Consider the following 133339-nt stretch of genomic DNA (forward strand, 5'->3'; position numbering starts at 1 on the left):
ATACCAGCTCTCTACCTGTGTGACCCAGAACACGTGTTGCCCTCCACAAAATCTGCTGAAGTACCGAAAGTATACAGATAACTGCATTTTCTCCACAGGCATATAAATCCGTTTACCAGCATTTCAGAACTTCCCCTCTACTGGTGCGTACCTCCCAGCTAAGCACTACCGGCACTCACAAACTAGGTATCTCCTCACCTTAGTTTTCCAAGAAGCAGGGTCTGGTGATCGAGTGCAGAGCACACCTGCTTCACACCTCCACCATATCGTAATCAAAGCCTCTTACCTGCAGGTTCCTTCCCTTAATTTCATCTCAGGCTGTTTTCAGGGACTCCATCAGGAGCGGTTAAAAGCTGATAATCGAGTCATTGGTTTTCTGTAGCAGCACCCTTCTGTGCAGAGACAGACGGTACTTAATGGACTGTATATTCCCCAGTCTACAGACTACTATTCACTTAAGCATCCAGGAAAGAAACAAACCCTTATGTACTCAACCGTTATCAATATACCAACAATAAATGGAAAAGGTGAATCATGCATACTTTATATTAAAATATAGGCCTCTCCTAGCTTCACCACACACAGCATTTATCTCAGCAACATTCAGCAATATGTTACAGATGGACATTTTGAATGGAACTATGCAAATATTTGGAATATAAGACTGAAATACCCTACATTTCTTTCAAAAGTTGATGTATTACATTAAGTCTGCTGCTGCTAGAACAGACTACAAATATATCGGGCTTAACAACTTTCTCTAAGGACCCTAAATCTTGGTATACAATGCAGAAGGTTTTTTATTGAAAACAAACAACTGAAATGGCCCATTAGGACAGTTAGCCCAGAACCCTGTCTTGCCAGGTTCATTGCTTACAGTCAGGATCAGCGGTATAATGCAATTACATTGCTGTGTACTGTGCGGCATCTTAGGAAAATATATCTGATCATATATCTGTTTTTCTCTGGTAAAAAGAGCTTGTAGACAGCTTGATGGCAGGATATGGCTGGTCTTTGTGTGTGGCGATAGCCAGACTGATGGTAAGAATTAAAGACTAAACACTGTAATTGCCTGTGATTTTATTTGGTTTTGAGTAACATTTTGAATAATTTTTATATCTAAATGGCCTGTATTTGCCCATACTATTAAATTGTTACAGTGCTTGTTGTCAGGGTTTTGGCCCATTCCCAGGGATGGACATAATTTTTGGGGAAAATATATACTCAGGACTGCTCCCAGTAAGTAGTCCTGGCACAGTATACAGGCAGGGGTTGTATATTTTATCCATACATCCAGAGAACAGACCCTGGACCATTTTATTTACTTATGCTGACACTAATTTTCTCATACAGTCTTATAAACACCTCAAAGAAGGAGTAAGTTCTTCTTGTCCTGATTGTCTCATTTTGAGTGGATCTTGAAAGGTTACTAGGTAAAAGCCTTGGACCAAATAATTTCCTACCATGCAGTCAAACATCCAGGAGAAACTAATTCCATTCTGGTGGAATCAGTTTAGAGTATGAATAAGATTTCATTTGGTTATAGCTTTTGTAAATAAAATCTTGCAGCAGAAACATTTCTAATTAGTACAGTAATTATTAACATATCAAGAGCAATTTGAATCTTGAGCAGGAAATATCCCTTATGTTGGGAAATTTCTTTCAAAACCAACAGGTACTGCTTAGAATTGATAGAGTTGATTTCCCCAGTTAAAATGTCCCATCAGTAAAGTCACTCTGAGACTAGTGCATTACATGAATATGAAGGAAAAGGGCCCGAATAGAGGGTTTGCATCATCTCTATGGCTTCTCAGTTTCAGTAATGGGCAAAAGCCATGTTTGCCCAGCATAAGCCAGAAAGTGCCTACCTATTAGTGTCTTGGTGATAACTCACAGGCTAGGTAGTCTATACAGCTAAATCAAAAAAGACTAAGCAATATGACTGAGTCCAAATGACCAAATAATTTGTGTCCACACTGCTTTCTGGATTCTTTACAGATTTTGCTTTGGAGAAAGTTAATGGGAACAACCTCAAGCAGAAAAAAGTAGCAAAGTAGGAACTGGTGGTGTGGGTAATCTACCATGACAACTCAAATTCACTTTCTGAATCTTTTTTTTAAACACTTTAAATGCCCCCAGCATCACTCTGACTACCCTAGATTTCTGGTGCAATGAGATAGGATAATGTGGAATCATCACATGAATCTGTATCATTCATATTTACACTTTCTATTCTCGTCCAAGGCGCACATAAAATCTTCAACATGACCTTACCTAGGGACTGCTGGATGACTATGTGGAATGGATTGCAGAGAGAGGTCAGGAGTCCGTGACTTCCCTAAATAGGCAGGAAAAGGATCTTTGCAGGTAGGTCTTAGCATTAACATTGTCATCGCATTTTGTAAGGATGTGTTTCAGCAGCCTCGTGAACAGTTATGATACTAAGGCACAGGCGTGCTGTCATTTATGCTCATACAGTATCACAAAAGGAGTGAAATTGAGCCTCCTCATCCATGGCTTCTTGCTGTAGTTTAAAATGTAACTCAAACTCTATTTCATCTAGAAAAATATTTGTCTTTTCTAGTTGCTTTACTTTTAGGCTGATAAACACACTGAATTGTGTGGTGATTTTGTTACCTAGACAAGTATCTATAAGGAACAAATATGAAACCACTAAACTGATTTTCACTTATGATTTTAAAGCAAGATTTCACAGTAGGTCTCTCCAGGCGAGATCTAACCAAAGATTAATCCCAAGTCACCCAACTGTTTGGTATTAGCCTTAGGAAGTTTATTCTTCATAAAATAAAGCTCAGTTTTGATATTAGATGTTAATGCCTGTACTCAAACTGATCTGAGCTGATAGTATTACTGAAAAAGATTTTAGCAACTGATAGAAATTGAAGTACTATCTTTATTTGTGTATAACTAACACATATGGTAGGCATCGTTTAAAGTACTTCTCAAACTAGATGGCTTGGTACTCAATAATATCACTACAAAATAGGAAAGAAAAACTATTCACACTGATCTCCAGCGCAGAATGAAATCAGATGACTAGAGACTGAACAAGCTAGGTTCATGGAAACAATCTTTGAATATGATGGGTTGAATATAAAGAATGCACAGAACAGATCAAATCCAAAATGCAATACTGTATTTCTATTCACTGGGTATCAATGTGCCCCTTTTATTGGTCTTTCAGAATCCGAGGAAGTCGTGATTAGATGGCATGAGTGTTCCATTTTCAAAAGAACAGATAAATAGCATGAAAGTCCCCCTAAGAGTTTAAGAAGACACCCCCCACCCCCCCACCCCCATTTCTGGTTCCTAGTAAACTTTGCTGTTCTTTGAGAAATACCATTCCTTCAAGATATCATGCAATTCTACATCTGCAAATGCCAGAAATACGCGGGTGCCAACACCACTGAAAAAGTCCTTCAATATATTAAATGCTTCTCCTAACTACTCTTCTTGTCACAAATATTATTCACTATTCATTTCCAGTGACCTTTTTTGCAGTGTTAGATTGGTTTATACTTTAAACAAGAAGAATCTTAGTGCGGAGGTCTCCAATGAAATTTTATGAGATAATTATACAATAAATGATGAACGGAATTTAACACTACTATGTTGTGATCATCATCATTCTGTGCTTTAATGCTTTTATTATTGCCACTTCTAAAGGCCTCAAATGAGGCTATTGAGACTTTGCTGAATGCTGCACTTGCTCAGATGAAAAAAAATACTGTTTTTTTTTTCTTCCTGGGCTTTTGCAGCCTGATGCCCTGGCTGAAGTAAGTGGGGTCATATCAACCGAGTTAAGCACACCCACAAGTGTTTACTGAAAAAATACAAATGTAGTGCCTCGTTTAGTTTTCAAGAACAATGAGTAGACACAATCCAGTTTCTTGATAATTAGAAATCTGGATCATCATGAACAAATTACTTAAAGGCATTGTAGGAAGGTACTCCAGTACACGTGGAATACAAATTATCAGACCACAATGCTTTAAATCTCCATTACATTGAAGCCCAAGAAAGCTGCAGAAACAGGAAATTCACCCGTTTCTTCACCCATTTACTGTGTCAGAGATCTTAATAATTCCAGAATTAATTACGGAATATGTTTCAGAAATAAGTTTACTAGCAATTTGCTGTGTTATTGAGGTTGTAATCCCCAGTTTGTTCATTCACTGGGGTTTAGCGAGAGGGAGACTTGAACTGCATCTGATATGATGTCCTTATCATAACAGAATCAATTGTGAGGCTTTCCAGCACTGACAGGGACATAATGAAAACAGATCTGTCTTCTGACCTTGCTATCTCTTGTAGAGCAAGACGTGGCATCTTCAGAAGAGATGACAAACCACAGCTCCTTCTTTTGTCATAACATAATACATTTGATCACTAACCATGTCTTTCCGTTCAGCTACTATTTGGCCTTCCGTTCTCATTTTTATCAGTTTTGCAGCATTTTGTCTCTTCTCTGGGCCATGCACTGGTACACACGATATCATCCTGATAAGAGAATATAAAAGCCATTTGTGTCCTCATGATGGGTATGTATTTGACCAAGTAAAGAGGACAAAAAGCTGTTTATTTTCATATGCCAAATACTTTTTTTTGGTGATGTATTGAATGACTATTTAAAAATTATATTCTAATTAGAAGTAAAAATACTTTAGGAATAGAAATGCATTGATTTAATGATTCACTCATAAATTTAACATTATTAATCAGAAGTTACAGTTAGAAGACAGGTATACATATTTTCATTTACATTCTTTTTTAACTCATCTGTGTTTGATGTTTGAATAATTTATTTTCCAGTTTTATTGCTAAGTGATAAACCCTCTGACAAACACTAGGCAAAGCCAAGACAAACAAATATTTGATTGACACAAGTTTTATTTTATTGCATGAACTGATGCTCACAGGTGAAAACAATTAAATTTTATGGTTTATGCCTGAGGCATCTATGGTTTAAAACTGTTGTAAAATAGCCTGATCATATTTAATAGACGTGTACACTGCCACTATATAGGATAGTAAGGTCATTAGAAGTAAATGTTATCAATATTCATATTTGTTCTGGAAAAACATTTTTATCTGTTTCTTTTAGGCTTAAGTCTTCATAAAAGCAAGTGCACTGGAAAATATTCTTGAGGAAGCAGGTTTTACATAGGACTGTGGTTGATTTGTGCAGTCAGACCTGTTATGGTTACCATGTTTTGAACTCTGCAGTTGTGACAGCATTCTTATCTTGGCCATGGACAACTCCAGAATGTTGGTACTATGTTCACTGAGTGAATAATTGGTGTCTTGGCCAAAAGTGCCTCATCTTTATTGTGTATTTCAAGAGGGTAAGCTCCATGACCTGCTCTCTGTTCATATTTCAGGCTGTTAGCTTAGCTGTACCTTAGGTTCAAAGCATCTATACGGTACTGAGGAAAGGCTGATTTTAGGATTACAGCTGATGAACAAGGTTCTGACTTGCTTGGCTTGGCTGGTGTCCAAAATAGGTCCAAAAGGAGGTCAAAGACTCAGACTTGATCTTTGGAAAGATTCAGTGAAGTTTGAGAGATTGGTGTTTGGAAATTCAGACAAAAGCCAAGATTTCACCTTGTGCTTGGACACAGCCCTGACAGATCTTTCTCTTGCCTGGTGACTTGTATTATAGACACTTCTAAGAGACTTTTGTTTCCAGCTCCAAAGTGGGGGGCAAGGTTTTAGTAATATTTTAATCATTTGGCTATGGGATCCACTATGGCTTCTCATTTCAATCACAGAACCTCAGACTTCCAGACATCTTGCAAAATTGTTTTCCCTTCAAAACTGCAGAGTATATTTTTGTTTTGATATTAAAAAAAGAAAACCCAGAAAATAATTTAATTTCCATCTGTTGAATAAAAACTCATGACAGAGAAACAGTTTTGCTCTGAAAAATTAATCATTATTTACAATTTGAATATATCAGAACTATCAGCATTTTTACAGGTAAAATTTAAAATAGCAGCAGATCTGAAAGGCTGCACTAACCACTGATATTTTCTTTATTTTGTGGATATATACACAATGTCCTTTAAACCAAACCAGCAAAATCAGTCAGGTCTGATGCTGTTTCATGCCTCCCAATGAATGGATATGATTAACTGAAACCATTTAAGGATGATTCAAAGAGAGTTTCTCTTTAACAGCCCAGGAGGAACCATCTGGGTTGTCAAGCTGTATAAACTTACTAAACTCCATTTTAAGAGTGTTTGGATGTTTTAATTTCACTGCTGTCCCTTGGAAGGCTGTTACAGATTCTGACTGGTTAGGAGACGACTTCTTGTTTCTTTTCTAAATAAATGAATAGTAATTTATACCCATTTATTTTTGTACCAACTTCAACCTAACTAATTGCATGCCTGTCCTGTTACCTAGTGCAGAGCAACTCTCTTCGACTGTCCTATCATAAAATCAGCCATTTCTCTGAAGACTACAAACTCTCTATACTTCTGTTTCAGTTCCTTATTCTTGAACTTATGTTGCCATAACTGTACAGGGTGTTCTTAGATGAGGTTTCATCTGTGCCACATACAGTGCAGTATTTCTCTATTATTTCTTATTGCCTAGAGGATCACGTTTATCCCTCCCATTGCCTCTCATTTTGAAAGCTCATATCCATGCTTTGGTAGTCTGGTACCTTCAGCTCCACCTAGGCCAATTCCAGATGATGTTTCTTTCCACTAGCAGTTTTCTTGAGACCACATGGTTATGATTTTGCATTTAGTACTACTGAATTTGATCTTGTTTCTATTTCTCAAGCCCTTGAAGCCATCCAGATTTTTTCTGCATGAGAAAGCAATCTGTCTTGAAGATGCCTCCTATCTTTGCAACACTGCAGATAACCTTATCTCCATACTAATACCTATGCCATTATACAATTATGAGCATAATGAACAAGAACAGCCTTTCAATTTATCTTTAAGGAACTACATTAGTGAGTACCCATCAGTCTTCCTGTTATTAATCTTTGCCATCTATGCCAGAACCAGTTCTTTACTTACCTTCAGTTCTTCTAATACTCTTCTCCATTTCCATTAGCAGTGCCATAGAGCACTATGCCGTTTTTTATAACTGATGAGATAGCTGAAATCTACTACATTTCATTTTTATAGAAAAACAACTCAATTTGACACCTTTCATAAACTTATATCAACTTTAAGCTCATTTATAATTTCTTTTATTTTTAATAATTCGTAAAATTAAGAAATATAATCCATTATGTTTATTTCCAATATCTTTTCTCTAGTATGTATTAATTCAGATCTATGGTGGCATCAGTAGCAATCTCCTCGTCTTCTACTCCATCAGGCTACACTACCTAAAATTGAGATTTTTTGCCTCATGGCCATTTTAAGAAACTGGGGAAGGAATTACAGACATCCTACTATAGCATATATATATATATATATATATATTATTTTTTTTAAAAAATTTCATTTTTACTTGAATTCCTCTGTACAGATGACCTTACTAATCATTTACTTAATGTATTGATGGATATTCTTGCAAAATATAAAAAGCTTAGATAAATATCTAAGCTGTGTGATAAATATCTAGCTGTGTGGTGTGGTTGACACACTGGAGGGAAGGGATTTCATCCAGAGGGACCTGGACAGGCTTGAGAGGTGGGCCTGTGCGAACCTCATGAAGTTCCACAAGGCCAAGTGCAAGGTCCTGCCCATGGGTCAGGGCAATCCCAAGCACGAACACAGGCTGGGCAATAAGTGGATTGAGAGCAGCCCTGCAGAGAAGGACTTGGGGGTATTCGTGGATGAAAACCTGACTATGACCCAGCAATGTGCACTCATAGCCCAGAAAGCCAACTGTTCCCTGGGCTGCATCAAGAGAAATGTGACCAGCAAGTTGAGGGGGGTGATTCTCCCCTTTTACTCTGCTCTTGTGACACCCCACCTGGAGCACTGTGTTCAGCTCTGGGACGTCCAACATAACAACATGGACTCACTCGAGTGGGTCCAGAGGAGGCCACAAAGATGATCAGGGTCTGGAGCACCTCTCTTGAGAGGACAGGCTGAGAGAGTTGGGGTTGTTCAGCCTGGAGAAGAGAAGGCGCCGGGGAGACCTTATAGCAGCTTTCCAGTACTTAAAGGGGACCAAGAGGAAAGATGGGGAGGGACTCTTGATCAGGGAGTGTAGTGATAGGACAAGGGGTAATGGTTTTAAACTGAAAGAGGGTAGATATAGATTAGATATAAGGAAGAAATTATTTACTGTGAGGGTGGTGAGACACTGGCACAGGTTTCCCAGAGAAGTTGTGGCTGCCCCCTCCCTGGCAGTGTTCAAGGCCAGGTTGGACGGGGCTTTGGGCAACCTGGTCTGGTGGAAGGTGTCCCTGCCCATGGCAGGGGGGGTGGAACTAGATGATCTTTAAGGTCCCTTCCAACCCAAACCATTCTATGATTTTTTTGTTTATTCTTCAATTTATTTTAAACCATATCAACTTGCAATGGATCAGTGCAGGGTTATTTTCATAAACGGTTATCTTTCAATATTTGTATTATTTCCAAAACCAAGATTGATGCAGCATCTCAGCTTGTTGATGCAGTATTGATGAGGAAGTTTGTGAGCTGTAACACTTTGGAATAGGACTATATGGCTACAAATAAGCTGTACTCTTTTAGCTGTATCTTAGAAATCAACGTTTTTCATAATAATGGAATTCCTGAGAACATTTATTCTGTTCTTAACCTCCACTGTTACTCATCACTTAATTTCTATGAATCCTGAAGCCCTTATCCTTCAGTACCCCTTAACAACTGTGCCTGCTATTCCATCAGGTACTTGGTACCCTGACAATGGTGGATGTCACACCCATTACTAGTTGTTCCAGTTTCATAATTTCTGCTGCTTAAGACCCTCACTTTTCACAGAATCATAAAGATATTGATTGGAAGGGATCCCAGGGGCCAGATGATCCAACCTCCCCCTTGAAGCAGGACCATAGCTGAGTCTTGAAAATCTCCAGGGATACAGATTCTACTACCTCTGAGCAATATACTGCTGCATGTAAAGTATTCTCTCATTTCTTGTTCATCTCCCATTTCTCAAGCACATTCCTGTCACTAAGCCCACTACCCGCTATAGCTTTCTTACACTTCAACTTTCTCTTGACTGATGTTCCTTTATCTATTTTAATACCTTAATTTCTCTGATTTTTTCTACTTGTGCTAAAATATGTGTGCAAATTATGCCTTCCCCTTTTCATCTTCTTTTCCCATTTTCCTTTTTATCCACCCTGCCAGTTTTAATCTGAGAATGCTGCTTAAAATCCTTAACATGAATGACTTGGTGGCCAAACTAAATCATATCTTTCCTACTTCACTCACCATGAATTTACCTGCTGAGTACATCTTCTCATAGCTTCTGCCTCCCCAGCGGGCTATCAGAGAAATTACAATGAGCACTGGATGGGTTCCTTTGCCTTTAAGCATCTTTCCCAGGATATTAATTACCCATGAAGTCATTGAATTTTGTCACACCAGGTGAACTTCTAGAACTTTCTTCTGGCTCATGTCAGAATTATTTTAAACTTTACATATGCACTTTGTTTCCTGATGCCAACAAATGACTCTGAAGGAATCACATGACAAGCTTGCCAGACTTGTTAATATTTCAAGGCTTTTAATAAAGACCCTCTCCCTAATGTCATCCATGAAGATCAGAAAAAAGATGCCAGACAAGAACTATTCATTGTGGTCTTGGACAAACTGTCACGTAAAACAATCTTATCTATGACAAAGAAGATTTAAAGAAAAAATGTTTTATCTTTTGATTAGAAAAATGAGATTAAGGATGTTTGCTTACTTTTTAGAAGTGTGCAACTCATCAAAATTCCTCTCAGCAAGAATAAATGGTATAACTTGCAAGGAGTCTTATTAAACCTCAGTGAAGAAGCCAACAGTGAGTACAGACAGTTTTCTACACACATGCCCTGAATTTCCTGTGCTTCTCTTTCCATGCCACTGACTGATACACCATTGACTATTACATTTCAGAAGCTGTCATCCATGCCAATAATGACTCTCTAGATTGCTTACAATTTCCTTTCTATAATGCTAGATATCTCCCTTGAACCCTAAGCCCTCTGAATTTTACCCTCTTAATAAAGTAATTACTAGTGGCTATATATAAGCAACCAAAGACTGCCAAAGAAGAAATGTAAGATAGTTCTTTTCTGCAAAAGTCATAACATGGAAGACTGAATTCAATAAGAAATTATGAGCCTCAAAGAGTACACTTCCATTACCAGTCACTGTGGTCAATATATAAATCGGAAGCTTTATGACTGAGTGAGAAACTTATCCTTGTGACTATCTGACTAATTGGTATCCTTGAGGATTTTTATCTCTCAGTAAAAACATTTTCTGGGATATGTACCGTTCGATTTCATTAAATTTCACGCCACTTCAGCACATGATTAGATCAGATTTAAATGGATGGACTTTACCTATGACTGTTTGGAAGGACAAATCTAATTAACCTGATTGTCTTTCCATGTATTCTTTATCTTTTCTAAGTTCTAAGCTCTTATTGATTATCAGTGGTCACAAAAAATAGTTGGATAAAATATGCATATACTTTTTTTGGCAATGATTATAAACCTGGATTAATCTAATTAAATTATATAGAATAAAATAAAAAAAATGAGGGATTAATTATATAAACTGGAACCCTTGGAGAATTTACCTCCTATGTTTGGAATTGGATACGCTATAAATGAATAAACACCGATGAATAAAAATACCACCTCCAAAAAAAGAAGCAATAAAATGTCTACAGAAGATATGTTAGTCCACTGTTTAAACAATTTAATATCAAATATTAAAAATATTTCCACAGATTCCTATCATGTAATCATCCATCCAGTTTTCTGTGTCTTAATTTCTGAATGGGATCTCACAAAAGTGCAGATACTAATTTCAGAGTTTAACTGTGCTGCAAAGCATTTTTGAAAATTCAGCACATGGAGTATGTGTTAAAAGATCAAGAAGAATTTGTGTAATATAATAAATAAGACCACTGAAACCTACCCTGGTTAGGAAGACATACTGGATTATGTAAAAACTGTCCAAAATCAAAAGCTTATCTCTGAAACCTTCTCTAATTTTAATAAAGATTTCTTACGTATGCCTGTAAAACATTTGCCACCTAGGTACTTTTGTAATGATCTTAAGATCATGGATGATACTGACAGATATGAACAAACATCTAAAGACATTTGTGGATGAAAGCAGAGGCAGATTTGGGGGTGCAGAGAACAAAAAACATGCACCCCCCATATTTGCTGTAGTTGTGAGAGAAGTTTTGTATGTGACTGGGGTGGGATTCCCCACATTCTGACTGATACACATGTCAAGGGAAGTCTTTGGCTTGTGTCACCTTCACATAGAAGCAGAAAATGTCTTGGTGGTTCATTTTCATTCAGCTTATACAGCTTGCAATCCTAATTATTTATCTGCAGACATCTGCTTATGCTAAATAAGTGACAGAAATGTAACCCTGTTCATTAATATCTCTGCTTAAAAAAGACTGGACCACACACTATAGTGTTATTTATTAGTCTTTAGTTATTAGTGCAGTACCGTGTCGAGTATTACTATTGCCAAACTTTGTGGGTTTTTTGCTCAGTTCTTAGACAGTATTTCAGAAAGGGAATATTTCATTGCACATTTCTATGCATATATATACAGCTAACATTCCTTGCATCATGAATTGAACTTCTCCTTGGGAAAGCTCCCTCGGGGTTTTGTCCCTTGTCCTCTTTTTATCCCCTTGTAGCTGCTGATTAACAGGAGAAAAGGAGCTTTTTACCAACAACTCAGTACTGAGTTCAGCATTGATCAGTATACCTCCAGATACTTTTTCAAGTTTGCAAGAGGATGCTTATCAATCTTTCCTGCTGTGGTATTTCTAATCAGGCAGTACAGGTAGTCGAAAGCGCACATCTATAATTCACCATGTTTCTCCATTTGTTGATACGGTCTCTTGCTGCAGAATTCTAAAATCTTCCTAACCTACATTGCATTTATTAAAAGAACACTTGCTTGTCTTTCTTACCCTCCTTAAGTTTCCAATATTTTTCATGTCCTTAGTGGGTTGGACATTGTAGATAAAATACACTGGTAAGGCTGCTTTCTGATTCAATCACACGCCAAGCCTTGTGCCATACCTCCAATCTTTAAAAATATTTATATGAATTTATTACAGTTCTTTGTACCATCTTAAGCTTACACTTGCAGGTTCTGTGTCACATATCTTAATAACACAGGGATATATGAAAATTCTGAAAGTTATGAAAATGTTGACACAGAAAACAACTGGAAGGAATATCTTCCTATTTTGCACATCTTTAAGAAGGTTGTGATTTCTCTTTTTCACTGTTTTGGAAGGCACTCAGTGATTAAAAGGGTAATCCTTCCAAGAAGGGTGAGTAAATGGAAACTCCAGCTGTGAGGGAAAAGAAAGAAGACCATGTTTGATATTGCTAAAGACCATCGAGCAAAAATCACAAAGTAATCTGGTAGGGAGAGACAGAAGACTTCTGTTTCTTTTTCTGAAAAATGTAACAGGCATTGACCCGATGTCCTTTATTGTTTCTTGAGATTTGGACAGCCAGCTTGAGATAACCACAAACAAGAACCAAATTGTTCATTACAACTTTGCATAAAAACTTATTTTAGCCTTGCGTTATACACTACTGATACAAATAATGGAGCTAGTTTGGCTATGAAGAACTGCAATCCTATCGACCTTGGAGGAATGTTCTCTCTTTTATTCGAAATAAATGAAAACTGTATACAGATGTTAGCAACAGTACCTTCTTTCAAATCAAGGAAGACAAAATAGATAAATCATTATCTGAACCTCACGTGCTCCATGCTGCAAGGTGGTGAACGTCCCCTAAACAATGCTATATCAGCTTATGTTAAAATGATTCAGAACTGAGGCCATTGGAAACCACAGAAGACTGCATGCTTCTGATGGTGATGCTATTAAAAAAACAAATAAAAAAATTTAAACCAATCTGTAATGCAAAATACTGGTTCTATAAAATATTTATTATGGATGTCAAAATTTATTTAATAATAATTGTTGTTTATAAAATATTTCCAATTCTCAGTAATTAATTTAACACCACAAAAGCCTCCTCCTTCTTCGCATATTCAAACTGGCTTCAAATTGCATATGGGGTTTTGCATATTGCTTCATCTGAAAATACACAGTGACTAAGAAGGAAAGCGGCAGTGGAGACTCAGGAGTTGTGGATTCCATCTCCAGCCCAGCTGTGCTACTGCTCATGTGCCTACAAGCAAATTACTAACCTTTTTGACCAAAGATCATTGAACATCTAACCAATAGGGATGTTGTGAGGCATAAGTAAACTTGCACTGTGTCTGGAGAGTCTCAGCTGGAGCTAAACAAATGCAAAACATTGCATATTTTCTTTCATATATTTCTAAAATATATTTAACAGATATACTAAGGTTTTTTGTTTGTTTGGTTGGTTGGTTGTTTTTTTTTCCTGAGACTTCAAAGTGGGCTAGTGGAGATAGGTCTATACGTCTGGGCTCAAAAGGTCAAAATATATCCCTATGCATCCATAATTTTTTAAATTAAGAGAAAGCTGACCACAGGTATCATTACTGCCAATAATTCTCTGATTGGCTTATAAATTTACTGGGGGGAAACAGAGAAACGTGTTAGTTACAATTTTAGATACGTCTGTGCTGATCATGTTGGACTGCCACAGAGGAGAAATGGGACTATACTGCTAATGAGGTATATGAGTCCTCAGCAATTACAGTGATACTCTTCTAAATATCTGAACTATCAATCATCAATGAAAGCAAATTGGTGCCTCGATGGTCCGGAAGAATCCCCTTACAACTGTTAGAAACCAAATCATTAATAACACAAGAATCAATTCCTGCTCCTCCTCTCTGCTCAATCAGCAATATTACAGCAAAGGAGAATTGGGAAAGGGAGAAGCCAATAGCTGACACTTGACTTCTCAACATATAATTTAACATCTCTCAAGTTAAAGTGACCAGTACTGTGGTTCGAATTGCTCAACAGGAGAGACTATATCAAACAAGAATTGACCACAGATGCAGAATAAAAGTGAAGGGGAAAGCTGGAGAAAGAAAAATTGATATAAACCAAAGGGGACTCCTTGGCCAAGTGTGATATTCCTTATTAAGTTTTCCAAATGTATGGCATTTTTGAAGCCATTAACTTTTGGTAAGAAACAATGGTTTATAATTCTATTTAAATGAAATTAAGGCCAATCTTAGGCCTTAGACAAAAGGCAACTTTTGCTAAAAGAAAATACAAACTTTAGTGTTATGACTGACAGACAGCAAATCAGACTCTAGAAATGAATCCTTTGCATGTGTGTGTGTGTTCAGTCCTTCCTAAACTACAAATGCTAAGAAATAAACAAGCATTCCTGATACATACATGGATTTGTCTTCCTAGGTCCATTTAAGAAATACATAAACTTGAAGATTGATCAGTCTTTTTTCCCTTTGTGACATTTCAGTTTGGCAGCCTTAAATGTCTGGTGGCCTTCTATGTGTATTTCCACATTTCAGTTGCATCTAAATAAATCTCTTGGATATATTAATATTTTCTTTTGTAATAAAACAGCCTGGTAATGGTTAATTTACTGGGGCTATATTCAAAGCCTTAATTTTTGTTTATCATAAATGTTTGTCAGTCTTTATTATACATCTGAGAACACCCAGCAGACGCGCCGAGAGTCCTAATTCTCTAGTGCTATTTACTAGAGCTGCCTTCATCTGTAGAAACATGGTTCCAAAACAGCAGGTAGTTCTTGTACCTGCTTCACAGACACTTTAGCAAGAGATGAGTGGTTGGAGAAAGAAGTGGAAAATCAGGTCCTGCATCTTCAATTTAAAAAGGGTTAATTAGCCTAAAGCCTTAGTTTACTTGTAATTCTACCATATTAGAATCCCTATCAGCTGACTCTTTTGCTTCTTCCCTGTCAACATACTTCATTACACATTCCACTGATGTCTTCCTGAGTCTCTTCCAATCAGTCTTCCAGTTTAATCATTGTTATAAACTGACTTCTTAAAATTGGCTGAGTCAGAGTTTCTAGCTTCTTTATTTAGCAAGCGGCAACAAGCAAAACAGAGCTGGGCGGCCGGGGATTCTCCTGCTCCAAAGACGGCCCACACCTCTCAAGGAATTTTGTCTTAATTTTATACTACAAAGCATTGCATATTCATTAAACGCCTATACATATACATTACCTAAACCCGCCTACTCCCGCTTCGTATGGTAATTAGCTTATCAGTCCTGTACGCTTGCGCAGATGCTGCTGAAAATTACAGGTCAGGGTCTTCAAATCATGGGAGGTGGTCTTTGTGAGGAAGGCCGTAGGTCCTCCTCACAGTGTACTTTTCACCCTTCGCCTGGAATGTGATGATTTTACAAGCTTGCAGTGCTCTTATCATTCTAGGCTCATTACTGGTCTTGAGTAAGGAGATTTATAGACATCCTTGTTCATGCTTTATAAAGTACAGACACTTCTCTCTCTTGTTGCCCCCCCTCCCCCTTTCTTTCACTCTTTTACACAATATCGTTTTATCATGTTAATTGAGTTAAGCACTTGCTGTTAGTTCTATATAATGTGCAATAGTTCATATGACAGTTCACCTTTCCATTGTCTTTTCGCTGATTTTGATGAACAAACAGTCCATCACAATCATCATAACCCAGAAATGAGGCTGACTGTGAATGTTGATTCCAACATCCTTGGTCACAAAAATACCCTTTTTTGCTGCTGAAGAGTAATCGAAAGCATCTGGGAATGATTAGAAACTGGACCAGATGGCTTGCTGTCCTGGACCCCACGCTGCCAGAAGGGGGAACCTGCTGCACATCCATGGGAAACCCAGGCGTACAAATCACGAGGCTACAGTAGCCTCAGAAAAGTCAAAGGTGTCAGTCTTGAGGCCTGCACTTTGTTTTCTTTTACTTTGATACCACTGCAGCCGAGTTATACTAGATTTATAGAGTTGCAGCTGAGAACAGAAACATGTTTGCATGGCTATCTGGCACACACCATTAAAAACCAAAATCGATATTAAGACAAGGGTCAGATTAATGAAGAGAGGATTAACCCTTTCCAAGACCTTGTTTATGGCATATGCTACATGTGGCAGAGCTAGCAGGAGGCTTCCACTTTGCGCTATCCAGCTTGGTTCTCCTGTCAACATTGTACCTGTGCTTGATTAAAGGTCCTTAGCTTTGTTTAACGATTATTGACCAAAGATTTTAGAAAAGTATTTCAAAGCTGCTGCATGTTAATGTAATACCACTCACAGTATGAATGTTTGGGCACACACAGATTTGAAGAAGCTTTTTTTTTTTTTTTCCTTTTTACATTACATGGAACCAATACTACTGAAATACGTGAACACAGCCTAAGGTGGCATGATATTTGCGCACTGCATCATTTTTGTGTGACATCGCGGTGCTACCACTGCGTCAAAGAAACAGAGAGTCCCCAGCTGTGGACCTGGGACTTTATGATTCTTGTTTACATTGCCGACGCACAGCACTAAGGCAGTATCTCGCTAAATGGCTCTGGAAAGCCTGTTCGGCTCTCGGTGCGCAAAACACTCCCCTGAGCAGTGCCGAAGTGCACGCTAATGCTGCTTGCTGTTACTGTCACAACACAGCAGTATCCCTGCGCAGACCCTACAGGGCGAGCTGAGCCGCAGAGGTTGGGCCTGCTGTGGGCAGGAGGACCCCGGGGACTGGCAAGACGCCGCACCGGGGGGCTGTGGTGGAGAAAGAGGCGAGTCTCCCCCCCAACAGTCCCTGGGGAGCAGGCGCCTTCCCAAGCACGAGGGGCTCCCTCGTGACGTCACCAGGCGCGGTCGGGAGTGTCGCGTCGCTGGGCCTACATTACCCGTCAGGCCTCGGGGCCCCTGGAAGTGACGTCTGGTTGCATCCGGCGGGCACGTGGCGGTGCTGCTTTGCCGTTTGTGGCGCTTGCGGTGGGTCGCGGGCGGCCCGGTCGGGAACTCGGGGGGCAGCGACTGTGGTCACCCCTGCCCTAGCTGAGGCGCTTCTCTCCCCGCAGGTGGGCCATGGCGGACTCCACGCAGAATGGGCCCATGCCAGGCGGGGCCGGCGGTGGAGCCGTGGTAAGGAGCCCTAGGCCGTGGGGCGGGCGGGAGCAGGCCGCGGCGCCGATTCGACTCTTGTGGGCGGGAGCGTGAGGGTCCTGGGCCGGCCACGGTGCTTCTCCGGCAACGCGGGCGCCGCATATGTTGCTGGGAGGGTCCTGCTGGAACGGCAGTATGGCCGACTGCTCGCCCAGGTGCGGGTAGGGGGAAGTGGCTCTTTCACTTTCTGATTGAAAATGTTCTGTTGCTGCACCGTCGTTTTTGGAAAATATCTCAATTAAAGATAATTCCGTGTGGCAGCAGCTATATGTCGTCTGCAGTTCTATGATATGAAGACGCTTGCAGGTTAGTTAGGTTGTTTTCTGGTCCCTTTCATAAGAAGGGTCTAGGAACACAGAGGAAAGAGCAGTCTTCAAAAGCTGGTTCAAATTAAGAAAAAAATCTTGAGCTTTTTTAGGTTAAAGGAAGCTGATGACTCTTAAGAACCTAACAGCCAAAAGCATGCTGTGTTTCAGGAGGAGGAGGACAGTGGTTAAGGAGAGCCCAGCGACAGGAGAGGTGCTACATTAACGTTAAAAGCTTTTTGCTTTTTTGAGGCCATGAACAGTAGGCCTCAACGATGCCACCTTCCTTATGATGTAGTTATGCTAACTTTACCTGACCTCTTCTTCTTTTCCCCTCAGTGAAAATTGGGGAGGCTTAGCTCCAGATGTGTGCAGTGTATTCTAAAAGGAACCTCAAAGCAATAGATGCAAAAGTCAGTCAGGTCTAAAGACCTTGCACGATAATATCTTTGAAGCTGACTATTTAGTGAGATTGGTTTGTATAGAAGAACTACCTCCACAGAAGATTTTACCGCTGTATCTAGTTGTAGTGTATAAAGGAGCTTTTTGGTTCTGAGGAAGCCTAGCTATTTTTCATGTGGTTAGTGCCATCACGTAAGTTATCATGGCACAAAAAGGTGGTATTTGCTTCTATTCAAGGCAGGAGAAAGACTTGTAATTTCATATCGAAGGGAAGAATATTATATGCAAATATTAAGATACCAACTTCTGTGGGGGTTGGGTTTTTTCTTCTTCTAATGTAGCAATTTCTGATGGCTAACAAGTTGGATACAGCAATGTGGATTTCCCGCTTGTTCACAGTTTACTGCTCAGCTCTATTTGTCCTGCCTCTTCTAGGGTATGTATTGTAATATTGTGAAATGGCATTAAAAATTTACAAAGTAACTACACTTCAGTTTCATGGAGTTGTTTTTCATGTAAGGTTAAACTTCTGTTATTCAGCTTGCTTGAATGCTTTTTGTCAGAACAGTTTACAGATTTTAGACTGGTTTAAAACACTTGTGTTTGGAAAATGCATCAAGCAACTGTAAAGCAGTGGCAAATGCATGTTTTTATGTGTAGCTATGGAGAAATATAATGAGTTGTTTTACCTTTGTTGCCTTCATTAAGTCGGTGTTACCAGTTTTTGAACTGTGTTTTGGTGATAGGGCTTATGTATAGAAATACTTTGAGTATTGTGCAGTTGTGATGCAATTCTCAAGGGTGGAAGACTTCTCAGCAGGGGCTTGGTTCCTATGGTAACGTCTCCTCTGATGATTTGCAGGTTGCATGAAGCAGCAAGCTTTTATCAGCGTGCCTTGCTGGCAAATGCTCTTACTAGTGCCCTCCGACTACACCAAAGGCTACCGCACTTTCAGCTTAGCAGGGCGTTTCTGGCCCAGGCTTTGCTGGAGGACAGCTGCCACTACCTGTTGTACTCTCTTATCTTTGTGAATTCCTACCCTGTTACAAGTATCCTTTACTTGTGTCATCCTGGTAATGTTTATAAAGATCTTAAAAACTTTTCATCACATGTCCTGTTTTGAAAAACTAGTTTAAACTAGAATAGGTTTGCTATTCATAGAGCATGCCCTATGTAAAACAGGAGACGCTTATGTTGATTGATTCATATTCAGATTAATCACCTCTGTAACTAGTGCACTGCACTCTCTGGCTACTTACATTTTTTTCCCCCTGAAACTTGAGTTCAGTGGATTTTATGACTAGCCTCAAGTGATACTTTGAGAGAAGTTGGTAACTTTAATTTATTACCAGTACAAGGCTTATATATGACCTCTCACTGGAACTAGGACATACATCATGTAGAGACACAATTATTCAGAGTAGCTTTTTCAGGTAAGTTATTAAACAGATAATGTCTGCAAAAAAGGCTTACTCTGACTTGTCAAGGGTGATATGTAAGAGCTGACTTTTCTTTGTGCCACATGTATGCTTCATGTCCTACTCTTAAAATGCCTCTGGCAGAGGAATGTCTATGTTCTTGCTCTCTAAAATCTGAATGGCTGGCAACTGCATGTTCTTTGGTAAAGAAATGCATTTTGTTGCATCTTGATTAAAAAATATTATGACTACATATGTTTGATAGATCGTAATTTAAGAGGTAACCTCATGTGTGTCTCTTATGCAGAAAGAATGTATTTCAGTAGAAGTGCATTGCAGTGTAATGGTGTACGTCATACTTATGCATACACATTTTGAAATTAATAAAAATGTTTACGGAAGATGTGTAAGAAACAAAGGGAAGAGCTGTCAATATAGATGTTAGACCTATACATGTCTTAATCAGTATAGGTCATTCCAGCCAGCCTCTTGCAAAGAACTGTCAAGCTATGACTTGTGTGTTAGCATAACATCACGGAGAAATGAAGCACTTGTGCAGCCTGTAATTTTCCTTATCGCTTGCTTCAGTGAGTATTTTTCCAGTTCTGCTATTCTCTTTGCTTCATGCTGCCACATATACAAAGAAGGTTCTTGATGTAAGTATATGATTAATACTGTTGGTACTCTTGGGGGTTTATAACAGGTTTGAGTTACAGCTGTGTTTTCCTTTAGCTACACTAGAGGAGTCAGAGAGAAACTGTAGTATGGAATCTCAGCACAGAGAATCTGAGAAGTCGTTGGTTTTTTTATTGGGTGGTTTTGTTTTTTTTTTTTTCCCCCCTTCTGTTATGACTCAGTGGTATGTTGGAGCTGACATTTTTTTCTTCAAATGCTCTTCTTTGAAGGAAGCAAATGCTGTGTAACAGCTGAAACTTAAGACATCTTTTTCAAGCTAAACCATAGCCTATGAAACTTAATGTTCTATTTCAGTGGCAGAATAACAGACTGCAGGGTAAGGCTACCAAGCAAAATACTTGCCAGTTGGACCTGCTGCTCAGTGAACTGGATTAGGAAGTATTTATTTACAAAATGGGTTGTTAGACGTTGGAATGGGCTGTGCAGGGGGGTGGTGGAGTCCCCATCCCTGGAGGTGTTTAAGAGTCACATTGACATAGCACTGAGGGATATGGTGTAGTTGGGAACTGTCAGTGTTAGGTTAATGGTTGGACTGGATGATCTTCAAGGTCTTTTCCAACCTAGATGATTCTGTGAACTGCCTTGTGTGGTTTAATGTAACTCCAGCCTTTGCTGTTCCTAACTGGGCTGTCATGCTACCATAGGTACTTCCTCCTAGAGGATAGGATAAGGCTTGTGGCCATCTCTCTGTAGTTGAACCTAAAATGAGTGGGCAACGGAATCGCAATGCTTCATGGTTTTGATTGAATTCTCTGTAATTATGGAGTTTCAGGCTTCCAATATTTTTCTTTGGGATACTAATCTCAATACCTTTAAAGGATCTAGTTTTAAAATGCTGAAGCTAGTTGTAAATTATAATTGTTGGTATTTTGATTTCTTTGTGCTAGAGAAAACAGGTGTAACTTCTGTGTTTTCTGGTGATCTCTTTTTCTTCTTTAAAGGCACGAAGTTCAAATAGTCTGCCCTTTCTGAGAAATCTGTTAGAGAAACTGAATGCCAATCAACAGAATATTCTAAAATTCATTGCTTGCAATGAAATTTTCCTGATGCCAGCTACAGTTTTCATGCTCTTCAGGTAAGAATGACCATAAATACTTTCAGAATTAGAAACCTTTTACACAAGATTACTTTTTGCAGTGAGTTCTCTGTGGGTCACAGATCTCCATTTGTATGGTTCTGGTTGACCGAGTTTCGAACTTAAGAGTTAAATTTATTTGATTTCTAGACTTGGTACATCATGAAATCAAAAAAACCCATTCACTCTGATAGAACAGAGCATCAAAAAACCCTCTCATACCATGGGTGACATTGTTAGGTCAAATCAAAGTTTTTTCAGGTCTGTGACTTGTGTTCTTTTACACTGTTCAGTAAGTTTAATTTTGGTCAGTGTAACAGTATATTAAGATCTTCAGCTTCACTGGAAGTGAACTCTTATTTTGACTATTAGGTTACAGAAATTTAAGTAGCATGAAATCTCATTGTGCCAAAAGTGTGCAAGCAGGAGTAGGTTATGTTGTTACTGTGTTACTTCTGCCCAGTGACCCTTGGCTCTTTTTCTGATTCTTTGGCTTTGCCTGCTGTGCAGCTTCTTGAATTCATTTTAGGGGTCTTGAGCATATGCATATTGAAATCCTACTGAAGTTATACAGGCATAATGACCTGCCTGTCACTGAAGTTTGGGTCCTTGCCTTTTAATATTTGGAGGGTGAATAACGCCCTTTGCTCTATACAGGTCATAGCACAGTGAGAGCATTTGTATTGAGTGAACTCACAGGCAGCTTATCTTCCTGGAAGCTGATAGAATGCATAATTTGTTTTTATCTTTTGATATGTCAGCTGAACACTTCAGTGCTCCAGCCCTGAAGGATTCCACTTCATTTAAGGCTACCTACCAACTGACGGACACACTCTGTATCAAGTTATCTGAAACTCGAAGTGCTTTAAACTTCTCTTTAGGAAAACTTTTTTCCCTCTCTCTCTGGAGAATTTAGTATGTGAAGTGTTGCTGCTTGGTATGTCATCTAGTAGATACAGAAGCTTATAAAAGATCACATACCAAATTTTAAAATCGTATAATGGTTAAACATAGCTACTGTGAGAATTTGTTCTTTAAACTGTTAGCATATTAAATTGCTTGTAAATACTGTTGCACAGGTGCAAGTTTTCCTTTTTCCCCTCCTGTAGCTAACTTTCCTTTTCACTTAATATTTTTGCTTCTGGGTAAAGATAGTGCTCATACTTGAAGGAGGTCTAGTTACTGGAACTGTTACTTTCAGCTTCACACAGAGCTTTTTGTGTTGTATAAAGAAGCTTCAGTCTTTAAACTCATTTTTTCTGTGCTTTGCTATGTATGGTTTATATGCTACCCTTTCACTATATTAGCACCATCATGTGAAACAGCAGCTTTGTAAAGTATCAAAACCTAATTTCAGTGTGACCGGAATAGTCAGTTATTAGCTTGGCGTTATTGTCTCAATACATCTATAATAGTCTACAGTGTGAGAAGTCTTGCAAAAGATACTAGAAATATGGTCCAGATATTCAGTGCTACAATTAGAGCTGAAAAAGCTTGCTGTAACTGGACTTTTTATGTCAGCCAGTTTCTGTGCTTGACCAGCAAGCTTTTCTGTAATACTGAACAGGTGTTCACTGTCACTTCTGTGATTCTTTGCCTACCACCAGAAATGAAGCATGTAAAAAAACCCTGCATAAATATAAAATCAGTACAAGAACAGCACTTCTTTACTGCATCATTGAGTAGTTTTATTCTATAAGGTGAATTTCTACTTTTGTAAGTGTATGGTTATGTACTTGTCAGATCTAGATTATTTGAACCAGTATGACTGCAATCTAGTTTCTTTTGTGCCTGAGTAGTTTGCTTGCTTTTATTAGGAAAATTCCTGATTTTTTTTTTTTGTTATTTGGTATTAAACTCTTATTTTCTGTTCTTTCAGTGGGCAAGGGAGCCTGCTCCAGCCATTCATTTACTATAGATTTCTTACATTACGCTACTCCTCTCGGCGAAATCCATACTGTCGGTAAGCACTAAATTGATTTCAGAAGCTAATGTTTAACTCTATGGTGTCTAGGCATTCAGAAATCTTTCATTCTGAAATGAATGTATAACTCGTAATACTAAGTCTGCAAATGATAATTATAGAATGTGGAGTACACCTGGATGCTAAAAAACAAACAGCTGATTCAAGGTTACATTTATTCCATGTAACTGAAATTTCCTGAAATGTACCACTATCCTTGAATGGGAACTTTCAGAACAGGCTTGCGCAAGTGAAACTGTGCTTTGGGAGAAAGAAATCTTAATTGTTCTGCAACAGTTTACCAGAACAATACCCTTATTTTTAGATTCCAGGTCTGGCTGAGGCTAAGTTTCCACATGAACAGGTACTTGTGAACTTGTGTAATGTTGACAGATTTAAAAAAACCTGTGGATGATATTAAACATGTTCATTATCTCCTTCAGTTAAATTTGTAAGTCAGGTTAATTATAATTGAAACAGAACCTTATTGATTTTATTTGAAAGTTGGTTGAGCCAATACTATTACTTTAAACTTTGAAACCATAAATATTTCTGTGAGGATTTGCTCAGGTTAGTGCTTCCTCAGAACTCTTCCTATAATAAGTGTTTGGATAGTGTAAGATTTTGTGAACATACTTTTCCATCTGATCACTGCTCAATCAGAAAATGGTTTGCAGAAATACCAAGGAAGTGGGTTTGGCTGCCATGATATGCAAAGACAGGTCTGAGAATCATAGACTTAATGCTAGAAATCAATTGCTCCATCTTGGTACATGTATTTTTTAACAAAAAAAAAAAAAAATCCATGAAGGTGCTTTACTACTTTGGTATCTTAAAATATTTTTGAGTTGTGCAATACTAAAACTAGCCTTCAATAGAACTAGTTTATCCAAGATGTTTTGCTTGCATTTATGTAGTTTTAAGGGAAGCTGCTTTGTTTTTGGTTTTCATGTCTGTCTGCTAATAGTTGCTTCTAGAGTGCAGGGTTCTTGCATTCTGGCAAGAAGCAGTGCAAACACACAATTACCTCCCAACTCCTTACACTGTTTCTGATAAAGCATTACTCTTTTTTCTTTATAGTGTTTTTTTTTTTTCTTGAGGGTGGACTTTATCTGCTGTTTTTATTCAGCTGGAAGCTGCTGAACTAAAGCTAATTAAAATGTTAATATTTAAAGGACAAGAATTCTGAAGCTCTTGCAAGATATTGCAACACTGAGTTGATCTAAAGAACTTGTTATCTAGAGTGTGTGGGGTGTTAAGTGAATGAAAAAGTTATAGATGATATTTCTGATAAATGCTGTAGGATTTTAAAACTCTCTTTAAATTTGATTTTTTCAGGACTCTCTTCACTGAGCTGAGGATTGTTGTTGAACATTTAATAATGAAGCCCTCATGCCCTGTTTTTGTAAGAAGACTATGCCTCAGCAGCATTTCCTTTATAAGCAGATTGGCACCAACTGTTGCATAGCCAGATTTCAGGCACTTGTGTTTTGTGAACATTATGAGCAGCTGGCACTTCTGCTGATGATGATAAATTCCTGGTTTTACACTGATCTCACTCCAGGCTGTGTAAAAATGTGTATATGCTTTTCTTGGAGATAATATGAAATTTAGCATATCAAAAGCAAGTCATGGGAACTTAAAATTACTGTGCTGTATTGATAATTGGTGAAAAAAAAATAGCTGCATCCTATCCAAAACATGCCCAGTCATATGGAATTATTTTTTTAGGAACCAAGGATTGTTCGAGGTGGATTAAAACTTTGTCTGTGCTCAGCTGGCTTACGTTAGTTGGAACTATAGCTACTGTATGATGTTTCCAGTGGATAGTAGTTGGTACACATACCTATGCAGTACACTTTGGACAGTATTCTTCTGCTTACTAAATGTATCTATAGAACCATTTTGTCTAAATTACTCAATGTAAAAATACAGCCCTCTGAATTTAACAAAAGGGACTAAAATCTATCAAGCTGACGTAGTTAACACCTTTTCTGAAGGAGAGGCTATTTTTATTAATACTGCTTAAAAAGATCTCTTCCCAGTTTCTACCTTGTGACACAGTCTTACATTACATTGTTGGAAGAAATATCAAGACTCTGATCACGGAAAACTCTGCAGTTATCTTGTCATAACAAGATGTTTTACCAAGCCAAATTGCTGACTTGTAGGTTTTTCAGACAAAGATGCACTGCTTAAACTTTTAACCATCCCTTAAGTGAACTAATCAATGTAAACAAAGTAACTTTTGCAGAATCATTGCAGGTTTGTTCTTGTGTCTACACAAATGTGAGACTGCAGTAATTCAAGCATGTCAGCTTTATAGAAAATTAATCTGTAGCTAGCTCTGTATAAATTGTTCTTCCAGTTTCTGAGACTTTCATTGTGATGGGAAATTTGCATAAAGGATTACACCTGTTTAGACAGCTTCTGAAACAAATGGGTGTAGAATTTTTGGCATAAATCCATCTGATCTGAAGTCAGTGTCGTGACTACAGAAGTGAATATTAAATAGAGTGCTGATTATGCATTCACCCAGCAGCTGAAAGGTGGGTCGTGGAAAAAAATACTGTCTGAACACAACTTTTTTCCGAAAATTCAAGGCAAAGTGTTTGCCTAATCTTCTGTAGTTAGTATTCTAATTGCATAAAATTAAATGGATTTCATTGGCTTTTTGTAAACTTGTGTAGCACTGTACTTGACTACTTCTCCCTGGCCAGAGAAATCTTACATGAAACACTTCTGAAAGCAGTCTTCAAGCAAAGTATTTTCCTGTAACTAATGAGTTATCTTGTCTGTGATGTGAATATCATTCAGACTTCCCAGTTGTATTAGTTTGTTAGATCAGAACCATGTGTTTATAAACTTATTTCATTTTTTCTCAACCTCTTGGTATTTATGAACCAATAGGTGATTGAATATTCTTTGACTACTTGTCTTGCTCTCTGAACATGATTAGCTATTTATAGAACATTTGCACACTGCAGAAGCAACTGCATGCAGTAATGCTCTACAGCTGCTAAAGACTTGCAACAAGATTCACTATATGTATATCCTGTAATTTGAGGATTTTATAAAAACTAAAATTTCTACTGCAATAAAAGGAGTGTTAAATGTAATTTGCTAGGCTCTTCAAGCTTATTTTCTCTAACAGTGTACTGATGCTTGAACCTGGAAGTTGAGCAGAATGCTGTCCTTGTGTGTATGTGTGCATGTTCTTCTGTTCCCCACTGCTGCTTCTGAATGGGGACATAATGTTTTATGCATTTCTGAACTACAGGGAATTTTTGCCTTCTAAAGTGCAAAAATTTATGACCCTTTCCTTCAATACTTAACCCAAGAATAAGCACTGCAATAATGGTATCTAATCAGAGCAGAAATCTAGACCTACTTACTACCATTTAAGTTCTTCAGCACTATACTAGACCCTCTTTCATGTTACACGGTATACTTTTCGAGTGGTGACATCAGACTGTTCAGCTTTTTGCACCACTGATTTAAAAACTAATTTGGTCATCTAAGTTGGTTCTCCATACTGGGAGTGGAAGGCAAATGAATACTTCTGTAATTACTGTAAGCAAAATGCTGTGTTACTTCTGAGCAAATTTTTGTGCTCTAAGACTGCTGTTATGGGGGCAGTCTACTGTTCCTTTAATTTTATGCTGTTATTAAATTAGAGAGGAGCCTAAATTTGATCTGATTGCAACTGTAACTGTAGGATGCAAGTCTTGAGATTTGACTCTGAGTGGATGAGGAAGATTAAAAGGAATAAGAGAATGAAATTTCAGTAGGAGGACTTAGAAGACAGTGTCATGAAGTAGAGCTTATATGTGAATGCTGAATTTCTTGTTAACTCCCTATTAAGTCTTAAAAATGGATCAAGTGGAGGAAGATGTTTCAGAAATGGGATTTGATTTGATTTGGCTAGTAGTGTATTCTTGGCTTTGAAAGGAGTTGCTTAACAAATGAGACCTGGATTTTGCTTATGGCCTGGTAAAACTTCTCTGATGTGACAAGAAAATGTGGAACAATGAGGTAAGAATAACTTCCAAGTAGAATAAATAGGGCAGCTGACCTGCAGTCTGCATCAACTTCAATTTTTATTGCAGCCTTTAGGCTGCCTAAGTGATAATACTGAGTTTCCTCAGTGCTGGCAAAAATATTCTGTGCTTTCTTACCACACTTTGTGATGGTTTCTGTACTAATGATTAAATTAAACATGTGAAATGCTGGTTGTATCCTAATAATTTGAGATTTTTCTGGTAAAAAGACCTGTGTGTTCATGCTGCTGTGCTTTCAACAGCTAGGTGTGATGCAGAGACTGTAACAGAAGTCTGTGTTAGAGAAATTTTGCAACTGTCTAAAATGCCTGTCAACCCCAAATGTGAAGAAGAAAAGTTTTTGTCCTACTGAAAGATTGTTTACCTGATGTGGTCATTGTTTCCATTGGTATAAATCATGCTGGTTATTGTTTTTATTATTTTAGCTTTCATAAGTTGAAGTGCTGTTGCATAGATTCTGTGGGTAGACCTGCCCCTTGCTGTGCACAAGTTTGCTGTAGAAGTGGTCCAGCATCAGACTTGACTGTTCTCACCTGTAGATGAATAAAGCATTAGGACCTACTGGGTCTGTTGGAGAAGCTGATGCCAGTTGGGATTTCTTACACACAAAGTAATTTTCTAATGCATCTGTCCTTTCCTTTATTGTCTTTAATGTTATACTTTCATTGTCACTTTTGTGCTGTCAATTTTGTTTTGCTCTCTTCCTTGATGGATGTTCAAGGGGAGCAATATCCATTAATATTTTGTTACGGATTATAATCATGAGCCACTATTTGTTCCCACAGTTTTTTTAGTTGCTAACTATATATTTGATAGTACTGTCTAGCAAATAATGTAGCTGGTTATTTTGTACTGTCTGTGTTGAACCTTTTTATTGTTGGGCACCCGTATTGCAACATTTGCTGTACAGATCCCTTGTTAATTGAGGAAGTGCAGTTCTTGTCCTTTTTACAGATAGGAACTGAGGCATGGAAGGAAAGACCACTTGTCTGAGGCGATGCAAGAGCTCTGGCAGAGCAGGAAATAGAAAAAAGAGTTGGACAAACATCAGGGGGAACTGACTTGTTTTACACCATCTATGACTACCTGATCCTCTTTCCAAAATGATACTGCTGCTCAAACAGTTTCATAAAGTACTGTACCTTACAGTGCTCAGATTAAGGGTGGCAAAGACTATTGAGCTAGCACAGCATGTTCTTTTAAAACAGTGTCAAAACTAATTCCTGTGTGTAAGAGCTAGGTATGGCCTCTGGTATCATCATCTTTTTGGTGAGAAAAAATAATACAACAGAAAAAGATTGCAAGCACTTACATGCTAGATTTAGTAGAGTATGCTGATCTCTTGAAACTAATTTAAAATTGCTTCAGTGCAAGTATTTGGTTACACTAAGTAATTTCAGTATATATAGTTTATCTTTGTACTGTAACTTTTATAGTGCTATAATTTTCTTAAAATCACAGGAATAGTCAGGGCCTTGCTGTTTTAAATGTCCTTTAAGGACAGAACCTTAAGCAATCCTTTATTTCAAAGATGCATTATCAGTATGGGTGGTGTAATTGAATTTAATCTTAAATGTGGATTCAAAAATCTTTTTCATAGACTGTCAGCTTTACTTATTAACTCTTCTGCAGAAGCCAGCTCTGTGATAATAGCAGATACTGTGCAGGTAAGAAAGTTTCATTGCTTAGTTCTGTGCCATCCAGATGGTACAAACTTCTAAAATGAATTGAAAAATTCATCTTTTACTTGTATTCAAGGACTGAGGCACGAAATGCTAATGTAAGGGCTCAGAGGGGAAATATAGTTCTCCTGCATATTTGAGAAAATGTGAAGTCCTTTCAAGAAAATCTAATAAACATAGTAATCGCAGGCTGCTGACACTAAGGAAAAAGCACCTCATTCGCTCTTTCTTTTATGCAGCGATTTACTGGTCCCTACTGATTTTCAAATTGGATCACTGCAGTAAATTATCCATGCCAGTACCTGTGAAAGAAAGCACAGGGATCCATATTTGTTTAGTGGTGTGCTTAAATCAGCAAGAATGATAAATTTGATGGTATGAAATTGGAAATACCAAGGGCTTTTCTCAGTGAATGAGCAAGTATTTCCATTTGTAATTTATTGTGACCCTTTTTCACTGTATGTGCTTTGTACGTCAAATATTTATTTCAAAACAAATTAAATTGTTTTCTGTATTGATACAGCTATGGTTTTGTTGATGTTCTTGAAATCAAATTGTATATTTTTCTGGATTTAAAATATTACCAATGTTGTGTTGCAATATAGCATTTGTTTTTAAGTTCAAATCTCTGAGTTTGAGTTACTAACAGCTTTCCATTTAAATGTTCTAGGTGTGTGTTGTGGGTTTTTTTTTTGGCTTATTTGCATGTTTAGTTGCAGGATGCAGTAAGCTACCATGGCTTCATTTGCTTTTTCTAGAGAGAAAGGAAGATTACACTGTATATCAAAACCAAAAAAAAGCTGATCCCTGTCTTTAAGTCATTGGAGCTATTTTGCTTTATACCTGGCATAGGCAACACCAAATCCAGTGAAAAAATTACTTTTTTTCTACAGTTTTTTATACAGTTTACTGCCATATTTTCAGTGCAGAAGTTAATAGAGAAAGCTGACTGTACACGTGTATCTTGGGAGGAGTCCCGTCCCTGCGATTGGAGGGATTACATAGGTCCATAGGTTGCTTTGTGAGTATGTAGCTTTCACAAAGGTAAAAATTGATAGAAGGAAGAAGAATGGGGTGAAAAAACAAGAACATGGAAGAGGTGCTCTGTTGCTTTCATATACTGCAATTCACTATTCATGGTTTTATACCATCAGTATCCTCTGGATAGTACTTAAGTTTTCTAGCTGCAAATTATTTCTAATTTAGTCTCTATTAAAATACTACTGGAATAGCATGTTCAGATGCTGCCGTATTGTACAAGAGATGACAGGCTGATCTTGGTTTACTTAAAATGGAAAATGGCTGCAGTGGAATTATGGGCTCTTGGCAGTTATGTTTGAAGCTCCTGTGGTGGAAAAGTAGAAAAATAAACACTTGCTGTGGTCTGTATTGTTACTGGGCTTCTTGGCTCTTTTTGGTTGTTTTTTTTTTTTTTTTTTAAGCTTTTCTCTTTCCGTGTTGCTTTGCTACATTTTTATATTGGCAATCTAGGGGAAGATACCATATGTGCAACTGCATGGGTTTTGTTCTGATGTATATTTGTTTCTGTGTGCAAAGACACATATAGAATATGATAGTTGTAGCTTAGCATTTTAACACTCTTGAATTTAAGTTGTTTTTTAATCTAGAAAACCTGAGCAAACAGTGTTTTCAATCGCAGATGTTTGCCCATTACAATTCCTTTCAGTATACGTTCTGCTATAGCAACTTCAGTTAGGTTCTGACTAAAGCACAACATAAATCTTTGTGAATCCTTTTGGTGACAAAAGTTTAAATCAGAGCCACTGTTGGCAAAGTTTTTTGTAATGGCAGATGGGAATCTGAAGTTGACTTTCTGAATTCTTGTTTGCATTTTATCAGTTGTGTAACTGTATAATACAAAGCAATATTGGAACCTTAAAAACTACGGTTATGGCATCAAGCATTAGTTCAGTATGTGTTTGAGCATCCAGTTCTATTCACATTTTTAATTTTCAAATGTTTTAACATCGCTATGGGGCAGAGGTAGCAAGATGCTTACTTGCATCAGTGTGTATGTGCTGTGGATTGATGGTGGGTATGTATACTTAGAACAGCAGATAAATGACTAAAACACAGTATTTTGAGGTTTTTTTGCCATTTGGATATGTTAATCCTTTGCTTGTTATGATTAAAAAGCCTCTTCCTGCCCTCTGTCAGCCTTTTCTCTTTGTGGTGTTACACATCTGTAAGGGAAGTAGTTTTTTAAAAAGATTTTGGCACTACATAGGTGCTGCTGTTGTACAGTTAAAAAGTACTAGTCAAGCTAATTTCACATTCTTGTAACCAAATTTTCTTGCAAGCAGAAGAATCAAGGTGCTTTTAAACTGATCCTTGCTTTGTTCATATGAGACTGTAGGACAGGTGGAGTAGCAGCAGTCTGGACCTGACGATGGAGGAAGCTTCCTCCAGTTCTGTTCCTATGTATGTCTGCATGCCATGGTAGAGCCTAAGAGTAGTTGTATCGATGTATTACGTACCTAGTATTGTTTTTAATAATTTTAAACTAGCTTTCTGCTTTAGGATGAAGAGGAGTGCTGCTAACCTTCAGAGTTACGTTTCCTTACTCAAAGGCTGGAAATTTTATTTCATGATATGATTTGGTCATTTGAAATGAAATGGAATTATTCTTCCATGTACTAATTTTATTCCAAACCACTGACCTCTAGTAGCTGGCTTGCAACTGAAGCAAAGCATTTTAGTAATTTAATGTGCTCCTTGTGTGTCTGTTGGCTACAGGAGTCTTTTCCCTTTTCAGTTGCTCAGGAGAATAATGCCTCTTCGTAACTTATTGCACTTTGGCTTTGCAAGTATCTATCTGTCTTAAAAGAAAATCAGATTTATGATTAAGATTTCTTTAATGAAGTAGCTACTCACAACCCCAAATATTTGTTGTGATTGGGAAGCTAGAAGACCCTATGATCTGTGAGAGCATCCCATAATAAAAATCTTAAAACACTTGTTGTCAGATCCTTGCAGTTGTAAAGCATGGTAATTATATTAGCAGAAACCTAATTCCTTTTTGCTTAGAGTGTTGCTTTACAGTTCAAGTCCTTCCTACATGTGTGGGTATGGGATTATTGATCCAGGAATATCTTTTTCCTGAATAACCATGAAGTGCATATTTCTGGATGTATGTTTTATGAATCTTTCCCTTTTCCTAATTTGACTGTAGCTGCATATGTCCCAGTATGACTCCTATTGATTTTTGTTGAGATAGGCAAGTGGCTCTCCATTCCCCAGCGGGAGAGCAAATTTTTTTAGAGTAATGCCTCCCTTTAGGAAAACAGAGCATTGGGTAGCTAAATGGAATGACTACATTGGCATGCTAAATCAGAGCCATACTGGGGTTTTTTAGGCAAATCCCCTGATGTTCTCATTTACCATGAAACCAAACTGGAATGTCTGCTCTAGGCTCAGTCCTAATGAGCTCTTGTCTTTTCAGGGATACAGAGCCTGACTGGTGTGGGGGCTGCCTTCCTGCCAAGTTCTCTTGTGTGCACCAAGTGCACTTGGCAATGGAGGGTTTCCAAACCATGAAGATAACACATGGTGTCCTGAAGCCTTTTGAGCACTAAATAAAGGGCCAAATAGTATCTCTGCCTCAAAGTCTGCTGTCTAGCCCTGAAAGCTTAATCCATCTTTCCCTCATCCTGATATTCTTTCCCTTCTTTACCTGTCTTTATCTTCTGCTGTTGTCTGCTCTTGTGAAAACCTTTCTTCTGGAATTCCCTCTTTCTGCTTTATTGTAATGCCACTTCAACTGATTCTGTGTTACTGATGTCAGCTTAGCCTCCCAGAGGATCTGGCATGCGTCACCTGGGTTCCCAAGGAAGGGATGGGGTTGCCTGCCTGTGCTGCAAGAGGACTGCAAGCTGCTCCAGCAGCAGCAGGTGGTCACTAGCTGCCTGGCTGGTGCTGGGGTTGAAAGGGCTGATGGAGCACTGCTGCACACTGTTCAAGAAACTGAAAATGACTCTGCTGGTGTTCATGTGAATAATTGAAAACGCTTATCTGCATGCTAGAAATGAAAGATACTTACTTCTAGTTTATGTTGATCTTTGACCCAGTGACCATGAAGTAAGTTTACAGATGTATGTGATTGTGTGGTGCTATGTAGACTTCTGTAGATTCACCATTTTGTGCTTTGGAAGAGCCATTCTCCTTATGTGCCTGCCTTCTATTTAATATTTTTTTCTTTTTCTGTTAATTTATTTTACCTAAAAGATGTAAATGTTGTTTGAGATCACTGGACACTTATTGTATTCATGCCTTCTTTTTTTGAACTGTCAGTCTGCATTTGCTTAGTGTTAACAATGTATGTGTAGGATCATAAAAAGGTACAAAATCAAAACAGTCTTCATTTTAAAAACCTTGCTATGCTGTATGAAGGATACAAGGCAGGATATTATGAGAATCCCAAAGAGTAATTTAAACTATATTGTTATTACCTCAGCTCATGCTGCTGATCTGGGGACATTGCAAGTCTCTTCCACTGTATGAACTTAATCTTTAATGAATTTCAGATTCAAAAATAGTCTAATTGGCTTTATATTACATAATTTCTCTTATAAGGAACACTGAAGACCTTCACTGTGTATTAGCCTTTACATATCCGAGTTCTTGCTAGGCCATAGCATTGGAGAATTTTATCATGATGTGCTGTTGTAGATTGAATAATCCAGTCAGTTATTTCTTTTAAATAAACAGGAACAAGTTAAAATGTTACCAAAGGTCTGTATTTCAATCCACTCACCTGTCTTTACTTAGAACTGCTTACAGATCAAGAAACTTCAAGTGTCTCCATAAAACAGGTTCTAAATCTTAAAAGGTTGTACCCACACAGCATGCATTCTTCCTGAAGACCTGGTAAAGCAACTTAGTAAGTTTTTACTGGCAAGGTGGTAGGCTTTATACAACAATGTTCTGGAGTTTTTGCAAAAGGATGCTTGAGGAAATTACCCTGATGTGGTAGCCAGCCTCCCACTTCTTACAAGCAGCATATCAAGATCTTCAGGTATATGGGCAGCCTCTGTCCCCTAGGCAGAGGTTCAGATGGCACAGAAGCCCCTGTGCATAGCTGTCCCATGGTGAATAGGCTGTTATTGATGCTCTTTTGCTTGTTCTTTGCCTCCTTCCTCACGTTTCAGTGTTTATCAATAGAAAGGTTCATGTAGAACCCTTGATCATGTAAATCCTGGTTGACTGCCACACTGGCAGTATCTCTTGTCTGTGGTATTCCAGTTTTATTATTTTCCTTCCTGTTTCATATTTACAACAACACAACCAGACAATGTAAATTCAGTTACTCAGCTGGAAAAAATAATATGAAATAGCTTAGTAATTCAATTTGGTTTTGGATAGGAAATGATAAACCTAAAGATAACTATTTTTAGAAGTGATGGAACAGTTAGCATTTTTTTCCAGATTATAACAGAGACTTTGGGAATTACAAATTTTTCAAGAATTTCTATATTCTTTCAGACATCTTTATGTAGGGAAAATAAAGGGAACTCTGTTAACCTCATGTTTCTTTTTTTACTGTGAGGCTCTTGCTAAAATAGTAAGCAGACAGCAAAACATACATCAGCTGCATGTTAGACCCCAACTAAAATCGGTGAATTGACCTCACCTTTGCTACTTTACAACTTGCAGTCAACTTAGTACTTAACTCCATTGCTATACATTTATAACTTAATGATACAGCCATCTGTTGCAATATTCCTGATTCACCTGGTATGGCTCTGATTGGACTACAGGGAAGATGGATGTTAATTATTTTATGCGAGTATTTTACTTCAATCTGCCTCCATTGGCCTTCTAGGAAAACTGGTATTGGCAATGCTAATCGCTAGCTGGCTGGTAAAGAAGTTAATGTGCCAGCAAACCTTGTTCAAGATCTAATTGGGTATGTCCAAGACAGGCACCGTAATAATTCTCAGTGATCAAATGCTTTGTAGATTATCAGGTACATTAATTATCCAAATTCCCTGCCAAGCTAACTTCTGGTGAGCTCCCATGTTCCTCCCAGTGTGCAAATGAAGACAAGGAAGCCAGAGATGTTTTGTCAAGAGGCACGTAACCTGATAACAAAGCTATTCTGGAAAAATGTAACAATTGCCCAAATGTTTTTGTTTAACGAAAGTGTAATCGGATGCCAGTGGGACTCATTACATGTGTGGCCCTGAGCCTGACTGTAGGCGCGGGGAGCTGAAGTGCCGCAGCAGGGCCGGGATCGCTGCAAGACATCACAGCCCTCCGACCGCATGCTCACTCTCTCCGGAGAAAGGAGTATTTAGACCTTGTTTTATCAGCACCTTAGGTGTTTAATTATTAGACCTTGTTTTATCAGCACTGAGCCGGGAAGCACATTTTAGGGGAGATCTTGGGGTAGGGGAAAAGTATTTTCATATAACACTGAAACATGCTTGCGAGATGTTCATTTAGAGAAACACCCTTCCCTGGTTTTACCTGTGGTAACAGAGTCAGCACGCAGCCAGGCGTCACGCACACCCGCTCGGTACTAGGCGCGTCAAGCGAGCAGCTCCGAGGAGGAGGCGCTCCCGGCAGCCTCCCTGCGGGCGAGGCGGGGGGCCGGGAGGGCCGAGCGGCAGCCAGAGGCTGGTGCGGCGCCGCGCGGCCGCCCCGCCCCGCCCTGCCGGGGCCGTCCGCGGGCGCGGAGCTGAGGCGGGCGGGACGCTGGAGCTGCGCTGCGGCACGCGCAGGCGCAGCGGGAGGGGCGGCCGCGTCAGCGGCGGCCGCTGGGCGTCGCCCGGCCGGCGGCCCCGCGCTCCCTCCGCACATCCGGGTGCCCCGGCGCCGCCCACCGCCGGCCTCCGGCTACAGCTGCCGCCCGGGGCCAGCGGGGCCCGCGCCGCAGCCGCGCCGGGCTTCGCCGATGCGCATCGCCGCCCGCTCGCCGGCCGCTGGCGTGCGGCGGGCAGCGGCCGGGCTCTGCGTGCGGTCGCCGCCATGATGCCGGCCATGGCCGCCCAGCGGCGGGGCTGCCGTGGCCTCTACCGCCTTTACCTGCGGTGCCAGGCGGCGCCGCTCTCCCGCGCCTGCCACGGTGAGTCCCCCAGGGCCCGGCCCGCCGCGCCGCGCCGGCCGGCTGCCGGGGGCTGCCCCTCCGCCCCGGGGCAGGTAGGGCCGGGCCGGCGCACCCCCGCCTTCCCCGGTCGGGTGTCGTGGGAGGCTGCGATCAGCCAGCGTGCTCGCGTGGGGAAGAGCGGGTGCCGGCGGTGGCAGGGGCGGGAAGGGCACCGCCCCGGCTGTGGGGCACCGCCCGGGCCGGGAGTGCAGCGGGGCGCGGGCTGCCCTCCGCCTGGCGGCTTCCAAAAGAAGAAAAACGTTGAAGCCGCAGCTGCCTCGGTAGGCGAGGCGTATCCTGACGAGCCGACTATCTTACCGTGTTTTCGTGCGCCCTTCGTAGGCCCTGCTGCCCTGTCAGCCCCAGTCTTACGTAAAACTGATACGTCATCCCCGCGTTGGGGTTGAAATTTGCAGTAATTGCATACATGGAGCGTGATTTTATATCATTTATGCTGGTCTGAGGAGTGAGCCCAGGCTTTTCCTTTAGGCCACAGATCCCATGAAATTTAAATTCTGACCACTTTTGTCCTTCTTCATGTAGTCACTTATAGGTGAATTGCAGCAGATACCCTTTAATGGTTTCTTGTGTATGTATGGATTAGTAGGAAAAACGTCCTCTAAACGTGTGGATTAAGTTTCCCTTTTTCAACTGCTCCAGGAAGTTTAGGAAACAACACAGCTTATATTGTGCCATATATTGTAGTGTTTTATGAGTCATAATTGCTAAGTTTGCTGTCTGGGCTCTTGTCATGTTAGCAACAACTAATAGTCAATAAGAGTTTCTCTGAGTTTTTTTGATGTTGTTGTTAACTCGTTCTTCTGTAAGGTTCAAGCCAGCGCATGCACACGTGCAGATGCTTCAGTACTGCACAGGGCTAAGATGAAAGCTGCCGAGACTTTTATAGAGTAAACAGTTTTTATAAAATATTTTGTCAGAGATGTGTGCTTCGTAGATGGTTAGTCATACTTTGTATGACTTGATTTACCAGCGCTGCTTAATTTATTTTTTTTATTATTCTTTTAGTAAGTGCTTTCCAAAGCAGCCAGTTTGCCTGTTGCACTGCTGGTTGGAGGCGTTATATACCCTCTCTGTTTGTGCTACCTAAAAAAAGCTGGTTGCTAATGCAGGTTGGCCTGTACTGCATACAATTCTGCTTTTGGTTAGTATTTTGAAATTGAAGATTGTCTACCCAGGGTGATTTCTCAGTAGGCTTTTTACACACTTGTAACATGTCTGTTGTAAATTTTACAAAATGTAAGATTCTTCTGTATAAAATGTTTTATGCAGTGTTGTGTGCTTTTCTACATAATTTCTGTAGCAGGTTGCTCTTAATGTGTAATGCAATGCATACAGTTCAGGCTTTTTTAATTGGTAAACTGTGGTTTGTACAGAGTATACACAGAGTGAAATGAAACAACACTGGCTAATGGTTTTGTAGTGTAATTTATTCTGGTTTCGCCAGACAGCTTGCCCTTCTTGAAACATCTTTTTTTTCCTCTGCCCTGTTAGGATGGCAAGCTTCAATGAAAAGTGGGAGTCTCTCTTGTATTCTACCGTGCAATCGTTTCCCTGTGCAGTTGATGAGTCAAGTGAGAGTTTATACCTCCAACGGTCAGAAAAAAGATCTTGGATCAGAAGATACAAATAGATCAACCCCTGAAGAAACCCTGCATAAAGCTGGAACAGGTAGTACTAAGCTAAAATAAAGAATGTTTATATAAGTGTAAAAACTGTATGTATTTAACAATGGATAACTTTTTTTTTCAATTGTGTAATATTATGGTTGCAGAATTCTTCGTATTTGTTGCTTGTGGGCGTCTATATGTAAATTTCAAATGCAAAAGCAGGGAGGAGTGCTGAAATTTATTTCTTTGTCATTCCAGTATTTAAAGGATTTAAGTTTAGAGTAATCATGTTTAAAGTGAGGATTATAAAACATGGATTTCAGAAGGGATTAGGTAATTTAAGGGATAAGAAATGGAATGTATTACTTGTACTTGAAAAGCACACCAAGGCTCATTCTGAGCCAAAGCAAGCGTGGAGCACGAGAATTGCTGTTGCCCTGGATAGCTTTCTGGACAGTGGGGAAATCCAGGCAGAGAGTTCCTGGCTAGCAGCTTCTCTGTGCCTGGGAAGTGCAAATGTACACGTTTTTAGCCGAAATCGCGTTTTCTCGCCAAAAAGCACACCAAGGCTGATTCTGAGCCAAAGCAAGCATGAAGCACGAGAATCACCGTTGAAGTTTATTTTGGAGTGCATATTGTTATATGTATGCTTCATATAGGGGTTGTTTTCTGGGGCCTAGTAGATGGAATGTTCTTACGCATTATGGACATATTACTACTGTTTATTTAAAAAACCATGATATTTTGATAGAATTCTGTAAAGGTAATGTTATACTTATAAAGATTGCCATACTTTTCCAGAAACTTAAATAATTAGCAAATTGTGGATCTCTTCTGGGCCTCCTTTTCTTTATTAGTAGACTTGGGAAATGCTTTTCATGTTAGTACGATACTGAAAATAGTAATGTATTCATCTTGAAGGTTCTATCATATCAACCTCTGCTTGACTGAAAGATAGTTACTGTGAATTGAAGGATTCTGGTTTTTTTGTTTTGTTTCACCAATACAGTGTGATTTTGTCCAGTCTCTAGACTAAGGTAGTAAACTTTAAAAGTGTACTTGATGTACATAGATTTCTGTGCATAGCTATAAATCTCTGTATTTTTGTGCCTTTTTCTCCCTCTGAAATCTTATGACCCAATCTTTTGTTAAATAGTGTTGATGATATTTCTTTTAATTGCATAAATGGTTGCACGCAGTTTCTGAAAAGAAGCTACTGCTCAGTTTTTGCTAAACAATGTTAACTGAAGTTTTTTCATCATGAATATTGATAGATCATGGCTGTCTGGTGTTTTAAACCAGGTAAGAAAAGAAAGGAAAGGAACAGCAAGGGGTTTTTTGCTTTTGTTTTCAAGTCAAACAATGACTGATAGGGATGACTGTTTTAGGAATGCTAGTTATTTATGGTCCAGCCTTATTTGTTGTGTAATAAGATCAGTTTCATGAATTTATAAGTGTTATTTTTCCAAGAAAGTATACTTGGATTGTTATTAGCCTTAGTCTTCAGTTGCTGTTAGGGCAATAACTAATTGCCTGATGGAATGATAGTTATGTAGTCCATGCTTCAGGAATTATCTGATCTTTGAGTAATTCGAATAGTATGTTAAATTAGGAGTATCTCATTATATTAACACAAACCTTCTTGAAAATTCTTCAATTTTTTTATATATATCACTTTCAATAAGGTTAGTTTTAATTTTGTTAATGACTGAGGATGTGTGTCAAGCCTCCAATGTTAGAGAGTGTTAAGGCATAAAAGAGTGGGTCTGTTGGTTTGACATGTTAAAATTGTAACGTTTTTGTTCTGATAGCTGTGTCAAGATGTATGAGACAAGGATGCAGTATTTGTATTTTCAAGTAGTACTTCTGATGTCTAAGTAGAAATCTCACTGAAATTACTGGATTTTCTTGTTTTCCAAATGGTAAGATTCACTTAACAGTACTGTAATTTATATTTTACTGTATTTTATTGAGTTGAATCCTCAGATTTCAAAACCAGCTCAAGTACTTTGTCTTCGTTCTAGCTCCAGCTTGTGACACAAGAGTTGTGGATTTTAGTTTAAATACTCTGTGTTTTAATGAGCTAGCTTTTTGTAAGTGAAAACGCTCTAGTTCCTTAGAATTGAATTACACCTTGAAAGCCTATGAGACTCGGGTGATAAGCAGCCATAAACTATATAGAATTTGTTATGTTTACTCATCTTAAATTTTGCATAAAACTTGCCCCAAACTATAAGTACACTGTTAAATTATTTTTTAAAAATTCAGGGTACTTTCTGAAATATGTTGCAAGTTGGTGCTCTTCTACAAGCTGCTAGGAGTTTACAGATTAGTGCTATATTAATGTCTTATTTATTTTTTTACTATTTCTGTCTTCTATTTTGAGAGCTTCAAACGTTGGAAATCTAGCAAAAATTGGTTTTTGATTGTCAGATTGGAAAGCAATATTAAGATATATTCCTACTTTGCTGTGCCAACCAAACTCTTTACTAAAGAGAAAAGTAGGTACTTCCGTATTTACAGTGATCTTTATTTTTATTTTACAGGACAAGATATGACCAATGCAGGCCAAAAGCAGTCTTTCCTTAAAGAGCCAATCCAAGTAAAAGGTAAAGAAATACTTCCTGTATTTACTGCTGTCTGCTAATTGTTGAAAAAGTTAATGTGTAAGGAAACTGTGATTCTTCTTCAGATGTGTAACAATTATGTGAAGAACATTTAAAAATACACTTGTATGTCAGCTTTATTTGGTGCCCAGTTGTTTGAAAATGACTCCTGAAAAATCAAATATAGCGGTATTCCTTCTAATTACTCACTCTTCTTTGTCTGTTTTTGATTGTTACATTTAAGATGATGAGTTTGTCAGGAAAAGACTAATCTGTTTTCTCTTATCAGTCTGTCATCCTTTCATGTTTTTAGGCATGTCCATTCACCATCTCATACTTGATCTTCCCCTGTTCCTTGTTCTAAGTCTTCCTCTGTTGCTTCTTATTGCTGAGTTAATCTAATCAGTGTTGCTTCTAAATATATTTTGACCACATGAACTGCCTAATCTGAGTCCTGTAATGCGCCTGTAGTAATGTGGCGGGTTGACCCTGGCTGGATGCCAGGTGCCCACTGAAACCACTCTATCACTCCTTTCCTCAACTAAACAGGGGAGGGAAAAACTATCACAAAAAACTCATGGGTTGAGATAGGGAGAGGGAGCTCACTCACCAATTACTTCCACAAGCAAAAGAGGCTCGACTTGAGGAAAGTTAGTTTAATTTATTACTAATCAAATCAGGGTAGGGTAATGAGAAATAAAAACAAAATCTTAAAACACCTTCACCCCACCCCTCCCTTCTTCCTGGGCTTTACTCCTGATTTTCTGTACCTCCTCCCCAAGTGGCGCAGTGGAACAGGGAATGGGGGTTGTGGTCAGTTCATCACATGTCTCTGCCACTCCTTCCTCCTCACAGGGAGGAGTCCTCACACTTTTTCCCTGTGCCAGTGTGGGGTCCTTGCCATGGGAGACAGTCCTTTGTGAAACTCTCCACCACGATTCCTTCCCACAGGCTGCAGTTCTTCATGAACTGCTCCAGCGTGGATCCCTTCCACGGAGTGCAGTCCCTGAGGCACAGGCTGCTCCAGTGTGGATCCTCCATGGTGTCTCAAGTCCTGCCAGCAAACCTGCTCCAGTGTGGGGTCTCTGTGGGGTCACAGCTTCCTTCGGGCATCCCCCTGCTCCAGCGTGGTGTCCTCCCCGGGCTGCAGGTGGAGATCTGCTCCCCCGTTAACCCCCGCGGGCTGCAGGGCACAGCTGCCTCACCATGGGCTGCACCGCGGGCTGCAGGGGAACCTCTGCTCTGAGCCTGGAGCACCTCCTCCACATCCTTCTCTGATCTTGCTGTCTGCAGAGTTGTTTCTCTCACATATTCTCACTCCTCTCTGGCTGCAATTCCTGGTTTTTGTTTTTCCCCTCTTAAATATCACAGAGGAGCTACCACCATTGCTGATGGGCTTGGCCTTGGCCAGTGCTGGGTCCATCTCGGAGCTGTCTGGTATTGACTGGTGGACATAGGAGAAGCTTCTAGCAGCTTCTCTCAGAAGCCACCTCTATAGCCCACCACCACCTAAACCTTGCCATGCAAATCCAATACAAGTAATTACATGCTTTTGTCTTTAGTTATGTGTTTAAAAACGTAGTGGATAAAATAAAAGTGTAAGTTTCTTTGAGGTTTTTAATTTATCATGACTTGATTTCACTCTGTCTTCACTCACTCTGATAGTTTTTATTATGGTATTGTGAGAATTATGCTTTTAAAAACTCCTGTGCCTTCTATGTATGGAAAGAACTTTATCAAAATAGAAATTGCCATTTCTCTTTAAACTCTGTCAAAAAAAAGAAATCTCTGGAGTGAAAGTGACTCAACAGGCTGTAAACTGTATCAAAATTCTTTCTCATTTTTTTCCCCAATCTAAAGAAGCATCAAATCATAATACTTGTTGATAACAAGGTGAGATCAGTGTCTCTCTATGTATATTTTCTGTACAGTTTTGTCTCCCTCCTTTATGTCAGTTTCTTTGGGTCTGTTGTCAGTATATGCATGCAGGGGAAATGTACAACATAGGAGAAATTAGGTAGACTAGAATAATTGTAAAAATATATCTTGCAGTGAGAAGAGACTTTTGCCTTTGTAGAGTATAGATGTACAAGCAAGAGTGTTTGTATTTAAAGAACAGTGTCTAGAAAGTGGAATTCTAGTTTTTAGATGCTGCTGTGACTTAGAAACTTACTGACCTAAGTATTACTAAAACAATAACATTTTTAAAGGATCACGGATCTTAAAAATGTGTGCTCTTTAACGTGTTTTATGTACATCATCTTTTATTGGGCTTTTTCCTCTTGGAAAGACCAAATTGATTTTTTTTTTCCTTCACATTTATTGCCAATTTTGTTATTTGAACTAGGTGTAGGGTTGTTGAGATATTCTGCAATGTACAATTGGTTATAGTATTTTCTTTTAATGAAATTTACTTGTGTTTCTGAAAGATGGATTAGTAAGTGGTAAATCCACAAGTTTTTTTACTAAGGTTAACATATTTTGGATATATATCTGTTTTAAATAAGAAAGACGGGAAGCATTCTTAATGCTCATCCTGTCCTAACCTTAGTGAATGATGGACTGTTTTTAGAAAATCATTTCTTTGTCACCTTTGCTCAGGAGCATTGTGGGATGAATGTGATTACTCAAGTACTTAAATTGTTTAAGTTCAAACTGGATGACAGAAATCAGATTATTGTGGTAAATACTGATATCTGTAGTGTTAATGCATTGTTGAGTGTCAAGCAGTGTATTTTGCTTTTAAGCTTGCAAAACTCAGAAATAAGGCAATGTAGAACTCTAGGAAGATTTTTCTGAAAGTCTTTAAATGCAGTATCTTCCTGTAAGTATCCTGTGACTAAAGTTCTGGATTAACTATAGCAATCATATAAATCCTGTGGTATGCAGGAAGTTCATGTGTACTCATAAGTCTTCTCATCTGCAGAATTTGAGGTTTTCAGTTGTGTTCTTTAATGTTATATCCTTCAGAAATTGTAACTCTTCTTCCAATAAGCATGTTTTTAGTGGAAGTGAGTGTATAGTGACTTACACTTGAAAATAAGATGAAGTTATGTATGTATAGAGAAGTAGGAAATAATGGCGTAAATTTAAAATTCCATTTATCCTTTTTCTGAATACAGTGGTATTCTTTTCCTTGTGCATGAAAATCTAATGTGATAAGAGTACATCCTCTAGACATGAAAAACATTATAAATAAAGAATGTATATCTTTAATTGTTATAAATGCCCAATACTAAATGTGCTAATTTTGAAAGTAACAGTTGAGAAAAATGATATATGGAGTCTGTCTCATTTCTCTGTATGGTCCTCAAAGGTGAGAAATCTTACCTTCAGAAGGTGGAATTGGTAAATATTGGAAAAAAAGAAATGAAGCTCTGTGTTGCCATTTCAGCTGCTAGAGCAAGGGTTTCCAAATTGCCATGTTTGAATGCTATCTTAGTAACCAAACACCATCTCTGACATGAAAGTTGGAGAAGTTGCTGAGAGTGGCAGTTAATGTGTGTCACATGTTTGAGCGCCCTGAACTACAATTTAGCAAGTAGTGTTTTTGGAGGTAAATCATTCTACTCTCACTCATTTCCCCAGTGAAGAACATCCCTTTCTCTTTCACTGTAAGTCTTCTATCTCGCTGCAAGCATTGTTTTTCTCATCTCCACTTGAAAGTACCATGATATGACACTAGATCGAATTAACTTTTGAAGTTTCCATGAGTGACTTAACTTGCTTATCTATTTTTGTTTTTAAGTGAAAGCAGTCCTTAAAAAAAGAGAGTATGGACCAAAATACACACAGAATAACTTCATCACTGGAGTCAGAGCAATAAATGAGTTTTGTCTTAAATCCAGGTATGATGGGGCTGAGTTGAAATTTAAATTGTGAATATTTATTTGTTCGTATGTGCTTCAAAAGTAATTGTGATTGTAGAGTAATTTTTGCACAGCAACTTTTTCTAAACGCTTTTGTGGTATTATGATCGTGTCTGAGGTTAGTTCTTGTTTACTTAGTGTTACAGTGGATTAGGGACTTGCACTTAGTTTGCACGTTTCCATATAACTCTTGTTCCAGCATTTTGGGGTCATGATGGTTTGATGTGAACGTCTCTAAAAGATCAGTGGAAACTTCATGTTACATGAGGTCTGTAATTTGGAATAAAATGTAATCTGGTTCCTTGTAACCTAACTGTTGTTACTTGATACGTACTTACTGCCTTTTACTATATGCCGTGCCTGCCAGCAGGTCTTGCTGAGTTTTGCTGTAGTTGAGATGTCTTGTCAGATTTCGTATGTTATGTGTGTGACCCATATTAAATCTAAAGGCACAGCAGCTTGGTTTATAACTTTTTATGCTGTTACTGTCCTTCCCAGTTTTTACATACAGTGTATGTCACCAAACTTGGTCTTTGCTGAAAATCCAGTGACAACTTACGTTTAGTCCTTTGTCATATTTTTACTGTAATTGACTTGTGCAGAGAAATAACTTGATACAGCTTTGCTGGATTGACCATAAGGGTGTAAAAAAAAAAAAAAACCAAACCCAAACCCAGAAGAAAAAAGCAAAAAGGACTAGATAATTGATTGAGCTAAAAATGAAATGTTCTGTTGTATTTAAATAAAAAAAAAAAATCCCTGATATTTCTCAGTATAGATGCCCTAATGTGTAGCTCAGCACAGAAAATCTTATCTGTTCCCCTAAGTAGCTTTACTATCTCCAGCCTTTTGCAGCTTGTGCTGGGTGTGTACATTCTGAGGTTAAATTTCTTAACTTTTCATGTCATGTGACTTCTGATTTCCATTTAGAGATGTTAAACCATGAACCTTCTTGTTTAGCACTTGTGCACATTATCCATTACATGCAGATCATGGGGAGTTTTATTATTCAATGTTTTATCACTTTGTCTTCCATGTATTTCATAGCGTGAGGACATGATTTGGACTTCCGAGTGTGGAAAACACAGTGGTTTTCAATAGCATCCTGGAGATTGCTTGCTTCATGTTTGCATGTCTATTCTTTTTGGTTCAAGTAAACAACTTAGGTTTTTTTGTACTGCAAATTAATAATATCAAAATTGTGGAAGATCACCCACACATAAAAGTAAAATGATGAAGAAAAGTAAAAATATGAACTACTTCTTGCACTAAACTGTTTGTCTGTTTTCCTTAGTGATTTAGACCAGCTGAGGAAAATTAAACGACGAAGCCCCCATGATGACACTGAGACTTTCACTGTGTACCTGAGATCGGATGTAGAGGCAAAGTAAGAACATTTTTATGAAGGAAAGTGTTTGGATCATTTAAAATGGATTATACGAGAGAGAGAGAGAATAAAACCTTTAAAAGTCAGGTTTACAGTGAGAAAGGGCAATAATGTTTTCCATTTTCTCTCCACATTTTCTATCCTCATTATTGTAATAATTACATGGTGTATATAACACTGGAGGTTTTTTCATGTGTGCAGAGATTAAGTGCTTGCCCTCAGCCACCTTGTGCCCAGCTTTTTATTCTGTAAAGTAGTCTGCGTAGCTTCTTATCAGAAAGAATGATGTGATGTCCTGCTTTTAGGAAAGGCATTTGTGATGTAGTCAAACTGAAAAGAAGTTGTGTAAATGGAACCACTGTTAAATTACCTTTACTCTAATCAGGTCTCTTGAAGTTTGGGGTAGTCCAGAGGCTCTTGCTAGAGAAAGAAAACGACGTAAAGAGGCAGAGATCAAGTACAGAGAAAGTGAGTATAGAGTTTTCAAATAACTTCAAATGTAAACAAGAAAGTATGATTGTGAGAAATCTACTAGATGGTGTTTGTTTCATTGAGAGCATAGAAGTTTGGAATTAGTAAGTGCTGATAAGGTTTTATAGTGTAGTGTTAGAGTAACACATTACTATCTATTTAGATATAGTCTTTTACTATCCTATTTATCATCTATGCGATATAGCAAGAATATACCTTCAGTTGAGATCTGTAGTCATACTTACTTTTTGGGGGACTCTCAATTTTTTAGTTTATAATTAACATCTTCAGTAGATTTGGATTTTTTTTAATTGAGAATTTTGAAAAGATTTAGAACCAGTCCAAATCTTTATACCATACTGTTATTTATTTATTTTTCCTCTGAAATCCGTTCAGTTTACCTTTGTGCTTCAGAAGTGGGCGAAATACTCCCAAATTACCTTTTTGCTTAAAATTATTGTTGTCATCCTTGCTGGTATTATCAATAACGGGTATAGTCAAATCAGTACTTTACAATGGGTTTTGATCTGTCTAGTCAATTAAAATCACAGGAGAGGCAGTATACCTTCAATGTACTTATTCCAATTACGCACCTTAAAATTAGAGGTCTTTTTTTTTTTTTGGAAACAGTTGTGCCACTGGAACACCCTCCTAGTAAAAAGGCTAGAGCTTCAGGCACTTGTTAAGGTACCTGTGTTTGTACTGAGAGTGTAGTCAGTAGCTTCAAAATTTTTAGTGACCAGCAGAGTAATTCTTGGACATAATCCAAAAAATGAGATTAAAAAAATACTACTCAGTCATAATAGCATACTGAAATAACGTATACTTGAAGTGGTAACTCCCTTTTTTTACAGGTTGTCCTTGTACTCTGTGGTCTTTTTTTTATTCTATTTAAATTACTGTGTACAATGTATTTTGTATAACTTTGTAGGGGAGAATCTAGCACTACAGCTTCTAGATACTGTAGTGTACTGATGTTTGTTTTGAAGTTACTGAACATCATTAGTGGATGGAAAAATACTGACTTTAGAGACTTGCTTTTAAATGTCCTTCCCCCTCTCCTTCGTGGTTAAGGGGTGGGAGTGGGGCAGTAGAATGCCTGGATTTGGTGCAGTGTCTTTTGAGTTTTTCCCTCTGTATATCATCCTTTGCTGATAGAAATGGCAACGATGTATAGCATCGTAACATGATTTATTTAGCATTTTGCATGAGTATGTAACAGTATGTGTTTTCTGTTTTAACAATACCAGCAGTGGAGTTTTCCAAAAAGAAAGATAGACCATTTAGATCTTACTTCTATGCAACAGCCCACTTCTAGTAAGACATCAATTCTTGAAACTACTGGTTACTAGTATGTATTCATGATAACAATTTTGTATTGCAGATCTATTTAGAAACCAAAGGCTGTTGAGGGAATACAAAGAGTTCTTTGGAAATACTAAGGTAAGAGGTGTTTTAAAAGTTTTGTCTAGAAAAATACCACAACATGTACTATGACACCTTTTGAAGGAAAAAGTTGTGAAACAGTTGCATAAGCTTAACTAACTGAATATTGTTGGAAGATTTATTTGCACTGTAATATACCAGATCTATTTCTGGTTGTAATGAGTGGCAGATGTTTTGATGCCAGTTTAAACGGATTCCCACTGTGGAAATGTAATCCACCAGTAAGTTTTTCGGTGTGGGTTTTTTTTTCCAGTCAATTGCCTTCTTATTAACAAAATTGCAGCTGTGTTTGACTTCATCTATGGCTTATAAACATGTAGAATAAATATATTGTTATTTTAAAGAAATGAAATGGGTTTCTTAAGGGAAAAAAACCCCAAAACATTAACACTTTGCTCTATGCCCTACTGGCTCTTTCTCTTTGCTTAAGCAGACCCATTCCAGGTGCTCAGCTATGCTGTAATGATTTTTTAATCTTTCTACTGCACAGATGGCTCCTGTCATTATGGTTGCAGTGGCCCCTGCTGGAGGCTGTGTTGATTGTTTATCCTTTTTATAGCCATCCGTTTGTAGAAATGTGTAAGACCTAACTGCAGTTTGGGTGAGCATTCAGTAGTAAATTAGAAGACTTCAATCTGTAGCTTCACTTTTGCAATACAGGGCAATGCAAAGTTTTTATTTAATAATTTCTATGGTAGGTCCTTCATGAGATCAATATCTGGTTATTTTGTTTTAATAATCTCTTATTTCTTTATGTAGCCACGCTCCAGTGCAGCAGCTATGTTTTTCAAGGGACCAGGGAAGGTCGTAATGGTAGCTATTTGCATGTAAGTTTAAAAATAATAATTTTGTTTATGCAAGTAGAAAACAATTTATTTTTATTATCCTGGATTTGAGAACAGTCTGGGTATTCAAGCTAAAGATACCAGTGTCTCTGTAACTAAAGGTAACAGATTTGTTTATTCATTGATGGTGGGAGAGAGTTTGGGTAAATACATTCATCAATATAGCAACGTCAGGGTTAGAATATACATCTGATCAGAGAAGAGCAAATTGTTTGAAGTTGATCAGACTAAACAGTTCATTAAAGGAAAAACTAAAATTTTGAAGGATATGGAGAGGTAAGCATTTAAAGTTACCCTTTTTTCTTGCTCTTTCTTGAGAGGAAGCTTTTCATATGTTTCAAATAGTCTTCCCTATAACCAACAGAAAATAACTCACTTCTCTCTTTGCTGTTATTCAGTTCTTTTCCTCTATAACTGGTAAGGGGATATTTTAAGAGGTTTTTGCCTTTCACATGCTTTATGTGTTTGAATGAAACAAAACTAATGATCCTGATTTAAAGCGAATGAACACCGAGTCTCTGGCATAGAATACACAGAAGTGTGTTAAGTTTCTATCATGAAATGATGGCTAAAATTTACTTGCCATAAAATCTGTGAATTTTTAAAACGAATTTGATTTTATAAAAGGTATTTATTTGCTAAGACACTATCGATATAAGAGAGCAAAATAGAAAGATGGGGAAAACTCTTTTTTGGCACAGGAAACAACATACTGAGCAGGACATAACTTGAGTTTTCATACAAAACTATATTATTTTTGCTTGGGGGGAAAAAACTACAAAGCTCCTTTGACTGAAAGCTTCCCTCTTTCTTTATTGAGTAATCTACTAGTAACTATTCAGAGCTTTCTAAGTTAAAAACATGTAAGAACTACTAGTACGGATGTTTCTAATGGAAAAAAAAAAAAGGGGGGGGGGGAGAGGATGTTCTATGGCCTTTTTCACTTCCTACACTTTCTTACAATGATCTAGAGAAAACAGAGCTTTCCTCCTGCTTTGTATATAGGGCGTTACTATAAAATCGTACTCCCTTCATAAATACCTTTTGGATGATTAGGTACTTTTATAGATGAATGCCCATCAGCCAGTCCAGCAGAAGTTGTAGAGCCTGTTTTATTCCTCAGTCATCTTTTTGTGGAGATTTTATAGAAGTTAAAGGATCTTGTGCCCCTCAAATATCTGATGACTTTTCAGAGATTTAAGTCAAGGCCACCATCAGTGCTCCTTTGTGGCCTTGATACCAGCATGATTTTTAATGGTTTCTGGTTTTGGGTCAAGAAAGGCCAGTCTGTCTTAACTTCTCCAGTTGGAGTGATTTGGTAGGCTTTTCACAAACTTCAGGCTTCCTCAGTGAGGATGAAATGTAGTTCAGTCAAAAGCAGAGTCCTCTATGGATCCACGTGTAAGGGTATAGACCAGCTGCACTGGCACACTCTTATGTTGTTAATAGAATTCTGTGAGTGAGGAAAAGCTTTGAAGCTGTTAGAGAAAGACACAAAGGTGGTAATGTTTTTTTTTATCAAAAAGGGAATGATTAGCAAAACATTCTTCAGAGTTCAGCATTGTTGAAGTGATTTCATTGACATACTAATGCTTTACCTTTTAAACAATACAAAATTTGCATAATATATAATATTTAAAAAACCCCTTAGTGTTTAGTATGTTCAGTAATGTCACTGCTTCTTCAGAAATAGATGCGATGAAATGTGTTGAGTTCTCAGATCTAGAGCCTAAATAGAAGACTTTTTCCATAGATTCATAATGGATTTTCAGTTTCAGTTTTTCATGTTGACATTTATTTTTCTACTGTTCTTTCTTCAAAAGCCTAAATATTTTATGTAGGTAGACAGGGATGGTTGTGTAAATCAGACCAGTTCTTTCTAGACCGTTATCTTATGCTGCAAGGTAGAGTATAAAAAATGGTATATCACATGATGGTACAATTCCCTATATATAGATTTCTCATTTCTCCATGTTTCCTGTTCCCCCTATACATTTTTAGGGTTTTGAGGTAATTATCTTTGAAACAGATTTGGAATTATAATTATTTAAAAGCAAGTATTAATGCCCTTTAATTTTTTCAAGTTTACATTTCACTCAGGATAGATTTATTTGGATATGTTTTAAATGTAATTTATATTGTTAAGTTAGGAACTTTGATTTGAATCATTGATTCTGATCTACTTTTTGGCATTTGTGTATTTTTTGTTTTGTTTTGTTTAGTTTTTTTCCCCAAAGAAAGGCTGATTTTGTTCATGTATCAGCATTGTAAAGATACCAATTAAATTTAGACTCTACACTAAAATTGACAAAACTTTTGACATCAAGGACGACTGTCTCTTTCAACACCTCTTGTTTGTTTTTTCCCATTTTGTTGGTGAATGCCTTCTGTGTGGACTTTGGAGTACAGTAATAAACAGTCATGTTGAATGAAACTGCTTATTTTCTGGGTGCAGAAGAGAGGCTTCTTAGAAAATGCTGTAAAGTACTAGTTTTTATAAGCAAGAGAATTGTACCTAATGAATCATGTGTGTTTTTTTCTTTTGTTGTTTTTTGACATGATGTCCAAAACATTACAATAAATGTTTTTCAGGCTTTACCTAGCTTTGGTTTAAATTCTGTTAAAATTTCCTACTGTTTCAGGTCCATACAGGTAGAAATGAGGTAACTCATAAATAAATGAGTTTATTCAGTTCATTTTTGTACAATAGAGAAAATACTTTATCAATTGGTGGTCTCTAACATAAAACATAACTTTGTTTCAAGCTGATTCAGAGTATTTTAGCTGCCTTCTCAGAATCTGCTGGTTTTGGATTATTTTTCCTCTGCTGTTTAAAATATTTGTAGTATTTTTTCAACAGAATTTAGGCTTTTGTAGGGCTTATTATTTTCAAATGCAGTGGTGAATTTGTTTTTTTAAAGCAACACATATTTTACTTGCAATAAAAACCTGACTTTACCCTCCCTCAAACTAACTTTCATCTATTGTCTTATATTGATGTGAACATCTAGTCAGACAGGAAACACCAAATAGCCTTGATGGCTCTGTAGACTCACTAGGTTTTTTGTAATTATTTCCCATGTAGCACTCTTCATCTTTCTACCCTGTGTCTCCAATTTACTGAACATCATTAACAGGCTGATTTTGCTGGGCCTGACATTTGAAAATCTTAGTGTGGTTTCTTTTTAGATTTCTAGGATGTCAAATCCCCCCATGAACTTGGAATTAGTAGGGGTGACATAAAATACCAGCTGAGTGCCTGTTGTGTCATCTGAACAGGTGGGGGCCCCACAACTGAATTGTATCTTCAGATAAGCTGTCACCACCATTAATACAACTTTGAGAAGAACAATACAAAAGTCAAGAGACTGTGCTCATGAATCCCACTGTAATATATTTAATTTTCTTTCTATGCTAAAGATGCACTATGCTGTGAGTTGGAAGAACGTGTAATTAACACAGGGAGTTTAAATTAAGATTTAGTGTTACAAAGCCTGCCTTCCTTCTTGGGTTTTCCACTAACTTAAGCTTTTTTTTTTTTACTTCCTACCTATAAATTATGGTGATGCTTCACCTTCTCATGAGGTAATGTGACTAAATTAAAAATAGTAGAGCACATTCAGGTTCTTGGATAGAAGGAGATCAAGTAAGAGGTAGCACTGTTTTCTTTAAGAAGTGGATGTACTCTCACAGAAATTCTTTAAGGATTACCTTGGAAATTAATGTTACTTATTCAACTGTAAAATTTGGTATATGGCAGGGGGCTGGACTTGTGCTTTCTCTAACTTAAACGTAATTTCTTGACATGTGGTTGTTCAAAAGTGGAACTACAAGATGTTGTTAATACTTATTCAAATGAAATTGGTATAAATAATTTAAAAAATTGCCAATAAGCTAAACTCCAATATATTAAAAAAGGTAGAGAAGAATGTTAGAATTCTCTAGTCTGATTTTCTTTTCAATATAATCGTAGTAGTTAACCTACTGACTCTGATAATGAACGTTTGAAGTGAGAACGTAGACTCGTGTCTCAGTGCTGATGGTTACTTTTCTCCGTACAACATAACACAGTGCTTAGCCCAGTGAGCTTGTAACCTAAAAAAGACTTGACAAGTCACACTGGACATGTTAACGGAAAAGTTTCATAGATAACCTAATGATAGCCTTGTCTTCCTGTCTGTTGTCTTACATTTGTATCCTACTGGGAATTGCCCAAGCTGAGATTGGAGTGGGGAACCCTGCACTCCAGTGTTAGGAGGGGATGTATAGGAGGCAAACGACTGAATAAAAAGGAAATTGTTAAGGGTTGTATTCTCCCACTGTTATGCAATTAGTTGTTCTGAGTAGTGAATGTGATGGTAGTTTTCAGGAACTGTAACTTACTCAGGACTGCTTAGAAGTTAACAGTTTTGGAAACAATTTTGCATTGTACATCTTTACATATCAAGTGTAGCTGAAAGGGCGTTTTAGCAGTAACCATGCAGAAAATATACATGCCTTATCTGCCTGTACAAGTCTTTAATGATTAAACTAATAATTGGTTTCACCACTTTCTGGCAGGTAATGCATGATTATACAGCTTTTGTGGTTTTGCTGAAAATAATGCAGACCAAATATTCTGATTTTCTTTAGCTTATTTCTTCTTTTTGTTTTCAGAAATGGGTTGAATTTTTTCTTCAAGCTACTTGCTTGGGTATACACGGGTTCTGCAAGTATGTTTTCAGAAGCCATACATTCTTTAGCAGACACATGTAACCAGGTGAGTATTTTTTTCCATTCTGCTGAAGTTAGCACTTGTAATAAAGACAGATACTTACAGTAGTTGTATTGAAAGCAATAATTCAGTCTAGTAGTGATCCTTAGCATTTAAATAGTAAACACTAGAGAAATGAAACCAATTTTATTTAGGAGGACTACAGTGCATGGCAAAATACTTTTGTTTTTCTTTACAAAGTTTGCTCATAGATAATGTTGGCATTGTAGAGAAGCCTAGAAATTCCAAGTTTATTAGGCACAACTCTTATTAAAAATAACTCTCTGTGAGAGTCTATGACTGCTGCGGTGTGTATTTACAGTGGTCTTCCTATGCATTACCTGTGATCGTTTGTATTGTTTTGTATGGTTTGCATGCTTCCTAGAATTAATAGTAATATATTCTAGAAGGACAAAGCTAGTACTTAATATAGTGAAAATTTAAATAATTTTGATGTAAAACAGTCTTTAAGGTGTTTTTTAAATAAACAATTTAATCTGGGAGAGGGTATTCCTGTATTTTACTTTATTAAATGATTTCTTGTTTCAGTCATTCAGATTACAAAGCCTGCCCAGCATGAGACAAGCTCTTTGTGCATGCAGTAGGGGAAAGATGTACTCTTTTTCATGTGTGTAGTATAAATGTATACTTCTTAGCTTCCCAGAGAAAAAAACGAATCTCACTACGAAGTAATGTTATTGTTATATACAGTTTTTATCAAACTGTAGACAGTTGAAGGCATATTTTGACAGAAATTCATATTACTGACGAAATATTGCTTAAGCCCAGAGCTCTTCCTGTTGTTCCCCAGTGTGAGTGCAAAGATGCTATTACTCTTGTGAATATACTTGCCAGAACTAGGGGTTTCAACTAGTGGTTTCTATTTAGCTGGTCTTTCATTTTTTCTTTTTTTTATATTGATGCCAATAATTTGATGGAGGTTTTATAAACAGTAGAATAACTGACCCAGTCTAGCAGCTTTAAATGCAGAAGGAATATAGAAAGTCACCTGTAATTGTAAGTAAAATCTATATGAATGGTGTTTGGACTAGTATTTCTGCTAATGTAATACTATTTATAGTGCATCTACATTATTTCAAACTATTTGCCCCAATTACTTCTGTTCTTCTCTAAACTATTGTTTTTTCATATAAGTGATTTTTCCATTCTTCAGTTGCAATTTATTTTCCCTATAACTATCAAGATGAAAATGCACCAAAAGAGGTTGAAGAGGTTATAATATTAGTCATATAGGCAAACATTAGGAAATAATTCCCAGGACAGGTTTTAATTTTGTTTGTCACAATGTATATGCATAATGTAACCAGCCTTATCTTTAGGAAGTGGTGTCAGAACAAAATCTCAGTAATTTTAGTTACATGCTCATTCCTCTGCCTTGTTCTCTGCCCTTTCTGGATAAGAATGATGTCTCAGTCATCTTAAAGTATTACTTAAGTGCCTGAGTGCCTGTCCAGATAATAAAAAAAATTAAAATTGGGTGCTTTTTAATTTGCATTAAGAATTAAACAAGTCAGAATATAGATTTTGAAGGTATTTTTTAGAAATGAGTTGAAAGGATTTGTAGTAGGCCAAACTCAGCTACTTCATGGATCATGAGTAGGACTTGAAACTAAGACATCAATCTTATTTCAATTCCTGGGAAAGTTACGGAGCAAATCCTCCTGGGGGCTATCACAAGTCAAATGAAGCGTGTGATTGGGAAAAGCCAGCATGGATTCACCAAGGGCAAACTGTGCTTGACAAACCTGATCGCCTTCTGTGACAGTAATCTGCTCAGTTGATGTGGGTGAGTGGTGGACATTGTCTACCTGGATTTCTTCAAGGCTTTTGATAGGGTTCCCCACAGCCTCCTCCTAGAGAAACTGGTACGTTATGGTCTTAGACGAGTGGTCTGTGCAGTGAGTGGGGAACTGGCTGAGAGGCCACACCCAGAGGGTGGTGGTACGTAGCTCCTTTGCAAACCAGCAACCTGCCACAGGTGGGGTCCCCCAGGGATAGGTATTGGGCCGAGTGCTGTTTGATATAAGTGATCTGAATGATGGGATCATGTGTACCCTGGTGAAGTTTGCTGTCAAAACCAGAGTGAGTGGGGGAGTGGACACTTTGGAAGGGAGAGCCAGCCTGCAGGAAGACCTGGATGCGCTGGAAGAGTGAGCTAACAAGGACCTTACGAAACGCAGCAAGGACAAGTGTAAGGTCTTGCACCTGGGAAATCAGGAGTGCATCTACCTGGCTGGAGAGCAGCTCTGTGGAAAGGGACCTGCGTGTCCTGGAGGACAAGCAGCTCAATATGAATGAAGTGAGCAGTGAGCTGCAGTGGCAAAGAAAACCAAGAGGATGCTGGGTTGTGTCGACAAGAGCATCACCAGCAGAGATAAAGAAGTCATTATCCCACTCTGCTCAATGCTTGTCAGGCCACACCTGGAATATTGTGTTCAGTTTTGGTCCCTGCCATACAAAAAAAGATGTGTACAGGCTGGAGAGGGTCCAGAGGAGGGCTACAGAGATGATCAAAGGACTGTGAAGCCTGCCAGATGAGGAAAGGCTGAGAGAATTTGGCTTGTTCAGCTTTGAGAAGAGAAGGCTTAGGGGAGACCTTATCACTATGTTCCAGTATTTAAAGGGTGGCTACAAAGACGATGGAGACTCCCTTTATACAAGGAGTCATGTGGAAAAGATGAAGGATAATGGATACAAATTACTCCTGGGGAGATTCCAGTTGGACACAAGAGGAAAACTTTTCGCCATGAGAACAATCAGCCACTGGAATAATCTCCCCAGGGAAGCGGTGGATTCTCCAACATTGGACACTTTTAAGATCCAACTGGACAGGGTGCTGGGCCATGTTGTCTGGACAGTGCTTTTGCCGAAAAAGGTTGAACCAGATGATCCTTGAGGTCACTTCCAACCTGGTATTCTAAGATTCTGTGATGTACAAATATACCTCTTTCTTATTTGGTTAAAAGTTAACTTGAAATGCTCTTCCTGTCAGTTACTAGAATGACAGACTTTGTTACTTAGTTATCTCTTGGTAGAATAATGATGAGAATTTGAGCATCTCATTTTCTTTTGATGTTCCTAGACTGCCTTAACAGCCTCAGCACAAGTAGCCACATACCTGCCACATTTACTTTGATAGGTGGTGTAATGGACTCAGAGCTGGGCAGATAATATTACTGTGCAGGGACAAAATTAATGTTGCTTTTCCCACTATTTTCTTCAGTGTGCTTGAGGCATACATTATGATACCTTGAAATTTCCTCTTCTCTCAGTGTAGAAAGAATCTTTCTTGTTATAGTGGTTGATACAGCAAGGCTTTGGAAACAAAAAAAGTACTTAGATGCATGTCTGAAACTCTCCTGCAGCTCAAGCAAGAGGAGTCCTTGGATAGCTTGTGACTCATATAAAATGCAACAGTCTTGTATGCCTCCAAATTTGAGAAATGTATGGAACCTTAGAGCAGACTTAATATCTTAAAAAGCATTTTAATGTAATTTTGACTACCTTTTTGCTTCATTTGTACCTAGTATGCTTCTCTGTCCGGAAAGACTGAGTTGAGGACTCACATTTTGTTTGCTACTTTTCTTTAAATGGTTTTACATAACCTTTCAGCTGTTCCAGCTGTAAAGTGAAGACAGGGGTGTTACTAACTCAGTTTATGGGGAGGCAGCCTTAAAGCGTGTGATTTTCATGTGGTCAAGTGTGTCAATTTATAGGTGAAACAAGTTTGATAGTGGTATTATCTACCAGAATCACAGAATCATCTAGGTTGGAAAAGACCTTGAAGATTATCCAGTCCAACCATTAACCTAACACTGACAGTTCCCAACCACACCATATCCCTCAGTGCTATGTCAACCCGACTCCTAAACACCTCCAGGGATGGGGACTCCACCACCTCCCTGGGCAGCCCATTCCAACACCTAACAACCCGTTCTGTAAAGAAATGCTTCCTAATAATCCAGTCTAAACCTTCCCTGGTGCAGTTTGAGACCATTCCCTCTTGTCCTATCCCTTGTTAGCTGGTTCAAGAGACTCATCCCCAGTTCTCTGCAGCCTCCTTTCAGGTAGCTGTAGAGGGCGATAAGGTCTCCCCTCAGCCTCCTCTTCTCCAGACTAAACAACCCCAGTTCCCTCAGTTGTTCCCCATATGACATGTGCTCCAGAGCCTTCACTAGCTGTGTTGCCCTTCTTTGGACACACTTGAGTAATTCAGCGTCTGTCCACACTGTCCCCCAGTGAGGGGCCCAAAACTGAACACAGGAATCGAGGTGCGGCCTCCCCAGTGCCGAGTACAGGGGTAAGATCCCTTCCCTGTCCCTGCTGGCCACGCTATTGCTGACACAAGCCAGGATGCCATTGGCCGCCTTGGCCACCTGGGCACACTGCTGGCTCCTGTCCAGCCAGCTGTCAATCAACACCCCCAGATCCCTCTCTGACTGGCAGCTCTCCAGCCACTCCTCCCCAAGCCTGTAGCGCTGCTGGGGGTTGTTGTGGCCCAAGGGCAGCCCCCGGCATTTGGCCTTATTGAAACTCCTGCAGTTGGCCTCAGCCCATGGCTCCAGCCTGTCCAGGTCTCTCTGCAGAGCCTCCCTACCCTCGAGCAGATCAACACTCCCACCCAACTTGGGGTCATCTGCAAACTGACTGAGGGTGCACTCGATCCCCTTGTCTAGATCATCAATAAAGATGTTAAACAGGAGTGGCCCCAAAACCGAGCCCTGGGGGACACCACTTGTGACCGGCTGCCAACTGGATTTAACTCCGTTCACCACAACTCTTTGGGCCCGGCCGTCCAGCCAGTGTTTCACCCAGTAAAGTGTGTGCCCATCCAAGTCATGAGCAGCCAGTTTGACCAGGAGAATGCTGTGGGAAATGGTGTCAAAGGCCTTTCTAAAGCCAAGGTAAACTACATCTACAGCCTTTCCCTCATCAAATAAGCAGGTTGCCCTGTCATAGGAGATCAGGTTTGTCCAGCAGGACCTGCCTTTCATAAACCCATGCTGACTGGGCCTGAGCATCTCGTTGTTCATTATATGACTTCTAATGGCACTCGAGATGACCTGCTCCATGACCTTCCCTGGCACCGAGGTCAGACTGACAGGTCTATACTTTCCTGGATCATCCTTTCTGCCTTTCTTGTAGATGGGTGTTACATTTGCCACCCTCCAGTCCAATGGGACCTCCCCAGTTAGCCATGATTTCAGGTAAATTGTGGGCAGCAGCTTGGCGAGCACATCTGCCAGCTCTTTCAGCACCCTTGGGTGTAACCCATCTGGTCCCACAGACTTGTGTGCATCCAAGTGGTGCAGCAGGTCTCTGACCACCTCCTCTTCAACTGTGCTGACCTCAGTCTGCTTCCCCTCCCCATCTCCCAGCTCATGAGGCTGGGTGACCAGGGAACAGCCAGTTTTACCGCTAAAGACTGAGGCAAAGCAGGTGTTGAGCACCTCAGCCTTTTCCTCATCCTTAGTTACCATGTTTCCCTCTGCATCTAGTAAAGGAGAGAGATTTTCCCTAATTTTCCTTTTGCTATTAACGAATTTATAGAAACATTTTTTGTTATACTTAACAGCTGTAGCTAAGTTGAGCTCTAGCTGTGCTTTGGCTCTCCTAATGTTGTCCTTATATAACTTCACTATATTTTTATAGTCTTCATGAGAAACCTGGCCCCTCTTCCAAAGGCAATAGTTTCTCCTTTTGTTCTTGAGATCCAGCCAAAGGTCCCTGTTTAGCCAGGCTGGTCTCCTTCCCCACCTACTTGTTTTTCAGCACACGGGAACAGCCTGCTCCTGTGCCTTTGAGACTTCACTCTTGAAGTATGTCCAGCCTTCCTGGACACCATATCCTTCAGTGCAGCCTCCCAAGGGATTTTATTAATCAATCTTTTGAACAGGTCAAAGTTTGCCCTCCAGAAGTCTAAGGTGCATTTTTACTAACCCCTCTCTTTGTTTCTCGAAGGATCGAAAATGCGGTCATCTCATGATCGCTGCACCCTAGACGCCCTCCAACCTTTACTTCCCCCAGAAGCATTTCCCTGTTCACAAGAAGCAGGTCCAGGAGGGCACCTTCCCTGGTTGGCTGGCTCACCAGTTGTATGAGGAAATTATCCTCCACACATTCCAGGAACCTCCTGGATTGTTCCCTCTGTGCTGCGTTGTGTTCCCAGCAGATATCTGGGAGGTTAAAGTCTCCCACAAGAACAACAGCAAATGACCAGTGAGATTTCTCCCAGCTGTTTATAGAAATCTTCCACTTGTATGTGGAAGAGCTCTTTGTTTTTTGAAATGTGAAAGTTAAATGTTCCACTGGAAATGTGGTGGGGTTTTGCTCAAGTTTTGAGTATGTGGTTTTGGGAAAGATACAAGAGGAACCTTGCTGCCTCAAAGCAGCTTGCTGCTGTGAAGACTAAAGTGTCTAAATTTTAATACTTCTTATTATGTGTCAGTAATTCATAGTCCTAAAACAATGCTTTGTAAAATTGAGGTCTAGATTTATAACTCACTGCTTCATAATTTTAATACATGCCTAATCAAATGTATCCTAAATAGGTGTTTAGATAGCAAGAGGTTTTTATTTCTTCCTTCAAAATAATCTTTTTCTTTAGTCTGGAGAATACGAAGTTCACTACTGAAAGAAGCTGCATTGTAAAATTACTGGTTTAAATATAGTATGCCATCACCACAGTCTCTATAATTTCTCTTCAAGAGGGATTTATTTAAATAGCTTTGTTCTCCTGAACAACTTAATTCCTTCACATTGAAGCAACAATGTCTGTGATTGCACGTAATGTTCACTTTCAGTTGCAATTCTAAAATTATAATTAACAGTATATATACACACACACTATATAATTACCTATACATTATATATATAGGTATAATAACAGGTTTTTGGGAGTATTAGATTCTGATGACAGATTTTGAGGATTATATTCCAGCTGTAATAGAATACCAGTAACAAAGCGTACGTGAAGATCAGCAAATTGCATCTGCCTTTATCTTTCAAGTTCAGTTGATATAGAATGTTTATTTTTTTTTTTTTTTTAACAAAGGGTTTTTTTTTTCCTTTTGTCCTAAATAGGCATTGCTAGCTTTGGGCATCAGTCAGTCTGCGAGGACGCCTGACCCTAGTCATCCGTAAGCTTTTTGAGCAAATAATGATTTTGGTAATTATATATAGGTGTAAGATCAGTTCTTGTTTGTGCGTCACCTTGTTCTTTTTAATCTGCTGTTTTGTATAATTTCTGAAATGCATTGTTTCTGATTTTACGATAGATAAAATAAGAAGAGAGATTTTTTCCAAACTGCAGGAGTTATAGTTTCAGTGGCTTGATGAATGGTATATTTAATAATTTTTTTTTGTGGTATGCTTTTTGATGTGTATTATTTTAATTGACATAATTTCTTTAAGTTTTTCTGGGCTCTTCTACCTCTTCCAATGAATAGATTTACTTTGGTTGTAAACACCGTTACTGTGAATAACAGGATTTTTTTCTACATAAAAAGTGCTGTCCTGTTCCTGTTTTCAGCAAAGTGCTTTTGTGCAAGGCAGCTATTTGTCTCATAAGGAGATGTGTTTGATTTTATCTGAGTAACAGGGATATTATGATAAATTCTTACAACTTCATGAAAAGTTAGAAGCTATACTCTCCGTGATACTTTTTTGGTGTTGACCTGCTTTATGCTTCATGTGTCTGGGCAAGTCATTCATTTACTAATTTACAGAATTAGTTAAAATTTTCTTTATCAAGAGCATGAGGTAATTTGAAAAATATTTTAATCTTAAATGCAACGAATATTTAAATAAATTTCCTTCCCCTCACGTTTTTCCCTTCTTCCTCAGTTTAGTCTCTTATACTATTGGTTTTTAAATGTTGCTGTTTGTAGTAGCAGTTTATACCAAAAAAAGGAATCAAGGTACACATTTAATACTGCTTTAGCTCTTCCCACTACTCTTAAAAACTGCAAGTATTGAATGTCTGCAATTAGCTGAACTACTTAAAGATGTCATACATTTGTGATTCTCCCCCTGTACTCTGCTCTTGTGAGACCCCACCTGGAGCACTGTGTTCAGCTCTGGGGCCCCCAACATAACAACATGGACCAGCTGAAGTGGGTCCAGAGGAGGCCATAAAGATGATCAGGGGACTGGAGCACCTCCCTTGTGAGGACAGGCTGAGAGAGTTGGGGTTGTTCAGCCTGGAGAAGAGAAGGGTCAGGGGAGACCTTATAGCGGCCTTCCAGTACTTAATGGGGACTACAGAAAAGATGGGGAGGGACTCTTGATGAGGGAGTGAAGTGGTTGGATGAGGGGTAATGGTTTTAAAGTGAAAGAGGGTAGATTTAGATGAGATGTAAGGAAAAAATTCTTCACTGCGAGGGTGGTGAGACACTGGCACAAGTTTCCCAGAGAAGCTGTGGCTGTCTCCTCCCTGGCAGTGTTCAAGGCCAGGCTGGATGGGGCTTTGGGCAACCTGGTCTGGTGGAAGGTGTCCCTGCCCATGGCAGGGAGGGGTGGAACTAGAAGATCTTTAAAGTCCCTTCCAACACAAACTGTTCTGTGGTTCTATGAACTTTTATTCCTTTTAAATTAGCCTTATAGGCAGCCAGTGTACGTGTTTTATAAGGCTAGAGTTTTCATTTAGAAGTAGCATTTCAATAAAAGTGACAGGAATGTTGTTGACTTCTGTTTTTTTACGGTAGTGAAATCCTCAGTCTCTGCTCAGAAGCTAATAGAGCTGTGTAAATAGCTTGTTTAAAAACAAATTAGAAAAATATCTATGCTTGATGTCTTTGCATGTACTAGAGAGCCTTTTCCAGGTGTTGGTGTTTTCTCCTGTGGATTAGCTTGGATTTAGCAGCTTTGTCTTAAATAGATGCTCAGTCATATGATGATAATTTAAGACATGTAAAAATTAATGGAAAAAAACTTGTAGGTATGTTTGCAGAGATATAAATCTTATTTTCCTAAATCAGTTTCTTTGTTTCGATCTAGGTATGGTTTCACAAACATGCGCTATATTGCCTCCCTGATTAGTGGGGTTGGCATTTTCATGATGGGTGCAGGACTTTCTTGGTATCATGGGATCATAGGTTTACTTCACCCTCATCCTATAGAATCTCTTGTCTGGGTAAGCTAATCTTGTTTGATATGAATCTAACACTGGTGACATCATAGAAACTAATGGCGCAGTGTGAAATTCACTTTCTGAGTCAGTATGAATCCCAACACAATTAACTCTAACCATCCTTAATAAGAATGTGTATTAAGAAAAAAATGTTAAACTGTAGCTGATTTTACAGCAAAATGGGCTGTTCTTTAAACCCTTCATCTTCCCTTCACACCTCCCAAGAGGTTGTCCTTTCCTATTTTGAAATATATTTCATAATTCAAGTCTTGTTGGTTGCCTTCTTTTTAGGGACAGCTACAGAACTTCATTAGCACAGTGGCTAATGAGGTTCTGGAATGCTGTGCTTGGATAGTCTGTGGTGAAGACATCTGTACAAATATACATACAACATAATAATGGAGACTTTTTTTTTATACAGGCATACTGCATTTTAGCAGGGTCATTGGTATCTGAAGGAGGTATGCAGTTAAATATTTCTATTTAAGTATCTGTAATCTTGAAGAAAACAGTGTGAGTAATTACAGTAATTGATTCTTGCTTACACAGTAAAGTTTTGAGTTCTGTTGCAAATACTTGTGTTGTAAACAACAATAAAAAGTAGGAAAAACTTTTTTCTTATCTGTCTTAATATTAAGTTGAAGAACACATAATTTGAAAAGTATATGTAGAATGCCCTTTTGGTATTAAATTATCAATGAATATGACTGCTCTGATTTGTGTGGGAGACACATGTAGAAAAGAAGGTAACTTTATGCTTTGTCATTATTCAGAGTATCAATAATCAGAGCTTTCTTGATGATCTGTTGCTGTGATATAAAGTTCTGTCTTTCCAAAATGGAAACAAGTTTTTTTGCCTCTAACCATTTTCAGCAACTGCTTTGCTGTTGTTTCAGCTACCCTTCTTGTTGCTATAAATGAAATTCGCAGGAGTGCTCGAGCCAAGGGTCTGTCATTTTATCAATATGGTATGTGTCGTTATAGCAATAAGGTACGTAGTTACTTAAAACAGAATCTATTTACCAGTATTTGCATAATGATGGCAACAATTTTAGCTGTTTTCCCTTTCCCTTTGCTTTAATGATCTGTTTTCCATTCTAGTAACAAATACATTTTACAGATTAAGTGAAAACCTGTTGATTTAAATAACACTACTTAGATATTTTTGCTAAACTACCTGCATTTTTCAGAATGAATGCCACTTTACATTTTGCAAACATTTTGGAGAAGCTTCCATAATTGGCACAGGGCTTGTTCTGTGTATTTATGAATGCTTTCAGAGTGTGTGCATATGCAAAAATTCAGTTTACACCTGTGTATTTATGGAAATTTTTCTTTTAAATTAGTTGCTGGTGTTAGTATGGCTTAAGTACTGTGCAGAATGTAGTAAAGCCAAGCTTTCCAAAGCAATGTAATTTTTTTGTTGTATACGCAGTTGTGCAGAGTCGTGATCCTAGTACAAATGTGGTTTTACTGGAGGATGCTGCAGCAGTTCTGAGTGTGGCCGTGGCTGCTACCTGCATGGGTCTCACTTCCTTAACAGGTAAAATTCTGCCTCAACCTGAGGCAAGCAGGATGTGATTTTCCTCCTGTGCATGATATGAACACAGAGCGTTTAGTTTATATTGGTTGACTTAAATACATCTCTACTGGTTTTCTGATACTTTTGTACTATATAAGCTTCTGGAGATTTATACGGTTGTCTGATCTGATTTCTTGTAGTTTGAGTTGAAAAAACTCGAAGTGGTTTTTTTTTTATGTGTCTTTTATTGGTGAGGTTGAGCTTGAAAGAGTACATGCAGATGGGTCTAACTTCCTTTTGAGCTATTTTGTCATGCAAATTAAGGTATTTTTTACTAAAGGTATATTTATTGCACTCAGTTGTATGAATCACTTTCTGCCATGATGGGATTACATAATTTGAGTTTCCTTATTCGGTGGTGTGCAGCTCCGGTGTACGTGAGGAGGATTTTTTCTTCCTTTTGATACATAGTGAGTGGTATTAGTGTTACCTTCAGATTACAATAGCTGCTACTGAACAGTGTGGCAAACCTAACTCACGCAGGTAGGATGATCTATATGGCAACGGATTCAAAGTCGTTTTGCTGCACAGTTACGTTTTCTAAAGAGGAAAGATTATTTGTCTCTTTTTAAGTATTGGCTTTTGGCTTTTAAATTGTTAAAAAAAGACAGTTTTGTTTCTTTGTGGCTTCTAGTGAGTTAATTGTAAGTTTAATTTTTTTATATAGGAGTCCATCTCTAGTTTCCTTTATAAACTTAAAAATACATTACTGTTTCTACAAATCTGAATATGAATGAGTATGTGTTTAAAATATACATAAATACCGTAGTCCAGAAATGGCTAATACTTGCAAGTTTTTGAGTTACTGATAAAAGAACACAGACTTTTGTGTTTAGGCATATATAATTTTATATTAATAAAGGTAAATCTATACACAGAATACTAAATAGCTGATGAGTTTTACTTGTTTATTGGTCTTGCAGGAGACCTGAGTGGCTTAGGGACAGGAGGGTCTTGAGGCTTTATCATAACTTAACTTGTTTTCTTCCAGCTTCATCTTGTTTCTCAGTAGGAAAGAATTGTCAGTGCATTTAAAAAAAATCCACAAATAAAAGCAAAAAAAAAAAAAAAATCCCATCAAAAAGCAAAGCCCCCAAACTCCCCCCAAAAAACCCAAACGATGTACTCCTTTCAGTGTGAAATCTAAATTATCTGCTATGTTTTGGAAATGCTCTGTGAAACTAATTTGACATATCTTGTTTAGGAAACCCGTATTATGACAGCGTGGGGTCTCTAGGTGTAGGAACTTTGTTAGGAACTGTGTCAGCGTTTCTAATCTACACTAACACTGAAGCCCTGCTGGGACGATCCATTCAACCCGAACAACTGCAGCGACTCACTGAGTTACTGGAAAGTGATCCTGTAGTAAGGTAAGAATCTTTACAGTTCAATCTCTACTAAGAAAAAGCAAGAAAATAACATTTGGAAAAAATAGTTCAGGCACATTAAATGAGAGAAATCTGATCAGATTGATAATTTTTAGGGTGGATTCTGCTGTATTGAAATTTTATAATCTTATAAAATTTTTGTGCTAAAGCTTCAGTAAGTGAATACTCATACCACTCAGATGTTCCACAGCTGAAATAAAATTGTAGATGTGTTCTAACAGTTACATTAATTACCGGAGTTGACAATGACATAATGAGAAAACCATCAGAACCTTAAAACTGTTTTCAAATGCATGAAATGCACGCGCTTAAATGATACTGTAATGTTGCTTTTATAGTTTATTAGCACTTAATATTTAAATTCTGTTACTGTTAATATTCAGTGTCTGTAATTCTGTAGCAGTTGGCAGTGAAGTGCTGCAGTAGTGTTTTGATGTAATAGATTCTGCATGTTAGACACTTACGGAATGAACTCCATGCTAGTTTTTCTTTGGAAATCTGCAAATTGTAGTGAAACTTAAAGCTTATTGTAGTTATGAGATCTTGTTTAAATACTTTTTCAGGAGCTATTTTAGGTTTAACCCTATTAACTTTGGTTTAGAAGTAAACCCCTTTTTGTTCTTAATCATTTTGGTACTTTTAAAATTCGTAGTAATTGCTGAGCTCTGGAGGAAAAAACCCAAACCCATTAGTTAGTTTCTTTCAAGTATTCTGGTTATTAAGTGCTGAATCATCTCAGTTGCAAGCAACAGGTCTGAATGACATGCCTTTCATTCCAGAAGCTAAACAAGATTCCTATTTTGGAATAGAATTGTGTTAGAATTTTCACGTCAATAACTAAATGCTGCTAAAAGTGTTTGTGGTGGCTCTGAATTAGTCTGAATGGTGGAGCATGTGTCAGCAGTGCTGTGTTAAGAGTAGGTGAGTTCACATGGTTATTTGTACATGACTTCTGTAGTTTTTTCTTCCAGAGTGCACATGTGGCTTTTGCTTGCCTCGGGCTGGAATCATAAAATTTCTCCTATCCCAAGCACCATTTTATGTTATATTCCATTTTGTAGATGGCTGTAACTTTTCAACAAAGCAGACTTAGTTAATCTTCTTGCTGTAGACATTTTTTTAAAACAAGAAGTAACTTAGTTTTAAAAAAAACATGAAGAGTAAAAAAAGTGAAGCCTTGGTAAGAAACTGCATGTTTCTCTTAAGGTTAGAAGCTGAAATACATTTAGGTACTTCTCATAATAGCATTTGCAGGATCTTCTCTATGTACTTAGCCTTGAGTGATGTCTGTCTTAGATCCATCTGTATGTACTTAGTCTTGAGTGATATCTTTCTTAGATCCATTACATTACTTGCTTTGATTCTTTTAGTGCACGCTTTGACCAAATTCTTATAACAAGCCTAATATATTGAGCTTGGTTAACTTACATCTTCTAATAAGATGCCTAGTCTTGATCTCAAAATTCTCCAAGATGTAAACATATATTACCCTTGCTTGTAACTAGGCATAATTTGGGGAAAAAGCTACTCTAATTTTTTTTTTTTCCTTACTCCAGTCTTTGGTTAGTTATGTTTTTTGGTTTGTTTGTTTTCAACTTTTTCCTGTAAAATGAGGAAGTCTTTTAGCATCAGGTATTTCTTCAAGAGGCTACTGGTATATTTTAATCAGTGTAGCTTTGGGCTTGTAAGGTTTTCAGTATTTTCTTGAACATTCAAACTCCCATTTTTTTAAATGGAGTTACGTAGTCATATGTCCTACTCTTACATTTTTTTCCTACTGACACCAAATGTAAAATAAAAAGCTCCCGAGTGAGTACTGGTCTGCTTCTAAAGCTGTGACTAATATTTGCTCTTTTTATTTTAACCTTTCAGGCTTTTCAGCTATCAAACTGTATGTAAGTTCTCAATGCAATCCTTTTTGCAGTTGCTGCTTCTCGGACAGTCCTACCTTGTTCTTTCAGGGAGGGTTTGCAATCTTTATTTTCAGATGTGTTCTGCCATATATGAAGGGGATATGTTAAGGAATCATTTAGTATTCATCAGAAGGTATTTTAGATCCAAATTGACCAAAGGATCTAGAGGCTCTGACTTCAGCTCCCTCCTGCCTCATCAGTACCACCACCACTTAACTTACCATTCCAAGAGTAGCTTGCCTGAACATCATGTTCTGCTGCTAATTATGAAGTATTTGATTTATCAGACAGTACTGATTGCTGTACTACTAAAATAAATAATCTATGGTGTTGATCATTTTTTCAGCTAAATCTTGATTATTTTTTTTAAATCAGGGTTGTGTGACAAGACCTACATTGCTTACAACCGTAAAGACTGCTATTAATGCTGTTAATTTTTTTCCCCACCTTTTTCACTATTTTACTTTGAGTTGTCAGGTGAATTAGTTAAATGGACTGTTTCATTTGCTGTTCTTAAATTTTGGCACAGTGTTGTTAATCTACTCTTTTTTTTTTTTTTTAAATTCTCATCAGTATTGCAGGTTGAAAAATTAATTTGCCTTCACAATTGTTCTTAGTTCTTTTTACTCTTGAATGAAAGTTATGGAGCCTGCTGAATTAGAAGTATTTTTTTCCTTTTAAATGTCCAGTATGCTTTTCTGCCACTAATAGGGAAATGCTTTGTTTTACTAATACATTGGTTTGCTTTTTTAGATCAAGAAAACAATGATTATTGCATGTTTCTGTGTATTCTGTATCATCAGTAACAATTTTACCATTTGCATCTAGTAGCAGGCTTGTTTCCAGGTTATCCTTTGGTCTTGTCATATTTAGAAAATGTTGGTTTGCATCACACACAATGCCTTTTCTTTATGCTTGTATCAGTTTTCTAGACTTCATAATTTTTTTTTTAGGTTCATGGCTATTTATTTCCCCTTTCTTTTAATTTTGCTTGTTAATTTCTAGTGTTAGCCCTTATTTCATTTGTGATCCAGAATGGGCTTTCAGTCAGAGTTTTTCTCAGCTGGAAAATTATTTAATTTTATTTTTTGTTATACAAACATTCCATTCTTAATTCTTATTCATGCCTTTTGGTGCCTATATCTTTCTTGTGTTCAGCTTAACTAAGTGTACGAGATTAGGCTTTCAGAACTGTGAAATAAAACATACGATGTGGTGCAGACTGTCCTGATTCTGTTCTTATGGAATATAATAATGAATACCTAGGCATAAACTGTTCTTAGTGACAGTTTAATCTTTAATTTTTACTTAATTGTAACAGCTCTTCAGTAATTATGCTACCTTTGTGCTAGAATATCTGTCATTCTGGTTTGGAGGAAAGAAAAAGTATTACAATTTATGGCTCAAAACCAGTAACTTGATGTCCTCTGACAAATTTTTCTTTAAAGTGAATCTTGCTTTTTTCCTTAGTTTGAATTGATAGTGTCTACTAGCTATCCAGAAGCTTCCATAAGCAAACTTTGTAGCTTAAGTTTTAGCATACACATTTGTATTTTTGAATTATTAGTGATTTTTCTTCTCCTGACTCACTATCTTATCTTTTCTGGACAGATTATAAGCAGTAAGGTAGACTTTTTTTCCTTCACATTTACAGAATATACATAATTCCACTGAATTTTATCAGGTTATTGCTTAATAAGGATCTCAAATATCTCTTGTTATCTTCTTGCTTAGCTCTGATAGGCACTTGAAATATCTTCAGCATTTTTGAATCACATGGATTCAAATCCTCTTCAATAACCCTCATTGAACCACATCTGTTATCTTAAATACCCTCTTGTGTGAGGAAGTAGTTTGATGCCAGTTAGGTTATTCCAGTTAATACTGTTTTGATTTGGTAGCTTCCCACAGAATAGTTGTGTAAATTTGATTGGAGCTGGAAATTCTTTATTTCTACTAGTAAGCTGATAATCCTTTTAATCTGTTCAAATGTTTACTAAGATGTATTTTTTGGTGTCTCTGTTTTGTTCATGTTCTGTTTCTTTTTTAATGTGCTGACCCCTCTTCCACCCCAAGTATTACAATAAATATTCCATAAACATTTCCTGTGACTGTTCATCTTAAATTTCTGCCTTGTGCTGTTCGCTCTATCAGGCTACTTCCAAAATACATGTTTTCTTCCTTCACTGCCTGTGAAGTTAATTCTGATTTATAAATGTTCAGATGAGAAGAAACATTTCTAGTTGGGAAGAGTAAATTTGCTTAAGACAAAATGCATGCTAAATTTAAAGATGCTGTGAAATTGCACAACTTCGTAAAAAGTGAGCTTTGTTGCTGAATCTAAATTTTGTATCAATGAAAAAAATTGTCAGGATTGCATTTTTCTGTTAATAAAACTAAAGTCTGTGGCATATTTTGTAGTTGACCTCAGATACTTGTTTTGCTTTGGAACTGTCAGAAGAAAAAATTTCAAAATTTGAAACTTCTTTGTGATATTTGTCCCATATTTTAGTCTCTACTTTTTTCCTGGCCTTGATGGAAAAATGTCGAAGCTTACTCTGCAGTGGCAATTGTAAAGTCTACTTGGCTTTAAAGATGAACTAAGTTTGTGTTAATCTGAATTTAAAAAAAAAGAGTATTTTATGATTTCATTTAATATTTATTCCACTGGTGAAATGCACCACAATATGTCTGCGTTCCGAGTTTGCTTCATACCTTATTTCTCTGAAAAATAGAGGGCTTTTTGTTCATTACCTGTATTCACATGTCATGGAGTTTATCTAACAAACTGTAACAAAACTATGCCATAGAAAAACATAAGTTTTTAAAGGACCAAAATATAAACATAATGCATCATTTGTGTTCTGGTATCTATTAGGAACCTTCAAATAAATATACATTTGCAGCATTTACAAACAGCTGTACTGTGATTAGTTGTGATGAATAATAATTCCGTACGATCAAAAATTAGTTCCAAACACAATACTCATAACTTTTTCTTATAACAAATGTAACTTTGAATAGAAGATTCTCTAAAAGGTCATGTCTTTACAAATTGTAATTACCTAGGAAAGGACACTTCTGTAATTGCAATGTGTGCTTTGAGTAATTGACAGGAGGTTATTGTTCCTTACCTCAGAATTGGGGGTACTTAAGAGATTGTTAACTAGTGTCAGGTACATGTATATGCACAAAAACTTTTGTGCAGTAGCAAATAAGTTGAATTTAAAAGTTTAATTCAGAATGGAGATGTTCTCACCTTCTATTGTGGGATTGGTTGTGGTTTTTTTTTTTTTATATACTATTAGTGTAGTTCTAAATCTGCAGTGCTTCTTGTAGTCTGTCTTTTATCGCAGCAAACCATTTATAGACATGTTGGTGTAGCAGATACCTGTGGAAGTGATATAACCAGTTAAATATAAATCAGTGTTTAATGGAAGTGTGTGGTGGCAAAACCAGGATATGTTAGTCAAAGGCAGTGGCCTTTTAAAATTACAGGATCGTTTTACTGTGACGATATTGTTAACCTCCAAAGTCAAACTAGATAGTTTGTTTTACATTGTTCTACATTTCTTTAAAAATTATGTGTTTCAGAGCAATTCATGATGTTAAAGCCACAGACATGGGAATGAGCAAAGTGAGATTCAAGGCAGAAGTAGACTTTGATGGACGGGTTGTTACTCGTTCTTACCTGGAAAAACAAGACATTGAACAGCTGCTACAAGTATGTTTTTAAAAAAAATTTTGTAATTTCCAGTATTTTATATTTACCTTCCAATTTCAAGTATGTCCAAACCCAAGATTTTCAAGTAGGTAAGATATATTCCACTTCATTTTGAAGGATTGCAGATGTTTTTACTTTGTGTTAGTGTGTTAAGTATCTGTACACAGAATTGTATCATGCGCTGCTGAAATAGAGCCGCTTTCGGCTGAGTAGGGCCTGAGTAGGAGGAAGGCAGGTTTTTTTAATTTAATTTTTTGTTAGATAGTACAGATTTGTCCAAAATAGTTTTAATGAAAACATAATTATTCCAATAAATTTTTACTGAATTACAAGATCTCTATTTAAAACTGGAAGGTTTACCTGAGAATAAGCATCTGTTTTGGCAGAGCCATTCGTCTTGAGTGCTGAAGAAGCAGTGTTACGGTTTACAGATCCTGTTCTTCAGACTAGGCTTGAATATGGATTGCTTGCATCACATGACTTAGCATTTCGAGAGCGTTTAACAATTAACCACCCTTAAGTAAGTGTCTCTGATTTTAGTGTTTTTCTTTAAGAAAAGTAGCTTTTCTTAATCCCTCTCTTCAATACAGAAATGCAGAACTGCTTTTAGCTGGGTTCTACATGGCACAGCTATGAAGTATGCAGATAGTTTATTTAAATTACAATGAGAATTTTAAGTGAGCAAAATGTTCTGCTTGCTTAACCCAATTTCAGAAGACTTGCTTCTATACATTTGCTTGTGTACCTACAAGATTTCTTTCTTCGCTACCCTTTCAAAGTGAAAAGTAGATGTCAGATGTCTGCATTTTATGTCTGTTAAACATGACTTAGAAGTTATCTGAGTTTACATTTAAATTACTGCAGTTTTCCAAACCATTAGTCAGTGTCCCAGTTTTTAAAAAGTATTGCCCTTTAATGTCAAAATAAGGATGTATGTGTATTATATATATAGTGCAATATGTGGTCTGTTCATGTATTGGATTTCAATTTAATACGTTTTTGAGAGAAAGGATGCTCTTGGCTTTGTACAGCTGAGGCTGCTTGGTTTTACATAGCCAAGTCTCAGTTGCTTTGTTGTTGCAGCTGTGTAGCACACTATGTTTCTTTTCAAGGCCTTGTTAGCTTTTTTTCTTTACCCCTTGTTCCGTTTGGCAATTGCATATGAACTTTGCTGGTTCTTCCAACTAGTATTGTTGGAAAAGTTCTTCCTGATTGTTTTCCAACTATTGTTGGAAAAGTTCTTCCTGATTGTTTCTTACACAGGTCATTGTAGTTTATGTAGTAACCTTGCATCAGCTACAGAACCAGTGTTGAAGGATGGCTGCTTTCAGTAGGACTCAGCCACCCGAAGTCAAGGGCAGACATAGTGCTTGCCTTTTGATCTCTAGTTTTTCAAATAACTAGCTCATTCAGCTAACATTGCTATCAGCATTACTCTTTCTAAAGTTGTGAAATACTGGTTGAAATGCTGCCATTTAGATTAATCTCATTTGTTTTTCTTGTTAGACTTGCTGTGATCATTGTCGTATGTTATTGTAGTTGGGATAACTTTTAAACTCAATTACATTATTCCTCTTCAGTTTTAGAGTAGTGGGGTGGGAGAGAAATCGGTATGTTGTAGTTGTATACACAAGAAAAATTAGCTATTTAATAATTTGCCTGTTAGCAATAACCTATTTGTCCTAAACATACTGCAGCTGTATTGCCTAAACTATGGCTGAGACACTACAAGGCAAATGGCTTCTGGGCAGCTTGATGTGAGGCTTCCAAGGAAAGCTCATGACAATGCTGTAATACCTGCTTTGGTGCTTCCGATGTCTCTGGGTTTTTTTGAGGGAGGAACATAGCATCCTGTCTTCCTTAACCTTATTCTTTCAGTCTTGTATGCTATGAGTCTCCTAGTCTGACTTCCTATGAACTATCTTTGGGCTTTTTGATATTATGGAGGAGCCATATTTACAGCAGCATTCATAGTAATCCTTGTGAATTTTCAGATGAGCTGGTAACGTGATGGGCGGAGTAAGTGTTGCAATGGTATAGCAAGAATGTATGAAATTGAGGAATGAATACACAGAGGCACCCTGCTCTCTGCCTTGCTGTGAGCAAGGGATACCCCATAAACTTCTGAAAACTAATGAAATTCTTTAAACTTACTTGGAAAATAATCCCTTAAAGATAGAAGAAGGTTTTATATCAAGTATAGGTGTGATGGTAAGCCATCTGTTTTCATTGAATAGATGCTACTTTTCTGTGTCTTTGAGACATAAGAACAGATGATGTTTTGAAAGGAAATGGCAAAAGCTGAAAAGTGTTTGGGTTTTTTGGTGGTTTTTTTCCCCACTTGAAATATGTCAGGACCCTCTGTAGTCTTACTCCTTTCTTTTCTTTCCCTCATCTCAACCTCTTAAATTTGATTTCTTCCTAGGAAATTCAACAAGTAAAAACCCTTGAAGAATTAGAAGCCTTCATGCTTAAGCATGGTGAGAATATAATTGACACACTGGGAGCTGAAGTAGACAGACTTGAGAAAGACCTAAAGGTAAATCATATTACTGCATATTAGTGAGTGCTTATTCTGTGATATATATTTTAAACAATATCACTGCATCTGCGTTTTGGGATTTTGTTTGTAAATATGGGAGAGGGGAAGTGGTTGATAATCTTTTCTTGCTATAATATCATTTAAAGTTCTGACCATCAGCAAACCCTTACTTTGCCATTAATCCATTTGTTACATATTTTGTTCAGTTTTATACCAGTGTAGAACAATGTTTTCTTGAAATAGGACCTGATTGTGTCTTTGTTACGGTATTCTCAGAATGTCAGGTTATTTACAGACTGTTGAATTCTGTTTTGGTTGTAAAGAAGCAAATTTCAATTTTTTTTTTTTTTAATCCAGTACTTAGATTTGTATCAAATATATCAGTGTGTGATAAGGGCTTTAACATTTTTTGCTCTTGTTGAAGCAGTATGGCGTTTACTTCTACAAGCCAGTTGTAACTTTATAATTACTTTTTTTTTTTCATTCTGTGATTTAAATATCCTTTGGTTGATGCAACAAAGGATTTTTTTCAATTTTTAATTTTATAATTACATTATGGCTGTTAGTCCTAACGTTTCTGGCATGAATACAGAACTATGAGTATACTAACTGCCAGACAAATACAGTCCTGTCATGACTGCCTTTTCTGGTCACCAAGAGACACTGCTCCAGAGCATGTCTGTCCTTGCTTATTATATTTGATAAATATTCTAGTTTTAGTTATCCCTCGAGTGTTCTTGTTTAAAAATAAAAGTATTATTTTTAATTGCACAAGCATATCCAGTTCATCATGGTTTTTGAGGAGTAGGATCATGACTATTTTATAAACATGAATACTGGTTTTTGGTATAGGCAGGGATTTCAGTGATTGTGTTGCTGTTGAATATGCTTCACTAAATATGCTAGTCAGGTTCATATGCTGGATGACTTTGTCAGAAAACCTTTAATGGATTATACAATCCATATAATGACAATAACATTTCTACAATATCAGAAAATGCATATTTCTTAATAGAAACAATAGTTTGAATGTTTATAAATGGCTTAGGACAAAATAGCATAGAACAGGTTATTTCAGCAATATTATCCATTTTTTAGGAAAGTATCTGTTAAAACTTTTAAAGTGAGATATATATGTATGTTTATTTGAACAGTTTTGTATAAAAACTGCCTTTTTAAAATTGAGAGCTGCTTCATACTTTTTATAAAGCATAAGAACTAATTTATCTATGATATTGAAAAGTATTTGTCAGATAAAAAGATGACTTAGCCTTATATAATTGCCTTATATAATTGCTTGTAACGTGGACAGTGTTTGTTGAAGCTATTCCTCATTTTAAAATAGTTTCTATGTTACCAGAAAAGGGGATTTTTTTACCCAGTTGCCAACATCATACCAGAAATACATTATTTGTATCCATTTGAAAAAAAATCGTTTGAATGTTTTCAATAAAAATGTATTTTTTTTAAAAAAATTTCTTTCAGCAACGAAATCCTGATGTTCGTCATGTGGATTTGGAGATACTATAGGCTCGGCAGAAGAGATCTTCAGGTTGCTACCATTTGGGAAAGAAGTCATGTAAAGGCCTGAAAAAGCTTTTGGAATTGCAGTGACCTCAGCACCATACCTCGCTTACTTTTGCTGTAGGCTTCCTGGACTGTTAGCACTGTTTCTGGAAGAGCTCTAGATTTGCAGACAAAAATTTCCATGGCAAAATCAATTTTAAAAAGCTGCTTGACTTAAAATTCCACAGGAGAGTCTGTTGGCGTGTATTTACTGCAATCCAGAACTTAAGACTTGAGGTTTAGTTAAGCAAATACAGCTGCCTGAAAATATACAACACTTAGTTTTCCATTTATGTCCCTTTGCAGCCAGTTTGCACTTCTTTAGTTTCTTTCAAGATATCATTCAAGGTTCTTGGGAGATATTAAGATTAGCTAGGAAGAGTTTGTTCCAGTGGAACCTGCCAACCTTAAACTAATTGTAATATTTCAACTGTGTGATTGTTTCACAGTTTTTCTTTTCTATGAGATAAATTCTTTCAAATAGGCACTGGCCTCTCAAGTGCCATGACCTGGAAACCTGCTTTTTGCCACCATTGTGATTACCAGCTGCACTTCAGAAAAATAAGGTTTTTCTCCTCAGTGGCGTCAGCTGTTTGTTGTTGGCCAGAGTATGTTACGTTACTGTGAAGAAGTTGCTGTGTAGAGATTTCAGTGAACTTCCTCTTTTTGAACTTTGTTCTTTTTTCCTACTTTGACACTTGTTCTCTTATTTGTAAGTATCTTCAGATGTAATCTGAGAGATATTTATGGTAGTGCTTATTAAAAGTTATCTGGCATTTTTGGCTTTTTATACTTCTAATAGGCTGCTATTGCCAGATATGGTCTTTACTAGAGGGTGTATGAGATATAGTTGGAAGTTACAATAGTCAAAAATGTATTAGAACTATTTATAATTAAACAAATGAATTCATTGTATTTCTAATTTATTTACCTCTAGGCATTATCTGTTACCAGAATTCTAAACCGCTTACTTTGTGTTTTTTAAGAACTGACCTTGCTTGTCTGGGAAAGTAAAATAATTTTATTAGTGGTTCTCCACAATTCTGAGATAAATCCTCCGAGTTTATAACTTTGAATTCTATTTTTGTTCAACTCTATATTTGAGTTCAATTCTAGCACCGTGTATAATCAGCCTTAAGACTTTCTGCAATAGGCACCCAAATTGCACTGGATTCTTTGAGACCTAGTCTTTATTAGTAAGACTGTGAGTACTGATCATGCAAGTTGACTTATAAGTGAAATAACTGCATATAAATAACTTTGAGGAAAATCTTTTATGCACTTTAACATATTTTAGTAAAATGAGAATTGCTTATGGGTGAGAGGTGGTAATAAGACCTTCTTAGTGACTCAGTTGCTGAGTAATGACTGACTTGCTGAAAGAAGAAATGTTGATACGAAACACAAGTCCTCAAAAATCAATTTAAGATCAAATTATAAGTATTGCAGGAAATAATGGTGGAGACTGATATGTTCAGAGTTGACTAAAAGCTTTTTAGAATTTTTTTTTTCATACTGTGTCACTTACCGGTGAGTTAGGAGAATTTAAAATAGCATGCCTTTTGACAACTGCAAAGTACTTGCATGCTGGTCATTTTAAATAGAAAGACATTCCAGAATTTAGCTACAGACAAGATTTCGCATACAGTAATTGTGGGTGAAGGGGTCTCTTTAGTACCGTTGTCCATAATCCCTATTCACCAGTGGTTTCTTTATAGTCTATTAGTTTATTATGGCTAATCCAAAAGAAGGCTTACTTTATCTGGTTTTCTCTGATTGTAGAACTCGTTAGTATATCTAAGTCTAATGATTTGAAATGCAGTTTAAAGGTAATTTGGAAGTGTTTATTGAGTAAATAAGGTATATTTTAGCACATTATAAGTTACTTATCTTTCTCCTCACCCTTCCATCTCATCTCAGTATGCACTCTGCTGATGTTAGTCTTATTCATGAAGAGCACTGGAAACTGATGATGCATAACCTTTTTCCTTCTTCCTAGAATATTTATATAGATTTTGAATTTGGGTGAACACTATAATAAACCCGTTATTTCAGAAATCTTAAAACCTGAAAAGAAATAAAACTGGAAAAAAGTTCTTATTGGGGAGTTTGGTGGAGACAGTCAGTGTGAATGAGTAGTGTTAGGACGCACTTTGCAGGGCAGAAATTTCACTGAGAGGTTAGTAAATGTTATCTCAATACTGAAGTGTTCCCATATCTTGTTTGAGGGGAAGCATAAGTTTATATTCTTACAGGGCATCTGCTCCAAAAGCCTCTGAAAATGTTTTCATATTCATCAGAGATGTAATTTGCATGAATTCTGATCTTAATTTCCTTATCTGAGTCAGAAGCGTCCCATCCACACACCTTTTTTTTCGTATTCCAAGATAAAATTCAGATCCTTGTCTCCCAGTTAGTTATTGATTGTAGCATCACAATGTTAAATTTAAGAAGCCAGAACTTGAATGGTTTTTGGAACAGAACAGTTGCATAGTTTGAGGACCCAGTTCCATTTTTACAAATGATGTGGATGGTAACGTACCACAAAAAGGCAGGCAGACTGGTTTTGGCGGTACCTTGTCAGTTTACATGTCTTGCAGTTGGATGAAAATATGGATTCATTGAGCCTGCCAGGTTGGAAAGGAAAAGTAATTCCAAGCTGTTATATTTTAATATACATTATAACTTTAAAATTGTTTTTAACAGTTTTGACATTTTTACTGCTTTTTTTTCTCAACTGTCTTCATGATCTAAAACTTGAGGTGACATGGGTCCAGTACTTAGTTTACTTTTGGTTTAGTGTTTTGGGGGAAAATGTTTAGTTAATACATTTATGTGAGAGAATCCTCAGAATGAAAGAAAACTTACAAAGTGTGGAGGAGTGGATTTTTTCTTTATCACAAATGAAATTACATAATGTTTCTTTTAGATTGATTTTAAGGAAAAGGAGTGAGAATTTAGCTAAAAATAAGTTATGTTCTAGGATTTATCAATAAGGTGTGGTCTTTATTCTTATAGACTGGCCTTGCAGGTTCCATTTTTTCAGATTGCTTTCAAAGCACTGCTGTCCTCTGCTTCTTGAAAGATTGCTTATGTGGTGCACAATCTCTCATAATTCTGTAAAACTTGTGATGTTTGAAAAAATGTCTTAGTGTTCCAATATACTGAGTGATCTTAATGTATTTGAAGTCAAAGTTGGCTGGACACTAATAATATGTGTTTTCCTGTAGAATTTGTTTTTCTATAAGAGATAAAATTCTGAATCCCCCATGATTCAGTTTCAAGTCTGAATTGTTTCCTTTGTATACTATGATATTCAGTATTAGATGTGGTCCCCCTCTACCCCTCCACTTTCTAAAGCATTTTTTAAGCATATTGTAGTAGTAAATACTTTAGTGGACTTCTGTATTACAGATACTGTTTGTTGTGTGTTCTGGTCTAGAAGTAGCAAGGACTCAGGGAACAGAAGAACATATTTTTTTCAGGACAAGTTGCGTCCTTTATTCTCTGTGACTCATACTCGAACTGAAGGTTTTTTAGTCTCTGCTTTTCTCCTTCTTCAAATTCCCACACAGATTATTTTTTTTCATAACTCTTAGAGAAGGAAGCCATTATGAGCATCTTATGATTTTAATAACAGGGCTAGATACTACTCTTGGTCTCTGGATTTTGTACTGTACTTCTTGTTCATTAATAGTTGACAACAGTGATTGCTGTTTTGAAAGCTACAAATTATGTTAGCCAAAGCTACCATGTTTTCTGATTTTGGTAGGTGCAGTTTTTTTCAGCTATATCCAGAGACTCAGTTTTTATTGGCAGATCTTTCCTGGCTTCCTTTTGATAAGGGGGAATACAGGATAGAGTTTTAGGTATGTTTTGTTTAGATAATACACTGATTGCGATTCAGTGTTCTCCTTACTTGTTATCATTTTAGCTGACATCTTTTTTCCTTAACAAAGAAAGAAGGTACTTCTGGAAGTACCTCTGCTAATGATGAGTGCATCGAATACAGGCTTCCTGCAAAGTTTTTAGGCTTTTATATATTGAAAATGTGGCAATTTTAAAAAATTCTAAAGTAATCCTTTTTCTAAAGCTGATTTAGATGTGTTTCTTACAAAAGAATCCACAGAGGCATATTGTTTAAGATTTGAAAGTATTTCATTTTATGGTCATATGTTCTTAAGAGAATTTGGTTTGGTAGAATAGAACAATCGATTAATGTTGACTTCTGTGCAAAACCTGAACTTCTGTGCATGCCTTAAGGCTTACACTGCAGAAGTGAATATAAAATGACAATGTACTTTCTTTTTTTTCTATCCTAAGTATTGTGCTGCTTCTGTTCTTATTGTTAGCTTTGAATAGAGAGTACAACTAACATCTCATTTGCAGTTTACCTGCTTAGTAGACGTGAGATGTCGAGGTGTACCAAAAAAGATTTTTTTTTTTTTTTGTAGAAGGGTTGCATAGCTTAAATAATTTTTCCTTTCTTGTTAGTGAGACACAAATAATTAAGAACAAAAGTAGACTATATCCTTATTACATATTAAAAGAAATAGGAATCCAGGCTTTAAAGGACGGTAATCAGATTCTTGAAATGCATTGTCCTTTGAAGAAAATAAAATGTGTCAGGAGCTCTAAGTGGTTGTATGGCCTATAGAAGCTGCAGTCAATCAGGCTTTGCTGAAGCAAAAGAAAAGAAACTATAACAAAGTGTGTGGTAAAAAGAAAAGAATACAAGGAAGGAGAAAAACCCTGAGGTGTTGAGCACTTGGGAATAGGAAAAGATGAACACAATCTAAAAAACGTGTCCATAAACAAGAAATTATGATTGGAGAGGAAAACAGTAAGAAGTTGTTTGATTAGAATGCATGAAACTATGTAGTATGATATTTTCTTAGCAATATTCAGATATTTGGGTGATTCCTCCTCCCCACCCACAGCGAAAACTCATCTTTTTTTTTTTTCCTGTGATGAAAATCAGTGCCTCCGTTTTATCTGTTTCCTAATACGGTATTCAGTCTTGCAGGTATAAACCTATTTGCCTTCTGAAATCTTATTGCTAAGGCTGGTGGTGTAATCTCAGTCTGCACCTTTGTTGGTGAGGTATGTATTTGGTGAGTGGAGGGTGAGTAATTTTAATTGTGGAATGAGAACTGGGGTGAATTAAAGAGGAAATAAATTGATTCAGGCAGAAAATGACTGAAGCAGTCATGAATCAGGCAGAAAATGACTGAAGAGGCAGAAAATGACTGGAGATGTTAGGAAAAAAAGCACAGTGTTCTAAGGTCTACAGAATTCTTGCAGTGAACTGTAATGGGTGAATATGTTAGTCCGTATTTTTCAAGTTGCTTAAATATCTGTGGATAAGCAAGATTTCTAGTTAAATCATCACATTCTGAGAAGGAAAACGTTCAAAATGTAATGTGAAAAGGATGTACATTTTTTAAATACCACAGCTACTATTAGATGATAGTAGATAGGCAGAAAATTGTTGTTCTATCCTCTATTACATGAAGCTTTTGAGGACAATTTATTTTTTCTGTGTAAATCAAAGCTGCCAATTAAAATAAAAGGGCTTGGTTACTTTTTAGAAGTGTTACACTAATAATAAGCCTGGTCAGATTTCTGTATTGCCAGTGTTCATAGTGCTGTTGTGGGGAGAAGGTGCCTGCTAAAATACTGGCATATAGCTCCACACTCCAGAATACATTTGATTTTTGTAACCTAAATTTAGCCTGTATTTAAAATTTTTGAGGTTGTGATCAGCTGCTTCAAATCTGAGGACAAGAAAAAAAAAATGCAGTGTTGTATAAATGATGTAATACAAACTTTTTTTGGTAAGTTTTTCTCTTCAAATTAAAGATGCTGAAGAACTGTGTGAGAAGAAGTAGTGGTGTTTTGAAAAATGGCTGAAGCACTTGGAAAGCATTTTGACAAAATTGCATTAAATCTGAAAGTCAGTGGTGAAGATTTTCACTGGTGGTACAATTTTCAAAGGGCAATCTCAAAGTTGAAATGTGTTTTTTCCATGCAGCCTTTTAACCAAATATATTCCCTGCCCCCCCCCCCCCCCCCCCCCCCATGCCTTTTCATGTATTTGATTTTCAGTCTGTGTCTTGGTTACTTCATATTAGTATGGGGAATTAATTTTTATTTGTGAGGTGAAGACATTTAAATATTTCTATGCATATGTTCTTTCTTTTGTAATTATACTTTAATTCAGTACGTCTTGTAAAATGTCTGGAAGTTGTAATTACTCAGTAAAATGTTATGTAGCCGGTAAAGGTTGTGTTCTTTTAATTCAAGCAATTATATAAATGTTGTAAAGGTAAGCAATAATACTGGCTTTAGGCAGTTGATTTCCTACATTTCTAAATTCAAGATGGACATAACAATATTTTACGAATGCAAAACAAAGGTTATATCCATCTATTTGTGCTAGTTAGGCAGTTTGTGATGTTGACAGTATACATTGTTAAGTAGTGTACACTCAGTTTGTGAGCCACCAGCCTAGGGTTAGCCAAGCTATGTGCCTTTCATCCTGTGCACCCCTGCACCCGAAGAGCACAGTTCCTTCCCCAGGACAGAGTTAAGCTCGCTCTGCCTGGCTCCAAGGCCCCACTGGCACTGTCTCCGGTTTGATCTACCAGTCCTGATCCAGATCTAAAGATGACATGAAGAAAGGCAGTGAGATAGATGGATTGCATGTCTGTATAGTGAAGGCTATGGAGAATTTCTTGAAGAGGTTAGGTTTACGTTATTAGACTTGCATAATAATTGTAGTTTGACAATCCCAGCAAAGTTGTCCAGGCATCTTAAGAAAAAAATAAGTATCATTCACTTGAAATTAGTCAGCTTAGAAAGGATTTAATATATGATTCATTAAAAGTGCCAGTTTTTGTCGCCAATACTGATGCAAACTGGTGATTTATAGCATTATGGAAAGAAATAGTTCTAATTGGGCTAAAAAAGTCTGTATGTGGCTGGAAGGGACAAAAATGTAGGAAGCTTGGACGATAAAGTGGAGAGACTTGAAAAGCTGGAGTTTCTGTCTGTATGGTATCAGATACCAGAAATAAGGTGATCAAGCAACATATTTCAGGAAAGATTGCTAAAGATGTTTCATTTCATAGTTAAGAGACTTCCTTTCTCAAGGGATTTTCTTGCAGGGACACTGGACGGTAATGTATGGTGTTCAGATTGCAGAAGGCCGTGTGTCACAAACTCATTTCCCATGTTCAATAATGTTACTTTAGGGTGGTGACAGTTTTGGTTTGTGGGGGCTTTTTTGCTGGTTTAGGCTTGGGGTTTTTTTTGTTTGTTTGTTTTTGTTTGGGGTTTTTTTGTTTGTTTTTTTAAATGAACCAAGTGGCACAAAAATCTGCCTGATCGGGGACAAATCCAAATATTGGACTGTCTTTTGGGCTGTCTGAATAACCAGGCAGATGGTCTCAGCCACTTTGAAAGAGGGAGAGTTCTGTTTTTTTGCATAATGTGACCTGAAATCTTCAAAATCCTTTCTTTATTTACCATTTGTGGCATTTACTGAAGGGCAATTCTTAATTGTGTTAAATGGTTGGTAATGGGTTGAAGAAGGACTTCACAGTCAGCTGGTTGGAGGTTATCTTAACAGTTCTGTTCAGGAATCAGTTTTGGTTTTCCTAATTTTTATGGCAGGCTTCATTAAAAGATCATGAAAAGTAAACCATCCTTTACCATTTTAGTTGAACATTTTGTAAACATTAGGAAATGGACATAATTTCTGCCTTCACAGAAGCCGTGCCAGTTCGGCCTCTAGTAAATTACCCATATTGACCTACCCAAGTTCTGTAGTGACTATTTTTTTAAATTTAGATTCATTCAGTTCTTCTGTGCTGAATTGGGGCTTAGTAGGATCTTTTCTAGGCCCTCTTTCCTACAAACAAGGTGGCTTAAATAATTACTCAGTGCTCTAGTGTAAATTGATAGTGTTTTAGAGAATTGGATTTTCTCCAGAAATACTAATTGAACAGCATTAAAATAAATCAGGCCCCTCTAGATACACAGAGCATTAAGTTTAGGGTTGAAATGTTTTTTTCCAAAGAAAGCTGCAGTAGTAAAGAAAATCCATGTGAACTTGTGTCTCTGCATGTTATAATTGTATGTAGATATCTTTGCTTGTAGATTTGTACCTTGCTGATTGTGTTTCTCATGAAAGAGAACCGTTATCTTAGCAAAAATAAAATACTGTGGAAGAAGGTTCTGATGAATTTGGACAATTTTGAAACCTTGATGAAAGGAAGACTTTTCAGTGAGGCTGGCTTTGAGAAGACCAAACTTGTGGTGGTCTCTGTTCTGCTCTATGTTTTCATCCAGCTGCTGGCCGAGACAGCATAGAGAGGTTTAACAGACCTGTGGCTTAACCCTGTGTGGCTGCTCTTATATCTTCTGTCATTCAAACTGACTGACATTAGAGGAAGAAGGTAAGGAAAACTGAGCGATGAAACAGTTAACTTCACAAGTATATTAAGCAAGTCACCTTACAAGGGGATACCTGAGCTATACCATCATGTGGTACAGTGGAAGCTAAAGAAGTTAATAATAATGGAAGGGATGCTCTTCACAGCAGGGAGAAGTTTGAATAGCTTTATGACAAAGTTTATTGCTTTGATATTGTCAGTCTCCAGTGTGCATAACAGAAAATTTTCAAGTGACCTGGATAGAGATGGATGATTATTTTTCACATTCTTTGGCTCACTTTTGTTTGCTAGGCATGCATAATTTTGGCTTCTATATGCTAAGGATAAATTAAAGGTATGTCTGTTAATCCTTACCAAAAGCTGATGCCTAAGCAAGACACCCAGGGCTGAGCTCAGATTAATTCCTCTAGGAGAATGCTTTTGGCAGCTCAGTTTCTCTTGACAGCCCATTTTTTAGCCCTGTTCCATCTGGAGAAAGGAGCAAAATGATGTATCTGCAGCAGAACAAAATTAAGCAGAGAACAACGAAAATAACATGCCTCCCTCTTGTGTGGTGGTCTTTCAGCCCTAGTGTCAGACTAAAGTTGAGGCACTGGCAAAGCACCTCAGGTCTAGTTCTGGGGTGAAAAGTCTTTTTTTCAGTCTTTAATTTCCTTCAGCAAGCATTGGTCAATTAAATACAAGAAATAAAAGGATGAAAGAGAACAAGCCATATCTGTGGTGGTGGTTATTTTCTTAATATTGAATGAGATCTCTGCCTTTAAGAATTGATCCCATGGCAATAGACATGAAATAATGTTTGCTTTGGTAATTGTTGAATTTGAATGAGGAAATGTTCTTGCAAGTTGTGGTTGTGCAAAATTTCCATGATATGCCTACTTATGACCACAAGCACTTAGTCTATAGATAACGCTGTTCACATTTCTTAATTTCCTCTGAGCATAAATAGGAGAATGTTTGTTCTTTCTTCTGCTATTGAAGAAATCCAAGCTTTCTTGGAACCTAATTGTCCCCAGCTTCTCTAAACAACTCAGATGTGTTGCTTGCACTAAGAACTTAGGTTTTGGTCAAAGGAAATAGGTAAATACTCATCACAGAGAACTTGGCAAAGGAATACTTTTAGCTAGGCCTATGCAAAGCTTGTGGACTTTGACCATTCGTGTTCTTTCCCCTTTATGCACTGATTTACTCCATTTTGACCTTCAATATATAGCTTCAGTCTCCAGGTGTTTCAAAACAAAGGTTTTAGGTGGAAGAGGCTTTCCAGAGTCTATGTTCTAAGAGCTCCATCTTCTTGGTAGACAACTGGACGCTTCTGGATCATCGGGGGAGATGTTCTGGCTAGCTTTTGGTGGGTTTATGAATGTGCCAAAGTTAATTTTTTTTTTTTTTTTTTGAGATCAGTCTAACCCTGGAACTGTCTTTTTGATGCTGTGAATGGGAAAGGTAGCCTGAGTGTTTCTTTCACATTCCTCTTGTCAATAGACTGTTAGAGCTGCTTGCTGCTCTGCTTCTTATTTTGGATTATCCTTTACCAAAAAAAAATCCCTCAATCCCTCTTTCAGTTCAATACATAGTTCAGTTGTTGGCTCTTTCACATCCTTTTGCAAGGAGATTTTTCAGTTTTTCACTGATGTTACTAGAAGGCATTTTTGAAAGGTTTAATTAGACATTTTCTGCTGTACTACTGACCCTGTTCCTAAATGGGAACTAAATTTAATATTAACTTTTCTAATGGGAAACTACTTTGAGTCATTAGCAAACCTGTTACTTTTCCATTTTCCTATAAAGACTGCCTTGCCTGTGGTAATTATATCTGCCAGATGAATGGGAGAGTTTTGTGTTTTTAAGGACAAAAGGATTTTTAGACTTTTCCCAACACTGTTACGTAAGTTAATGTGAGATTTTTTTTTTTCTCTTGACTCAGGTAATTAATCTGCTGATGTGAAATTTTTTTTTTTTTCCCTAAATGCCATACATCTGCAGTAGCAGCTGCTTTTATACTTTGGATGCTGAAGAGTCTTTGGAAGAGGGTTTTTGTATTGACAGGACAAGGTCATAGACAGATCTGTCAAGTATTCCAAGGGACTCCACACTGCAGCAGGGAGGATTTATCTGTGGAGAGATGTTCATGTATGAACTTGCTAGGAAAAAAGGAAGACAGAGCCTTTGATTTAAATAGGTCCCACTCAGGTGCTCAAGTCACATCAGTGGTATTTGTTTGCTGTATCAGTAACTAAGATTTATTTGATTGTCACCTGGAGCTGTATTCATGCTTTCCTCCTGCTGAAGCACTTGGAGACTGTTTGTAGTCACCCATGGTGCAGATGAGCACCATGAGTAAGTGACAGGTAAGGAAAGACAAATCTTCTCTGTTCTTTTTGCAGTATCATCTATGCGCATGTTTACAAATGAATGTTAAACTTTGCAAGTCAATACTCATCTTGCATTGTTGTCCATGCTGTGTGAGCTCATTGATTGCAAAGCTATGAGAACATTTTGAAGAGAGTGTCTTGAGGACTCGGATGTCAGGAGAGAGAAAAATTAATGCTGCTGTGCAAATGTATCTCAGTCTCCTTGTGCCTGGGAGTCCTTACGTCTACTCTACAATGCTGCTGTTGCCCAGTGCCCCAGCCTTCTGCAGGAGGATGCTGCTTCTTCAGCAGTGATGTGGTGTTTTTGTTTATCCTCACCATTTGATATGTGGCCTCGTTTTATGTACTGCAGGCACTCAGACTACTCTTCAGGCAGGCCTGTTACTGTCTTGAAGGATTTGTGCTTAGCACTATAATTCAGGTTCTTCAGTAGCACTAATCTTCACAAAACCCTTACGAAAGAAGAGCTATCCCAGTTTTGGGCACAACAGGCTGAAGGTTGAAACATGCCACTTTATGCTGTGTTCCCTGTGACTCTGATGTTTCAGTCTCCTCAGCATGATGAAAGCACTTCTTATTCTGACACTCCTCCTTCCACTGGCTTCGGTAACAGAAGTGCCTCAGCAGAGGGGAAGTGGCAGAGAAAACAGCAATTCCTGCCTAGCTGAACCGAGGGCTAGATTTTGCAACTTGAGTAGTCTTAGTAAAATAAGATTATAAAGACTTCTGTAATGTGAGTTTGCACATGAGCTTGTTCTAAGGAAATGAGGTAAAAACTAAATTTCTTCATATGCATAGCATTCAGTGGCTGACTTTGACCTTAAAGGTCCTTTTCAGGGATATTCTCTTAGTACTTGAGCAAATGCGTAACTGCCAGCAGTGGTGGGCCATGCTTCTGAATGGACCAGCACTATGGCAGAGCAGGAGCATGGTTTGATTATAGCCTTGCCAGTATGTTTAATAGGTATTTAGTGGAAGAAATGACAAAATGTGACGTTACTGAATGACACTCCCCAACTGTGCTGCCTGCTCCCCTTCAGTTCTGTTTCTCCCCCATCCCAAGAACCTCTTCCTTACTTCTTCCCTGCCAGCCTTCACTGCTGGTTTTCTGCCTGTACTGCCCCACCACCCCATCGGTTTCCCTCATAGCCCATTCACTCCTTCCTTGTTTCAAGTCACTGCCCAAAAGTCTGGGAAGACAAAACTTTCTAAAGAGAAGTTAATTACACATTTTTTTTTTTTCAGAGGGATTTACACAGGTTTTTAAACTACATTTCCCAGAATCACCTGAAATTATTTTGGTGAGGGCTTCACTAATAAAGGTTTTCGCTAATGAGGATCTTCACAAAAAATACAGTATGCTGAAGCCCCCGACCTAGAAAATACCAGCCCAATTGCAGTTAGTTTTGCAACATTATAGGCACTCAAAAGCATTGTTTTATAATGGAAATATTTAGCAACCGTTTCTAATGGATGATACTAGCGTGCAGTCAGGCCTGTCTTGCTTCACAGCCCAGCGGAAGGGGTTTGCCACGGTGCATGTTTGTCACTGTAATTCCTCTACAAATTATTTGGAGCTGGGATTTTCTAAAGCATTTAAGAGAGCAGGAGACATTCAGCCATCACTGAATTTTGAATTAAAATGGGATTTAAACTTCACCGCTTGAAAATCCAGGTCTTAAGATTGCAGATGGTTATTTTCTCTGAGCGGTGTTTCTATCTAACCAGCACATAAATATATGTGGTTATATTTTGAGGTGAAAATGATTTATATTATATTCATACTTGAATTCTTCATAATCTTTCACTGTTCTTGCTGGTGCTTCGTACCAAACAAGCATTTAATGCAAAAGACAACCCTCTAGCCCTTTCTATAAATCTAAGTGTACAAAACTTTTAATATATATTTTGTAGTGAGAACCAGTTGTGATGGCTGTCACACCAACACAACAACGCCTATAGAAAAAGACAGACAAGTTAACCAGAGACTAACTTTTATTGTGCATTTTTATGCAACAGAACAAATGGAACTGGAGGTATGTAGTAATAAAACCAATATCCAAATTAGAATTAACACCTGAAATAGTAAACTGTAGGTAACAAATGTCTTTATAATTAAAAAATATTGACTGTTTAAAAAACTCTCTAAGATTTTATATTCTTTAAAAGAAATGTGTGTTGCCACATAGAAAACAATTCACACATCCTATAGAAATTGTCACAAAAACCTTACTAGTCTATATTACACTATGCACTTTTTTTTGTACAATATCTGGTAAAGGTCTATCCCTAACCTGTACTTACTCTACACAGTACAATCATCATTAGAAAGTATTCATAGAATTAACTACACCATAACAATAAAAATATTAGGATTAATGGTTTTTTTTATCACAGTTTCTCCACAAATATTTGTCATAGAAAATATAGCAAAGGCATGTTGGCACAGATGGGTGTGCGGTACTGCTACACAAAGTTTAAGAGAAGGCAGATACATAAATGACAGTAAGATTAAAGAGTATGGAAGGATAAGACAAGAATCTCTATCCTCCTGGGACTTTCTGGAGTGACATGATAGATAGCGGTTTCCTTCTGTCGCAAGCCTGCTGTCTACATCCAGAGCTGGGAAGGGATGTGCTGACTTACAAAGTACACTGCTTAAATATGGATATCTCGCTCTGCAAGGGCTTACGTGCTATCTATTATTTCAGGTCCCGTAGCCTTATACCTAACATCTTGCAGATATATAGACACTTCAATGTGTATGGATTTATAATGCCTTATGAACAAATTAATCTGAATAAGCTGTTGGGAAAGACTTGTTTTTTTTTTTTTTTTAAATTAAATGGGTGGGTCAGGAGTCAAGTGACCATGATGGGAATTAAAAACATAGACCGACAACTGAGAAAAGTTGTTGTACTCAGTTATTTTGAAACCAAACATGAACAAAGATGAGCTGGTGTCTGCTAATGCTTGTCTGTGACTACAGTTCATGTCACTGGCCAGTGCATACAAGCAACTGAGGGCAAAATTTTGTTTGTAAAGAAAGGTCCAAACCTGCAAAGCCATTTCTACTGCCAAAGTGGCTTTCAGGGTGGAACTATACATTTGGTTATTTTGCACAATATGAGAGCAGAGTATTGTGAGTGGTTCCAGGATGCTGGCTACACTTTTTACACTAAAAATAAAGCTAGGCTTACTAGTTATTTCAGTAAATCTTTAGGTTATCAAGTGAGAGAGGTCTGTTCAGTCCAGTAATTCTGTGATTGTTAAAAATTAAGTGTTCGTATTTTTAACCTCATACAATTAACATTTGAAAGGAAACCATCACAATGTTTACAAAAATACAGCATGATACATATCGCTGTGGACAAATTTACAGTATAATGTTGACTCACACGTTCTGACATATTTTACCAAGTAGTTCTGGCAAGTGTCACCACATTAAACATAGACCAGCAAGACTTACACCATCTGAGCAATGTAACATCTTCTATTATAGTTCTTTTAAAAAAAGTGTAAGTTCAACACCGAAAAGCTACTATAGGATATCTGTACCATGACATTTCTATACACCAAGTTTCTCCTCCAGAGGCCACCACGCACCATTTACCGCTCAAAGAAAGTCACCTCCTGCTGTAGTGAGGGATGCTGTCCCAAAACCCTTGGCCTGGTGAGGTCCAGTGTGACAAAACTGCTCATTCACTTTTTAGAAAATAAATGAGTTATTCTGGGGCAAGTGAGTGCCTTTCAACCCCCATTTTAAAAATCACCAAAAATTAAATTAATTGAGAGGTATTGGACATTTAAGGGCCTAAAGCATATCCTGGCTGAGCGAGGTCCCATCTATGGCAGTGCCCAGTGAGGCCCATGTCCCAAGATGCCCCCCAGGCCGGCCATGAGAAATCAGTTACAACTGCAGGCAAAGAGGAGGCAGATGGTGGGAAGAAGCTATCATGTGGGCAAGCTGACCTTTGAGAGACTGCCTCAGTCCTCCATCCATGGTCAGGCTGGAGCTAGAGGGGTGCTTTGCCCCAGAGGGCCCTTCCTGATCGTTGAGGAAGGGGTTGGTGTCTCCTGCCCTGCCCAGCACACAGGGAGAAGGGCAGGAAGGAGAGAAGGGTAGAAGGAGCAATTAGTAGCTTCTCTCACGGCTTGCACAAGGCGATTAGGAAAGCTGGGGAGTATGAGATACGCGTTCAGGAGAGCCAATGCTGATGAGGTAGCACTAAAGATGGTCAAAAGTGAAGTGAACTTTCTTTCCAAAAACCAGTTCCCTATACCTGCCAGTGGGGAAATGTTGCCTCAAGGAGAGCTGGTTCAGGCTGTGAAGAATGCCAGCACTGGCCTGAGCAACCAGACGAGGGTAAAGAGATGGAAACACCCTGATGTGGAAAGGAAAGGATATTGTTTCTTTGGCATTGTATGTTTCTGGAGTGCATCAATTTGGAGGGACAGTGGACTCCTAAGCCTTTAAAATTAAAGGTTTTAGTGGATTTTTTTAAAAAAATTTGGTATCTGCTTCCAGCGTCGTTCACCACTGTGAATTCTGCTCTAGCACAGCTCTTTTCATACAGCTGTTAGTCTGGACCCCATGTTTACTCACCACAGAAGCTTAAACTAGGCTCTTTTTACCCAACCCCTCCCTGAACACAGTATTGAGCATCTGACTGTTAAGGCTAGCACCTTGCCTCATCTATTTCAAGGAATGGATATAAAACACAAATGAAAGCAAAACCAAGAAAAGGCAATTTAAAACCTCTAAAGCTATATAATATGGCTGCAGAATAGGAACAGACAAAGCAAAACCCATCTTCTGAAATGACAATTTGTTTTTAGCAATCTTGTTTTAATAAAACTGTCATGATCAACTCTAATCCCCTAGAAATCTAGATAAATATAGTGTCTATCAGATGTACAAAGCAATTTTTATCTATTAGAAGTGCCTGTTATTTTTCTGGGTCTTTGAAGGATTCTGCTGTTGACAAGCACTGCTGTTTTACCTGGGAAGCTTAATTTCCTGGCAGAGTTGGCTAAAGGAAGTCCCTGAATTTTCCATCTTATGTGGTATTTTAAGGTAGCCTTTATGTTATTTTCTGTTAGGAAATGGGAGACCGCTTCTTTTTTTTGTTACAAGTGTGCAGACTTGTTCTTACATCTCCTACTCAGGGAAAGCAAATAGTACCCAGCTGTTCTAGGTCCAGACCTGGGATTGTTATCAATAGGCAGATGAGATAGTAGCTGCTGTTTCTTTTGACGTTTTTATAGTTTTTAAATGACCTTTCCTCTAGAACTAGATGAAATGAACTGCAGTTTCCCTTTAGAGAGTGCTATGAAGGATTTGCAAATAATAGGCACTGAGAAGTCCCATTGAGCAGGTCTTGAAATGGATTTCTGTTAACTGGGACATGGTAGGATGGAGAAGCTGAAATGTATGCAGTATGTGTTCAAACATGCTTTGGACTCTTAAATGACAGCAGGGTAAGTATGTCTAACAAATAGTCTCTCCTAAATTAAGTGGTTGCTACTGTTGTATGAGGTTCTTCTCACTGCCATCAATCACCAGATCCATCTTGCATACCTCTATTGAAGACTTCGTCCTGTGATCCTGGATGGTCAGTCCCGTCATAATAGGAGTTTCCATTGTGAAGGAAAGTCCCCACTGCACGCCCTTGACGAGCATGTCCTACTGCGTCGCTGAATACCTTGTTTATTTGCTCTTCGGATGGCATCCACCAGTCCGGGTTGGAAGTACAGTGCATCCTAATGAACTCTGCAGGAAAACACGCAAGGATAAAAACCAGCTTGTCTTTGCAGCATCTGTTATCACCCAGGCATCAAAAGCTCATGGGAAATAAGAAAGGGGGCCATTACTGCTCTACTTAAGCAGAAGTAAAGCCTTATGGGGGATGCCATGATAATGCCACTTGGACCTATTTTATTTCTGTACAACTGTCTTTCTCTACATGAAGTGTATGTTCTTATACCTGAGCTAATTATGTGACACATGGGACCTGGAGATAAAAATCCCTTCTTGTGGAAATAAAAAGAAATAATTCGAAGTGACAGCTGTGATTTAGTATGTGCAATACATGTGAAAGTTAACGTGAACTGGGATGTATTTAACTGTAAACCTGTTGTGTATTTATACCTTAAGGTGATTACTGTTGTGGATCTTTATGATCTCCCTCTGCTGGCTGCTTCAACACCTGCAGGCTGCAGTAGCCCACCACCCACTTGAAAATGTCCCTACCATTATTTCAGTTTGGCGCTCCTTTCTGTTTGGAGTATCTTTCATTTTAAGTCCTGTTCTTTCCATCTTTCTGAAGCTGACACCTATTCTTCAGAGACTAAATTGGCCTTATAAATAGCTAAACGAGATGAGAGGGCTAATTTGGGAAGCCTTGCAATAGTTTTCAATGCAGGAGAAAATGAATTGTACTGTGTGTGATTTGGCTATTTAAGTAGCTGCTGCTTTCACATACAGCTATTTGTATGTGATGATTACATTTTTTATAATTTATTTTTTCAGATTCTTTGACATGCAATATGCTAAACTTGCAGAAGGCGCCTTACCAATTCTGGAGTTGTAACTGCTAGACATAGCTCAAATAGGTGTATTTGGACTTTGAAAAGTCCAAGTACGATTTTAAATGTGAGGGTGCCTTATTAGATATATTGGATACACTGCACCTCATATGGAAATTAAGATTCTTATTTATTCTGTAACATTAGTTATTCCCTCATGCAGTATTGTGTGTCCCAGGATATTTTTAAATTCTATTTTCTCCTGTTGACAAGCCAACAGCACAATAAGTGGCGTAAGGTAACTTCATTACTGTCACCACATCTCGAGACCAGGGAATGCTGTGCTTCTACGTGAGTTCCTGTGCCTGCAAGGTATCTCATCTGTTGGACAATTAGGACGTGATTTTTGCATAGCTCCTCCAGCAGTGTGTCTGCAAGTGATAGCTATCTCAGTTTTAAATTCATTTCCCTGGAAATCCACACAGGCAACAGTAATTCCTACCTAGTTATGTTCACATGGGGCTCCACAGACTGGTATGTTTCTCAGAAAAATGGTTACCACGTAAAGGAGTAATGCTGTAATTTAAGCATGACAGGCTGTTTTAAAGCTGGTTCCAGACATCAGTCAGTTGTAGGAATATATTAAAAATGTTTATAGATGTTTAAACTACTCTGAGTGCAGAGAGAGAAGCAGTTTGTACTCTCTGCTGTGGTGAAAAAGCATAATTAGACGTGCTGAGAATTAGTCAGACACCTGTTACCTTAGCTTGCAATTGGGTAGGAGCCAGTGGCCAACTCTTGGCACCAGAGAAAATTGTCATGTTCCCACCCAGCCACAAAAGCCCAAAGGGAGAGCTGACTACTCTGCTTTCTTAACCGGACCTTAGATACTGAATGTTTGGCTGCTTCTTCAAGCTTCTGCAAATTAAGGAAATTGGCCTTTCTCCCAAGGAGTGCTCCACATGTTCTGTATGTCCAGGACCCCAGAAAGGAGAGTGGCCATAAGCAAAAGTCCATCTACAGGTGGATTTACTGTTAGTATTGGTGGGAGGCAGGGGGAATAAAGGGGAAGAAAATGGTATTAACAATCTGCTTGTGCATAAATTATTAGGTGTAATTAAAAGTAATTTAATAAATGGTTAATGCACTTGTATTCAGCCTTCAGTTTCCAGGAGAACTGCTGGGACCCTGAATCTTGCTCCAGACCTCTATGCAGCATAGTGTGCAGTGGATTTGCCTTTCTATTAAGCTCTGATAGAGTATAAGGTCTGGTAGACCATCATATAACAGGTTAACAGGTTCCTTTGTAGTAAAAAAAGAGCCTCATTGACTAATTCAGCTGTATGTAAAATCTGAGTTCATTACCTGGTTACATCAATGTTCCCCAACTACAAGTCTAGTCTACTTGGCCTTGCTTGATTCTTCTACCCTAGATGGGAAGAGGCTGCATCTGATGTATATAACCACTTGGGACTTCAGCTGGATAACTAAAGGTATTTTTATCACTGACTGACCAAAATACAGCTTTTTAGACTGCATTGATTAGTAAAACATTTTTGAAGTCAGTTCAATCAAAATTTCATGTATTTGCTCACAAAATACTATAAAGTTAACTATGAGTTAATTAATGATAAGCATATGCATTTATAAAATGCAGATGCTGATACAATAAATATGGTCTTAATTGGGCTTAAAAAGTCCTGTTTTGTATGTTTTGTTATAAAGCCCTATACCAGGCCTTTTGAACAGTTTTAGCAAATCTAAGTATGAACTGCCACAGCAATTAATTCTTCTCAGTCTGGACCCTCTCTCTGGATTGTCCAATACCCCTACTCTCTGACATTGTGAAATGCCTGCAAAACTCCCCCTCCTTCTCAGGCTAAATATAGGGAAAAGTTGTTCCCTAACTTTTTCAGTCAATGTTGCATCAGTACTCAAAAAAAGAAGTTAAATCCTTGACAACATATTTGCATACACCTTGTATGTAATGAACCTGTAAATGTTCTTTGCCCTATAAAATGTTCAAGTCTATTCTGAAACTCAGTTAACTTTTAGCTCCAATGATGCACTGTGGCCTTCAGCGCCATATGCTTACTACACATTAGGCTATAAATATTCCTTTGGTTAATTTTGCTGTATATCAGTGTTAAAGAATGCCCTGTTAGTTTACTATAAAAGAGTGTAAACATGATTGTCTGGTTCTTCCCTTTTTGCTGTCTCAAGTATATCAGTGTCATGTGCCCTTGTATTTGTCTCCTCTTAAATAAGCAGCCCTGTTTTCTCCCATTCAAAAAAACCCCAAAACACATATATAATACATACATACATACATACATGTATGTATGTATAAAAAAAAAAAAAGCAGAGGGTTTCTGGCTGCTTGAATCCTGCCTGTGAAACCCCTTCTAGTTCTGCAACTGTCAGCCAAATGCTTCTACTGAGCCAGAGCCAATGTGGTGAAATGAGATCACATATGGTGGACACTGAGCGAAAAGATGCAGTACCTCTGAGACATGTTACTTTTACTGGATCCAGAGGACGTCTTTCAGGACCTGTCTCTCCTGACTGCACTGACCTTTTCCTTTTTCCAAGGCCGCATGAGTACTTAAGCTCATCGGTTGTGAAAACAAATCTGATGAGATAGCGAAGGAGCCGTCGTCCATCTTTCTTGGAAGAATTTACAGCCTCATCCCACTGTTTACTAGTGATGTAGACAGGGTAGTTGTTCAGCAACTGCTTGCTCCCCTGAAAAAGTGAAACATTTCCATTGCTTATTTTACAAGGCAAATAAGTAAAGATGTCAGCTGCAGTAAAAAATACACTTTTTAACTAGCCACAATACAGACAGTGAAACACATTCTGAAGTGAGCATGTAATTGCTCTTACTGAGAATGAGTACTTTTAAAATTACGTTACCATTTTCTAGAACTTGAATTTGGTGAGGTATGAGAAATATGTTTTGAGAGGTGGCTATTGATAATTTCCACTTTAACAAGCAGGTTGAAAAGAGTTAAGAACCAGTGGCTGGATGTACTATTTAAGTATAACCTTTCTTCTTAATCTGTTAAAATGCATAAAAAGGGTCTTTGAAGAGCATGATCAAATGGATCACTTCATCACAGCTGACAGTTTACTTCAGAGGTGACTCTTTTGGTCTATTTTTATAATAAATTTATTACTTCTGTAGAACACACCTGAAACTTGACAGCAGTTATGTTACTGTAAAAAATGTAAAGAAAATAAATAAAGGAACTATGAAAACTAAAAGATTCATTACTATTAATGAATGCCGCATTAACTCAAATTATAGCTTTACAGAAATGCTACTGTGTCAGCTGGAAAGAAATTTTGCTTTTAACCTTTATAATTTGTATGCTTCAATATTCCAACATTAAATGAATGCTGGGGGACTAATTATGGGGATTCCTGTAATCCACATAAATATAAGCCCTCTTTAGTCAGTTGTACCTAAATTGTATTTAATTCTTGTTGTCCATAAAAGGCTATAGTTCAGGATTACCCAATTAACGTGAGATGGTACTGTTAATATACTTGAAATAATTCAAGTACACAAAAAAGCCAAACCACACCCTCCTAGAAACTCATTCACTTTTACAGCTACACCTCTTTATTAAAACACATAAATCTGGAGGCCCAATGAGTAAAATCTTTGTATAGCTCCCAGAGAAACAAGGGTACGATGCTCAACAGAGGCAATCAGCTACCTGCTGCACTTGTGGGCAACTGTTGCAAACTTCTGGCTTCCAGATCTTTGATACCTGAAAACTATTTTAAGGACTACCCTTGCCTCCTTTCACATATTTAGTATAGCATCCTGTGAGATACCTTGGGAGTATCTTTGAAATTTTTCCTTGGGTATTTGCTTTTAATTTTTTTGCAAGTTTCATAAATACATGGAAGGTTGAATTTAGTGAAGATTGTGATGATTAGAGAATCTGTATGACTTAGGGTACCACCACATCCTAGGATGGTTAGCATCTCTGGGAGCTGAGCCTATGTGACTGTGCTACTTGTACGCCTCAATGCAAACTACGGGCAAAGACAGCTACAAGCAAATTCAAAACTCTGCAAAGGAGACAAAATGTAAGGGAAGAGATGGGATTTGTCTGCCAGAGGGGCCCCTCCTCTCCCCCCCAAACATACCAACTCTTCATTCCCCCTGTAGCTTGTGAATCCAAGCTTGTAATCCCTAAGAGATAGACCCTTCACCTATAGTTCGACGCTGTCATCATCTGAGACTTTCTCTTTGCACTTCACTTGTCTCTTCCCAGCACTGCAAAAGGGCCAGGGTCAATTCCTCTCCCTCCACTCATGATACAAGAAGCTGCTTTAATTTCTTCCAGGTACACATGCCCCAGTAATAGGCCTGAGGCACTCCGCCGTGGAAAGAACATTACCCTCCATCCAGTCCAGCTCTGCATCCTCTGCCAACAAGGTGAAGAGGCTGGGGAAGGAGGAAGAGCTGGGGGCAGCATGGAAAAGTCTTTGGGGGTATTACACTCTTATGCTGAAGCAACTGTGACCACTCCATCTCAGGGAGAGCTGACACTAGTATTTCCTTGGCTTGTTCCACAACAGAGGTAATACACAGGACCATCTGATCACCATGTCAGTACTTACTTTTTTTCAACAGTTAGCTTTGCAACCCTTTTATATAAAGTGAATGATTTTCCTACCTAAGATTTCTGAAACCTATTTTTTTTCCTATCAAAAAACTGTAGTGAAGCAAGGACCTTAATGATACCGGTGCAAAGCAGAATCTGCAGCTAACTGTAGGCACTACCCTCCTTTTCAGCCCTAGCAGGCAGCAGCAATGCAATGCAAGCCCGTAACAGCACAGGGTAAGGCTGCAGTCTTGCTCATGTGCATTAGGGATGGATGCTCATAGGTGGCTTTGTTAAGCAGCAAGCAATCCTAGAAGCTACCGCTGTATTTAAATGTATTGCACTGATGAAATCAGGGTGCAGAAAGGCCCAACATCTAAATTTCATGAGTGCTCATATAACTACTAACTGAGGAGAAGGTAATACATTTTGTGTAACTTCCTCAGTCCCAATTTTATTATACTCCTCTCTTATTCCCCCTGAAATTTAGGATATTTTTCCTCATTCTTCTCCAAAGGCATGATACAGTGTTATGCTAGTCTGTTAAACAATTACTGGGTTCCTGCTACAGATACACTTTCATTATATCCTCTGAAAGTAAAGCACTTCTAGGCAAAAGATTCTCGGTAAATATATGATGCAGTTTGGTGTGTCCAGTAGTCACTAAACTAAAACAAACAGAAAACCTTCCAGAAATGAAATAAGCAGACCCTGAAGGAAGAACGAAAGTACAAATGTGTTCATGCTTGTATTTGTACATGATTAAGCTTATGAATAAAAGATTAGAATTTATGTGTTTAATTGAATAAAAAATTCTGTCACATCATGACAAGCTATTCCATGTGGGACATTACAGAACAGCCTCAGTTTTTACAGTGCTTGAAAATTTTAGTTAAGCAAAAGAGCATTAAAAAAAGGAAAATGAATCCTTGGAATATATTTGAGTGATAACAGCTAATGATATATATAAATATAGATATATATGCACATACCAATTTGCACAGCATAAAACTGAATGGAGGAGCAAAGTGATGCACATCCTGAACCGCTGCAAAGCATCGTCAGTGAAACTATGCTAAGCTGGGCTCTGTGAGGCTTGTACTACGTATCATTTATGTGCAAAGGGAGGTCCAACTAGACCTAAGTCTTCCCTCTTCTGATCTCATTTTGTGAATAATGAGTAGTGACATGTATATACTACATATACGAAAACATGCACAGCAAGAGCCTCAAATACAGACAGTCTAAACTAGAAAAGTCTCAACAAAACCACTTCATTTGAGGCATTTTTATAAGCTTGGATAGGAACACACTGGAGCAAAATTAACATGAGTTACACTAGAGCTGACAGATAAATCTATACATCTAGCTTCTAGAAAAGGGGAGGACTTAAAACTTCCTGCTTTTTCACTGCAGCACTTTTAAACAGATCATAATTACAAAAATCTCCAAACTCTGTATCAAGTATAAAATTGTCAACCCTCAACATTTTGTTTAGGATGCTTTCTGAAAAGCAAGAGCACTCCAAAGACTTGCAGAAGTCTATATTTGAGTCTGTCTGCAAAATGAAGGAAATGTGTGTTTTAGTGTTAACATCTCAGGGCTGCATTAGAGCTACATTAACTGTATACATGTGTGTGCCTGTGTCCATAGAGACAACATGTCGGTACCCTGCCATGCATGGGTGCACCGGCAGCCACTGCATACAGTCACCGTCAGTCACTCAGCTACAGTTTTCACCAGGCTAGCCCTAGCCTAAAATCTGCCAACAAAAGTGATGTTTCTGAGGAAAAATGAGAGAAAAAATACCCAAGGCAAGCCAAGGGAAGCTGGTGCCAATGGAGACAGTTACACGCTGCTCAGTAAAGTCATCCTAAATTATACTAGTGAAGGTCCTCCATTTGGGGGATTACTGTACCTAAGAATGACAGTTTAATAATAGATTTCACACATTTTTACTACTGAATATATTCTTCCAGAGCCTACTGATTTATTTGCCTACATGTTTTCAATGAATTTTCAAACACAAAAGAGATGAAGCTTGTCTTCACTGTATACTACCTCAGTCGGATGGTCTGCTGGCTGTGGTACCATCAGCTGGTTGTGATGCTGAAGTACAGTCTTCAGATAGTCTAAAACAGTCTGGCAGGGCACTGCATGAAACAAATTGCAATTACTGTATATTAGCTATCTAGCACAAAATAGAAAAACAGTGTTAAGCAGTGTTTTTCAGGATCTGTTTTGTACATCTGTGAGATTTATTTCAAATAGGAAATACTTCTCATTTTGATTTGTGCAGACATTTCATTCAATTAATATACAACAAATTTTGTGTTTCCTATGTTGAGATCTCTTACATTGCTTTTACTTTCTGCCCACTAGTTTTCAAACAGTTTTTTTTCCCTAGTTTTAAGTTATAATTATTACAAATACCAATTAGGTCAGCAGTAATAAGAAAAAAATTTGTAAATACTGTAAACAGCCCAAACCATACAAAGGAGAAAACATTTCCTGGACCTAAATCATGCACTGATTAACATGTAAACATGCTGAAATACTTTTGAAACTACAGTCTGATTAACTATCTGAACAGATTTAATGATTCATATACTTTAATGTCTTTTCCCTCCCTCCTCCCAAATTTGTTATAGAACTAGGTGTTAAGCAAATTGCTTTATTTCATTTTCCCTCATCCTCCGCCCTTTCCATTCCCATCACTCTCATCCATTTCAGGAGTGGTACCAACATTCTATTCCCTTCTGCTGAGGTGATAGGTTAATTAGGGATGATTCAATTATGGGTCTCTCTTAAGCAGATGCTGCCACATCCCTGATTAACTCTGGAGTATTTTTGAGATACAGTGCTTTTCTCCTGAGCCTGAAACACTGTAGAAGAATTAAACAGATATTAACCCAACATCATGATTGACTTGTGCAACACTAAATAAGCATTGTTTTTAAGGTACATTATCACTCTAACATTTTGTATGGGTAGTTTTTGTAAGATAATGTTAGCTTCAGCTAAATATCCAGATACAATACTTGAGTGTTCATTCTTTTTTTATTATTACTATTTGTTGGCATTCAGCTTTTACACCTGGAAAAATGTGGTGGTTGGGGCTTTGTCTTAAGCTGGCAATCTCAAAGCAAGTACTGAAATCACTGAGAATGTCTCAAGGTAGGATTTACAGGTATTTTGCACTCTTCCCTGGGCATTCACACTACACAGCAACTATGCCCCTGTCTAGGCAGATGGGGTGCAAAACACCTTTACTCTGCGCAAAACAGACCCTTTACTAAGGGCTAAGCAGTGTTACATCCAGCAGCCCGCATACAGAAGTCAATGCAAATGCCTGATATAAATAATAAATCCTACGTTGTTTCGCTCCATGCTGACTTCTCCGTAAAGACAACCCATCAGTGTATTTACTCCTGTTTCATTTGTATATTACACTTTGCCATAGGAGGTTAGAAGGTTATGCGTTAGGTGAAAGTTAGCATTTCAAGTGACTTGTACCTGGTTTATTTCTCCAGTGACATCACTGCTTATTGCTAGACCAAGTCAGAGTCTCAGTAGTGTAGCTGCTACGCAGTGACACTGCCATGAACAGGAGAGCCTGGATGACACTGTTAAGTGTCATCAGATGGTTTCAGAAAATGTTTCAATTCTGAAAAAGTCAGAAGGGCGGTCAAGCTTAATAGTCCCACCAACATGTTCTGTGGCCTTCCTGTAATGAGAGCTGTATATTTAGCATATGGCAGCAATCAAAAAATTCAGTACAAGTTCTTACATGGAATAAAGGAGAAAAATAAGCACAGGTAACGTTTTAGTACACTGGATATTCATAAGGTGTGGCAAAAAAAAGATTTGTCTTTTTCCCATTTTTATATACAGGAAAGCATATGTGGGGAAAAGAAAATACTTTGGGTTTTTTTCCCATGCAGATGGGCTGAAGGGTAAGTTCGTATTTTGAGACCCTTTTCTTACGGTCTGTGCGTGTCTGGCACATCCAAAACGAAGATTAAACTAGGAATGCCCCTGCACATTTTACTTTCTCATTAAGAAGGTGTCCAAGAAAGGGGCACGAGGATCACAAAGGCTGCCTGGGGCAGTGTCAGAAACCCTGTGACAAGGTCAGCAAAACCTCCCATGGGGGTGGAAGTTAACGCGGGCAACCAGCATTTTCTGTGAGATCCAGACACCTCCTGCGAGGACAGTAAGGGTGGAAGAAGCTCTGATGGGTGGTTGTACTACTGCCTGGAAGGTGCCTGATTCTTGGACTTGGAGGACAGTTGAGTGATACTTGGGAAATCAGAGATACTTGTGAAGTATCCTTTTTCTGCCCTGTCTAAATGTTTTTGTTTAGCAGGTTCACTGTAGACATAGTTGCTGAAGCATTAGCAGTACCTGGAAGCTTTACACTTTTTCAGTCCCCACGAAGCTGTGCTCAAAACAGCCTGTGAAGTTCGCACTTGCTTTTCTGGTTATCTCTGTTAGTAAAAGTCTCTGGTGATGATCTGATGGCTCTCAGCCATACTTGGTACTATTACCTGCAATTATGTGGAACAACATGGGGCCTGAAAGGGAACAGAATATAATGCATCAAAAATTTCTAATTTTTAAGAGCTGATCTCACAGCATGATGGTACAGTTACCCACAGTAAGTAATTTCACTTGCAGGCTATCCCAAGATGCATTTACCTATGTTCTTCCAAAGGGATTGGGCACAAGCAAGAAGACAACAGGAAACTATTTAACCTGTCGTGCCCCCAGCAGACGAAGTACAGCCCTACTTTAACTGTTTTCTGCTGCTAAAATGCTTTCTCATTACTGGTGAGAAATATGAAGGTACTAATTGCTGGCTGAAGTTTATAAACACTTCTATCTTCATAAAAGCAGTAATGTTTCGAGCACAAAATTGTATGATTTTGTTATCATTATAGAGTCTGGAGGACTCTCAGTACTTTTGACTTGTAAAGCCTATGTACGTCACACTTTGCTGTTGGTATGAACAACCTCAGCCTTTCAAACACCACATGCTACTTGCAAAGCCAGGGTTCTTGGGCTGCCGTATTAACTGAAGGAAGCCACAAAGAGGACGGCACAAGGCCAAAAGTCAAAGCTTTGGTTTTGCTTCTGTGTCCCTCTTATGGCTCTGCAAATACTCTTTTTGCCAAGAGGAACTGTTTCCTCCAAACCCTGCAGCAAACAACTTTTTAAGAGCCTGCAGCTCCCAACTATGAGAATGAAAAATTATTTAAACCTACTAGCTTACTTATTTTGTATGTCTTTGACTTTGATGTGGTCTCTAGAGAGTTAACAAGATCATAACCCTGAGAGCGGATTCTCTGCAGGCTTATGCACATATCCACTATCACTGACAACACCAACAGGGATCTGTGCCTACTGTAACCAATGGGAAAGACGCTAATGTTGAAATAACACTTGCTTGTTATAATTTAGTAGAAAGCCTGTGGGGAGGCATTAATTTTCTTGCCCATTAGAAAGAAGTTTCCACAGCCTTTACTTTCTCAAAGTGCCAGTGTCTCAGAAAAGACAATGGAAGTGGCAAAGTAACCTGGTCTGCAGTGAGTGAATGAAGAGATCCTAGCGGGAGCTAAAGGGTGAGGAGGAGGTGCTGCACAGGACAGCATGCTGGGGAAGGCTGGTCTTGCTAAGATGCTCAGCAGTGACTAAGCAGGACATGCATAAGAGGTGGCAGGTCTTAGCTGTTTATTGATCCAAGTTACAAGAGTCTGTTTTTATTCTAGGCATCATGCTGTAACAAGCGCTGCTTCAGCGTAGCTTGTCACAGCTTTCTCTGCAGAGTATCCTAATTTCTAATAAATAGTTGAACAGTGTGGTGGCCACCGACTGTGCTAGTGACAAAAGCTGGGCTGTGATCTCTCAGTCTGACCTGCCACACAGCACCGCAACTCCCCGGACTAAATCCTCTTTGCACCAGACAGCATCAGTGGGTAAAACACAGTACAACTCAAGTTGTCAGCTCCTAGCGATGCAGTTTCTACCCTTGGCTCATTACAGTATGTGCTATTTCAGCCTCAGAAACACACACCTGATTTCAAGTCTGCATTTTGTTTTCTTTTGATTGGGTTTTACAAAATCTTTGGAAAAGAAATGGAAAATATCTGTCACCTATTATATACATATAGTTAGTGATGAAGTAATTTCTCCATCTTCTCTCTGCTAAGCTCAACACTGACCTTCCCGAGATGCTGGGCTCGTGCTAAAAGCAGAGCCCCTACACCTACTGAAGGTGTCTGTACATCCATAAGCCATGCCAGCCCTTTTGGCCATGCTGTGCCTGAATACTCGGCAAGAAAGCCACCATGTCCTCCAAAAGCCTTTCTCAGTGTCTGTTTCCCAGGGCCTGAAACCAAGTAGAGCGATGCTCTCTGTGCCTCAACATACAGTAATGCTGCACCATGTTCGGCCAAGTCTGTCACCTCTCATCTTCCTCACTCACTGCTACCTCTGCACCACTTGCAAGCTGTGAGCAATGATTATATGCTTTCCTTCACTGATGAAAGTATTAAAAATATGGGCTGTGAACAGTTTCACAAAGAATCCCTCCAGAAATTAATCTGCATCATGGCAATTTCCTGAATACAAATATATTTGCATTTTTAAAATCAGTCTTTGTAATATAATGTTATGTAACACCCTGAATATCTGCAATACCCTCATCAACCAAACTTTTCATCTCATCAAAAACCATAATTTGGCAAGATGTTGGCTGGTACTAACTCGATTACTGTCTTTTAGTACTCTGTTAATTGGAGCCAGCATCAGTTGTGCAATTAGTTTGTCTGGGCTCAGTATCAGGCCAATGAGCCTACAATCATCTGGGACATCTCGTGTATCCTTTTTAAAAAAAACAATCACAAAGTATTTGCATCTTTCAGTCTTATGGAGCATCTCAAATATTCCAAAACGTGAAGAAAAACATAGTCAGAGTCCTCTTTGTCCACCTTCATTTTTGTTTTAGCTCCTGAAGTGAGTTGCCCAAATCTCATGATTTTGGAAGCATCATGATGTGGTAGCACCTGCCTAATGCTTTTGGTAATAATTTGATGTGCACTTAAGGATGAGAAGCTGGTGTGCCCAAGCAGTTACTGCTCCTGGCAGCCTGTGCTGTGGCTATCCTGGTGACACCAGTGTCTGAGAGGGACTCCTGACTCTGCTCTTGAACCACTCTGTCTGACAACCTGGGCTGGAATCAGCATCTCTTTATCATTTCTAAAAAGGCTGGCAACGCTGGCACTGACTAACAAACTCTTCAGTTGTCCCGACTCCGGGAGGGACTTGCAGCAGACAGCCAAGGCTGCAGTCCCACCTGAAGTCACAGTTCAACGTGTGCTAACACCCAGAGTTAACGGTGGAAATAGGAAACATTTCTACCTGCTTACCATCATCATCATATTGGTGTGACTGCATCATTTTACTCTTGACGGATACCATTTAACATTACCATTAACTTCCCCTCTACCCCACTTATTTTCTAACTGTTCCTTTGCTTTCCCTCTAAGCTGGTTGTTTTTGTAACCAACAGAAAACTTTTCCTCCTAGATAGTCTTTTGGGGCCTTCCACACCATGCTTTTAATGTTCCCCAATTCCAATTATTACTCACTCTTTTTTTCCTTTTTTTAACCTTCCGCTCCAATAATTGTTTTGAACTTTTTATGAAGTGCCAAGAACATCTCTATTATTGGTTTGGGCTGGATTTTTGCTCATTATAAATGTTATTGGGCCACAATCACTTGTATTGGTATCTGTCTTAATGAAGGCTCCTATACATCCTCTCCAAAATGTGGCCTCCGGTGTAACACATCCCAGGGATGTTTATATTGCCAAAGCACAGTGCTATGAAGAGATACTTGGGCTTGCTGTAAATAAGGCATATCTCCAATGTAAATAATGTATATCTCCAACCTCTCCCATGGCATCAGACAGCCCTAGCAAGAAGGGATGGCTCATCCCTGGCTTGGCTGCATGTCTCCCCATGGTGGCCTCAGCCCTGTAAGCAAACAGTAAGAAATCTGGTTATTCTGTTCATTAATGAGATTTTGTGGCCTGTAGCCAACACAGGTTAGTATTCCTCCTGGTGTTTTGCACAGCAGAAGATGAATCCTGTAGGACTCAAGACCATTTACTTCTGACCTGCCAGAGAGGAGGAGAATTGGGAAGGGTGTGCATCTACATCCACCCCGCTCAGACCAGCAGCTGTTAGTTAAGACTGGCTCAGCATTGCAATGTGTCCTCCTTTGCTTGACCTTGAGCGATGCTTCACTCTGAGTTCATTGCAGGGCATTTTTAAATTGATGCTCGACTGTCAAAAAGATGTAACAAATGATAGTGAACCTGCTGACGAACTACATGGCAGTGTGAATTTCTTATAACGTTAATGGAGATGCCTTCTCTGCCTGAGATTTGGACAAGTGTGCAGTATAACATGGCTTGGATTATTTCAGCTCATATCCTCATTTATTTCAATAGCCAGCTGAAAGCCAGTGAAAGCTGTGTGGATGGGCCATGAAGACAAGTGGTTGGGGTGCAATGAGCTGGAAAAAGAGAGAGGGGCAAGGAGAGATGGGCGTTAGTAAAGAGGAACTGATCTTGGTACACAAGACCCTACAAATCTGAGTATTTGTAACTGGATGGTAAAATAAAACCAGCACCCATTTGTAGTGAGAGCAGCCATCAGAAATCATAAGAATCGACATTACACACAAAAGGGTGTTAAAGACTGACTAAACTGACCTATGTGCCTGCCAAAAGCAGGGAAGGGAGAAAAAATTACATCAAATATCCCATTACTTTAAAAATCCTACTCAGTTGTGTTTTCCAGGTGGAGTGGAAAACCATTTTACTTCTGTTAATCTTCATCTGAAAAGCCATTGAATTTCTTTTAATTTTCTTTTGCAAAAATATTTCTTCCAGAAAGAAGAAAGAATGTGCCCCTTCCATATGCCCCTGGGATGTACACCTCTGCCTAAACAACAGAAGAAAAGAGATAAAACAAGGCAACTGTGCATCTCTCATTCAAGTGATACTGCCACGTGCTCATGTGGCTTTTATTTTTGTCAGTGCTCTCTCACTTTCCTTCTACTTAATAGAAGGTATCTCTTCTTGTCCTCCCTTTCAGCCATGAAGTCTTCAGGGCAGGGACCTCCTCTGTAAACTCCTCTACACATTTATATTGCTGACAGCTAACAGGGAAACCAAGGAGCCACCAGTGAGCAGGAACAGCAGTTTGTCGCTAAAATGCCAAATGCTGACATGCGAAATGCAAACCAAAGTTGAGACTTGGGAGTTCAGCCTCGGCAGGCTGAAACACAGCTCTCCATGAAACTCCCACCAGCTCTTGCTTCCCAAGGTAGGCTAAGAAACCTGACCCCCAAATTCTCATGGGTTTCTACCCAGAAGCGTGGAGAAAACAGATTAATAAAGACCTGGTCTGCCACAGTTAGGTGTTTCAGTCAGTTTTTGTACTAAGGCTGGTTTAGCAAACTAAGCCAGTACCCCCAAGCTGAAAGCAAAGCTGTGCTGCAAATTCAAAGGGGTTCTTGTGCCAAACACTGGGTGACCGTGCTCGAAGCTCTCTCTTCCTGAAGTAACTTCACACTTTGAAGCTGAACAGCAGAATAAGGCCAGAGATCAGACCAAAACATCCAGAACATCAAGAGAAACCAAAGAAGTGGTTAAATGTGAACATCAAGAAAAAGGACAAAAAAATCCCCAACATGAAAAAGTGTTCGTCATAACCCTTGATGGCTGCTTTATCTACACTGCTGCTGTGGTAGGCTCTTTGGAAATGTGATGCTCTGAAAGTATAAAGGAGACAGGATTTGTAGGGAAAAGTAATATCTTTTATTAGATCATCCGATATAGTCAGGAAAAAGAGTCAAGCCTTGGGCACACAAAACCTTCTAGAAAACTTGTCTGACTTTTTCAATTACATTGATATTAACTACCTGCAAATCCTGCCTTGCTTTGGCTACTTCCAGACACCATGAACGTAGCCTCTGTAGGTGAACACTTCTCTACATTTGAAGGGGTTTGTCACCCCCATTCTCACATGGTTTGCTGGAGCATTTTTTGTTGCCTAGCCAACAAAGTAAGAGCAATTACTGTATGTATCACACACTGCTTCATCTTTTGTACGTTTTCACTACTTTCAGGCTGGTTTGTCCAAAACCATGCAGCAAAACTTGGAGCACCAGGAGACAAACCCTCACTCATGACTTTGCTTTAACCACCTGGAAATATTTTCTCCCTTTTAGGCTGAAAGCTGTGAGAAAATCCCACTGACAACAGCGAAGGAGAACTGCTTAATATCCTTATATATTAGAGGGTTTAAATCCAGGTCTTACATGCAGTCTCACAAATAAGTCATTAATTTTACTATTGGGAATGTATCACAGCCCTAGTAATTTTTATACAGAGGAAAGAGATTAGGAGACATTTTTCTCCTCATATAGATGGAATACTTTGCCCTGTTCTTGATGGTCTCAAAACCTTAAAGAGCCAATGACAAGTCTGCCAAACTCCTGTCAGGAATTATCTAATCTTTAAGTATTTTTCAGCTGAACTGAAAACTAAAAATGTTCTGTTAATGTTTTTGTCTAAAAAAAAAATAAAATATTGGGGAAAACTGCACAAATTGCAAGATAACACATTGCTCCAAAACCAAAGCACTGAGATAAGAATTTTTCTTCATTTATTCCATAGCTGAAACAATTAAGATTTCACACAAATTTAAGTATTGTTTCAGTCAAATCAAACGGGTACTTTTTTGAGAAAAAACCCCAGACAACAACCAAAACATATGCAGTATTTCACCCATAGAATAATTTTTCTTCAGTGGTAATCGGCCAAAGAGTGATGCTAGGCTATGGGCAAAAAGATCCTACAGGACTGGAGGGCTTCTACAGCAACAGGACAGAGTCCTGAGAACAGAAAAATCTTATTTTCTGAGTCCAAAAGCTACAGGAGGATAAGTCTTCTGTAATATTTGTTAAAAAAAAAAAAAGTCGTAGCCTTTACATGTGCTGAGAAAACACTCTTCTTCCCGGTAGTCTCTTTGAGAGCCATGCAAATGGTGCTTTGCAGATCTAGAGGCAGAGATGTACAGCGGTAACTATTTTTAGATTGCAAACTCTCATCGATTTTAAAAGGGATTTTGCATATGGAAAGTTAAAAAAAAATGCAAAGTATTTCAGGAAAAGGATAAAATGATTCATAGACGGTTACTGAGCAGAAGGAAGGGGTTGGTGCTTTTATCTTCTATTGACAGGATTGCTAGTGGGAGCCTCGGCACCCTGGGGAGGGCACGGTGTCTTCCATCGCCCCACGGGGTCCCCTGACAGCCTCACCGAGCGGCTCCAGCCCACCTCCCTCAAGGATGAGAAGGAAAACCACTACGTCAAAAAACCTGCTCTTTCAGCAGCTTGATGGAACAGTATGGCAGCCTCCACACCTGTCTAGCTGCCTCCACAGTTGCTCCTCTGCTGCACTAATCAAATTGCCCGGCCCAGTGTGAGGTGTCTGAATGAGCAGGGAAGAAAGTTTGTGCTCTGAGATGACTCTGATGTGCTAGATGGTGGCAAACAACACTGAAACCCTCTGCCAAGGCCTTTCTGGCTCACAACTGAGGCACACAACATCTTGATGGGAAAAAAAAATGCTCAAGAGAACGAGCATTGTGCCCGTTTACATACAGAGTTGGACATTTCAAGTCACAGAAAAATTTCTGCCAGCTTCTTTGCCAACAGAAGCTCACTGGAGCAAAAATAATTAGACGTTGCCTTTAGTTGATTTTTGATTAACCTTGCTCAGCGGTGGCTGTGGGACTGCCTGGGGAGCTCAGACCTCTGTCCTACCATGTAGCAAAATCCGAGGGCACCTTCTGTGGTTCTTAAGGCTTCCCCAGACACATGAGGCACTTTAGAGCTATCTGTGTATCACTCCGAGAGCAGCAGATGCATCTCATGATGATTTTATGTTGGCTGACGAAGTCATATGTCTTTGCACATTTATTTTATGTTTCTCTGCTTCCTTTGATACACTACTAACAAGGTGTTTCATTAGTCCTAGGGGGTGGAAAATGACTGTGCTTATGTATGTTTATCTCGCTTTTAAAGGGAGATAAGGGTTAACTGTGATGTCCCAGGTAAACACAGGCTGCTCAGCCCAGCATTAATCCTAGCAAAATACAGGCAATCACAACGGGATTCAATTGACTAAGAACTAAAGAATATGAATATAATTAATGCCAGTCAAAACAGTCTCATGGAAAGTGGATTGTCAGACTAACCTGATTGTTCTTTGATGAGATTATAGGTTCGTTTGAAAAAGTCGGGTTGAACGGCTGTAATATACCTAGACTCCTGAAGGGCATTTAACTTATACTACCATGAATTACCTGATTGCAAAAGCAGCAATACACAACATCGGCAGACTAAGAGTGTACATGGACTAAGAACCTGCTACCGACAATTCAAGTATTTGTCGCTGGGGGAATCACTATGAATAGATGTGTTTCTAGCACACAATCAAACAAATTCTGAATGACACAGAAACTGGTGATCCAGCAAACACTGGGCAAACAGGGCAGCCAAAGCAATCCAGATCACTTAGTAAATGAACACAGCCAGATACAAAGTATGTACGTATAGGAAGAAATGCGCACAGAACGAGAAGCTCAGCTGCACGACCAATGGCCAAATGACCAGGGCAACCGCAGGTGGGAACAAAGAGCCTCTTCACCTTTGCTCAGGCAGATAGGAACATATTGAACATATTCCCAGTGCCCAAATTCTAAAGAACTGAGCAGAAGGGGAAAAAAGAACTGCAAAGAAGTTGATTTCAGATAGGCAGGCAGGGAATAAGCCACACATTTTCACCAGTGTAATTAACTGCTGGAGTCAAGTGTCAGGTAAGAGGTAGAGCTACTGCTCACCACAGTCTCCAAATCAGGACTGGAGGCCTTCTGAGATTACTTGAATCAAATGGAAGTTATACTTTGACTCAAAGTCAAAATGTGTTCAATATAGGTGACTGAATGAAAGATGTAGGAGAGATTATTGACCCTAATGACCACTTTTGGTCTTACACACCTGAAGCTAGGACTCAACAGGAATTGAAGTCCACACGATTCCCTTTGTCACACAGTTTCCATGTGATATATGAACCAGTAATGAATCCAGCAAGAGTGCATGAGTTATGGGGACTCCAGCTTTGGGAGGGATGGAGAAAGTATTCTAGATTTGGGGTTTTCTCAGCACTGAACAATACTGCTTATGGGATTTGCTGGTACCTCTAGGGACCAATGCACAAAAGAAAGCCACAATGTAATACAATAATGCATAATACATCACTGATAGCTGGGGAGAAGAATTATGAAGACTCATTGTTTTCTGCTCAGATTTTGCAACTGCACCTACATACTGGGGCAGTAGTTGGTTACTGCCGTCTTCTTTTCTAGCAGCTTTGAAGTATTTTCCCTCTTGCAGCCCATGCTATATTATCTGTGCTTTTCTGCCATTTAGGGATTAGTTCAATTAACTTTGCATGGATCTACCCTATGCACCTCAAACTTTAGCTAACAAACCTGTAGCTTCCTAGCATTTATACATGTCAGAAATGTGTTATGTACTTATTTTCTTTGCTAAATTCCAGTTTGATTTTGGTATCATTATTTGAGGTGTATTTTTGCCTGCACTTAAAGTGTAGAGGATATAGGTCCAAGACACTTCGTTCTTATCCAATACCACTCTCTAAGTATCTTGGTGCACCTTAAGAGTGAGAAGTCCTAAGTTTAAAGGGGCAAGAGAAGTCTTCCACAGAGAGGCTTTCCATTAGATGGGGTTTTTCGGTCTGCTTTCTCCCCACCAGTGGCTGCTAGATGTTGCTGAACTGGAGAAGTTGTCAAGCTTTTTTTTCAGGTTTTATTTGACGATGAATGGGAGATGTATTTATGCTTCTCACTGAGACAACAGCAATTTAAGAGATACTGTTCAAGGTAAAAGCCAAATCTATTTCAGTTAAAAGTATGGATGCAACTTTGAATAGTTTCTTTAAGTAACCAAAAAAGGAGCCTAAAAAGGGAATTAGGTTTATAAGCTGCAATGTCCCTTAAAGAACAAGATAATTAGGGATAAAAGTATATGTTTGAAACGACTGTAACAAACCATCTGATGTTTAGAATTTGGAATTACAAGTACATCCCATCCTGAACACAGCTCACTAGTCTAGGACTCAAGATTCATATGGATGAGTACCAGCAGATAATTTAGCAGAGGGCACAGCTATAGGAATTCTGGCTGGAGATAAATTCCAGTGTTTGATTACCATGATCGCAACCTTAAAAAAAGACTAGAACTTAAAACAAATTATTAAAAAAACCCCCAAATAATCGAACTATTTTTATCACTGACTGACAATATTATTTAGCAGGGTATTAATTACCTGGAATGCTCTCCAATTTTCTGCGAAGTTCCTCATTTTCTTGTTGCAATGAAATTACCTCCTGCTCTAGCTCTTGACACCGAGGGCAATAACCTTCTTCCTCTTCCTCCTCTTCCTCCTCTGGAAGTGTAGAAGATGATGGGTGACCATGAGATTCAGATGTTGCTGGAGATGTCCATCCACCTAAAGTGTGTACTGGAGAGGTTGAAAGTGGATCCACATCTGCCAAATGGCTAAAATCATTTACTGATGAGGTGTTCTGAGAAGGGAAGCTCCCAGAAAGCAAATAGTTCTGAAGAGAATCGGTAAAAACTCTCAGAAAGGCTGAGGTTTGTTGTTTCTTTTGCATATACTGCATCTCTATGTCTAAAATGTCTGATGTCTGACTATGGACCATTTTCCCAAGCTGACATTGCTCTTGTCTTTCACTATAATTTGGGTTTTCCTGCTTTATACAAGAAATCATGGATTGAGAGTGATTGTTGTCCAGTAGTTTTCCACCACAATTTAAAAGACTTAGAACCCGGCTGCACTGTTGGGCAAAGGCATCCAGAATCATTCGACTCTCTGCAACAAAAGAAAAGATGAATCACAGAAACCTAATGCAAAAGGTTAAGCCAGGCAGTAGCAGCTAGATGAATGTACACAACCGTTTACAGTAGCATGCATTTTATTTCTAAACACATTAAAATTATGGCTTCTGCTTTAATACTTCTGCAACACTGTGATTTAAAACAATCCCGACTTTGCTTCTATTTTGAGAGTGCCCTTGTGCCCTCGCTGTTAATCAGAAATGCATTGTGATGATAGTCACTGCTTACTGCCATCTTCTTTCAGAGGGATTAAGGCAGGAAAATGGGGAAGAAGATAAAAATTCCATCCGATTTGCTACAAGTAAAAGTTCAGGCAAGTACTTCTCTGGAAGCCTATTTCAAGCTGCTGGTGGGCATTGCCTGTACATATTTGCAGGACTTTGCATTACACCTTCTTCCTATGCCCTGCTCCTCTCCAATGTGGCTTCCAAGCTTTGTTTTGTCTCCCTTTCACCTTTGCTGCACTTGCTTGACACTGTGCACAGGACACTTCACATGACCCACCCCCAATTCTATGGACTTTGCCTCTGTTCCTTTTGTTCTAGGTTCCAGGGATGTCCAAGAACAACTCAAGAATGATAAGCATAAAACCCTCATCTTACACCAAGGAAAGGCACATCAAATGTACAGTGTGAAGCTCTCTGGTCAGAGGAGGTATTTTTTCTGTACTGTTGACCTCCTATGAGTTTATTGGTAGGCCAGTATCATGCAGTGGAGAGCAGTGCAGAGATCTTCAAACTGCCCTGGACATAATCAAGAAACTGTACATGAGGCATTGGGAAACTGTACTGTGCAGCAGTTTGTGGAGGCAGCAGTTTGGTTCTGGAAGCAGGACAAGGATGTCATGCGGCACCTAGTCAGCCTTGCCTCTAATGACAGGAGGTGTCACGTCTCAGGATGCAATAGCAGCTACAACCTAAACCTCTACAGTAGGGTGGTTCATTTCTGCAGTATCTGTGTATGTAGAGCCAAGCTGCTGTAACAGTTCCTGGACCCAGATGCAAAAATGACCAAGGCTCTAATTTATGGTATGACCTGTTAGGCTCACTGATAAAAATAATGGCTTTTAATTTTTTTAGCTTATTCATAGCTGAGTTCCTCTAGGTGTCTAAAAAGATGTAACTAACATTTTGCATAAGATTAAAAAAAAAAAAAAAGACTGGTATGTTTAAGCGCTGCCAATTTTGGAGAGCTCTTCTCAAGCAGGCTTGACTTTTAGAAAGTGACAAACGCATCTACTTTTGAAAAGGCAACCTGCTACAGATGTATGAGACTAAGCACCCCAGACCTTCATTTATCTTAACTTCATCACTAGAGGCGAAAACATAGCCTCATCACACTGATAATATGTAAAGAACAAAAACGTTCAGAATTCAGGCCTTTAAGAGGTGGCATTTCTCATGGTACTTCTCCACGATTGAGAAGATACACCTTCTGGTGGAAAATCTACTTCACACTGAGGTTAGTATAGCTGGCCTGAAGAATATTTGAAACATCACTAATTTGCATTTTTACCATCTTCCAGATCTCTGCAAAGAGGGCAGGGCTGAAGCAGCACACAAATGCTTTCAGTCTTGAACGCAGCTGGAGGAAACCTCCCCAGCACAAAACCCAAGGATGTGATCTCCCAAAGACTGAACCATATGAACAGGGACATGAGGCGGGCAGAGTAAGCACAGGTGCAGTGCTGGGCTATGAGGCTGCCCAGGGCCAAGGTGGGATAGCCCACCAGTATGTGAAAGATTGGGGTGGACCTCAGACCACTTAAAGCATCCTTGCAATCAGACTCCTGTGCTAAGGAGTCATACCACACCCTTGTAGATGGGCTCAGACCAACCATGGCAGATTCCTCCAGCACATCTTTGATCCAAAACACCCTCTGTCCGCACTACAAATTCAAAAGGGCAGAAACGCACAGGCACTGCTACCTCCTTTGCTGCCTCCTTTGCACTAGTGAGGTGCCAGGTGCTCTGTGGCTTCCATACCTGCTGTCCCTCCTTCCCTTTTACTGCATTAACATAAGGCCAGCTGTCTTTAACCCTTATGAACAACAGACGTAATAGAAATTAAAAGAATAGAACCGTGGTGATGTTGCAGCTTTCTAACTGGGACCTACTGATAAACCAAAAGAAAATCAAGAAACTCAAGCACTTATCACTAACAACCTCAAGTTGTGCTTTCTTCACCTTATGTCTTTACTTCCCACTTTCCCCTTTAAAATTATTACAGGATGATATTGATTGGAACTTTGCAATCCTACTACAGAGCAGTTTTTTCATTCATTTTAATCCTATAATCCGATTCCAGTCCTGAAGTCATATTTACTGTTTGTATTTTAATCATTATGGTCCCTGTTGACAAAACAGTTACTCATTCTTTGTGTATTCTTGTTGCAAGGGGACAAAATATGAATGAAACAACTGAAAAGGATTAGTATAAGAGATGTTATTCTAATATTACAGTTCCTCCTAAAATACGGCAAAAAATAACCTGACATTTCAAATACCAGCCTTAAAGAATGCTATAATACACACTAACATCAGTAAAGATAAAATTAATGATTAGTTTTGTTGTAAAATTGAATGTATTAAGCACATTCACTGTGATAATGGCTTAAAATGTAACTGAAATTTTATACAGAAATGACAGTATTGATTTAATCTTCAGTTCAGTATCAGATCTACTACAAAGACACAGTAACAGCAACCACTGTTTTTTTCTTAACTTTAACCCATACTCAAAGATATAAAAATGAAAGTTATGACAAGGCAGGGTTATTCTGAAATGCTAGCACAAAGATTTGCAAATGCTTTTTTTGTGGTTACCACTGGGCAGCAATAGTGAGAGATGTTCTCAGCACCTGTTCTGGAAACATCTGGCTCTGTGCTGAAGAGGGTACCTACCACTTTGAAGCGACTTCTACACCAGTAACAGTACATGTGCCCACAGTCTGAACAACCCTAAGTGAGAATGATAACTATGGTTGTTTCTTGTGATGGAGAAAAAACAAAACCGAATGCTATCATGGACTGACTGCAATTAGAAATACAAGCATCCCTAAGAAATGACAAAAAGTTGTTTTTATGTGATTACTACTGAATAATCAGAATCTATGATTCTTAACTGATTTAATGTAATGTATATATTTTCTAGAAGAGGAGGATTCTATTGAAATGACTGCACCACACTAAAACAGTGTAAACAGTTTATTAAAGTCTTATTGTGATATTCCTTTTCCTTATTACGATGCTCACTAACCATGTAATTCTAATGTCTCTGACCCCACAAGTCTTTAGTCTTACAGAACTTTTGTCAACTGTAACAAAACTTTTGCCTGAAGGTGGATTTTCCAGATCAGGACCATAAAGTGCTAACAGAGCAGGATTAAATTGCTAAAAGTATTAAGTGTTCTTAACTAGATTAGCTGAGAGTGCAAGCAACCAGAAGATACTATCATATGGCAAATCAGGTATCAACTCCCAGATACAGCATTCTTCTTTACATCTTTTTCTCACTGATGCTGAACTATGGGGCTTCTTATCTACCCAACTGCCAGACTAAAACCTGGGGTTTAGTAAGAACTTCTGAAACTCTACCTGATGATTTACACTGATGCATCAGAAAGGATGTCTGGAAAGATTGGCAAGCCAATCAGCTTTCCCTAAACCTGAAGATCTTTTCAATACTTAGACCAGACAGCTTTATTAATAAGGCATTGTGTTGCGTCTCAATGGCTCTGGATTCAGGTCGTGGCTTTTCCACAGACTCCTTTATAATCCTGGGCAGTTGGTTTATGAAGTTATCTTTATAACTATTGAGTGGGTCTGAATACCATACATTCTCCCCTGCAGGGAACATACTCATTGTTACTCAATTTTCAGCAAGATTCCAAAGTTCAGGTTCCTTAGCAATTTCAATCATCTCAGTCTTCACCTCACTTCTTGATTCTGACACCTCCCATGACTAAGCAATGCTTTCTTGGGCATTCTGCATGAAGATCACTGAAACAGTCCACTGGATGATGATACAAGTGTCTGGCCATTTCACTACTGATTGGATAGATCTGCTTCCAGATGAGAGTTCCCAACTTTTCAGTAGAGGCCAAAATAATGATCTTCACCTTCTCTGCTCGCATAAAACACTTTTTTCTGTCCAGGCATGATAGAATTGTATTAACTGGTCATGTTAAACATGCCGGGTTGTTGGCACTGGAATAACACCACTAAGACAGCTCTGCTCTTCTTTCTCTGCTTTCCATGAAAGCTCACCTTAAATTTTAAGACACACTGTTAAGGTCAACATCATGCTTTCCTACAAAGATGAGTTTCTTTGGTATACTATGATACTGTTTAATGTACATGCTACCAAAGACAAAGATACACATTGTTTTCATACCAGGAAAATAATCTGAATAGACTAACAAAGATTAAATGATTAATAGATTTTGTAGGAGAAAATGGGTATCTGCTGGCGCTTTGAATGCATCTGTCTGTGTGGCTTACTCTGCAGCAGCAGCGGTCTATTCACTCAAGGAAAGACATGGCTCTCATTGCAGGGCAGCTCCACATTTCTCGTTGTAAGATGACACTTCTCATGCAGGATCTTTCCATACAAGATGGGATCTCAAGCTAGATTTTTCTTCACCATGGCACAAGGTGGAGGACACATGCTCTTCCTCCTTTCCCTAACCCCTCCTCCTTCCAGAGTCTGGAGGCCAGGGTGGTCTCTTTGAAAGGGACTGAGGAAGAAACGATTCATCTTTGGCAAGAGCTCTAAATATTAGGAAAAGCTTCAAAATTATGGAAGCATCCTTGCTTGTGACTGTATTTGAGGTGCCCTCTCTCAAGAGGTGCTCTGCATCCCAAGGGGCCAGAAATGCCATGCCTGAAGATTAAGAATCAAGTGTTTGAGTTGCTAGCACAGAGTTAGACATCCCAGGAATGGCGTTTTACTAGCCAGCTTGCTCACTGTTGCCTGCACAAGTGAAGAGGTATCAGGAAAAAGAGAGGAATCTCTGAAACGGAACTTATGAAATGGGTGTCCCTACAAAACTGAGATCTGCAGACCTCCACCCCTTCATTCAAGTAAGCACCCACCAAGTGCTATGGGTAAGTTAAGTGGGAAAACTGTGCAAGTCATGGATGGTGACTGCCTGCCTTGTCGAGAACAACTTAGCCGACCTGCAGCTGCACACCTGCAAAGGGCAGGATCCTTTTCTCCCTACAAACACCCACCACCCGGGACATACACCTCTGGCTAAGAGGTGTTCTGGAAAGGGCCCAGCCCACACTCCTTGCTGCTGTGAGGAACCGAGGAGCTGGGTGGGCTGAGACCCTGCAGGGTGCTGGGCAAAGCACGGAGTGACTGTGCATGGAGCACATGCAAATGCTGCCGCTTCCCAGGCGCAAAACCCCAGCTCTGTTTCCCCAGTAGTGGCCTGAGCTATCAAATTGCCTCACACATTTGTTAAGAGGATTTCAAGGCTCTGGATGACAGGATGGAAGCACTTCACATACATGCGGCCCTGAGGTCCCAACCAGCTCATCCTCAACAGCAGGGGCTCACCTTACTGGTGCTACAGCTACTCCAACACAGGGCGCTTGGTGGTTCTCCATCACCGAGCAGGAAGGCTAGGTCCACAGCTCAGCATCTCCATCACCGAGCAGGAAGACTAGGTCCACAGCTCAGCAAAGCACCTGGACCTCTGGGATTACGATACCCAGGAGGTCTAAACCTTGTCTCTTGCTTTATCAGCCTCTGGTAACAACTAGCACAAAATCCTACTTCTGCACACTGTGGCAAGCTGCTGGTTTGTTTTCTCCTGTTCCGTTTTGCTCGTTACTTAACTCTGAGCTGAGAGGAGGGTATGTTGGGACCCACAGAGGAAAGTAAAAGTAAAGTCTGGATGTGCAGTGACGGGACAGGGACTTGACAGAAATTCAGTGTACAAACAGCAGTTCCTTGACTATCTTTTTAGCACAGGACTGAACCAATGACAAACTCTGAAGCCCATTCTAGCTCCTGGTTAGCGGAGTCTACGGGGGCAGGAGAAAGTCCAAATTTCCGCTCATCAAAGCCCACAGGGCTTTGCTGTGAAAATGGCCTTGCATATCATCTACCAAACAGCTAAGTGTTTTCCATGGCATAATCTGCTTCTGTAAAGAAATGTAGGCGCCACATTTATCAGCAGTGTTTTGATTGTGGGCCACAAAAAAAATACTGAAATACCAGAATTTGGGCATTTAAAATAAGAAATAATTTCAGAAAAAAGAAAACATGACCTTCTGCCACGAATCATGGGACTATGCGTCAGAGCCATGAATTTTCAGGCTAATCTATTCAAGTATTAAACTTTTTTGGTAAAGTACTTGAATTATTTGTAACAAGACATGATAAATTCATCCAGTACACGGCTGCTTCTAAGTGAAAACAGGCATTAAAACATAGCCATATATCCTATTAACTAGCATATCTCCCTGTTTAGTAAGGAAATGTCATCACATTTGTTACAAAGGCAAACAGCAACATACCAAAACAGGATCCAATTTTTCTAAATAAATAAATCAATGATGTGTCAAAAATTAACAGATGAGTTAATATACCCGATGTTATCAAAACCAGATGGTGCTTCATAATATTCATCCTGTTCAGTCAAACCCTGAATATATTCTGGACCATCAGTATATAAAATAGGATGCTGCTATTTGTGATGGCAAACAAAAGCAATCATGCCTGCCAAGCACATACTATAACAGGCAGCATTTCAGCTCTGCTAGACAGAAAGTAATTAGAATGCTTTTAATGTCCAAAAGAATGATGCTGATAGGCTGCCACAGATGTGTAGATTTATGAATATTTATATGGTGGTTTATAGCTGACACTTTTATCAGTTGAAGAAGATAAAATATCTGCCTGACTCAAAAGCTTGACAGTCAGGTTAATAAAATCTCATTAAAGAGAATGACCTATGCAATTATATAGGATTTATTGTAATTCATTTTTGATTGTACTCTGCTTAAAGATGCAATTTCCCATTTCCTGATGCCAAATTTAGGTTGCATATCAAGATCTACGTGGGTTTTAACTCCAAGCCATCACTAGAAGAAAGATACGCGTTCAGCATCTCGGCATCTTACACCTTTAAAGAAAAAAAATAATAAAATAATCTGATCTCCTGTTCCTCGCTGCATCTTACGAAAACGGTGCAGACGAGCAGCCGGTCTATTTTCCTTCTGTTAAAACCACCACCTCTTGAACAGCAGTCTCTCCATTACCAGCGGCTCCCTCCGGCAGCCGGCCCCAGCCCGCCGCCCACCACGGCCGCGGCCGGCCCGGGGCTGCCCCCCCCGGCTCCCCCCGCCCCGCAGACGGCAGCGCCGCTCCTGCAGGTGCGATCCGCCCGCCGGCCGCTTGCCCCGCCAAGTCGCGGGCGGCTGCCGGCACAGCCCCGACGGCGGCGGCCGCGATCCCCTCCCGCCGCCCCGGGAGCGGTGCCGGCCGGGCAGCGGCCCCGGCCCCCACAGCGGCCCCGCCCGCCCCCGGGAACTTTAGCGATGCCCCACCGACGGGCGGACCCAAACGCTCGCCCCGTGTCCCCCCCCCCGCCCCCAATCCCCCTGCGCCCAACCCCGGGGCGCCCGGCGCCGCCAGCCCCGATGGGGGGGACCCCGCCGAGGGGGGGTGTGTGGAGCCCGCCGCCAGCGCCCGGGGCGAGGGTCGTATGTGGTGGGGGTGTGCGTGAGGGGGAGCCCGCAGCCCCCATCTCGCTCCCGCCTGCTGCAAAGTGCCCCGCGAAGTTGCGCGGCGGAGGAGAGGAGTTGCGGGTACCTGCGCTCAGCTCCGCGCCGCCGCCCCCCGCCGCCGCCGGGCAGGGGCCGTAGCGGCCCGAGGAGCTCGGGGCCGGCGGCGGCGGCGGGCGGGGGTGGCCCTGGGCAGCGCCGGGGGCGGCGGCGGGGCGGGCGGGCCCGTTGGGGAAGGGGCCGTGCGGCGCGTAGGGCAGCGGCTCGGCGGCGTGCGGGAAGGGCTGCCCCGCTCCGCGCCCGCGGGGCACCTCCACCATGGTGGGTCTCTCGTAGCGCTTGGCCAGCGCCGCCCGCTTCCCGGGGAAGGTCTTCAGGACGCTGTAGGGGCCCCGCTGCTTGTAGATTTTGGGGGTGCTGGGCCCCTCCTCCGCCGGCTGCATCTCCTCCTCCATCCTCCGCCGCCTCCCCCGGCCCGGCCCGGCCCGGCGCGGCGCGGCCCCGCTCCGGGGCTGTGTCTGCCGCCGCCGCGGCTCGTCTCTGTGGCACGGCGGAGCCCCGGCGCGGCGGGGCGCCGGCCTGATTGACAGGCGGCCGCGCCAATGCCTGGAGGGAGACGGGCGGCGACCGGCAAGTGTTTAGGGTAATCTCTGCTAATGGCAGCGGGGCGGGGAGGCGGGTCCTGGCGGGGCCGCCGCCGCCCCCGGCACCCCCCCGCGGGGGCAGGTGAGCGCGCCGGGAAGCGCCGCGGCGGGCGGGAGGCGAGCGGCGGCCGCGGGGCCCCCTCCGGCCCTCCGCCCGGCTCGGCAGGGCTCGCCGGGGCCGCGGGGTACCGCCCCGCGCTGCGCGGAGCGCGGAGCCGCGGCAAAAACTTTGTGGCCCCTCCGCCGGGCGCGGAGCCCCGCCGCGCCTGCCCCGGCCGGCGCCCGGCCCGGCCCGCCCCATCCCTCCCCGCCCGCGGCGAGCCGCCGGTCCGCCTCCCCAGTTATTGGGGGTGAGATAAATAAGGCCATAAATAAAAGTATTTGGGAGTCCAGGACCTGTCAGAGTTGATTAGGGCACAGAGGACATTTTCTTTCTCATTATGCAAAAGCATTTCATGGCGAAATAAAAGAGGTTTCGCTGTAACTCATGCATGTCAGATTTCCAGGAATCCGGGAGATTAATCACATTTAACATTATTTGCAACGTCTCTTCCCCCCCCCCCCGCCCGCTTTTTGCAAACTGCTTAAATGAGGCGGACACGCGGGGCGAAGCCTCGTCCGGCTCCCCTCCATCTCCCGCTCCCCTCCGCCTCCCGCCCAGACCCTTTCAGGGACAGTTAAGAAATAATGAAACGCTGGTGAAAGACAGGAGGAGAATGAGATGCCATCGAGAGACGCTTCTGAGAAATGGTGGAGATCTGGGTGAGATGGGAGACAGCTGAAACTGAATGATATGTTGAAGAAAAATAAACGATAACAAACCGCTTGCTCGCTCTCCCCATTCTTTTCTGTGAGGCAATTTTATATTTTGCATTAACATTTCCCTTCTTCTGTCCCACTTCTCTCCTGCTTCTGCTGCTATAATTTATCAGGATTACAATAAGCCCTCTGGCTTGTGGAAGTAAAATTACAGAACACCTTAGTTATATTTAAGCGGTGGCGGTGGGAAATCATTCCTCTATCATCACGTGGAGTTTTGGCTACTTATTGTGGTCATTGCTCTCTCATTTCAGCTTTATTTATTTAGTCAGAGTCAGGCTCGCTGGAAATGAAAAGCGACCCTTCTCTACTGATGTAATTAACTCCCGCAGTCTTCAGCCCCTCTCCTGCAGAAAAGTCAAGCTAACTTCTAGAACCCAGGCATTTCTTTCATGCAGGGCATACAAGGAGCCGGGCTGTTTCTGATTTTGATTTTTTGACAAGTAGAATAAATTGATTACTTATAGCAGCCAAAAGCCTCCAAGTAAAGGCTAGCGTAATAGAAATCACTATTTTACTTAAGCAAAATCAATCATAAGTCTTTTTGTTTTCTGACTGATCCTTTGATCGCCTGTGCTTTAAAAAAAATATTGTACTGTAATGCAAAAGAGACACTGGAAATAAGTGTGAGAGAAACTCTGCTTTTACTCAGAAATAAAATATGCTCTCCACCTTGTCTCACCTGGTTGGCTCTACCACAGCTGTGGCCAGCAGCTATTGGAGGTCACTACAGTAATAAAATGATATAAAGTTAATAGTAAGCTCTTAATAGTTAGATTAACATTAAAAGTCAAAAATTACCCACTCAGGTGTCAACTGCATTCCTAGGAGCTCACTATTGGTGTTGATGCCAACCCTCTGCTTCTGGAGGAGGAAACCACCCTTGCCTACCATGAGCCTCGTGCAAACAAAGAAAACCGGGGTTGGCAGGTCATGTCCTCCAAGCTGCCTCCTTTATCAGGCCGGGGTCCCTGCAGCTCATCAGGCAGATGCTGGGTCTCTGTGGATGTGAAGAGAGAAGCAGGTTTGGGCTTAAGGAGGTCCAAAGCCACTGAAGTGAGTCAGGGACCTCAGCCAGGAGGAAAATGGAATACATATTTTATGCACCGAACTTCTTTCTGCTGAGGTTTTTGACAGTGCCCATCAAAATACCCCTTTCAGTTGCTTTTAGGAAGACTTGTCTTTTCCTCTGCTCTCGGTGCTTCTTCTGGGTATGTAGACCTGAAAAATGAGGTGTTTTTTTTTTTTTTTTTTTTTTCTGTCCACTTTCCTACTATGATTCTTCCTCTGAGTTTTGAATGAGGGACTCTGGTGCTGTGGGCCAAAGGGTCTATGTTGTGCCTAACCTGGGGGACTCCTGTAGCTCAGGCCTGTGAAGCAAAAGTGTTTAACCCTGGTGGTCCCACCTTTGTTTTTGTGGTAAGCCCCTTTTTAGGGCAACACCATTTTACCCATGAGCTCTGTACAGATACACAGTTGCTCTTGCAGGAGAACTAACTTGGCTTTGCAGTTGAGGAGCATGAATCTAGACTAGCAAAGAGGCAGGCTGAGTGAAGTGATGGTCTCAAAGTATGGAGACATGCCACTGTACCCACTGTGAGCAATTGTGGGCTGCCCGCTTCCATGGCCGCTCCCTGCAGCACATCCTACAGCGCTCGAGTGGTCTAATGAGTAACAGCACATGAAATTGTTATGAAACAAGCATTTAACTCTGAATTACAGTCCCATTTTGGTTGCACACTGGATTAAAACAGTTAACACACAGCCTTGGTCAAGTTAAAAAAAAAAAAAAAAAAGCCTTAGCTGATACCCGCAGCTCATTTCAAGAAAGCTGAACACCTTCATTTCCCTTTGGCTGTGCTACCACTTGGGATTTGACCCTGAAGTGAAGGTTGTGTCTTTCCCTACCTGTTTACTGATGCAAGTTTCTACTGTTTTACTGATGCTAAGGGCTGGAGATCTGTAACAGGATTATTTCAAAGCACTCTGAGCGGAAAAAGGATGGGAAGTAACTGACCCTCGGAAAAAAACCTAATCAAAACAAAGACAAAGGGTACAACGAAAAATAAGAAACCCAACATTGCTGCAGTATATACTCCTCTCCTTCTAGAAATCACCACGAAGAGAATATTTGTCAGTATATAGAAAAATACCCAATCTAGACACAGGCTATCAATCACTGAACATGCCCGTGTTGAAGGTGCCGTCAGGTACTCAAAGAATAAAAGTGTGATTCATCTCTATCTTCTGAGCAGGGGCTAAATCTTGCTCCACTTATTCATGGGAGCAGTGCTCCTGTGATAACTAAAGCATGCAGGATTTGGCCATGAACTGCCAATATTGCTCTGCACATTTGGAGTGCATGATGAGAGCTAAGATTGGCAACTCTCCTCTGTAATCTAAACCACTCTGCAAGCATGCTAGCCATAATTTGCTGCCCTAAACATTTAACCCCAGCTAGTTAATTTAAGCTTAGCTCAGTTGCTCATGTTTATGGATAAAGAAACAAAAGGGAAAGCATCAAAAGGAAAAGATGACTGTGGAATTCAATATTTCAGCAGCTGTTGATAGGTAAATGTTATTGAAGTGTGGCATTCAAAACCAAAGGCCTGCATTTATGATAATGAGCCTAACAAGGAAATGAGATTGACACAGCAATTCTCTGTTTTTGTTGTCCCCTGAGGTTAGAGATTATGCAGCGCATGGTGCTGTTTTTAGCCTCTTTGGTGATTCCAACTGTGAGAGACAACACTGTGCATATTTGTCAAGGTTGCACTTTAATCAGGTGACTCAGGAGCTTTTTGAGGGAGAACATGAACTGCTGGTCTCACTTAAACCTTAATCCACATCCTATGTCAGAGATCCATCAGCCAAGCTGTGCAGTTTTTAGCCCCTGCTTTTCCCTCATGCTTACTCAGTGCTCTGTGAAAATGCTTCAAAATAATTGAAATGTATCTATCACAGTTACATTGTATTTTGAGAATTACTGGAATGTTTCTCAGTGACATTAATTGGTTTTAAATTTTTTTTGTCTTCTAATTAGTGCAAGATTGATGAGCAGTGGAAAGGGCATTTATACACAGGCAGACACATATTTCCATGCTACATTTGTGTCTTAATAAAATGGTAGCGAACTGGATTCTTGTGCTGAGTAAACATTGGCAAGAAAGAAAATATCCTGTAACTTCAGGAGGAAATATCCTGTGTTTTAAATGGGATCACATTGTGTAAAAAAAAAAAAAAAAAAAAAAAGAACAACCAGTCTCCCTGAGGGCTGGAAAATGGATAAATGAATTATTTAAATATAGTTAAAGGACACACAGGAAAAAGTAATGGCTTTGATACCCAATGTAGGGAAAATTATTAATATTTTAAGGAATCAATTGTGGACACATGGAAAAGCTTGCTTTAATTAAAGATAGCTTACATAAAGCAGTTTGAAGAAGGGAGAAATAGTATAGGATACTTGTTTATGAGAAATTTTTAGAAATATGTCATGCATAAAAAAAGATGACATAACATAGCCTGAACTTTCGTCTGCCCTAAAAAAGCTTCACTGTCTGTGTTGGAGTGATCTGGAGTAGCTTCACCTTCCTGGAGCTCTAGCTCCTTGCCCTAGCCCTTGCCCAAGCTTGGTGCTCTCGTCTTGGCCAGCACCACATAATGTAGAGTTGCTCTATAATGTATAGTTGCTCTTTGCAACGTTTAGTCCTCATCTTGTGGCACTTGGCATTTTGAAAGCAGGTCCTCAGAAGGTCTTCGGGCTGTCTGCTGAAAGGGACAGTTTGTGCTCCACATGTTGGGATCCAGCTGCTTTGCCAAACCCGTGTGACTCTTACTGGTCCTGCTAGATCCTGACCTTCATATGCTTTCCAACCTCTGTTATCCAGGCTTGCAAAAAGGTGGTCCTTGAAGGGCAGAAGTCACACTGAGCTAGAACTCTAAATAGAGTAGAAAACATTGGTTTCCCCAACTAGAAACATTACTGATATTTTTCATCGAAGTGTATGTTCAGGCTCAGCACCTACACACCTTGGCAGCTGTTCAGAAATACTGTCAAATTTTGTCAAGCAAGCTATGTGCATCAGTTGCAGTTAAAACACAGATGGGATGGGCAGAGGTAAACAGCTGGAAGCAGAATCTTCCTTAAACTCATCTAGATGGGGAACTTGACTGCGGTTCAAACACAGCACGATATACATGATCAGCCATGCGGCATCTACCAAGCACAGTCAGCTAGGTTTAATTTGATGAAAAGCACAGGCCTGACAGATGCCTGCAGATACCACCAGTGCTGGAAGCATGGGAATGACACCTGATTCTTTGCTGAAGATAGGCTTCACCCCAGATTAGATGCCTTTGCCATTTTTAAAGAGGGGCTATTACGAAATGAAGAGCGTAAAGTCTTCCCTGCCTTTGCCTTCAGCACTTCCATTCTCAGGTAGACCCTAAACCTTACACAAAATCATGACAACTTAACAGCTTGTTCTTAAATGCAGAGTTCAACCACCTCACAGAGATGAAATTAATGACTTCCTCTACATTAGTAATCTTGTAGAAGTAACACTGGTAATCCTGTGGGCAACCCCAAAAAGCTGTCCTCAGGGACACAATCATTACTTACAGTCCAGAAAAGAGGAAAGCGGGCAAAACCTGGAGTCTCCTGAGACCTTGATTTCACACCAGCTGTGCAGCACAAAATGGCTCAGTTGGGAGAGGTGCTAAAATCTTTGAAACACAAACTGAACTGAATGCTATATTAAAAGAAACAGAAAAAAAAAAGACAATGGTACATAAAGGCAGAATTGTGTGGGAGCAGGGCCAGGAGACTGTTGTGGTTTCAAGTGAGAATAAATTCTGTCACTTTGCAAGTCTTTATGCCTGGGAATGTGTCCACCACAAGCTGCATCTGCTTAAAAAAAAAAAAAAAAAAAAAAAGAAGTGAAACCATGTTTGCTCAATGGTAAATGTTGTGTTTGCAGAGGCTGAAATTCACCTGATGCACCAGTCACCTCTGGCTCACCACATACAGATGAGTTGTACCCGAAAGACATCCAGAAGTGATCTCAGAACAGCACTTCAAATAAGTGACATTCTATAAAAATGTATGTTTTTACTTGTTTAAGTGCAAAGGATCTGAAAAAAACAATATGATATGTGTGTGGTTGCCTCAGATAGTAAGATGATAATACCCTGAGCATCTATCAGCTTTACTCTTGTGATTACTGTATCATGAGAATCTCTTTATGTTTTGGCCATTATTCATCACCTTTGTTATTATATTCTTGTTTCTTTGCTATGTGACAATGGGTTTACGTCTTAAAACAGGAGAGAGACTTGCCCATCCATATCAACAGAGAGGTGAGAGTTAACTTTAGGTAATGTTCTGTCCCTAAATATCTTAATTTATAATTGAGGAAATCTTATATGATCTCCCACACTTGGAAATATCTACTGGTTTTGGTGCTGATTCTGCCACTCTTAGTTAAAGGAGATCAGAATTTAGGTCATTTACTTCACTTAATCTGCACTAACATTTGAAAACTTATGAAAATCTTCTTCCCGGCTGGTAGGAAAGCGTGTCTTCAAGGAAGACAGTATTTCTTGCCCTCCCTCTACAAACATCCATTTCACTTATGTAGGATTTACCTTAAGAAAAAAAGGCTTGTGGGGTTTTTTTTGTGGGTTTTTTTGTTGTTTGTTTGGTTGGTTTTTTGTTTGTTTTTCCTCTGTAATTATGCAACCCTTGTTATTTTTTGTACTATGGTTGTTTTAATTTTCTTTTGCTGGGACAAAAATACTTTCTGATCATCCCTATTAATGATGGAGGAACCCATGCTTTCCAAAGAAAGGGCATTAGCTTCCCTAATTGTTTTTGTCAGACCATACATATGTATGAAACCAAGAGACTGTGGCTCCTGGAAAACCCAAGTACCAAGAAAGATAGCTGTCCAGGTTTGAAAGAAAATACAACGCCTAAACACATATGGCCAAAGCATGAGCACAGCCATAGACTTTCTTTCTTTTCTTTCTTTACACTCTCTTGCAGACACACATACATCCAGAAAACTGGAAAACGAAATATTAAAATCTGAAACTTTCACAGTTAAGATTTTACATGTTCACTTACATAGGCATCTTATTAAAAATGCAAATGAAGCTGGCTTCACTGAGATGCTGACCTGAGATCAAGCTTTCTGAAGGTGGGCTGTTTCCACTTTCCTCAGAAGAAAGGAGAAAAGAGTCAGGAGTTTTTATTCACCTGGATGAAACAAAAAAAATGTGTAAGAAGTATTTATAAATATGTATGAATAAATAATTATATATATGCTGAACGGTTTAACTGTTTTTCAGCAAATACATAATTTGTTAATTTTGCCTTCTTCCACTGAATAATTTATTAATCAGATCAGCTTTTTTAATATTCACTAGATGATCGGCCGATCAAATCCTGTTAGCTGAATATGTTATTTGATTTTTTTTGCCCTTTTCAAAAATCACTTAGTCTATTGGAAGAACATTGCTGTGATTTATTAGTGATATATTCCATCCAGTCCATGGTGACATTCTTCAAGAGTAACCTCTGAAGACAGTAGATTTCTTGCTCCTGTCATATGATATTAACCTTTTGTAATCCTGACACGTATTAGATGTCTTTGACCGGGGAAATAAAACTCCATGTCCAACAGCACCCTTTTGTGTCGCACATTCATGACAACACATGTATGATGTTTTTTATTTTTCATTTGATGACTGAATATTGAATTATTTAGATTAGCTACATCAATCAATCCTATATTCCAGTTCATCCAAATGTCTTCCCTGCAGTTAGTTCGGTAATATGTTTCTGCAAAGGATTTCTTCTAACCCCTAAAATTTCCATGTAGCTTCAGAGATATCCTGACATTATAGTGCAGAACAAGATGGGGAAAGGACAGTGTCTAATCCTTTCCAAATCAGCCTTGAAGTCAATCATCTTACAGCCCTTTGTAGCTAGAAACGGACTTCTTACACTTACCACTTGAAAAGGGAGATTCTTAGCTTTCGATTGTACTGTCTTCATACCGAGGGAGGTCCGCAGAGATCAGGAAGTGAAGCCATGGTATCATTATGTTTGGAAAATTATTTTATGTTTTTATAGTATTCTTTTACATTTTCATAATTTTTAAAGCTTCTGAGGACATACTTTTTCTCTGAAGAGAAACCCAAATATTTGAATAAGACTATCTTCGTATGAAGGAGGTTGTAAAAAGCAGCATCATTTCAATTTAAAAAAAATGTTCTCAGGCTAAGTCTCTGCAACACTGCTCTGTAAGACTTACAGGATATAGAGAATAAAAAACAGGGCAGTGACATCCAAAAGCATTGAGATCACCACTCTAAAATGACCTGTGAAACTTGGTGCCAGTGCCAGTCAAGACTAGTGCTGACATCTGTACTCAGATGTGTGTGCCACAATCTGTGTGCTACAGCCTAATGTATTCCATATTTCAATATGCATGCATATGTAATAGGCTATATAATATTCCATACAAAAATTGCATTAAGAAAATGTTAAAGTTGCCTAATTCGGCATTTAAAAGTCAGGAAATAAAATTAAGGTTGTACATGCAACATTAACTCTGTTCCCTAGTGCATTTGCCTACGATACAGTCTAATTACATGATCAAATATTATTTCTCAGATTATACAGTATAATATCTACATTTTTTCATCTTGCAAAGTGTGAGGTGAATTAGTCAGGCCCCAGCTAGATTTCTATAAACCTCCATAGGAAAGACTCCAAACAAATGTGGACTCATCAGTTTGGAGAAGGGATAACTGAAAGGGGTTGTAACAAGTGGTCATAAAATCATGAGTGGTGTGGAAAAAGTGAATGAAGAATGATGATTCAGTATTACTTGCACTGTAAAAGCTGGGGGATGTTCACTCAGCTAACAAGTTTAAAACAAGCTTATTTTACATGACACACGCATGATCTCACCACCACAGGCTGTTGAGGAAGTCCAAAGTATAATGCATCCAAAAGACATTAGGGAAATGTGCAGAGGATAGAGCCATTGCTGACTGTTACATGTGAGTTGTGGGTACAACGCCTGTACAAAGAAGTCACTAAAGCATTGGTGGCTAGGAGCTGGGAGGATCTACCTGGGAAGGGCTCTGTTCATTTTTCTCCTATTCTTTCTTCAAAGAGCTACTGCCAACCATGGTTTCAAAAGTGTAGCAGTTACCACTGTTTCCATACAAAGTAATGATGATGATGATGATGACAGCAATACCCTGTATTTGGCATCTCTACAACAAGGAAAAGAGAGGTGAGTGTGATCCCTTGGTCTAGGGAAGATGTGGCCCCTGTTTACCAGCTGAGAACCCCATTCTCTGAACCACTCCTTACTGGAGATGTTTCTGTGCACATAAATAACCCAGTGATACCAACCTAAAAACTTTTCAGGACTGTCCCTGTAAGATTCTGTTCCTGCTCACTTCTCCACACTCAAGCAGGATCTTACCTTAGATCTGTAGACCTGGGTGTTTTAAGCACTGAGTGGAGAACAACTGGATCCTTCATACTTCCCTGCTGTTTGTGGCACATGTACATGTGCCTCGGTGGCTTCTCTCCCTGTTTCAGCTGCCAGAGGTGTCAGTTACGAGATTGTTGTAGTCCACTGCTGGCTGGCATGGGGTGCCCTCGGTGGGTAATGGTGAGCACCCCTGGGAGTTCTGGACCAAAGGTGCCCAAAGGGGCATCGGAGATGACACAGAGGTACAGGCTCTGTTCCCACATGGAGTGGGAAATTTAAGTGGGGCTGTTTTCCTATGACATGGGAGTGTATGTCAGAAAAAAAGCAGGTGGAGATGGCAGCCATGTGATAGACCATATTCACAATAAATTCCATTTACCTTGCATATATTATCCGCCTGCTTCACCTGCACTGTGACTGTTAATTCATTTCTACCAAGAGTCTTTTTCTTATGCTAATGAGGTTCTTTAAACAATTGTTGCTAAAAACTCACTGAGTTGCTAGAGAAATGGTCCTTTCTTTTCCCAAAATGCAGAACAGTCCTTCCTTCACTCCCTGACAGGTCTGAAATGACAGTGTTGTTCCACTGGCAGTTTTAAGGTCTGTTATTTCACTCTTCATTGGGTCTAGAAGTCAGTATTTTACATAGTTAAAGATCAAGAAATATTAGTTTGGGGAATTAGGTTTGGAGGAAGTCTTGACAGACAGCAAAGTATTGTGTATAACTAACACCAAATAATTTACAATTAGAAGATTATGTGTATACAAGTTTATTTTGGGGAAATTAATGATGTCTTAGAAAATATATGAGTGATGATTTTTAATCTCTCTGAAGTCTGAGGGTCTTCATGCCTTTGCAAATAGACCAATATAAAACCAGTGTCAATTTTCATTTTAAAAGACTGAAATTCTTAATTTTGTATTCTGTAAAATGTCTGTAACCATCTGTAATGCTGATCTGTCTGTAACATCACCAGATCACATCTGGGTGAGGTACCAAATAAAAAAGTCTGTCTTTATTGAGGGAGGAGTTAATTTTCTGTACATGTGTAAAACAAGCTTGATGCTTACATCTGCCATCCTACAGTGGCTCATACAATAGGATTTTCAAGTGGGGAGGAGAAAAGTAAATGGGAGAGGAATTACAATCTTGTGGTAAGGACACAAACTTAAAGTACTGACTGTATGCAGCAATCCCTTTACTTACCTGTATGGTAAAACAGAGGTTGTTAGTAATTTGGGGAGTTTCATTCACTTTTGTTCTGCCACTTAGGTGGGGTGTAAAATACAAGCATTTAGAAACACTTTGCTCTGGAGCAAATCACTGCACAACACCCCCAGCACTGGGGAATGTAACTCTGCATCCCATCACACATCTTTAATGTGGAGATGGTATACAATTCTTTTATGTCTCTGTTTTACTTCTCAACAATACTTATTTTCTTTCCCAAATTGGAGACTGACCATTTCCAGTAACAGACAGACAAGAGGCCTCCAATCTTTTTATCTCTGTGAGAGTCCCAACTACCAGCAGCTATTGTCCTTGGAGAGCTCAGCAGCCTTGGACTGCTCACAGTCCAGCCATGGGGACCTGTATGAGTTCTCTGTGGACTCTTCCCATCTTGTACAGCAGAATTTCCTTCCAAACTAAGGATGCTGGAGTTGTTCAACACTCAGCTCTGCTGGCTGATATTCCCTCCAGGGCCAGATCTGTGGAGGACGTATGCCCTGGAGGGTGGACATAGTTGGAAGCAGCTCTGTCTCAAGATGTGTGTCCAGTGCCTGTCCCCTACTCTGTGTCTAGACATGTGCTGGATTTGTCACCTGTCTTGCAGGTGACAATGTCACTGGAACACAGCACAAAGACATTTGGGCTAGAATAGTTACTGCAGTGGTGATGTTCATGGGTGAAACGGGTTTAAAGGCAGCTTCAGAAGAAACCCTTCATAGCTGTGTGACTTCTCAGCACACTTGGAAATGTCTGCAAGCTTGAACCAGCAGTATAACAGGACAAAACAGTTTCTTTTGGAGTTGCTGGTGAAAGACAGGATACAGGTGACATGATCAAACCTTGGCCATGCCCAGACACAGGTAGAGGAGCACTGGAGCTGTGTTTTGAACCTTCTTTATACTGAACTTGCAGATTTTTGGGATGGAAAATCCACTTTTAGGTCAACTAGACCTAAGAAAATAAAAAATCTCACATCCAACATCGGCAGGTTTCGCACACAGCTGTCTGTTCGAGGCAGCTGGATTCCACTCTTTGCAGGTGGAATCGTGCTTTGCATTGGCCATGCATGAGCACTGTTTGTACAGTTTATGTGTGGTTAGTTGCTGTGCTATAAATTCAGTCCTAACTTGGTACTAGTTAAATTCACTATTTAAACTAATCCTCATTACAGAACGTGAAGCAACAAATTGAACCTACTCATATTTAGATCCCTCTTCTTCCATCGCTTCTTTTTCTTACATTTGCTCTCCTGTTTGTTTTTCTTTTGTTTTGTGGTACTTCATTTACTGGTTCACCCATCCAAGCAGTCTGGGGTTGCAAAATTCATGGGGGAAGCCAGATTTTGGACCCTGACTACCATCCTTTAACAAATCACATCAGCCATTTTAAGATTGATCTCAGTTCTATATCTGGTCCCACCAACAGAGTTTTTTGTGCTCGTATCCTATTACAGGATGAAGAAGGAAAGAACATAGTCCCTTAATGTAGCTGTGCAGTTCACAGTCTGAGCCTGAAAGTTGGTCTGTCCACAAAACCCCGGAAAAAGAAGCAATGTTCAAATGCCTGAGACCTCACAGCCTCATACCTGCAGGAGAAAGCAGCCAGAGACTGCTTCTTTTGAATATCAGGGGGAAAAAAAAGATATTTAAAGAGGCAGGAACTTATGGATTCATTTGTTCAGACTGATAGAAGCCATTAAATGTTTGCAATGCAGTTTTTCTCTATAACATTACTCTTAATGGGAACAAATTAGCTGAAAGATATGATTGCAAGAATGGTAACAGCAGGATTCTGTATGAGCTTTGAGTTTACAGAGTGTTTTTTCTCCTCCTTCATAAAGGAAAGGGCTCTTAATGTTAACTTCTGTGACATTGTAAGCAAATAAAAGACATAATTCTTTGCCCTTAAAACTGACTTAAGTTAGATGATGCACAGACACAGATGAGATATAACTTCGAATTATTGCATTCTTCAGGGCTGGCACAGTTCTTGTGACTAGGCCTTTTTTTAATCAACAGGATGAACCTGTTTATAATAAATTAGCAGAAGTTACATGGCCCAAATTCTGTGTTAAATGGGTCAAATGTTAGTACTGGCTGTGAGAAAATAAAAAGAAGTTATGGAGAGAGCATTAATAAGACATTCACAGAAAGAACCAGATGAAGCTGTATTCAGACTGATGGCAACAGTAGGGTTGTGGGACAGTTGTCAAAACTGATATTCAGTCAAGCATTAAGACTTCACGTGGGAAGACAAACATCTCAAATCCTAAGTGTTAAAGCTCTCCTCGTCAGAACGTGCACTGATATCCAGCCACGCACTGTAATGCAAATGAAATGGCTCTGATGCTTAGTCCTTCAATGTTGCATTTCTGAATTTGCTTTATTAAACAGACACCTGGTATTCCTAGCATCAGACCTCAACCCTATTCCAACAAAGAAACTGCAGATGATAT

The 133339-nt window shown here is 39.1% G+C and overlaps 3 protein-coding genes across 5 annotated transcripts; 2 read left to right on the forward strand and 1 right to left on the reverse strand.

Annotated features, from left to right (window-relative positions):
• Positions 1-17060: 17060 nt before the first annotated feature.
• Positions 17061-31051, forward strand: TMEM33 (transmembrane protein 33). Of its 2 annotated transcripts, XM_074904717.1 has the most exons (8): positions 17061-17105; positions 17192-17255; positions 18325-18419; positions 18846-19033; positions 19991-20058; positions 21040-21173; positions 23053-23136; positions 24475-31051. In XM_074904717.1, the coding sequence occupies exons 2-8, from the start codon at positions 17199-17201 to the stop codon at positions 24602-24604; spliced, it is 756 nt and encodes a 251-aa protein (XP_074760818.1). In that variant the 5' UTR covers positions 17061-17105; positions 17192-17198; the 3' UTR covers positions 24605-31051. The 2 variants fall into 2 exon arrangements, with proteins under 2 accessions (XP_074760818.1, XP_074760819.1); XM_074904718.1 differs by lacking the exon at positions 18325-18419 and having other exon boundaries at positions 17065-17255.
• Positions 31052-35699: 4648 nt separating this feature from the next.
• SLC30A9 (solute carrier family 30 member 9) lies at positions 35700-78131 on the forward strand. Of its 2 annotated transcripts, none has more exons than XR_012633544.1 (18): positions 35700-35966; positions 37500-37676; positions 40162-40224; positions 43970-44069; positions 45385-45477; positions 45863-45945; positions 47333-47391; positions 48154-48221; positions 52896-52998; positions 60097-60152; positions 62011-62146; positions 62565-62604; positions 63040-63111; positions 63579-63686; positions 64930-65095; positions 70621-70750; positions 71137-71270; positions 73176-73289. XR_012633544.1 is itself a non-coding variant. In XM_074904719.1 (18 exons), the coding sequence occupies exons 1-18, from the start codon at positions 35870-35872 to the stop codon at positions 74820-74822; spliced, it is 1710 nt and encodes a 569-aa protein (XP_074760820.1). In that variant the 5' UTR covers positions 35755-35869; the 3' UTR covers positions 74823-78131. The 2 variants fall into 2 exon arrangements, 1 of the variants encoding a protein (XP_074760820.1); XM_074904719.1 differs by lacking the exon at positions 71137-71270 and adding an exon at positions 74778-78131 and having other exon boundaries at positions 35755-35966.
• Positions 78132-89570: 11439 nt separating this feature from the next.
• On the reverse strand, positions 89571-120369 carry BEND4 (BEN domain containing 4). Its single transcript, XM_074904720.1, has 5 exons — positions 119757-120369; positions 111337-111903; positions 98907-98998; positions 94725-94965; positions 89571-91465 (listed from the first exon to the last, which is right to left on the reverse strand). Exons 1-5 carry the CDS (start codon positions 120121-120123, stop codon positions 91248-91250), a joined length of 1485 nt encoding a protein of 494 aa, XP_074760821.1. The 5' UTR covers positions 120124-120369; the 3' UTR covers positions 89571-91247.
• Between the last annotated feature and the right edge of the window lie 12970 nt (positions 120370-133339).

This window comes from Athene noctua, chromosome 4 (assembly GCF_965140245.1).
Source record: "Athene noctua chromosome 4, bAthNoc1.hap1.1, whole genome shotgun sequence".
NCBI lineage: Eukaryota > Metazoa > Chordata > Aves > Strigiformes > Strigidae > Athene > Athene noctua.

Excerpts from the sequence above, each read along its gene's own strand:
- SLC30A9 (XM_074904719.1), top strand. The coding sequence starts at position 35,870 with ATGATGCCGGCCATGGCCGCCCAGCGGCGGGGCTGCCGTGGCCTCTAC. Across the intron at positions 40,225-43,969 it reads AGAGCCAATCCAAGTAAAAG|TGAAAGCAGTCCTTAAAAAA; the intron begins GTAAAGAAATAC and ends TTTGTTTTTAAG. Across the intron at positions 48,222-52,895 it reads GTAATGGTAGCTATTTGCAT|AAATGGGTTGAATTTTTTCT; the intron begins GTAAGTTTAAAA and ends TTTTGTTTTCAG.
- BEND4 (XM_074904720.1), bottom strand. The coding sequence starts at position 120,123 with ATGGAGGAGGAGATGCAGCCGGCGGAGGAGGGGCCCAGCACCCCCAAA. Across the intron at positions 111,904-119,756 it reads CGGCGCGGAGCTGAGCGCAG|AGAGTCGAATGATTCTGGAT; the intron begins GTACCCGCAACT and ends CTTTTGTTGCAG. Across the intron at positions 91,466-94,724 it reads AAAAGTAACATGTCTCAGAG|AGTTCATTAGGATGCACTGT; the intron begins GTACTGCATCTT and ends GTTTTCCTGCAG.
- TMEM33 (XM_074904717.1), top strand. The coding sequence starts at position 17,199 with ATGGCGGACTCCACGCAGAATGGGCCCATGCCAGGCGGGGCCGGCGGT. Across the intron at positions 18,420-18,845 it reads TTTGTCCTGCCTCTTCTAGG|GTTGCATGAAGCAGCAAGCT; the intron begins GTATGTATTGTA and ends GATGATTTGCAG. Across the intron at positions 23,137-24,474 it reads CGGCGAAATCCATACTGTCG|GACTCTCTTCACTGAGCTGA; the intron begins GTAAGCACTAAA and ends TGATTTTTTCAG.